The sequence below is a fragment of the Pipistrellus hanaki genome (assembly GCF_964339955.1).
Source record: "Pipistrellus hanaki genome assembly, chromosome: 1".
NCBI classification, from domain to species: Eukaryota; Metazoa; Chordata; class Mammalia; order Chiroptera; family Vespertilionidae; genus Pipistrellus; species Pipistrellus hanaki.
Window position 1 is genome coordinate 116,801,817 of NC_140503.1, and position 109,852 is coordinate 116,911,668.

General features: G+C 39.2%; 1 protein-coding gene across 1 annotated transcript; it reads left to right on the forward strand.

Moving 5' to 3' along the window:
• Window positions 1–44,034: 44,034 nt before the first annotated feature.
• LOC311616301 (cyclin-Y-like protein 1) lies at window positions 44,035–89,420 on the forward strand. The gene is made up of 11 exons (XM_084871490.1): window positions 44,035–44,093; window positions 45,394–45,428; window positions 56,660–56,757; window positions 64,489–64,524; window positions 67,283–67,334; window positions 68,303–68,422; window positions 72,127–72,293; window positions 75,910–76,072; window positions 77,212–79,650; window positions 88,778–88,835; window positions 89,384–89,420. The coding sequence occupies exons 1-9, from the start codon at window positions 44,087–44,089 to the stop codon at window positions 77,320–77,322; spliced, it is 789 nt and encodes a 262-aa protein (XP_084727616.1). The 5' UTR covers window positions 44,035–44,086; the 3' UTR covers window positions 77,323–79,650; window positions 88,778–88,835; window positions 89,384–89,420.
• Window positions 89,421–109,852: the final 20,432 nt, after the last annotated feature.

A 109,852-nucleotide genomic window follows, 5' to 3' on the forward strand; every position in this document is an offset into this window, starting at 1 on the left:
CTTATATATATTTGGGGTGTTTGGGAATTTTCCATTCTATTCCAATCATTTATCTGTAAATAAATAATTTGTCAAAGTTTATATCAGATGTTGATAGCTAGAAGGGTAAACCTGTGTGTGCTATACAAAATTTTCTTAATTTCATCACAACAATGAAAGATAGCATGTAACTGAAATAACTTTAAAACATATTTATTTGGTTGTAAAATTGATAAACACAGGAAGAACACACATTTTGAGAAAGTGATTCTTTCTAATCAGGAACACAGCCATCTTCCCACTTCGAAGTTCCTTCTGAGGTCCCTCCATAAAGAACATAGGTGCACACTGATATAAAGCAGATATTGGATTTTACCCGAAGAACATTTAGCCCAGAAGTTGATCAGTTATGGGAATTATTTCTCTCATTATGCATTTTTCTATAGCATGTAATATTACAGTGTAAAAATGTGTACATCCTATATAATAGAAGCCTTATATGCATATCCACAGAACAACCACTATGATGCACACTGACCACCAGGGGACAGACGCTCAATGCAGGAGATAAGCCTGGTGGTCAGTGTGCTCCCATGGGGCGAGCTTCACTCAGCCAGAAGCCTGCTCAAGGCTGGCAAGCGCAGTGGGATGACAGGAGACTCTTCTGCCTCTGCAGCAGCACTAAGGAGCAATGAGCAGGCAGTTGGTAAGGAGCTAGGGGTCCTGGACTGTGAAAGGGTGCAGGCTGGGCTGAGGGGTTTTGTGTACCAGGCCTCTAGTCTATTACAAAATGTTGTGTATACTTAATTTTGTTTCCAATATTGATATATCAGTCAAATGTTCTATAGGAGGAATTGTGAGTGGGTCCTTTTGTTTTTGCTCATAAAGTTGGTCTGAGGGCTAGACCCCAGGTGAGGTGTTCCCTAGAGAGGAGCTGTGGGGCCCAGGGAGGAAAGTCAGCCCAGCGCCCTTGGCTGACAGGAGACTGCCCTCCAGCTGCTGAGCCAGAACCACCCACCTCCTCCCAGTGGACCCCAGGCCCCCAGCCTCCCAGTCCCCATTACCTGCTCATCCTGTCCCTATCATTCAGGCCACTTTTCCTGAACAATAGGATTTGCTTCACTTTCCGCACGTTGCCCACGCTGGCAGCCTTGTGGATTGCTCCCATATCTTTTTCTCGATAGAGAGGCCTTTTGGCTCCCACACCACTGCTCCCAGGTTGGGTGAGGGAGTACATGGCCGCCATTCGGGGACTTCTCAGAAAAGAAAACACCTTCTTCATGGCAGAGAGTCAGGGCTTCAGAGAAGCCTCACCTTCCCTCCGCTTTTCACTTTTCGCGCCTCCTGAGCTCAATACCAGCTCTCTAGCCAACCACCTCACGCCACAGCATTCAAGCAGGGCAGTTTGGCAGTTTAGCATCTCTCCTCTCGGAATCATAGTAACCAAGCAACGGCCTCTGACATCACTAGGCATGTGCACAGGGCCTTGTGGTCAAGGATAGCCAGACCCCATGTGCAAAGCCCAAGTAACTCAAATCTCAGAGACTGCCTGGTGGGTGTGTCTCCCTGGTTAGAGCTTCAGCCCAAGCACCAGAGGGTGGCAGGTTCCATAACTAGTCAAGGGCTGAACCAAAGTTGCAGATTAGAGCCCTGGTCCCAGTCAGGTGCATTCCAGAGGCAGTCCACCAAGGTCTCCCTCATATTGATGTTTCTCTCTCTTTCTCCCACCCCCACCCCCTCCTTCCTTTCCTTCCACAAAGAAATAATTAATGGAAATTAAAAAAAAAAAACAACAGTGAAGATTAACAAAAAATACAATTTAAAGAATCTCAGTGATTGCCTGTGGGCAGGTGTGGGTTCTGTTCCAATACCCCTGGGAGTTGGCCAAGTGTTTGCAGAGGCTTGCAATAGTTACCCCAGTAAAACAACAGTCTTTGCCTAAGACCAGGGCTAAGGTGGTGTGGAACTTCAGGATGGTCAAGGTCTGGACCCCAGAAAACTCCCCTTAAAAAATCTCTAACTAGTTTATCTGTTCCACATCCCTCTGGCCCCAGCCAATCTCCAGGGAATTTAGCGGAGGCAACAACAGAAGGATGTTTTCATGGTTTCAGAGACGGTGGCAATGTGTGTCTGCAGGTGCAAATTTATGAGAAACCAGTGCCTGTTCTCCAGATGAAAGCACCTTTCCGCAGGCCTCTTACTCCTCCCCATTTGGCCCACCTCTTACATTACACTGCATTTCCCCCAAATATATCTTTAATCAATCCAAGATTTATTTTGGAGCCTGGAGTTCACATTTAAGAACTTCCTTTAAAAAATGGCTATTCACCTGTCCCAAACCACCTTTTAAAATGTTACTGGTTTAAAATGTTACTTTATGTGCATTACACTCTCTGGTTACGTTTTCTGTTTTTGGGTGGTCTGTTTTATCCATCAAACTGCCTGCTTCTTTTTGCATTTTTCCTGCACTATTTAAACTTCTTTATAAAATGTATTATAGTATTTTACAGTTTCAATGTTCCCCCTCCTTATTATTCTTTTTCTGTCTCCTCCTGGCAATGTTTACCTTGAAAATATTTGAAATGAAGTTTTTAAAAAATATATTTTATTGATTTTTTACAGAGAGGAAGGGAGAGGGATAGAGAGTTAGAAACATCGATCAGCTGCCTCTTGCACACCTCCAAACCGGGGATGTGCCCACAACCAAGGTACATGCCCTTGACCAGAATCAACCTGGGACATTTCAGTCCACAGGCCAAAGTTCTATCCACTGGGCCAAACCAGTTAGGGCTGAAATGAATTTTATTCAGTATCCCACTTTAAAAAAAAATCTTAGTGAGATTTTCATTAGCTTGAGAATTAACTTTAACTGACAATCTCTTGAATCAGTATATTCAGATACCTATGATGTCTCTCAATTAATATATGTTCCTTTTAGCTTTTGGTAGTTTTTTTTTTTAAATAAATATTTTAAAATATTCTTATTTATTTAGAGGGAAACATCTGTTGTCCCACTTATTTATGCTTTCATTGGTTGCTTCTTCTATGTGCCTGGACTGGGATTCAAACCCACAGCCTTGGAATACCTGGACCATGCTCTAACCAACTGAGTTCCCAGGCAGGGTGATACTTTCATTTTTGGATTTTTGGTTTATTTTTGTGGTTGTTGCTGACACTATTAGCAATGTAGTATTTGTTTTCCTTTTAAATCTTGCTCTCACTTTAGACATATCAGGGGTTTTTCATTTATTTATTGTGATAGAATATTTTTCCATTATCATTATAAATAACTAGAGGCCCTGTGCATGAAATTTGTGCATGGAGAGGGGCTGTTCCTTAGCCCAGCCTGCACCCTCTCCTATCTGGGACCCCTCGAGGGATGTCTGACTGCCCCTTAGGATTGGGCATACACAGGCATTCAGACATCCCTCTCACAATCCAGGACTGCTGGCTCTCAACTGCTCACCTGCCTGCTTTCCTGATTGTCCCTAACCGCTTCTGCCTGCCAGCCAGATCAACCCCTAACCACTCCCCTGCCAGCCTGTTTGCCCCTAACTTCCCTCCCCTGCAGGCCTGGTTCCCCCAACTGCTCTCTCCTGCAGGCCTGGGTCCCTGCCAACTTCCCTTCCCTACAGGCTCTGTCGCCCCCAATTTTCCTTCTCTGCTGGCCTGGTCACCCATTAACTGCCCTCCCCTGCAGACTTGATTGCCCCCAACTGCCCATCTTTTCAGACCTGGTCCCTCCCAACTGCCCTCCCCTGCTGAATATCTTGTGCTAAGGGACAAGTGCCTTCATTGGTAAAAGAACAATTAACCAAACCAACAACAAAAAATTCTCAGGACGACTCAGCTTAGTTAGACCAACTTATTTTGTGTGTGTGTGTGTGTGTGTGTGTGTGTGTGTGTGTGTGTGTATGGTTTAAACTAGTGTTTCCCAAACTTCTCTCATGATGAGAATCACCTGGTGGAGTTGTTAAAACACAGATTCCTGAATCCCAACTAAGAAGTGCTAAACTAGAATTTTTGGGAACATATAGGTAAAATTGTATACTTAACTAACTAGTACTCTAAGACAGATGTTATATACAGAGCACTAAGTTAGGTATGCAATTTTACCTAAATGTTCCCAAAAATTCTAGTTTAGCACTTCTTAGTTGGGATTCAGGAATCTGTGTTTTAACAACTCCACCAGGTGATTCTCATCATGAGAGAAGTTTGGGAAACACTGGTTTAAACTATGATCACCAAGCTTTTGCCTCCTCCAGCAGCCCAATTAGAAAATGATCTACTGTACCCTATTTGCTCCTCAGATTGACAGGAGAGGCTCTCTGTAGTGACATGTGAAGAGAAGGCCGACATTCCTGATTCAGCCTACAGTGAGGATCAGAGACATGACCCGGCTACAGAGAGGTAGGAGGCAGTCACCAGGACTCCTGGTCAGTGGACCCTAGTGTTTCTCAATGGACCAGATACTCAGAGTAAATGTTAGGCCAACTCTGAGTTTCTGTGTTTCCTTGGTCAAATGAGCAATCAGAATTTAAAAATTCCCCATTCCCAGATTTTTGTAGAACTAATATTGGACCCAGAACAGTTGCCTGTAGAAAGGTGTTGCTTGGAATCCTCATGCCTATTGAAGACTCAAATAATGCCCTGGTTCAGCCTCCCTGCACACTCATTAAATTTACGCTATTGGAATTCATAATTTGTAGACTAGTATTTGTTTTGTGAAGGAAAATGACTGAGAGATGGATGCCTACCAATCCCTTAGCAAAGGTTTTCCACTTCCAGTTCAAAGGCTGACATTAATGTGTTTTCCCTGTAAGAATAACTAAGAAACATGTGGAACATTTTTCTGCAAACGATTCATTCGTTCTCTGGGATGTGCTGCAGAGGGCTGTTTCTCTGTTTTCTGTGTCCATCACAGAATATGACAGGTTCCTGAGTGGAGGATCTGGGGATTAAGAAATTAGAGAAAGAAGAAAGAGACATGGAGGCAGAAATAGATTCATCAAGCTGGGCGCTAGGTGGGTGCCATCTCTCTGATGGAGAGGCAGCAAGGCGACCCCCCAAGCCCCACATGTTTATTTATAGGGTCAAAGGAGCTTATTTGCATTCTTAACTTGGCTCTAGCATTACTGGATTTACATATCTAGACCTGCCCCTGCTGACACCTGGACAAAGGTACTCTGCCAGTGCCTTGGGCTCAGCTGACAACTTAAAGAATGTCCATGTGCCTTTTCAGGCATCCCTCTACATCTCACCCTTTTTTCTGTTTTGTTTTTAAGCTACTATAATAAGAATAAAATTTAAACATTAATAATAGGGCTCTAAAATTAAAACAATTGCAAATAATGCAATGCAAAAACTAAATTACATACATGTTATCATTTTCAATACTTGAATGTCAATAGAAAAACTCTGGCTATTAAATAATGACAAAACAATGCCAATGTGAAACAATAGCTAGAAATCGATACTATGGACATGTTAACATTTTTATCTACTAAATGAAAGAAAGTCTCTTGCTGCTGCTGTACATTTACTCAGAGTGTTTGGACTTGCTGTGCAAGACTTTGCAGAAGACTGGCAGCTAACACATGCTAGCATGAGCAGGTACATGGTTGAAGAAGTAGCTTCCACTTCAGTCTTTAACTTCTTCAGATGACTCCATGTTGGCACCATAGTCCCTTGCGTAGCCTTCAGGTTTCTTCTCCTGCCGCTTTGCTGTCATCTTGGGCAGTACTTAGTCCTTTTGAGTGAAGGGACACAGGAGCTTCTCTGAGTCTATTGTGATGACGGACATAACGCTCCGGCACCCGAATTGGCTGCATTGCTCCTTCTGGAAAGATACAAAGCACAACCTCTTCCCCACATTATTACTGAATCTGATAAAATTCTTGTCTGGTTGATGCTTCCTTCCACCTAGCTAACTTGGTGGAGGCTATTGTACAGGAGGCCTGATGCTTTTCACTTGCTGTACAATCCTCAGCATCACAATTAAATTTTTTTTTAAAGTATAAAAAGCATGGTAGCTTCTTTTGAGGTGACACATAACATCTGTCTCCTCCTTTTTTGTTTTAATAAATGAATTTTAAGTGTACTATTGAGTGACATACATTTTACCAGATTTGATTAAGTTTAAGTCCTCAGGGATTTACCCCTAAAGTTAGCACAGAGAGGTAGATAACACACTGAGGACATTGCTTCCAATAAAGCATGGACATTGTCCTTCTCTAACATATTTTAAAGGTTGAAAATTAAATGAAAAGTTCTTCTAAATTAGTGTGCCCTATAGTAGCTGTTTCAATATCTTTTGCTTATACTTACCACAAAAGCACTATTACTATAGGTTGATGGACTCTGTAGTAAAATCTGTTAAGGCATAAATAAGATCTTGTATTTCCACTGAAATATAAGAGGTTTGAAGGACCTTTGCCCCCAGTCTGCAGTAGATCCAGCCTTTCTAGAACTGGATCCATTCATAAAATTGGTTAATGCCTGAGGTGTAATACCTCCTTTAATGTGGCAGTTAATACCGTTTTCTGTATTAGAAATAAGGCAAGACCCCAAGTCAGGGTCTTGGCAAAAACATTGAACATTAAACATTTTGATTTCCATGCAGAAGGGTGTGCACACATGGTCTAGAAGTGCGTGCACGCGGACTTTCCTTGCCTTTGGTCCTGGGCCACCTGCAGCAATGCACAGGTGCTGACTGCTAGCATGGCAAGGCATCTTCACTATCTTTATTTATGGACTGTTTTTCCTCTGTTCTTGTGGGCCACTGCTTATTCTGTGGCTGGAACAATTCTATCAGGTCCTCCCTGGGATCTGTTGTTGCAAGGATCCATACAGTCTTGGAGTTTTCTGGAAATATAAACATATTCTTGACCAAAGGTTAATAAAGAAATCATTTCTATAAATTAGACTTGGGATCCGTTTGATTTTTGTCCAAATGATTTTCCTTTGGCTTATTTTGACACCATAAGATTTTTCATAGGTGCCTTGCTACCAACATTATAAATGGAAATTAATTTTTCAAAGTAAAAAAAATTTTTAAGCAAAAAATTTTAAATCAATTAAGGCTTGATATAATTTACTTATAGGATATTTCTTTCAGGATATTATTCTAGTATCCTCCTTTTTATTTAATTATTAGGAGGCTTTTGGAAAATTTCTATAACACAGTTTTGATAACTTTATATTTAAAATGTTTGCACAAAAATAATGACTGCTTTAGGGTTAATTGCATGTTAAGCAATTTTACCATGAAATGAACTAACAATAGAAATTTTGGTTAATATTTTAGGAACAGCCTTTTGTACAATTAATTTTTTTAAATATTCATTTATTTCATTTAGCCAATTTAAATTAATCTGAAAACTTGACTATTTTACTGTCAAATTTAATACTTTAACAACAATTTTAATTTACACTGCAAATATTAATGCAATGGATTATATGCATCCTTGAGAAAGTTGTCAGCATTCCTGGATTTAGGCTGGATTTAGATACAGGTCGGCTGCCACCAGTCACTTCTCTGTTGCCTGGGTCTCGATCTGAGCTGGGCCAAGTCTGTTTGTTGCCTGGGTCCCAATCTGAGCTGGGTACGGGAAGCGCAAAGCAGCCATGGGTAGCCAGGAGACCTCCCTCAGAAGGGGCGAAGGTTCAAGCCCCTGCAATGTTGGGGGTAGGGGTGAGGATCTGTGTCCCACCTGTTGATCCCCAAGTTCTCTCCTGATGGCCCCTCTGCGACTGTGCCTATCTTAGGTCTTTCCTTCCTTGAGGAATCTTATCTGTCATTGGCCAACTAGCCATACTCTGGGGACAAGCAGGGTGATGTGAGGTTTTCTGTCTCCTTGGTAGCCTAGGCCTCCATGCCCAGCACCTGCCTTGGGATCCCCTCACCTGCTGGTGGGGCCCCGGCATTGATCACATATCTTGGGGAACCCAGGTTTCTTCTTCAGGGAGAGCCCAGCCATTGTGTAAGAGACAGATCCATGGTACCATCCACCATGAGGCTTCAACCTCAGCATGAACTGAAAATTCAAGCAACACTTGTGGGTAACTGAATTGTGAGAAGCGGGTCCCTCTTGGCAAAAAGGGCAAGAAGGGCCAATATAGAATGCTAAGTGCCTTCCCAAGGGGCCTTCCACACAGTGGAAGGAATTAAATCCTTTCATGTGCCTTTTTAATTGCTGCCAAACATTCAAAGAATTAGTTTGTAATTTTGAGATAAATGTACAATATGCTGTTGTAAAATATAAAAATTTATAAAGACATTGTAGAATAATACTATGTAAGGATATTCTTTGAATTTTTAGGCTATAAAGTCTCATTTAAGAATCTTTATCTTCCCTTGAGAAGCAACCCTACAGCCAACTAGCTAGTTATATTACAAGGCCTCATACAGTAAGGCTATTAATATACTTTCCGATTTAACATTTTAACAATAAACTTAGTTTAAACTGTAAATATTAGTGAAAGAGAATTCCAAATTTTTAAAATTTCTCTTTTTATTAAAATTATAATTATATTTTAAAGTATCCTGTTAAGCTTATTTGCATATACAGAGAGATCATGGGAAGTCTTAACTTTCATAGAAAACTTATTTAAATTGCTTATAAAGGCATTGGCTTATTCAAAGGAAGGAGGTTGGCCTTTGTTACTTCAAGATGGTGACCGCAGGCCACGTGGCTATCATGGCAGCTGCTCATTTTGTTCTTTTAAAAGAAAGTCAAAATCACATTGCAGGTAATCACTAGCTTTTTTCTGGTCTTTATTAAAATTGTTTATAAAATATTGGCTTTTCATTTAGCTGAAAACCTTGATTATAATTTAATAATATAATTTATTTAAGTAATTAAAGTAGGTATCTTCATTTTAAAATAAAGCAAATTTACTTCTGAATTCACAAGCCGCAAATGTTGCCCCACCTCTAGCTTAATAAAGAATGCAGGCAGCTACCGGACAGGATTCAATTACTTATAAAAACATTGGTTTCTCATGTAACTTATGAGACACTGATTATATTTTAAAAGCTAATTTATAAAGTAACTTAAGTATGTACCTTTAATTAAAAAAATTGCAAAGAAACTTATTCAGTAAAACTTATTGGTCTGGTCTAAAAGCATAAACAGTGTCTCACCTCCAGCAGATTAAAAAATGCAGGCTGGTTGAGGCTTTTCTTTCTTGAAATTCTACTGCCGTTGAAAATTTTGGCTATATTTAAGAAATATATTGTTTTTGCCTTTCTTACAGGCGAAAACTTTCATAACATTTAATATATGTATATAAGTAAAATATATTAATTTTTATTTGATAAAGCTTTCTATGTGATTTCAAATACCAATCTGTTTAATTAAAAAATATTTTTTTTAAGAAAACAGACTTTTGAACATTTTGGGGCCTGTTAAAACATCCAAAAGTTACTCTCAAAACCTTGAAATATACTTGGAAGATCAAATACACATATTTATATATATGATTTTAAGATTATATTCTTAAATTATCTTAAAGAAATATCAATTACATTTAAAGTGGATCAATGAATTAATCCTCTTTATTTTAAATCAGACCAAGAAGTAAAATATTTTGAATTCCTAATTATTTAAGAGAAAGCACAATTTATTTTCTCAAAAACAAGTTGCTATATCTAGGCATTTAGTTACCATAATTATATAACTTCTCCCAATTCAATCTGAACCTTAAACTTTCAGAGTTTGCAAGTGAAATATTTAGCAGTTCTTTATTAATAAACTTTTATATTTTTAATAATAAATTTTAAAATCTAATAATTAATTTTAAACCATGTTTTTTCTGCCTGGGGAAACTGAGAAGCAAACTTGTAGGTATTCACATGTAAACTTGTCCTTAAAAAATGGCTACTGGCGGAAAGCTGATTTCAAAGGAACCGCCTTAGGCAGCATTTACACAGAAAAGAGTTAAGCCTAGCTAAAAACTATGCGCACTCGGTTTTAAACCGGCCTTTTCCCTTCCATGTTCACAGAAATCCCCAATGCATTTGTGAATCTGTAAAAGCTTTAGGTCATTAGCTGGAAAAAGGAAAGGTGGCGACGATGAGGCCTCTTCGGGTGGCTTTCTTGGAAAGTGGCGTCCACATTGAATCGCCAGGTTTCTCCCTCCCCCCCACCTCTTTGTTTCTTGGGGGGAAGATTCAGTAATAGTCTGGCTTCTGCTGTTTTTATTTTATTACTTTTTCAATTTTTATTTTTTATTTTAAGATAAAGAATTATTGGCAGTTGCTGAGAAATTCCTTTAATCCTTTTCTACTTGGTTACATGTAGTTTACATTGGAGGCAGAGGAGGTGCAGATGGTATTCTTAAAGATTTGCACCCTTCCACTCCAGGCTCTAAGGCCATGGCTGCACCCCACTTAGACATTCTTAAACTCCCCTGTGCTGAATCAAGATCATCACCAATTAAAATAGGAATTTTCTCTGGACTTTCTGTTGAGTATTGGTCATGCAACTGCTTTCTAACCCTTTCCCAGGTTTCATCAACAAAACTTTAAGAAATAAAGAATTTGACTACGCTTAACAGAGCATCTAAGAACTTTGAGCACACTCTTAACTTATAAAGATTACCCAATGTTTTACACCTAGCTAGTTCAATTCAATTCACAATACACTCCCCTTACCTTATTCCTTTAAATCTGTGCGCACATGTTTCTGGGAGCGACCCCCTCTCTTTCTTCCCTCTGTACTCAGTCCTTGTTCGGCGCTCCAAAATGTGGTGGGCTGTTTCTCTGTTTTCCGTGTCCATCACGGAAAATGACAGGTTCCTGAATGGAACTTGTAAAATAGGGGGAAAGAAAGCAGCTGCACTTCCCAGCTGTGTCAGTCAATAAATGAGACAAGCAACATCAGTAATAAGACAATTTACACTGTTAAAAAATGATTAGCTCTACTTAATATCAAAGCTGTAGCCAGTGGTAGAGCCCAGCAGCTGGTATGGCTAAAGTGAGTACTTACTGGGAAATCAGGTTGTCAGTCTAGCACCTACATTATACTGACAAGGACACACTAAGATTCCTTTTTTTTTTTTTTTTTTTTAATATATTTTATTGATTTTTTTTTTTTGCCCCCCACCCTCCCTCCCACACATCTCCTCCCTCCCCAGAGTTTTGAGTCCATTGGTTATACTTATATGCATGTATAAAAGTCCTTCGGTTGATCTATTATCTCCCCCAGATCTTCCTCCCCTCCCCGCTGTAATTTGACAGTCTACTTGTTGATTTACTGTCTCTATATCTATCTTTTGGTTCATCAGTTTATAATGCTCTTTGTTATCCACAAATGAGTGAGGTCATGTGGTGTTTCTCTTTCATTGATTGGCTTATTTCACTCAGCATGATGTTCTCCAGTTCCATCCAGTTTTCTGCAAATGATGAGAATTCCTTATTTTTTATGGCCGCATAGTATTCCATTGTGTAGATGTACCAAAGTTTTTGGATCCAATCATCTGCTGACGGACACTTAGGCTGTTTCCAAATTCTGGCTATTGTAGATTGTGCTGCTATGAACATAGGGGTGCATATATCCTTTCTGATTGGTGTTTCTAGTTTCTTGGGATATATTCCTAGAAGTGGGATTACTGGGTCAAATGGGAGTTCCATTTTCAGTTTTTTGAGGAAACTCCACACTGTTCTCCACAGTGGTTGCACCAGTCTACATTCCCACCAGCAGTGCACGAGGGTTCCTTTTTCTCCGCAACCTCGCCAACACTTGTCGTTTGTTGATTTGTTGATGTTGGCCATTCTGACAGGTGTGAGATGGTACCGCATTGTTGTTTTGATTTGCATCTCTCGGACAATTAGTGACTTTGAGCATGTTTTCATGTGCCTTTTGGCCTTCCTTCTGTCTTCTTTTGAAAATGTTCTATTTAGGTCCATTGCCCATTTTTTTAATTGGATTATTTATCTTCCTTTTATTTAGTTGTATAAGCTGTTTGTAGATGTTGGAGATTAAACCTTTATCAGTGGTATCATTTGCAAATATGTTCTCCCACACTGTGGGCTTTCTTGTTGTTTTGTTGATGGTTTCTTTTGCTGTAAAAAAGCTTTTCATTTTGATGTAGTCCCATTTGTTTATTTTCTCTTTAGCTTCCATTGCCCTAGGGGTAGTATCAGTGAAGAAGTTCTTTTGGCATACGTCTGAGATTTTGCTGCCTGTGGATGCTTCTAGTATTTTTATGGTTTCTCGTCTGATGTTTAAGTCCTGTATCCATTTTGAGTTTATTTTTGTGAATGGTGTAAGTTGGTGATCTAGTTTCATTCTTTTGCATGTGTCTGTCCAATTTTCCCAACACCATTTATTGAAGAAACTGTCTTGACTCCATTGTATATTCGTGCCTCCTTTGTCAAATATTAGTTGAGCATAGTGATTTGGGTTGATATCTGGGTTCTCAATTCGATTCCATTGATCTATATGTCTGTTCTTGTGCCAGTACCAGGCTGTTTTGAGAACAGTGGCTTTGTAATATAGTTTGAAGTCTGGTATTGAGATCCCTCCTACTTTACTCTTCTTTCTCAGGATTGCTGTGGCTATTCGGGGTCTTTTATTGTTCCAAATGAACTTTTGGAGAGTTCTTTCTAGGTCGGTGAAATATGTCGTTGGTATTTTAATGGGGAGTGCATTGAACCTATAGATTGCTTTAGGAAGTATGGACATTTTGATGATGTTGATCCTACCAATCCATGAACATGGTATGTTCTTCCATCTCCTTCCATCTTCCTCTATCTCTTTTTTCAGTGTCGTGTAGTTTTCCCCATATAGGTCCTTTACTTCCTTAGTTAAAGTTATTCCTAGGTATCTTAATTTTTTTGGTGCGATGGTAAATGGAATTGCTTTTTTAGTCTCTGTTTCTGCAGTTTCTCTGTTGGTGTATAGAAAAGCCATGGATTTCTTGGCATTAATTTTGTATCCTGCTACATTACCAAATTCATTTATTAAGTCAATTAGTTTTTTAATGGAGTCTTTTGTGTTTTTTATGTACAATATCATGTCATCGGCAAATAAGGATAACTTTACTTCTTCTTTTCCAATTTGGATGCCTTTTATTTCCTCCTCTTGTCTAATTGCAATGGCTAGTACTTCCAGTACTATGTCAAACAGGAGTGGCGAGAGTGGGCATCCCTGTCTTGTTCCTGTTCTTAGAGGGAATGGTTTTAGTTTTTGCCCATTGAGTATAATGTTGGCTGTGGGTTTATCATATATAGCTTTTATTATGTTGAGGTATGATCCTTGTACTCCCACCTTGTTAAGAGTTTTTATCAGAAAAGGGTGTTGGATTTTATCGAATGCTTTTTCTGCATCAATTGATATGACTATATGATTTTTATCTTTCAATTTGTTTATGTGATGTATCACGTTTATTGATTTGCGGATATTGTACCATCCTTGCATTCCTGGAATAAATCCTACTTGGTCGTGGTGTATGATCTTTGTGATGCTCTTCTGGAGTCGATTTGCTAGAATTTTGTTGAGGATTTTAGCATCTATGTTCATGAGGGATATTGGTCTGTAATTCTCTTTCATTGAGTTGTCTTTATCTGGTTTTGGTATTAGGGTGATGCTGGCTTCATAGAAGGAATTTGGAAGTGTTCCTTCCTCTTGGATTTTTTGGAATAGTCTGAGGAGGATAGTTTTTAGTTCTTCCTTGAATGTTTGGTAAAACTCTCCTGTGAAGCCATCTGGCCCTGGGCTTTTGTTTGCTGGAAGCTTTTTGATGACTGTTTCAATTTCTTCCCAAGTCACTGTTTTATTGAGATTTTTAGATTCTTCCTGATTGAGTTTTGGAAGATTATATTTTTCTAGGAATATGTCCATTTCCTCCAGGTTGTTCAGTTTGTTGGAGTAGAGTTGTTCATAGTATTTTGTAACAATCCGTTGTATTTCGGTGGGGTCTGTTGTTATTTCACCTCTTTCATTTCTGATTTTGTTTATTTGGGTCCTTTCTCTTTGTTTCTTGGTTAGTCTGGCTAGAGGTCCATCTATCTTGTTTATCCTTTCAAAGAACCAGCTCTTGGTTTTGTTGATCTTATGTATTGTTTCTTTGGTCTCTATGTCGTTTATCTGTGCTCTGATTTTTGTTATTTCCTTCCTTCTACTTACACTGGGCTTTTCTTGTTGCTCTTTTTCTAACTCTTTGAGTTGTAGAGTTAGATCATTTGTTACACTTTTTTCTAGTTTTTTGCAATAGGCTTGTAAGGATATGAACTTCCCTCTCAAAACTGCTTTTGCTGTGTCCCATAGATTTTGGATTGTTGTGCTTTCATTGTCATTTGTTTCCAGGATGTTTTTAATTTCTTCCTTGATTTCTCTGGTAACCCAGTCCTTGTTTAATAGCATGCTGTTTAGTCTCCATGTGTTTGATTTCTTTGGATTATTTTTATTGTAGTTAATTTCCAGTTTTATGCCATTATGGTCTGAGAAGATGCTTGATATGATTTCTATCTTCTTGAATTTGAAGAGACTTTGCCTATGTCCCAAAATGTGGTCTATCTTTGAGAATGTCCCATGTGCATTTGAGAAGAATGTATATTCTGTGGCTTTGGGGTGGAATGTTCTGAAGATGTCAATTAATTTCATCTGGTCTAGTGAGTCATTTAGGATTGATATTTCTTTGCTGATTTTTTGTTTGGATGATTTGTCGAAGGGTGACAGTGGGGTATTAAAATCTCCTACTATGATTGTATTGCTGTTAATCTCTCCCTTAATGTCCTCCAGCAGTTTTTTTATGTATCTGGGTGCTCCCGTATTGGGTGCATATATATTTACCAGGGTTATTTCTTCTTGTTTGATTGCTCCCTTTAGTATTATGAAGTGGCCTTCATTGTCTCTTGTTATGTCCTTCACTCTGAGATCTAATTTGTCAGATATAAGTATTGCTACCCCAGCTTTCTTTTCATTTCCATTTGCCTGGAAAACCTTTTTCCATCCCTTCACCCTCAGTCTGTGTGCATCTCTTTTTCTGAGGTGGGTTTCTTGTAGACAGCAGATGTATGGGTCTTGTTTTCTTATCCAATCTGTTACCCTATGTCTTTTGATTGGAGCATTTAAACCATTTACATTTAATGTTATTAATGATAGGTACTCATTTGATGCCATTTTTATTCTATACCCCTGTGTTCCTTCTTCGCTTCCTATTTCTTTATTTTTACAGTAGACCTTTGAGCATTTCTTGCATTGCTGGTTTGGTGGAGATAAATTCCTTTAGTCTTTTTTTGTCTGTGAAGCTCCTGATTTCCCCTTCAATTTTGATTGATAGTCTTGCTGGGTACAGTATTCTTGGATTCAGACCCTTTCTTTGCATGACTTTGTATATTTCATCCCATTCCCTTCTGGCCTGATAAGTTTCTGTTGAGAAATCAGTTGTTAGTCTGATGGGGGTTCCTTTATATGTAACTTTCTGTCTCTCTCTGGCTGCTTTTAAGATTCTAACTTTGTCATTGGTGTTTGCCAATTTAATTATAATATGTCTTGGCGTCGGTCTTCTGGGATCCATTTTGCTTGGGACTCTGCGAGCATCTTGGATTTATGTGGGTTTTTTCTTCTCTATCTCAGGAAAATTTTCTGTCATTATTTCTTGAAATACATTTTCCATGTCTACCTCGGTTTTCTTTCCTTCCGGAACCCCTATTATTCGAATATTGTTTTGTTTTGCATTGTCCCAAAGCTCCCGTAGGCTCTCCTCCTGCTTTTTAATTTTTTTTTCTAGAAGCTGCTCTAATTGGGTATTTTTTTCCATCTTGTCTTCTAGCTCACTGATGCGATCCTCTGCTTCTTCAAGACTGCTCTTGATGCTATCTATTGAGTTCTTCATAGTAGCGATGTCATTTTTCATTTCATCTTGAGTCATCTTCATTTCCTCTTGGGTTTTTTTCATTTCCTCTTGGGTCTTACTCAAATTGTCAAATTTGTCTTCCATTCTTTTTAGCCATCTTAAGATCGTTACTCTGAATTCTTGCTCTGGTAGGTTGCTTGCCTCTATATCGTTTACTTCCTTTTCTGGTGAAGCCTGCTTTTCTTTCATATGTGGGCTGTTTTTTGGTCTCCCCATGATCTATGATGTCTGGTTGTGTAGTTCTCTCTCTCCTGCTTTGATTTAAAGGCACAAAATACAACACAACCAGGTACAACACACAAGGCACTGAATCGAAATGTGTTTGCGATATTAATAACCACCAATAAGGGTGACTAGAACCCAGCTAACAAAAGCATGCAATCAAACAAAAAGCATAGGCAAATCAATCTTATAAAAGAAAAGCATACAACTTCAGTAAAGTTAACATTCAACATACAACTTCAGAGTTAGAGAGTAAGACTGTTTTGTTTTTTTTGTTTTTTTGTTTGTTTTTAGGACAACTGCGAGGGAGGTGTGAATGGGTTTGGAGCAGGTAGTTGGAAATTAGATATATACAAGTAGGGTGAAATTTTAGGAGGGGGTAGACAGATGGAATGGGGGAAATCTAGAGCAGGAAAGGGTTAAGATAAACAGGGTATCAAAGGAAAAGATTGGAAAGAGGGTGAGGGCATAAAGGTAGGGTTGAGATAGAATAAAGCGTTGGAGAAAGAAGGATAGATAAAGACTGTAGAACAGTAATCCTGAAATTAAAAAAAAAATAAAAAAAGAAAAAAAAAATATATATATATAATCAAATGGAATAAAAATAATAAAAATAAACAAAAGAAAATAAGATGAAAAAGGTAAATTAGTAGTAGTAATAATGTTGATTACATATACAATGTAATAATTATCAAGATAAAATCAAGTGAGGAAAAAGAAAAAAAATAGTTTCTTGAGTAAACGTTGCAAATAATGAAAACAAAAGTAAAAAACAAAAATTTAAAAATTAAAAAAAAATAATAATAAAAATTTTAAAATTTAATTAAAATTAGCAGTAATGAAGGTCATTCGCTTCCTCTATTGTTATGATCCAGTCCTGATTTTTAGGCAGGTTTTGCTTTGTTTTTATTACATTAGAGTCAATTTGTGAATTAGCCTCTGGGGGCAGTGTTTCTAGGTTGACTTCCCAGACTCTAAAGCCTCTCCAGCTTTTTTTTTTTTTTCCCGTCCTCTCTGAAGCTGGAACTATGGAGGGGGGGAGGGGGCAGGTCCGAGCAACTGCGATCTCCCGCAACTCTCCGATATCCCTCCGAGCCGGATCCAAATGTGTTGCTCTTTAGATATCTCCCCTGTTAGGAGCCCCGTCCACTTTCAAGGGTGACAACCGCCCAACAGCGGGGGCTTCTACTTGTAATCACCACCCCTGTCCTCCAGCTTCCGGGAGCGCGCTCTGTGCCCACAGGCTTTTTGTTTTCGCCGCGAGCGCTCTCCACCCTCTCCCCGCGAAATCTGACCTTTTTGCTGAGCAGTGGGGCAATCCTGTGAGGGCAAGTGTTTGCGCCGCTTGGGATCCGTGTTCTGGGGGTCACAGATGCTTGGTGGTCGCTGCGGCTGTGGATATTCAGGCCTCTGACACGATCCTATCTTCCTCTCAAGATGGCGAGGTTTCCCCGTCCAAGCCGGTAGGTAGCTCCGGGCAGGGAGACAGCCCGCGTGGGTGCTTCCCTGTGAGGGGCACCTCTGTCAGCAGCCCCCCAGCAGTTTCTTCTGGTGTTCGCTGTCTCCCAGCTTGCCAATAAACACTCACAGCACAAGACCCTCAGTTGCTCTCTCTTTCTGCTTCAGGAGAGGGCTCAGAATCCGCCCATCTATTCTTCCGCCATCTTACCTCCTAAGATTCCTTTGGAACATTTAAGAGCTTTCCTTTTGAGTTCACTGCTAGGAAATGATCTCATTTCATTCACTTGGTCGCTGATATCAAGGACTTATAATAGAGAATTAGTGGAGAAAGGAGGTGATTAAAAAGTAATTTCTGGATGAACTTGTATGATGTATATTACAAGAGACTGATAAGCCCTCTTCTGTTAAACCAAACACAAGAGATGTTCAAAATGATAAAGCAATGACACTATTGTCTCTCTCTCTCATATATGGTCTTGAATAATATAAAAATTATTTTATAGTTCTGGGAAAACACTGATGTCTCAAGGTCTTTAAGTCCCTCCGGGGTTGCTTACTACATTAATAGTGTGTTGAAAGTAAATCCTAATAAGAAAACTGGCTTTTAACAACATACTACAACGAATCTGCACGTGTTGATACCTGCTAGTTCAGTTCATTTGATCCCTCCTAATAACTGATTTATTTAAAAACTCGTACCCAGGTCCAGCTGTGTAGAGGATTTAATTTTTGTTAGCATTTTGTAAAATGATGGGAGTTACTTCTGGCAGAAATCTATTTCCACATAATGGTTACACTAGGTCTTTTGTGATTGGAAACAATAGTAGCTTTCCTTACATGATCTTTATAGATATTTCTGTTTTGTTTGCAATATAAACTATAGAATTAACTTTTATGCACTTGTGTGCTTACTAGTCCATTCTTTCAATAAGCTCATTCATACAAAGCATCCACCAGGGCTCCCACCAGCCTCGCCCCGCCCCCTCAGCCTAGTCCTAGCCCCGCCCCCTACACCGTGGCCCCGCCCCTCACTGACCCGCCCTTCCGAGGGGCTGGGAGTCCGTTACTCTCTGGGCTGGAGTGTGGGGCTGGGACCCTGTTGTCAGCACCCAGGCCCCAGTCCATCCTGCGCGGCGGCCTCCCCGCCCGGGGCTGCGGGGCCACAGCGAGCCCGCCTCCCGCGGCCACAGCACCCGGAGCGAGCAGGTATGGGGCGCCGGGGCCGCAGTGCGATGGAGCCCCCCGCGCGGTGCGGGCGTGGGATCTGCTCCCCCAGAGGCTCGGGCGCCTGGGGGGTCACCGGAGCCCCGCCCGCCGCCTCCAGGCGCCTTCCAGGGGAAGCCCGGAGCGGGGACCTGTTACCTGGCGGGACAAGGGGCCTCAGTGGCTGCAGGGACTCCACTTGGGGACCTCACAGGACCCAGGACCCGGGCCAGGCGGCTGGGCCCCAGGGAGGCTGGGGGAGGTGCAGGTGGAGGGAGAGCCTTGGAGTTGAGTCCGAATCACTGATAGTGACTTTAAGCTACTCAGGTTTAAAAAACGCCTTTTTAAAAAAAAAATTGAGAAAGGTGTCTCTTGGATACAGGCGCTTTGCAGTGAGATTTACACATAACATTGCTTCCGTATCTTTAAAATTAAAAGCAACCTATTTGCAGCAACCTGGATGGAATTGGAGAACATCATGCTGAGTGAAAAAAGCCAGTCAATGAAAGAGAAACACCACATGACCTCACTCATTTATGGATAATAAAGACCATTATAAACTGATGAACAAAAAGATAGATACAGAGACATTAAAACAACAAGCAGACTGTCAAATTACACGGGGAGGGGAGGAAGGTCTGGGGGAGATAAGAGATCAACCTAAGGACTTGTACACATGCATAGAAGTACAACCAATGGACACAAAACTCTGGGAGGGAGGGCATGCTTGGGAGAGGGGGCAATGGTAAGATATGTACACAGATAATAATTTAATAAAAAAATAAATAAAAGTAATGTTACTATATTTAGAGTTATTTAAACCTTCAAACAATACAAATAAAATTAAAAGCAACCTGTAACTGAGGTTGTTTGAGGGCTTTTCGCAAATGACAAGTAAGTGGGGGCAGGGCGGGGGAGAGGGTGCTCTGGGTGGGCGGTGCTGATGAGGAAGGACTGCCTGTGCAGGTCTGCGAGGGCTGTGGGTGTGGACCTTGTTTCTGTCATTCTCTTGGGCAAGAGTAGAATGACTCCTGGTTCTTTTTCTAATTGTATACACAGCTTTTAAACTTGTTTTGAAAAAAGCCTCTTTGGAAACAATCTCTGGGTTTTAGGGGTGTACCAGCTGCTCATGCAGTGACCCTTTGCAGACAAGTCCTAGGCAATTACCTATGATTTGATTCACTTGTAAAGAAGCATTTTGAATAGCTGTTACCTTTTCTTTGTCGTGTTTCACGTAACCGTTTTCATTCACCCTCTGTTCACAGAGGAAGGTGCAGGTCACCACGTTCCAGCAGGAATGGCACAGCGAGGACTGTTGGGGCCGTGTCCCCCTTCCAGGTGCACTCTCTTCTACAAACTAGCATTTCCTGTAGGCCTTTTATCTATTTATTTATTTTCTGTTGTCTTCTCCTCTTTGTTATTGAAAGTATTACATAGGCCCGCCTCTCCCCCATTAACCTCTTCCAGCCTGCTCCCCTCCCCAGGCCCTCACCACCCCACTGTCTGTGTCCATGGGTTATGCATATATGCATACAAGTTCATTGGTTGATCTCTTCCCACCCATTTTCCCCTGCCTTCCCTCTGGGGTTCAACTATCTGTTCATGCTTCTAAGCTCAAAGCATGGGGTCACTTTAGTTTCCTCCTACCCTCCAGGAGGCAGGTAGTATTTATCTTGCTCATTTTACAGGTACATACACTCAAGGCCCTAGAGACAAAAGGGGTTCAGCCCCAGGTTACTTGACTCCTACTCGATTTTGTATCTATCCTGGACTTAATCCAGGACCCAGCAAGGTCCCCACCATCAAGCAAGCTTTGCATACCCATTTGATCACAGGTACATGAGTCAGAGATGGAGATGGTTATCTCAGAGTGAGAAAAGACTGTCTATTAGAAGATGGGTTTTCTTTTCCTCAGGGTTTGCTAATAGTCTGACTGTTAGCAGAAAGTTATTTTTTTATTACAGGTAAAACATAGCAAAACCGAAGTGCTAAGTAAAAATCTCTATTTCAAAATTTTCCTCTAATTTAAAGTTTCTAGCACCCAAGGAAAATTCCCATAAAGAAATTTATCCTGTTAATTTGATGGAAAATGAGGCCTCTGGTCTGATGGTCACAGCTCTCTCTCTGAGGTGTGGGCAATTGGAAGGAGATTTAGGCTGTTGACAAAGTACTTGTCAGTGTTCTTAACTTGGGATCTCTGCCCCTTCTGGACTTCCACTAGGTGGTGCTCTGGGTGCTGCTTTTTGGAGATCCCAGTCAGACTTTTCCTCCTTCTAGCATTTCACTGACAAAGATGCAAAGGTACTACAGCTGTTTCCGTTGTAATTGCGATTCAGATAGAAATGCAATCAGTGATTTAATTCTGTTTTATTCAGCCAGATTTTTTGGATAGAAGGAAACAACAGCTTAATGTAAAGTGAAAGAAATTATTGGTAATTTAAAAAATAACTTCTACTGAAAAGCTCTCTGGTTCTCCTTGTGGTGAGGAACCCAGACCAGAATGTGGATGTACTGGTCCTTATCAGGCAGGTAAAAGTTTTGTGTGTATTTTTCTTGAATGCTCATTTATATCTTCCTAATCTCTTAGGAGAGCATGATTCATCACCCTCCTCACCTATGAACCCGCTGATGGAGGAGCTATTCCAAGGACAGCTTGGTGGGTTGTTAGAGAAGGGGGATGAGAAAGCATAGCTGTTGCTTGGATAAAAAGCATTACCTGTTTTAGGTGTCGGAATTGCAGTGTTAGTGGAGAATAAGGACTAGTTAGGATGATTGCAATTTGTGAGATGTTTTGCAGAAAGCACTGGGCTTTTAAAAGGCCGGGGAAGAATGTACATGGGAAGGTCTTAGGTGGCCGATGTGTGTTTATTTCCATCCCACTGACCTCTACGTGGGAAGAAGAGCTTTGCTAAACCCTTTCTTGGGAACAACTGTGATTCTCTGGGAATTTGCTGGTGATTGAGAAGAGGAATCTGACATTCCTTCTAGAAAAGTAGCTCCCACCAGTGCTGCCAGCCCTTGGGTGAGTGTGAGATAGGAAGGTGGGTGGTTGTAAGTAGTCAAGCAGATTAAGACTTGCCTGAGTGTGGGCTTACAGTGCTCTCTGTACCCTTGATAACTGTAATCCAGTGAGTAAGCACTCTCACGAAAACTTATAGATGTCCTGGGTTCCAGACTTGGGCTAGTTACCTATTTAATCTTTGCCAGAAGCCAATTCCAGCATGTCAGCAGGGCTGAATCATCTGCAGACCCCAGCAAGGTGATTCAAAGAATTTGTTCTCTCTTCTTAAGGGAAATATTTTTTAACTAAGCCAATTTAATATACTTGAAATCACATAGAAAGCTTTATCAAATAAAAATTAATAACTATATTTTACTTATATAGATATATTTTAAATGTTATGAAGGTTTTGGATTCTAAGAAGGGCAAAATAAAGTAACAAAATATTTCTTAAATATAGCCAAATTTTTCAGGAATGGAAATTTAAAAGACAAACATCCCTAACAGCCTTCAGTTTAAATAAGCTGGAGGTGGAGCAGCGTTTGTGCCTTGTAAATCAGATGTGTAAGTTTACTAAATTTGCTTGCTTTGATTTTTAAATAAAGTTGCCTACTTAATTACTTAATAAATTAGCTTTTTAATATATAATCAAGGTCTCGAGATAGAACCAAGATGGCGGCATAGGGTAGACACCTGAATGCAGCCTACCACAACAAATTTGAATTTAGAACTGAAAAACAGGGGAAACATCGCCCTGAAGCGCTGGCTGGCTGGCTGAGAGGAGGCTCTGCCATCCGGGAAGGAGAGAGAAGGCACGCTGAGCCTCAGGAACTGTGAAGGTACAGAGAACTGTGCACGCGAAAAGGAGGCCGCCCGACTTCGCTGCTGGCTTGCTTGCGGAGCACGGAGAGGGCGGGCTGAGTTCGCTGCTGGCTTACTCCCAGTGCGCAGAGAGGGCGGACAGCTAATGCGCGGCTGGCTTTCTTGTTTGGGAGAAAAACACAACCACCCTATTGCTCTGATAGATGGCCCCAGACAGGGAGAGGCCAGACTGTCAGGCAGTGGGCAGAGATCTCTCGGAGGTATGTGAAGCCAGCGGCCATTACTGTGGAACTCAGAAACCAGACCCTTGTAGGGAGGGGCTGAATAAAGCTTCTCTGCACCACCTGAGACTCTGCCCCATCCAAGCGGAGCACAGAAGCCCTTCCAGTGGCTAGCTTTCTCGTTTGCAGTGAATGGGACTCTCCTAGGGAGGGGCAGGCAGGAATCTAAAGCTTGTCTGCACCTATACCAAAGAGGTGCGTGAGCCTGCAACCAATTCTGTGAGATTCAATGAGACTCCACCCCATTCAAGTGGAATACAGAAACCCTCCTAGCTGAGACACTTCTGATCCTCATAGCCAATTGGCTTGGAGATCAACACTTCCCAGTGATACCAACAACAAGCAAGGCTTAACAACAAGACTGCACACACAGCCCACAAAGGGCTGCACCAAGACTGTACATCTCAGGCTGACTCACTGAACCATATAGAACACCTTAGCACACAAAGCCACCCTACCAACTAGGGGAAGCTGTGAAAATGCCGAGACAAGGAAACAGATCACAAACAAAAGAAATGGAAAAGAAGCAACTGGATATAGAGTTCAAAATCACGCTTATAAGGTTTTTCAAGAATTTCCTAGAAAAGGCTGATAAAATAAATGAGACCTATGAGGATATGAAAAGGGATAAACTAGAAATAAAGAATACATTGTCTGAAATAAAAAATATTCTACAGAGTCCTAAAAACAGAATGGAAGATCACAAGAATCATGTCAAGGATTTGGAACACAAAGAGCCAGAGGACACTCCTCCACAGAAGCAAGAAGATAAGATCCAGAAAGTTGAAGATAGTGTAAGAAACCTCTGGGACAATTTCAAGTGAACCAACATCAGAATTATGGGGGTCCCAGAAGAAAGAGAGCAAGATACCGAAAGAATACTGGAAGAAATAGTGACAGAAAAGTTCCCTCACCTGGTGAAAGAAATAGACTTACAAGTCCAGGAAGTGCACAGAATCCCAAACAAAAGTAATCCAAAGAGGACCACACCAAGACACATCATAATTAAAATTCCAAGAGCAAAAGACAAAGAGAGAATATTAAAAGCAGCAAGAGCAAAGCAGGTAGTTACCTATAAAGGAGCACCCATAGGATTGTCAGCTGATTTCTCAATAGAAACCATGCAGGCCAGACGGGAATGGCAAGAAATATTCAAGGTGATGATAGCAAGAGCCTACAGCCAAAAATACTCTACCCAGCAAAGCTATCACTCAGAATCGAAGGCCAGATAAAGAGCTTCACAAATAAAAAAAAGCTAAAGGAGTTCATCACCGCCAAACCAGAATTATATGAATTGCTGAAAGGGGTTCTTTAGGAAGAGGAAGAAGATATAGATAAAAATTATGATCAACAAATACGTAACTATCAACAAGTGAAACTAAAAGCCAAGGGAATTAAAAAACCTGATAAGCAATATTAACTGGTGAATATAATAGAATCAGAGGTATGGAAGGGGAGTGGACTGACTATTCTTGGGGAAAAGGGGAGTGGGGGTTGTGGGAAGAGCCTGAACAAAAACTGTATACCTATGGATGAGGACAATGGGGGGGTGGGGAAAGGGCAGAGGGTGGGGTGAGAACCTGGTGGAGGGGAGCAATGGAGAGGAAAAAACGAGGAACATTTGTAATAATATGAACAATAAAGAGTTATTAAAAATTTAAAAAATAAAGTGATGATTAAAAAAATAAAATAAAATATAATCAAGGTCTCATATAAATTAAGTTATTTGAGAAGCCAATATTTTATAAGCAATTGAATCCTAGTAAAGTCTTCTAAGAAAATTACTGAAATCTCCCATGACCCCTCTGTATATACAAATAAGCCAAAGTGGATACTTTAAAAAAAATATTCTCCTAAGCTTAATAAAAAAAAATTTGAAAATTTTGAAATCTCTTCCACCAATATTTACAGGGTAAATTAAGAATTGTTGTCAAAGTACTAATTTGACAATAAATAGTAGTCACCATAAATAAAAAAGGGGAGTCACTTAATGTGACTACTTGGCCTGGCAGTATTAGCAAACCTCCAAAAAGCAACCAGGTTGGTTAAATTTGTTGTTTGCTGTAAAAAAAGAAAGATGAAAACTTTTAAGAGGAGCTCTAAAAGCTATGTTGGAAATCATTCTGGAAGGAAATAAAAAGATATTTCCTTCAAATATCTGGAAGATTATACTTGAAAGTTAACATATTAGGCCTCAAAAATAAAAGTAAGTGATTAGTATTTTTGCCTCCCTAAACAAAGTTTCTATAAAGTTAATCAAAGACCGATAGCAAAAATTTAATTTATGTCATTTACTGTCCATAACTTGGGACTGTTGTTGGCAAACTGCAGCTCTCAACCACATGTGGCTCTTTGGCCCCTTTAATGTGGCTCTTCCACAAAATACCATGGCCTGGGCAAGTCTATTTTGAAGAAGTGCATTAGAAGAAGTGTAAGTTTAAAAAATTAGGCTCTCAAAAGAAATTTCAATCATTGTACTGTTGATATTTGGCTCTGTTGATTAATGAGTTTGCTGACCACTGCCCTAGGACAAATAAATTTAAAAAATAAACCTTTTTACAGATTGATTTAAATTGACTAATTGAATTAAGTGAATATTTAAGAAAACTTAATTGTATAGGGCAGGAAACTGTTCTTGAAGAATTAACTAAATTTTTTACTAATGGGTCATCTGATGGCAAAAATTGCTTAACATGCAATGAATCCAAAGCAGTCATATTTCTGTGCAGAAAATTAAATTTTAAAAAATTATCAAGACTAATAATATTTAAATAAAAAAGGGGGTATAGTGAGAAAATATCCTGTAGGAAAATTACATCAAGCCTTAATTGCCTTAATTTTTTATTTTGGAAATTAATGTTCACTGGTAATGCTGATAGCAAGACACCCATGAAAATACACATAGTGTTAAAATAAGCCAAAAGAAAATTGTTTGGGTGAAAATAAAAAGAATTTCAGTCTAAATTATAGAAAAGCTTCCTTTATTAACCTTTAGTCAAGAATATGTTTATATATTTCCAGAAAACTCCTCCAAGCCAATGTACCGTGTTTCCCCGAAAATAAGACATCCTTCGAAAATAAGACCTACTTACAGGTTTCCTTCTGAGTGAAATATAAGGCATCCCCCGAAACCCCCCCCCCCCCCACTAGGCTAACCATGAGAGATTTGGTCCACTGATTCTGAAAGAAATGGAGTCACAAGAAATTCACCAGGAAATTCAGGAATTGTATTGTTATGATGATGTTCCAGAAGATGATGACATGATTATCATTGAATAAATGAGTAAATTCTTGATACTATAGGATTCACAGTTTGTGTTGACAACTACCGCACTACCGTACTGTATACAGGTAATACATTTCCTTTATTTTCATTTAACAATAAATGTGTACCGTATTCTTCTTCATGGAAAAATAAGACATCCCCTGAAAATAAGACCTAGTGCATCTTTGGGAGCAAAAATTAATATAAGACCCTGTCTTATTTTTGGGAAAACAGGGTAGATTCCTACAACAACAGATCCCAGGGAGGAACTGACCAGATTGCTCCAGCCACAAAATAGCAGAGGCCCCCAAGAACAGAGGAGAAACAGTCCAGAGATAAGATGATAAAGACACCTTGCCTTACTAGCAGTCATCAGCTGTGTGTCATCACAGGTTGCCCAGGACCAAACTGAGAAGGTCAGAGCTGCATTGCCACCATTTGTCCACAAACCAGAACTAGAATATCATTACTGGCGTGTACACATAAAAAATTATTGGTCATTGAATTTGAGACTCAAAGAACTGTTGGCTCAGAAAGAAATTTACTGCAGGCTGATTCCTTTAATGTCTGACAGCAATTTAAAGGGACATGATAGAACTCTGTCCTTTCCATTGAATTAAAAAAATCTTAAAACATAAATTCTTGTTAAATTTATAAAATAAAAAAGGGTAAGATGCTAGAAGCCAATTCCAGCATGTTACCAGGGCTGAGTCATCTGGAGATGGCTGAAGGCATTTTCCCAAACCTGAAAAGGATGCCTAAATTGATTGCTTGCTGCCAGACAGCTAAAGGCATCTTAATCTACATGTATTGCCTCCTCCTGGCCAAACACCTGAACAGCTGGAGGTAATGCTTCCAATCTGACAATGGATTCTGTGTACCAAACGCTGGCCTTTGATATGTATATCTCTACCTTGCCTTAGGAAAATTTGTGTTACTAAAAAGCAAGAAGTCCTGGATAAAGGAGAACTTATATAGTTCCTTTAGCTAAGTCTTCTCTGGCTCTCCATAATACCCTTCAAAATTATGTTTTGTCTCTGGACTCATTTAATTTACACACAGCACTTCTCCAGATTCCTGAACCCTTCTACAATAGATGCTAGATCATGACCACTGGCATTAAATTTTCAAGTTTGTTTTTAATTTAAGCAATTAAGTGGGATACTGAACTTTGTAAAATGAGTTGAATATGTAAGGGATGAGCTTAAAAGAGTATTAGGCACATGGTAGGCGCTAGCCTGGTGGGTGTGTGAACATACTACTGATTCTCTGGTCTTCAACCCCCTAGAAAAGGCCCCACTAGAAATAGGCAAACTTGAATATGCATAGCACTCTACTGCTCCAGCCTGAGAACTTGTGTTGGGGAGAGAAAGAAGACTATTGGTCTAAATTATGCTTTGAGAAGAGCAGGTGACATAGGATGCTATAAAGGACTGGTGTAGGTAAGAGACAGGGACAACTTAAGCACTTTTTGCTGTAGTATTTGTGGTGAAATTATCTGGTTACCTTTATTTATCACAAAAACATGGTATTTGAAAGACAGTGCCTATATATGGCTACTCTTGGCGATTGGTCAGTGAGGAGAGCTATGAAAGAATTCACAACTAGAAGAAGACATGTGGAGAAGTTTACTTTTCTTACCATTGTACTGCCAGTCAATACAAGGCAGGGAACAAAAAGCTGCTTCCACTTTTAAAGAATGATGGCTTCTGTTGCTAGGTGACAAGAAAGAGAGGAGGATTTGGGGCTGAAGTTGAGCAGATAGATACCAAGGGCTGTCTTGAAAAGTTAGTTTGTTTCCTTTTCAGGAGACTGTCCAGCAGATGTCCAAGGGCCGTGGTCAGTAAACAGCAGCTCATGAGCCATATGTGTTTCTTTGGCCCCTTGAGTGTGGCTCTTCCACAAAATATCACAGCCTGGGCTGGGCAAGTCGATTTTGAAGTGGCATTAGAAGAAGTTTAAATTGAAAAAATTTTGCTCTCAAAAGAAATTTCAATCGTTGTACTGTTGATATTTGGCTCTGTTGATTAATGAGTTTGCTGACCACTGTCGTAGGGAAATGTCTTTTCAGAATTTTCCCAAGAGCAAAAGTTGTGAAGAGTTCAAAACAGGCTTGTTTGAAGGTGGTGGTAGTGGTGGTAGAGAGGGTTAAGAGGGAGGGGAGTTTCTGTTAACTAGGGTGAGAATTATCCCTGAGTGTGAAAACAGTGAAGACCAGGTGGATGCAAGAATGTAGCCTTGATGCTGACTGGTCTGACTTAGTGGTTGAGTGTCTACCTATGAACCAGGTCATAGTTTAATTCCCACTCAGGGTACGTGCCTGGATTTCCAGCTCAATCCCCAGTATGGGACCTGCAGGAAGTAACAGATCAATGATTCTTTGTTATTATTGACTAAGGGCCCAGTGCATGAATTCATGCACCTTGAAAGGAACTGTGGGCCGAGAGGCTGCAGTGGGCACAGTGGCAGTGTTGGCTTATCCTTTGCAACCCTCCTGGCCCCTCCTGCTGCTGCCCCCTGTCTCCTGTGTGCTGGCTGCCCCATTCCTACAGCTGCTGCTTTCACACACAGACAGCACTGGCCCTGCTTGCACCTGCTGTCAGCACTGAGAGATCAGGACCGGCTGTGGGTGTAAGCAGGGCTGGCACTGGCTGTGGATGCAAGAGGCGGCTCCAGCACTGGCACCTGGTGCTAGAGGCGGCTGCTGGCCCAAATCACCCCTCAGGAGCAGGAGAAGGTGGAGAAGCCCTGAGGAGCTATCGGGGCGGAAGCCACTGCCCACACCCGCTGATGGCTCCGGCCCAGTTTGCACCTAATGCTGGTGCTGGCCCCATTTGCTCCACCTGTCAGTGGGTCCCCCCAATTGCTCAGTGCTGTCAGCGGGTGAGAGGAAGCAGGTGGAAGCGGTGGCTGCGGTGCTGGCAGCAGGTACGCGCAAGTCTGGCACCGACAGCAGGTGCAAGCACCAGATGGGACTGTGGCGTGTGGGAGCAAGAATTTTCAGTAATCACCACAGGCTCACCCTGATGACAGCGACCAGAGCCTTCCTGTGGTCTGGCACCCCCCCTCTTTTCCCTGCTTACCTGCTCCACCATCCTGCCATGGCCCATACATGCCATGTTCCACACTCTGCTGCCTGCTGCCAATGCCTACCATGCTCTGTGCATGCTCCCTTGTGGTCAGGGCACATCACAGCAACCAGTTGTTCAGTTGTTCTGCCATTCTGTCTATTTGCATATTATGGTTTCATATATATTATTTATATATATATATATATATATATATATATATATATATATATATATATATATATGATTTTCTCTCCCTCTCCCTCTCTGAAATCAATAAAAAATATATATATTTAAAATAATGTAGTATTCAGTATAGTCCATACTTTATATAATAGGAGTTTTATTTTTTAATTAATTGTTTAACTTGAATCATCACCTGAGTATATTTTTCCATTGACTTTTTAGAGTGAGCTGAAGGGAGATAGGAGAGAGAGGTGTCAGAGATTCATTCATTGGTTGCCTCCCACATCTGAGGCAGGGTATCCTGCAACTGAGGTACATGCCCTTGATTGCAAATTGAACTTACGACCACTCCATCCTCTGGGCAATGCTCTAACTACTGACCTAAACAGGCCAGGGCTATCACAGGAGTTTTAAATATTGCTCCTGGGAGTTTAAAGGAAATAGCTAAAGCTATCTGCAGAACCCAGTACCATCTGTGCTATGGTGACCATGTACTAGTATTTGATGACCCTGAATGCAGTTCTTGGAGATATCTTTGTTTAGCATGCTGAATGCCTGGTTGATATCCATTCTTTCTTTTCTTTTTAAAATAATTATTGAATTTGAGACAGAGTAACATTGATTTGGTGTTCCTCTTATTTATGCATTTATTGGTTGTTTCTTGCATGTGTCCTGACTGGAGGTTGAGCCCATAACCTTGGCCTATTAGGATGGTGCTGCAACCAACTGAGCTTCCTGGCCAGGGCAATGCCTGGTTGACTTTTTTTCTGTCTGAGAGCCCACCACTTGTTGGCAGTCCTCTGAAAAGTTGCACCCCCTTCTCATTACTCCCTGTCACATTCACTCATTTTATTTCTGTTGTAGAATCTATCACACTCTTATCTTAGCTTTATTTGTTTACCTTTTACTGTTTCCTCGGATAGAATGTAAAGTCTAAGGGCAAGAATCTGATCTTGGCTACTGTGCTCCCAACACAGAAACTGGTGTAGAGTGACTTAATACATACTGGTTCAATGAAGGAATGTATCAGGTAGGGAACAGCCTCCAGTACCCCCCTACCCCCCCCCCCCCAATCACCCTGGGGGCAAGGTCTTACCCTACAATTGAGTGTCCATTGCTAAGCAACGGGCTTTCCATCCTGGTGACCTTGTGGACCTGGCTTATCGTCCTTGCTCTGCTGGTGTCTAACTGCCTACAACATCCCTCCTCAAGGATCTTGGCTCTACAATCTTTCAGAGAAAGGGGCGTGTGGTCTCTTCGGGAACCTTGTGAGTCACAATGCCTATTCACTTTGTAACCTGACCACTTGATTGCTTATTCTATTTGATTTAGTTTCATTCTATAACTTAAGCCTCTATTCAGTGTTTCTGTCCTGTTTGCTTTGGAAAAAAAATTACTACAGATCTGCTTGTATAAGTTTTTCATATATGTTTGCAAAAGACTGTGAAATTTAGTCATGATTATTCCTGAAGTTGAAACTTTTCTACTCTTTCCTTACAGATTGTGGCACAGAGTGCTAGTTACTTTCCAATACCCAGTTCTCCCTTCTGGGTTAGTTACTCAGCAATAAGATTGCATTTTTGAGCTTCTCTTGCAGCTACATATGGCAATGTTACTAGTCTTTAAGCCAGTAATATGTAAGCACTGTGCTATGAGGATAGTCTGAAACAAAATCTATCTTATCTTACTTTGCCATGCTGTCTGGAATGAAGGCAAAAGAGCTGGAGATCAATAGCCATCATAAGCCACGAGTTTGAGATGTGATGGGAAATACTGTGTGTTGACCCTTCTAATAGAAACAATTTTCATGAAAATAGATAACTTGTTTATTTTGGTCTAAGCAACATCCTAAGCACTTGAAACCTTTGTGGCATGTGGGAAGGGCTCAGGTATTGCATGGGTATTGAATGAATGAATGAGTTTTCACAGACCATGTAAAACTGATCATAAAGGCGTCCTAGGGGACATTCTGCCCTCAGTAGCAAGTGCAAATTTTCTGTTTCTCTAACAAAATCCAATTCTTCCATAATTCAAATCATATTACTCCTATTAGCTTCCCTTTGCTCTCCTAGACTTAGTACTGTTATAGGAGATATACTTTTCTTACTGCTCTCCAATGTTCTCTTCAAACAAAGTATGTTAAAATCTATTTTCCTAATAATTCTTTTCATCATTTTTTGGCTTAGCAAGTTTAAAATTATTTAATATTTAAGGTCATGCATTTCTATTTGTGTGAGTATCTGTTGTTAAGTACAGGCACTATTTTGCAACATAATCTTCAGTGTTGTCTCAAGCCTACGAGAGTTATCCAAAAGGGTATCTACTGACATTCCTAAAACTCGAGACAATAATATTATTAGGATGGAATGTAGTCACCAGATTCTGAGGATTTAACTAGATGCTATTTACAGAAACTGAAGTTCAACAAATGTTTTCCCATCCCACTGTGGTCTCCACATTTTAATATATTGCTCATTCTTATCACTAAACAAGAATATCTTTTAAGCTATTGAATATTCATAATCTCTGCTTCCTGACTTTTGAGGTGACCTTTCCCTACTGCTATCCTTTTACTGAAGGGAACACTGCATCTGGTCATTTTTTGTGGGGCACCTATTTGATTAAAGGGTTTGTAAATGTTTACACTTTTGTAAGTAATGTATATGTCATTTTCTTAACTTTTTTCCTCTCCTCCAACAGTTCTTTCTATTTCTTTTTAATATTTGGTAGAACTAATTAGCCTCCTCCTCTACATTTCTGACCTACATATTTGTAGTAGAGCTCCTTGGTTTTTGTTAAAATGTCTTTTCAATCTACCTGCTTTTGAAGAAAGATATTATTCAGTTTTCTTAGGTATTTTAAGCTTTTCTGAAATGGGTATTTCTCTACACCGTATCCTCTCCTTCCCAGAGTAACTTTCCATATGGAAGCCTATTCAAATCCTTTATAATAAAAGCCTAATATGCAAATTGACCAAACAGCTGAACAACTGGTCGAATAATCAGTCGCTATGATGCACACTGACCAGATGCTCAAACAGGAGCTGTCCCCTGCCTGCAGGCCAGCCAATGCAGGTGCTAGCAGGGGTCCCAATCGCCCCTCCCCCCTGGTTGCCCCATAGAGGGAGGTGACTGATGGTGGAAGGGCCTCCAGGGCTGTAGGCAATGGGCTGTGGCAGGGGGTGGGGCTGGCAAGCACGCAGCTCCAGGCTTGTCAAGGAAGGTGCCAATGGGCCCCTCCCCCCCTTAGCCCCGCCCATCAGTCACCCCACAGATGGTCCTGATTGCCAACCAGACCTAGGGACCCTGCCCATGCCCGAATTCTGTGCATCAGGCCTCTAGTAAAGAATAACAGAGGTTTCCAGATGAGCTCTTCCTAAGTCTCTCCTCTACCAGGAATGTCTCTATGAGCACACAGGTCCCTCTCCCTCCTTGCTCTGCTATCTTTCCAAAATAAATCTATCCCTACTCTGGAGTGCACCCACTGCTACTTCTTTGGGCGGGGGGGGGGGGGGGGGGGGGGGCGGGGGGGGGTAAGGAGAAAAAGGGTCCTTCTCCAGTCAGTCTCCCTTCTCCTCTAACTTCACACTTTTTCCTTTGGCTCTTCCCCTTTAACATAAATATACTCATGTTTTTTCATCTTAAAATAATAATAATAAAAAAACTTAAAACTGTATTTCCTTCTAACTACGACCACAACTCATTCTCAGCCAAATGTTTGGGAAGGGAAGCCCTAGGATGCTTTCCTCGCTTTCTCTCTTACTATTCACTCTTCACCCAGTTGCCTTCGCCAAAGGCATTTGTCGGTTTCCTGCCCTCCTGACATTTGATTGTGTTGAGGAAATTCTGTGTGGAGCCCGAGACTGGGCCACAGGTGTGTGCTGGGAAAGTGGGTGGAGGGCTGCAAGGCAGGGAGGGCCAGCATTCTGAGCCACTGCCTTCTCTGCAAGGTGAGCACATGGAGGGAACTCTGCCGTGATTGGTCTCTCGTAACTAAGGTGACCACAGAATGTGTTGTGGTTGGCTGGGGCCAGCCAGGAGAGAGGCCTTCAGTTGAGAAGCAGCTGTGGCAGGCGGTGGAGCTTTGGCTGTGTTCTCTTCTTGCAGTGGTTGTGGTTCTCAGCAGTTGCTGATCAGCACACCTTTTAGCTGAGTGAGACTGTGGCTGTCCTCACAGACTGGTCACTCTGTGGCAGCGGCTGACAGCTGTGCAGGGTGCGGGGGGTGGGGGGGGGGTAGTAGGGGCGTGGTTTGCCATTTTGAGGGGAGAGGGTGGTTGGGGGAACTGTTGAGCATAGGCAGTGACAGCAGCCAGGAGTAGAGGTTCCTCATGGGGAACAAACTCTGCTGCTGCCTGAAGCCCGAAGCCAGGATCAGGTGGTGCTGGAAATCTGAGTCGGTGCATCCGGGCCCTAACTCTGACCATGGCCCTACGGCAGACCGATCTGATGAGGATCTTGAGTTCGTGGATTGCCTATTCACCAAAGACTCCCCTGTGCTGCGCCTCAGTGACCTGAAATTGCCCGAAGGTAAGTAAGAAGGTGGCAGGTGTTCCCTGATCTCAGTCACACCTCTGGTCTCTGCTGACCCCAGGGTCCCTAGATGGGCACCACCACCACCACTGCAGGCTCCTCCTTGCCCGGGGAAGCTTTCTAAGAGCTGGCTCTTGCTGGCATCCCCACCCCTTATTTTCCCATCATGTCTGGCCAGTTTCTTTCCCAAACAGCCAGTGCTCTTTCTTCCATCCCCAACTCAGCCTGAAACACTGCAGTCCTCCACCCTTCCTGATAATGGCTCTATTTAATGTCTCAAGGGACTTTGTGAAGGCTTTTGGGTATATTTTCTCTTTTTTCTCAATGAAAACTTTAATACCCCAACTGCAGAGTTCCTATCCCATCTCCCTATCCTTACCCAGCCATATGATTCTTAGCGAAGGAACCAGTAGGGCCTGTGAAACCCTTGTTTCTTCCTGTTAAGTTAGTTGATACGGGGGACAGTTCAGCCGCAAAGAGTTTAGGGTTTGTTTTGTAAATTTGAAATAGATAGCTGACATACAACCTATATGGTGTTCTTAAGTAGACTGTTTTCAGTTGCCTGGATAGAAGCTGTTTATTCCTTCCAACTATAATTTGAACACAGAAGGAAATGGTGGGAGAGGGAACTCAGAATTTCTGAAGGATGTGAAATGTTACTGCCAGTCCTACAGAGAATAGTTGCTTGTTTGATTTTTACAGAAAGATGAATTCAGGGAGTCTGATTACTTTAATATCTCCACTTAGACAAAACATGTCTTCAGTCTTACTTCAGTGACTTAACAGACTTCCCCATCATATTGCTTGTTCTAATGAGGAGTGGCTGGTTCACAAGAGTATTGGTCAAAAGTTTCTAAAGAGAACACTTAACATTTAAACTTTAATTGACATAAAGTTTTGGGAGGTGAAATCCCAGATGGTGCACATGAATGTTTGTCGGTTTGTCTCCATGGCTACCTCTCCATCCTCTCCTCTCCTGCAGTAGATTCCTGTTTAACTGTAAGAATGTTAAGGCGAAAGTTCTAAGGACCAGATGCCTGAAGCATGGGAAGAGTGGGGAACATGAGTGGAGAAGAGGGAGAATAGAAGAAATACTTGATTTAAAATAATTCTGAATAACAATGTAACTAATGAAGACTGTCAGTTTTTTGTTTTGTTTTTTAATAGAAAATGCATATTTACAAATATATTAAAGCTCTTTGCCCTCCCCACTTTTTTTCTTTTCATTTAAATGCCAGAGATTATTTCAATATTTCATGGAAAAACACATTATAACATTATAGCTCTTACTCTATTCAATCTCTAGTTGAACTTTTAATTTCTTTAAAAGTTATAATAATTAAGCCTAGGGATTCACCTCGATGGCAGATTTGTCTTTTTAACTGAAAACTACTCCCTGTTCAGGATATTAAAACAGTGTGAAAAAGTGAATAAGTTAATGAATTGTACCTTTAGACACAATGCAAGTGAGAACCTGTGGAAACTTTGTTCACTCTGTATGGTGCTGTAAGCTGTGCCTCTATCCGAGTGATTTTATAAACCAGTTATTAGATGGGTAGTTTTGGATGAGAGACCAAAATAGGACCTTTATATACTTCTTTAAAGATATACAACTGATTTCCATGTATCACTCATTTGGTCCTTCTAACTGCAAACAAGTATATTCTCCCTTTATTGCTATTGAAGAAACGGAGACTTAGAGATGTGAATCAACTATGTAACCGGCTGCTGAACAGGACAGACTAGCATGCAGGTGATTCATGTACCAAGTTCAATTTGGTGATGCATACAGCACTCTTTAGAATGCAGCCTATCCTATCTAATAAAAGAGAAATATGCAAATTGACCATCACTCCAACGTACAAGATGGCTGCCCTCATGTGGACACAAGATGGCCAGCAGGGGAGAGCAGTTGTGGGTGACCAGGCCAGCAGGGGAGGGCAGTTGGGACAATCGGGCTGGCAGGGGAGCAGTTAGTCATACATCAGGCTGGCAGGGTGTGGTTAGGGGGTGATCAGGTTGGCAGGCAGAAGCAGTTAGGGGCAATCAGCTAGGCAGGCAGGAGAGCCGTTGGGAGCCAGCAGTCCTGGATTGTGAGAGGGATATCCAACTGCCTATTAAAATGGGCAGTGAGACATCCTTCAAGGGGTCCTAGATTGGAGAGGGCACAGGCTGGACTGAGGGACACGCCCCCCGTGCACAAATTTCATGCACCAGGCCTGTATGTTATAAACTCTCCACAAAGTGAGTCTATTTAACTTGTTCCAGTCTTGATTATTTCCATTTTAAATTATTGAATAGAACACAGAAGCAACAATTACCACTCCATCCCATGTGTGTAATTCATTACAAGGGATAACAATAGAAGTAGCATTCAACAACAGCATCAATTTACCAGGTTATCGAGTTGATACATTTTAAAGAGGTTGTTGTGAGGGGCTCCCATAGAAGGGACAGTGCTCTGGACATGGTAGAACTTTTCAAGAATCTGGTAAGATGGCAGGTCTAGTAACAACGATTAAGCATAAGCCTATAAGTCATGTTAAATCAGAAAAGTTGAAAAAATGGAGCTCATAAGTACAGAACTTACATTTTCATGTTTGATATGATAGTTTGAGTTTCATTTCAATTTGTTTTTAACTTTGGCGGGGGGGACATTTAACTTAGGGGAACTGTTGATAAATCTAAATTTCATCATTGGCCAATTAATGTTTCCATAGAAACATAGCAAGAATATCAAAAATAAAGTACAAGCACATTGAAATTTTGCTTGTAATATCTTTATTTCAGACAATTTTACATTGGTTTCCCTGGAAACTAAGAAATACCTACTTGGTTGTAAAACATTCTGGCTTTTCTAAAATGGAGAATTGAATTATTTGGTTACTTACACACAATCATATTTGAATGATGCTCTGCCTGTGCTTCTGAAACAGATGAACATGAATTCTTTACATTATTCCAAAGCGATATACTTAAGAACCTGGCAGAGCTTTCAGGTAGACTTAACAGAATTTCTCTAGTACCTTGCCTTTATCTAACAGTGTATCTAACATAACCGATGGTAATATCAGTAACACAAAAAAAGGCACTGGAGTCTGTGATCAATTTAATCATTACTCCCCAACTGCTCATGCAGCCTTTTATGTTCTGACCTATGGGCTTTGCTAATTTGCTGCTACTAGTAAAGGTGCTCTCTCACAATGACCCCTTTCTCCCTCTCCCCTGAAGGGTGAGTAGGCAATGAATTGGCAACATGATGAGGAAAAACCTCTGCACAACAGAACTTTACTCTTTCCAGTGATTATTTTAACCCTCTTTTTTTTGGGGGGGGGGGGGCGGGGGGAGGGGGTGTATATTAATAAGCATTTGATGTAAAAGGTTAAAAAATAATATTTGGTGTTTATTCTCCCTGAGTCTTTTGTATTCAGATAAATATAACATTCTATTTTAGAAAAACAAGGGCACTCTGTGTGCTTCTGTGTAACTCGGAGTTTTAAAGAGAATAAGGACATCCAGCTGTTGGAACTGTGCCTGACCCCTGGGGAGCATCCAGGGTGTTTCCATGCAGCTGCGTGAGCTCCATTGCAGGCCTTCCAGGAATTGGTCCTGTACCTTCCAATGGCTGGAGCACCTTTCAGTTACCCACTGTTCTGAGGGGCCATCTTTCAATGTGAAACCAGACACAATCCCATTGTAATGCTTTATTCTGGGGACACAGATTAAAATAGATGCATTGTATTTACCTCTAAAAACCAGGTGGTATACTTCTTTATAACTTCATTAGGATGTCTTTTGTAGTGAAGGTATTTTAAAATTAAATCTTCTTATTCCAAACGCCACTGGTTTTTCGCTGGACATAGCACTTCCCTTTTAGTGTTTTTGTGTCTTTAATTCTGAATAACTGCTACTTCAAAATCAGAAAGTGGTGCAGATCTTAAATGACAGATCAAAAGTTTGCATTAGATAATATCTTAGAAGGTATAAGAAAATTGGGAGAAGCTTAATTTAGTGTTTGTGTACACTGAAATAGTAGATATTTGTTGGGCACTATTACAGATGTAGGACAAACAGTGAAATTCAAGACAAAGCCCTCTGACTCCCAACTCAGGTTTTTACACTCTAGGAGACCCTAGGGGCAGACAACACATGGTCAATCAAGAAAGTCAAGGTGGTTAAAGATAGCTGCTCTCTTTAAGTGACATTGAGCACTTCTAAAAGTGAGAGGGAGCCCAGTAAACATGTGGGGCCAGAGGCTGCCATGCAGAGTCCCTCAGGTGGGAATCCAGAGTGCAGGCAGTAACAGCAGACACGGGGTGGCTGCAGCAGACTGAGAGGGATGCCAGGAGGAGGGCGAAGGTGCATTAAGACCTTATCTGCCTAGTGGGCCTTGACAAAAGTATGGATTTTACTGGAGTTGTGATCATTTCCCTACATATGACCATTGGAGGATCACATGTAGAGAAATGATGTTAATTCTGTAAAGAGAGCAAGAGCAACAGAAAGAGACAGAGAAAGTGGGAGAGAGAGAGGAGCTGCTGTGAGAAGGGTAGAAGGAAGCAGGGAGCTCCCGCAGGAGGCTGGCAGTTATTCACCTGACAGTCAACAGTAACTAGAACAGAAACAAAAACAAAACAATAGGCTGTAAAAGTAGGCCCACTTAAAGAAATTACGTAAATCCAAATGTAGGAACAAATATGATGGAGAAGTCACAGGACAAAAAATGCAGGTTATCTTTGAAAGTGTCTTTACACACAAGAGAAATGCAAATAAATCTATGCTGTACTTTTTCTCCTATTGGGAGAAGATCTATAAACTTGACACTTAACTTTTTGGTAAGGCTGCAAAGAAACAATTACCTTCATATTTTGCTGATGGAAATAGAAGATAGCTCCACCCCATGGAAGGATGTTGGCATAATCACACAGCAATGCAGATGGCATTAATCCCAAAATCCTATTTGAGGAATTTATGCTGAAGATGTACCCCACAAAATGAAACCACACTTTCACAAAGTTTATGCGGCATTATTTCCAAATGGACAATAACTTGCATCCAGTAAGGGACTACTTGAGTAAAGTGGGGGATACAGGAGCCCACTGTGTGCCCTGTGGTGAGGCAGCCAGCTCAGGGCCTTGGGTAGGAGTCACCTGACAGGGCAGAAAGCGTAGACTCAGAGAGATAAAATCATTAGAGTATATGGTAATAGGTGGACTCCTAATGTTGTGTTATGGACCACAAAATAATACAATGTATAGTAAATACAATGAATAGTGTTGTGGGGAGAGCAGTTCAATAAAAGCAGGAGACCTAAGTAAGCAGGTGCCCAGCAGTGGGCCCAGAAACTGCTGCCATTCCTATTAAAGTAGAATAAACGGAAATCATTGTCTTTCTGAAAAATGCTGCTTCAAAAGCCATCTATTAAAAAGCCATTCTGCAGTATTTAGCAAAGAGTAAAAGTTATATATAAAATTATTTTTGGCCATAAACAGAAAATATTTTATGAAAGCATCATACAAATTGACAACGTTAGGGCCCTAGTGGTCACAATACACACAATACATGCAAACACCAGGCAACCCACTGAAGTAGAAATAACCCTGTTAACTGTGGTCAAATGTGCACTCAAAGCAATGCCGGTTAGACTCGGTGAGGTTCCTGACTCACATAGCCATGATTTCAGTAAGTACCCGAAGCTGGGTAGAAGCTAAAACTGGTATGCTTGGTGGCATTATCTGCCCTCAGCTGTTTTAGAAAGCCACTGAGTGTTATAAATTAAGCCATAAAAACAATCTGACCTTTTGGTCTAGTCATTTTATTTTAAAGAGCTTTTCTAAGGAGGTTTAAAGGTGGTTATAAAACTCTATATATGTGATGATTTTTTAGAACAAGGTAAGTACTTAAACCCCAGCAGAGGTTGGCTATGTAAAGTATAGGAATAACACTTCATAGGCGATTATGCACCCATTAAACAGCAAATACTATTGATACTATGCTGCAAGTTGAAAAAAAATCTCTATTAAAACAGATTTAAATGTTTTGAATCGAAGTAGTGACTATATAACCAGAGTTCACAGAGTGAAAGTCAAGGTTCTCCTTAATTCAGGAATTAAAGGATCTTCTCAGAACTTGTCTCCGTTCTGCTCTCCTATTGATTTCTCCTGAAAAGGCTTCCTCCTTGTGCTGCCAGGGGAGCTCCACAGCTCCAGACTTTCTAAGGAGCCTGGAGCTCATCTCTGCCTTTCTCTTCTGGCTCTTGGGCGGTCCCAGGCAGCTGTGATCGGCTGGCCAGCCCTGGGCACCTGCCTGCCCTCGAACCCAGGTGTAGGGGAGGGGAAGTTTCAGGTGTTTGTTTCATTGTTACTTGAGCTAATTTTGATTTTTGGTCTGCATGTTGTTATTTCTGTTATTCAAGCATTCCTGATTTTTTGTATTTGGAGCTATCGCAACACTTCTTCCTTTGGGACATGGGTGTGTGTGTGTTTAAGCCTTTTTCTTCTTTGATTCAAGTACCTATTTCCCAGGCTTCCCATTGAAAATTTTAAATTAAATTTTATCACACCATAGGCATTGATACAATAGTATGGCTACTTCTGCAAATATTTGCTCTTATCTTTTTTATTTGAATGCAATATATTTATTTATTTATTTATTTATTTTTATTTTTTTCATATTTCTTCATTTTTTATTTTTATTCTTTTAAATATTTTTAATTAAATTATTATCTGTCAATGAAAGAGAAATACCACATGACCTCACTCATTTATGGATATTAAAGAACATTATAAACTGATGAACCAAAAGTCAGATATAATAAAGACAGTAAAGCAACAAGCAGACTGTCAAATTACAGCCGGGAAGGTAGGGAGATCTCGGGAGATGAGAGATCAACCGAAGGACTTGTATACATGCATATAAGTACAACCAATGGACACAAAACTCTAGGGAGGGAGGGTATGTATGGGAGGGGGGGCAATGTTAAAATATGTACACAGATAATTGAATGCAATATATTTAATTTAATTTTTTTTTGTAGGAATTAGTCTTGAATTCTATCAGAAGCCTGAGGTTCGAGGCTGCTGTGATAGTCTCAGCCTCTCACTTTGTGCACAACTGAATTCATTTATTTCTCCAAGTAGCTTATGTTGTCTTATTTTTAAAATATGGGGGAAAACCTTTTCTATAACTTTTATTGTTTTTTTACATTAAAATGTTGAATAGCATAGTTTCTACAAAAGCAATTTAATAAGCTGATATACAGTGAAGGAACATTTTTTAAGAACCAGGCAATTGGTTCAGTTATTTTGGTTTTTAATGTTGGCAATAGTGTCAAAATGGGTGGCTCAGATGCCTGTGAAACCAGGATGTCACAAATTATGTTTTTTACAAGATACCAGCTGTAGTATTACTTGGAGGGGAAAAAGGTTCTAGGTATAAATTTGTGAAATGATGTGTTAGACATTATTCATTACTAGACTGAATAGTTCTTAACATATCAATGAGCATTTTGATCTCTAAGAATCAGGGATATCCTTTATTTATATATGACCTTCCAAATGCCCTTTTAACAAAAAGAAATATTATTATGTAATTTGGGAAATACGACCATAACCATTACTCTCTCAGGATCTTGGTCCACTTTCTTACAAGATTGGTTTAGTGGTTTCATATCGTTATTACTAGAGAATATCATAGGATTGTTTTATTTTTTATGTAATCACTTTATTATATCACATAGTGACAAACTTTGTGTTATTAAAATTCATATATCTGTTTTGTATACTTGCCTAAATAGATTATCCCACCTTGGCTCAAGATGTACTGCAGGCAGACCTACCCTTACATAATAACAGCAAGTTTCATTTTTATAAGCAGCCCTATGATCAAGTCCAGAAAGTATTTTTATTGGAGACCCCAATTAAACGTGTGACCAGGAAGGAAGAAGTGAGACTTTAACTTTGGAAATTGAGGGCAGAACTTAAAAACCACTTTGATGAAAGTATAAAAAGTCACTATTATGACAGTGTTTCTGTAGGTTAGAGCCTTGAGCTGTTATACTGTCCTTTTAAATGTGCCATGATATAGAGCCCTAAGCAAGCCACAGCTAAGGAAGTAAGTTCATGTTTTGAATGGAGTTATTATTAGCCTAATGAATAAAGAACATTTGCCAAAATCAGCTCACATGATTTGGGCATATTTGATATATTAGTAGGTATCTGACACTAATTGGCTACAGTGTAACTTGCTTGACACTGTTATTGGAATGTGCTGGTAGTCCTATCTAATAATCATATCTAATAAAGAAGGAATATGCTAATTGACTGGCATGCCCTAAAAGATGGCAGCACCCACAGCCATAAGATGGTGGCGCAGGCAAGCCTTGGATGGTAGCTGCCCAGCCACCCAGGGCTTCCAGAGGCTCAGGTATCCAGGGCCAGACAAGACTTGTGCTGTCAGCAGTGACAGCAACAGAGGTGTGATGGGGACATTGCCTTCCCCTGATTGCCAGGTCACCTCCTGCCCCTAAGGGCTCCAAGACTGTGAGAGGGGACAGGCCGAGCTGAGGGAACCCCATCCAGTACATGAATTTTCATGCACTGAGCCTCAGGTCTATATATATAGAAGGCTAATATGCTAAGTGTCCTTCCCTCCATCTGGGTAATGACATCATGTAGCAATGCACAGCTTCCTCTCCCTAGGGACGACTAGCCTCCTTGCAATTTCTTCAGCCCAGGAACTCAACTTGCTTTATAGCCAGGTGGAAACACTTTACACTGTAACTAAATGTCTGTGAAACATTGTCCCATGCTTCATCTCATTTGATCCTCACAGAAGTCCTGGAGTAGGTAGATAGGAGACTCAGTGGAATCCTATTTTCTTTTCATTAGCCAGAAAATGGAGATTTAGAAAGCTTAGAAATTTGGCCTGACTGAAAAGAAGTAAGAATTGGTGGTCCTTGAAAATGACTTAAGGCTTTCTCATTGCACAGAATATAGTCAAACACTGCTACAGCTAAATATTTTACCCTTTGTTCTCTCTGCATGATCTACAATAATAATCTGCTTCATGTTGATATTTACTGCTGTGTTGCTGACAATTACCTGAAAGAGAAGTTGGGGTGCTTCACTGGGATGGAAAAGTTTAGCTAAATCAGAAAGCAGGTCTAATTAAGCAAGTTTGTTCTATATCTATAAAAGGCTAAGTTGACTCACTCATGCATGATACATACAAAGCTCTCGCTAGCACCATTTGCACATGTATGTTTCTATCTGTCATTGTTGATCATGAATTTGGTTGACACTTCTATTATAGAGAAAGGGTGAATAGCAATATTAAAATATTTCTTCTAATTACTTTCCTTTCAATGTGCACCAATTCATGCACTGGGCCACTAGTATCAGCATAAATGAGAGTGACCGTGTTTCTAATTGACAGGTAAAAGTGGGGTAGCATGTACACAATTCATAGACTACTTAGGTGCAAGTTAAAAAATGTCAGGCATTGCCTGTATTTATTCCACATGCTTAGAAAGATTTTACAATTTTGAATTTTCCCAGTAGAATTTTTATATTGTTGCTGTGAGAAATGGCTCATCTATCCAAATTCAAATGACTGACTCGGAGACAGAAGTATGGCGAAAAGGAGACACTTAATCATTTGTCTCCAGAGCGGTGTCTTTTGTCACAGGAAAACCTGACGCGGGGAGCACAGCCTATTTATTTAGTCCCTCCTCCGGTTCCTCATTGGCTGAGCTCTATGGGGTCACCTGTTTCCTCATAGGTCGCCTAGGTCTTGCTGTCTCCCAGTGGGCCTTTTACAATATTGGGCAGAGGCCTTTCTAGCTGCCTGCTCCTCCCCTGTCTCACTGAGGCAGATGCCTCAGGGCTTTCCACCAAGAAGCTTGCCCAGGTGCACAGTTCTTTGTTCCTCTTCCCTCCTCACTACTTTCTGTCTGTACTGGGAAATTCAGTAAATCCCATCAAAAGCCAGCCATGTGGAGGTGGATCACAAAGGTCCATTTCCTACATCACCTTGTCTAAAATTGGTTTGTTACCATTACTTAAATACTCTTCCCAACACCATTATAAGCAGTATAAATTAGTGTGTAGCAATTTTTAAATTATGTATTTTTCTATTTGTGCTTTAGGTTTAATTCCTTCTGACTATCCAAGCGTAGACACAATTTTCCTAAAGAAATCTCAAATGGACGGTAAGTCAAGATCATTATTTAAGTCACAGTTAGGTTTTTATTTGAACAATTAAAAGAATCAGTTGTTTATATATGAGGATTGAATTTGTGATCTTACATAGTGCTCAAGCAAAGGATGCTATCTCACATTAGAATTTTAAACTTTCAAAACTCTCTCGCCCTATGTAATGCTGCCAGGCTACAGCGGAGGAACAGAGCCCTATGGGGTTCCCGGAAGCTTAGCAGGAGCATGTGCAACTATGTCAATTTCCTGTGTCCTGTTTGTTTTAGGATAAATCCTACAAGAACTGTAGGATTTTAATGCTTCTACTTGCCTTAACGTTATGTTCAATCCAGTTTACTTGCTTTAAAAGGCACACAGCTTGAGTCTTTCAATTGATTGTGACAGCAGAAGTCCAGGCAGGGAAGGGTCCATTTTATTTGAATCCATGCAGCTCAATAAAAAGTGGGGGTTTTAACATGTCTTTTCATGGCATGTGTGCATGACTGTTTGGAGCTGGTCATTTTGGTTAGGATTGCTGTATTTCTCAGTTTCTTCCAGAGCCATGGTTGCTCACCTGTGGAGAGAGGGTGGAGAGTAAAGGAAGTGCTATCCCCTGCTCCTCTCCGCAGTGCTAAGGAGTGTGTGCCTATGACGCCCCTCCCACGTTAAAGGAGGCAGAGTGGGAAACAGGGCACAGCCCAGGACCCTCTTTGGAGCTTTTCTTTTTCTTCAGATCTTTATCAGAGCAAAAGTATTTTGTGTGTTATACACTTGTTTAGTTAGGTTAGCCACACATTTTAAAATTTAAATTGATTAGGTCACTTTGCAATTGAGTAGAGACACATTTAATGATTTAGTAAGATGTTCTAGGTGGTTATGTGAGTGGTTCAGGATGCTTGCCTGGCCAGAAACTGGTTCTTTGAGCTCCCAACTGTTAGATCCTGGTGGTTCAAGTAAAGCGGGATTACATGTAGAATTGGAAACTGTGACTGAGGAGTGGCTCAGAAGCACAACAGATAAACTAAGTTTCTCCCCTGGCCTAATTTATTTTGCCCTTTTCTTCTGTGCAGGAGAGATTTTTATTTGTACCTAAAATAGAACATCTGTTAGGTCAAAAAGGCAAATCTTAGTTTTCAGATTTTGCTTATGGGACTCCTCTTGCCAGGTGCTTTAAATTATAAATTTTGTGGGAAGTTACAAAGGAAATGGAATAAATTTTGGTCTTATTTTGTATGTTGGTAATCTTTCAGGTAATCAATAACTTCTTTTCTTTCTGTGGCATTTCTATCTAATCAGTTAATTTTATTTTATTCTCAGTGCGTGGAAAGAGGAAGAGCAGCAATTCCTATCATGTAAGTAAATAGTTGAAAAGTTACATAATAAATTAATAATTTGAATTAAAAATTGTCTGCTATGATTGTTAACTATATATAATGGAAACAATATCATTAGCTTGGTAGATTTTCTATATCTCTTCCCTTATCTTCGTGATCAAGCTTCCATATTTAGGAAAGTTTTTGGCTTTAATAATGTTCATTTTTAGGGGTTCTGACCTTTAATTAATGTCAATAACATGGTTGTGGTATAAATATCTGCCTTAATTTTTGCCTTAACGTTTAATTTTGATTTTTCACAAAATGAACAACAATATATATAAAGCTGTCAATCTTTAGGGTTATATCTAAGCTCACTATCTTTCTCCCTCCAGTGTTGCCTTTTTCCCGCCCTCTGTCCTCAAAACATGCATCATGGTTTTTATTAAATCAAAATCAATGTTTACATTATTATGACTTCGTAAATATTTTTAATGCTGAGCCATATATTTCTTTGGCTGTGCCTCTTTCTTGTATACCCTTTATTCTTTTGCTCAAAAAATGTATATGCACTATGAATGATTATGCCAGTGCTTGTTAACGTACAGTTCAGTTTCAAAATTTGAAAGAACCTGCAGAAATGAATAATATTTTTTTTGTCAATGCCTGTTTTCAAACCGATGACCAGTCTGGTCCAGGCACTGCTGATAAAACAAAGCAATGAAATTATAAGAATTAGTCAATAATTATTTTATTCCATATTTGTGTGTCCTCAATTTGTGGACTGTTGCCTGTTTTGTGCTGTAAACTTGATCTTTTATGTCTTGCCATAAATAAAAAATCTAGTAAGACTTTAGAATAAGTTTTCCTTGTTCAGAGCTTAATTTGGCTTTGGCCATTATTTCAAATCAGTTAAACCTGAAAAGGTGTGAAACTGGAGTTATCAGCTGTTCAAATGTGTATACTTTTTTTGAGACACACTATATTACTGAGATTTGATCACAGCTACACTTCTCCAAGACAATCCAAACCCCTGTTCCTCATCAACATGATCTCATGGAGCCAAATGCAGCAAGTAGGCTGGTCCCTTTGTTTTCACTGTTTTGTACCTAATAATCTAATAAGTTGGCAGATAATGATGACTATTGGGACAAGAATTCTATATTTATGCTATGTTAACATAATTCCTAGTAAGTTTTCATTTTGTGTGTGTGTGTGTGGAATTAATTTTTTACTGTATTCACTTCTTTTCTAACAGCTACTTTTTCCCCGAAAATGCTGTGCCATTTGTCACAGGCCTGTCAAAAATATTTTCCATGTACTGAACACATTTGTCCCACTTCTTATTGGAAGCCATCTCCCCAGCCCTTTGTTATCCTCCTCCAGTATAGAGTTATTCTCCAAAAGCCTGCTCTGTGCCTGCTTTAGGCATATTTCTTTAAAATCATCTGGGATCTCACATACTGTTCTTTCATGTTACATCCCCAATGTTTTAGATCAGCACTTTTCAACCTTTTGTGTCTCATGGTGCACATACACTAATTACAATTCCTAGGCACATCAAAATTATTTTTCGTTCATCTAACAAAAAAGTGCGTATCATATTTATTCCTTCACTCTGAATATCTGTTGTGGCTGTTGTCATTTTGTTATTTGACAATGAAAGGGAAATGGTCAGTGCCCCTGCCCAAATAGTCAGGTATTGCATGTTATTATTGAAGTATTTAAACCATTTACACTTAATGCTATTATTGATAAATACTTGTTAGTTATCATTTTTATACTTTTTAAAATTTTTATTTTATTGTTTAAAGTATCACAAATAGTAGTACTATGTCTCCTTTTATTGACCTTCCCCAACCCTCCCCTATACCCTGTCACATGCCCTCATATTCCCCTCCCCCCAGTGTCTTTTGTCCATTGGTTATGCTTATATGCATGCATAGAAGTCCTTTAGTTGATCTCTTACCTCCTCCCCCCCTTCAACCCTACCCAGGTTTTCCGCTGTAATTTGACAATCTGTTCCATGCTGCTCTTCCTTTGTATCTATCTTTTTGTTCATCAGGTTGTAAGGTTCTTTATTTTCCATAAATGAGTGAGATCATGTGATATTTTTCTTTCACTGACTGGCTTATTTCACTTAGCATAATGCTCTCCAGTTTCATCCAAGTTGCTGCAAATGGTAAGAATTCTTTCTTCTTTATAGCAGCATAGTATTTCGTTTTGTAGATGTACCACAGTTTTCTAATCTACTTTCTGCTGATGGGCATTTAGGCTATTTCTAAATAGCCTAAATAATAACATGCAATACCTGACTATTTGGGCAGGGGCACTGACCATTTCCCTTTCATTGTCAAACTTAGCTATTGTAATTGTGCTGCTATGAACATAGTGGTGCATATATCTTTTCTGACTGGTGTTTTTGTTTTCTTGGGATTTATTTCTACAAGCGGTATTACTGGGTCAAATGGGAGGTTTATTTTTAAATTTTCAGGAAACCCTAAACTCTTTTCCACAGTGGCTGCACCAGTCTGCATTCACACCAGCAGTGAATGAGGGTTCTTTTTTCTCTACATCCTCTTGTCATTCCTTGACTTGTTGATGATAGCCATTCTGACAGGTGAGAGATGGTACCTCACTGTTGTTCTCTGATGATTAGTGACTTTTAGCATATTTTCATTTGTCTCTTGGCTTTCTGAATGTCCTCTTTTGAAAAGATTCTATTTAGGTGCTTTGCCAATTTTTTGATTGGATTGCTTACCTTCCTTTTGTTAAGTTGTATGAGTTCCCTGTAAATGTTGGAGGTGAGACCCTTAATAGAGATAACATTGGCAAATATGTTCTCCCATGAAGTGGACTTCCTTGTTGTTTTGTTGATGGTTTTCTTTTACTGTGCAGAAGCTTTTTATATTGATGTAGTCCCATTTGTTTATTTTTTCCTTAGTCTCTCTTACCCGAGTATCTGTGTCTGTAAAGATATTGCTGTGACATAAGTCTGCAATTTTTCTGCCTATGGAGTCATGTAGGATTTTTATAGTTTCCTGTTTTACATTCAAGTCCTCTAGTCATTTTGAGTTTGTTTTGGTGTATGGTGTAAGTTGGTGATCTAGTTTCATTTTTTTTTTTTTTTTTGCATGTATCTGACCAAATTTCCCAGCACTATTTATTAAAGAGACAGTTTTGACTGTTCTGCTCTTGCCTCCTTTATCAAATATTAATTGAGTATAATGGCTTGGGTCAGTTTCTGGGTTCTCTATTCTGTTCCATTGGTCTATATGTCTGTTCTTGTGCCAGTACCAGGCAGTTTTGAGAAGCGTGGCTTCCTAATACAGCTAGACATCTGGTATTGGGATTCCTCCCACTTTGTTCTCTTCCTCAGGATAGCTGTGGCTATTTGGGATCTTTTTTTATTCCAGATGAATTTTTGAAGAGTTTGTTCCATATCTTTGAAATATGCCATTGGAATTTTAATAGGGATTGCATTAAATCTGTAGATTGCTTTTTGTAGTATGAACATTTTAATGATGTTGATTCTACCAATCCATGAACATGGTATGTCCTTCCATTTGTTAATATCTTCCTTTATCTCTGTTTTCAATGTCCTATTGTTTTCTCAGCACAGGGGTTGTACATCCTTAGTTACCTTTGTTCCTAGGTATCTTAATTTTTTTTGTGTAATGGTAAATGGGATTGTTTTATTCATTTCTCTTTCTGTGAGTTCATTATTGGCATATAAAAAGGCCATAGATTTCTGGGTGTTAATTTTGTATCCTGCTACATCGCCAAATTGATTTATTAGGTCTAGTAGTTTTTTTATGGAGTCTTTGGGATTTTCTATGTATAGTATCATGTAATCTGCAGATAAGGGCAGTTTTCTTTTTTCCAATTTGGATTCCTTTTATTTCTTCTTCTTGTCTAATTGCAATGGCTAATACTTCCAGTACTATGTCAAACAGGAATGGGAATTGTGTCTTGTTCCTGTTCTTAGGAGAAATGGTTTTAGTTTTTTCCCATTGAGTATAATGTTGGCTGTAGAGTTTTTTTTTCTTTTTTTTTCTTCTTTTAAACAAGAAGGATTTCTTATCCTTTTTTTTTTTTTTTAAATATATTTTATTGATTTTTTACAGAGAGGAAGGGAGAGAGATAGAGAGCTGGAAACATCGATGAGAGAGAAACATCAACCAGCTGCCTCTTGCATACCCCTACTGGGGATGTGCCCACAACCAACGTACATGCCCCTCACCAGAATCAAACCTGGGACCTTTCAGCCCGCAGTCCGACGCTCTACCACTGAGCCAAACTGGTTTCAGTGGCTGTAGAGCTTTTATTATGATGAAGTATGATCTCTATGTTCCCACCTTGCTGAGAGTTTTTATCAAGAAAGGGTGTTGGATTTTGTATCAATTGATATGATAATGTGATTTTTGTCTCTAATTTTGTTCATGTGATGTATCACTTTTATTGCTTTGTGGATATTGTACCATCCTTGCATACCCAGAATAAAACCCACTCGGACATACTGTATGATCTTCCTAAGGTATTGCTGAATCTGATTTGCTAGAATATTATTGAGGATGTTAGCATCTATGTTCATCAAGGATATTGGCCTGTAGTTCTCTTTTTTTTTTTTTTTTTTTTTTGGTGTCTTTACCTGGTTTTGGAATTAGGATATTGCTGGTTACATAGAAAGAGGTTAGAAGAGTGCCTTCTGATTGAATTTTTTTGGAATAGTCTGAGGAGAACAGGTTTTAGTTCTTCTTCGAACATTTGGCAGAAGTCCTTTGTAAAACCACCCAGACCAAGGATTTTTGTTTGCTGAAAGATTTTTGATTACTGTTTCAATTTCTTCAGTAGTTATCAGCCTATTCTATTTTTTTTTATTCTTCTTGGTTGGGTTTTTGAGCTTGTATTTTTCTAAGAATAAGTCCATTTCATCTAGGTTGTCCATTTTGTTTGAATAGAGTGGTTCATAGTATTTTTTCATAATTGTTTGTATTTCTGTGGGATGGGTTGTTACTTTACCTCTTTCATTTTGGATTTTGTTTATTTGGCTCTTCTTTCTTTGCTTCTTGGTGAGCCTGGCTAGAGGTTCATCAATCTTGTTTATCCTCTCAAATAACCAGCTGTTGGTTTTGTTGATCTTTTGTATTGTTTCTTTGGTCTCAATGTCATTTATCTCCACTCTGATTTTTATTATTTCCTTCCTTCTGCTTACACTGGGCTTTTCTTGTTGCTCTCTTTGTAACTCTTTGAGTTGTAGGGTTAGGTAATTTATTACCATTGTTTCTTGTTTTTTGAGGTAGGCCTGTTGAGCTATGAACTTCCCTCTCAAGACTGCTTTCACTGTGTCACATAGATGTTGGATTATTGTGTTTTTATTGTCACTTGTTGACATGATTCTTTATATTTTTTCTTTGATCTATTTGGTAACCCAGTCATTGTTTAAAAGCATGCTATTTAGCCTCTAGGTGTTGGATTTTTAAAATTGTTTTTGTTGTAGATTATGTCTAATTTTATTCCATTGTGACCTGAGAAGATGTTTGATATGATTTCTATCTTCTTGAATTTTAAGATACTTTGCCTGTGCCCTAATATATGGTTTATTATTGAAAATGACCCATGTGAACTGGAGAACAAAGTATATTCTGTGGATTTTGGGTGAAATGTTCTGAAGACGTCAATTAATTCCATCTGGTCTAGTGAGTCATTTAGGATTGATGTTTCTTTGCTGATTCTTTGTTTAGAGAATTTGTTCAGTGTGTTAGTGGGGTATTACAGTCCCCTACTAATTAACTGTATTGCTGTCGATCTCACCCTTGATATCCTTTAGAACAGTGTTTCCCAAACTTTGCACATATGTGTACCCCTTCTATAATTTTCGTAATGCTGAGTACCCCTCGTACTCATGAGAACGTAGAATTAGGCACAGCTAAGCACGGTGCAATGCATATCCCCACCAAACTCCAGTGCAACATGTACCCCCACCAAACTCTTCCCGTACCCCTGGGGGTACACGTACCACACTTTGGGAAACACTGCTCTAGAAGATTTTTTATGTATTTGGGTGCTCCTCTATTGGGTGCATATATGTTTACTAGAGTTATATCTTCTTATTGAATTGCTCCCTTTAGTATTATGAAGTGGCTTTTGTTATCTCTTGTTATGTCCTTAACATTGAGATCTAATTTGTCAGATATAATTATTGCTACTCCAGCCTTTCTTTTTTTCATTTCCATTTGCAATCAGTCTTTGTGCATCTTTTTTCTGAGGTGGGTCTCCTGTAGACAGCAGATATATGGGCCTTGTTTTCTTATCCACTCAGTTACTCTATGTCTTTTGATTAGGGCATTTAAACCATTTACATTTAAAGTTATTATTGATAGGTACTTGTTTGTCACCGTTTTTAGTTTTTACCCATGTGTTCCTTCTATGCTTCTTCTTTCTTTCTTTCTTTCTTTCTTTCTTTCTTTCTTTCTTTCTTTCTTTCTTTCTTTCTTTCTTTCCTTCCTTCCTTCCTTCCTTCCTTCCTTCCTTCCTTCCTTCCTTCCTTCCTTTTCTCCTTCTTCTTCTTCTTCTTCTTCTTCTTCTTCTTCTTCTTCTTCTTCTTCTTCTTCTTCTTCTTCTTCTTCTGCAGATCATTTAGCATTTCTTGCATTGCTGGTTTGGTGGTAATAAACTCCCTTAGTCCTCTTTTGTCGGTGAAGCTCCTGATTTCACCTTCAATTTTGATTGATAGCCTTACTGGGTACAGTATTTTTGGCTTCAGACCCTTCTTTTGCATGACTTTGAATATTTTATTCCATTCCCTTCTGGTCTGATGTGTTTAGGTTGAGAAATCAGTCACTAGTCTGATGGGTTATCCTTTGTAGGTACCTTTCTATCTCTCTCTGGCTGCTTTTAAATTCTTACTTTTTGTTGGTGTTTGCCAGTAAATTTAAATATGCTTTGGTGTTGGTCTTTTGGGGTTCACTCTATTTGGGCCTTTGTAAGTTTCTTGGATTTGTGTGGTTTTTTTCTTTCCTATATCAAGGGAGTTTTCTGTCATTATTTCTTCAAACAGGTTTTCTATTCCTTGCTCAGTTTCCTCTCCTTCTGGCACCCCTATTATGCAGATGTTGCTTTGTTTTGTGTTGTCCCAAAGTTCCCTTAGGCTCCCCTCCTGCTTTTTAATATATATATATATATATATATATATATATATATATATATATATATATATATATATTAGAAGCTGCTCTACTTTGGTATTTTTCCCTACCATGTCTTCTAGATCACTGTTGCAGTCCTTTGCTTCTTTCTTCTAGTCTACTCTTGATACTTTCTATTGAGTTCTTTACAGCAGTGATGCCATTTTTCATTTCTTCTTGGTTCTTTGTTCTTACACATATTGTTGAATTTGTCTTCTGTTGTTATTTTCATCCACTTTATGACCATTTCTCTGAAAGGTTGCTTGCCTTCATTTTGTTTACTTCTTTTTCTGGTAATTCCTGCTTTTCTTTCATATGCGGGCTATTTCTTTGTCTCCCCAGGATCTTTCTTCTCCGGGTGTCTGGTTAAGTAGTTCTCCCTTCTGTGTAGATTTAAAAACATAAAATAAAACACAACATGTTATGGCACACAAGGCACTGGACAGAAATGTAGTCACAATATTAATAACCCCAAATAAAGGTGACCACCAGAGAAAGGCAAATTAGAGAATAGTGGAGAAAGGAAAAAAGTAAAATGAGTATAAAAATGAAATTGGGTAGAGGAAAATAATGTAAGAGAGAAAAGAGAGAGAATAAGAAAGAAGAGGGAAAAAAAAACTATATATATATATATGAAGAAAATTTCAATAGAACAGCTACTAATCCCAACACATGCCAGCAACAAGTACCTGGAGATGAATGCAACTACAAACAACAACTAATATCAAGTGAGGTGAGAGAAAACAGAAGTAACAAACAAAAACAAAAGAAAAGAACAAAAAGAAAAAAGCAAAACAATCTTGCAAACAAGCATAAAAAAATTGATATAGTTAACAATCAAGCAAACAACATAACACAGAGAGATAAAATATTTGGATAGTGAAGGAATAGAAGAGAGGTGTGTGTGGTATTAGAGCAGGGGGTTGGAAATTAAATATATAAGTAGGGTGAAATTTTAACAGGAGGTAAAAAAAGGAATCTGGAAAATCTAAAGCAGAAATAGGGTAAGAGAAACAGGACAACAAAAGGGGGTCAAATGAGGAAGAGAGTGAGGTCATAAAAGTAAAGTTGAGATAGAGTAAAATGATGCTAAAGGAAAGATGAAAATAGAATTTAGAACACTAATCCCAAAATAAAATAAAGAGAAAATGAAAAGATACTTAAAAAATACATAAAATAGTAGTAATAATACTGATTGAAAATAAAAATGCAATAATTAAAAAGGTAAAACCAAGTTAGGAAAAAAAATAGTTTCTTAAGTAAAAGATGAAAAAATAAATAAAAATAAAAATGTGCAGTTTTCCTCTATTGTTCTGTTTGGCATGCCTGTTTCCTACTTAGGACAGTATTGAAGTTTCATGCATTCCACTGGTCCTCAGTGTTGTAAGCCAGTCCTGATTTTTAAGCAGGCAGTATGTCTTTATTTCTTCTATTCCTTTCTTTGTGTTTACACAAGAGTCAATTTGTGATTCAACCCATGAGTCACAGTGTTTCTGGATTGACCTCTGGGTCTATAGGTCCTCTCTAGCTAGTGTTTAGATTTTGTTTTCCCTGTGGCACTAAATACCGGTTTGAGCGTGGGTTTCCCCAGAGCTGGTTCTCTGATGGGTATTCCCCGCTCTGATACCCAGGTTCCAGGAAAACAACTTTCCTCTGCAGTCTGTTAGAGTGTCCCCAATTGGGTGATCCTATGTATTGAGCTTAGTTATCAGAAGCAAGGATTTAAAGAGGGAAAAGAGAAAGAAAGAAAGAAAGAAAGAAAGAAAGAAAGAAAGAAAGAAAGAAAGAAAGAAAGAAAGAAAGAAAGAAAGAGAAAGAAAGAAAGAAAGGAAAGAAAGGAAAGAAAGAAAGAAAGAAAGAAAGAAAGAAAGAAAGAAAGAAAGAAAGAAAGAAAGAAAGAAAGAAAGAAAATAAAAAGAGCCAGAGTAAGTGTGCGAGCTCTGGGGCTGTGTGACAGTCTGTGCAGTCTTTTTTCTCCTTTGGTTCTGTGGGCACCTTCCACATCCACATCCACGGATCACGCTAGCCCCAACAGCTGCAGATTCTTCTGGCCGAAGACTTCCCCAGGTACTCCAGCTCCCACCATGTGTGCGTTTCTCTCTCTTTCTGGGACCACAGACCTCACCTTATCCCAGGTGAATCTGACCTTTCCATGAGGGTGTAGCGCTCCTCGGAATCCAGGTGCTTGCGCCACTTGAGGCCCTGTGTTCTCGGACTCACAGCTATTCAGTGGGTGCCATAGTTGTAGATTCTCAGGGCTTTCCAGGCTTCTGATAGCATCCACTTTCCCCTTCAAGCTGGCGCAGTCTCCGTCTCTGAGCTGATCACTCTGGGAGGGAACCCAGTAGCAGTGGGGGCTGCCCAGTCAGGGGAGCCCAGTTCAGCAGTCTCCCACAATCTCCTAAAGTATAGCTTTTCCTCAACTCACCAACAAAAAATCGCTGTGCGACCACATGCTCTCCCTTTTTCCCCCCTCACTCACTCACTATCTTGTAGTCTGTCTTCCCATCGGCAGCCATCTTATTTCACTACTATTACTTTTAACTTTTTATGGTGACTGGAATTAGTTGCTGGTTTTACTCTGAGAATATTTTCTTAACATATATTAGGCCAGTTGTAGGTAAACTGCGGCTCACGAGCCACATGTGGCTCTTTGGCCCCTTGAGTTTTTAGCAAAGAACAGCTTAGGAGTACCCTAATTAACTTAATAACAATGTACCTACCTATATAGCTTAGGTTTAAAAAATTTGGCTCTCAAAGAAATTTCAATCATTGTACTGTTGGTATTTGGCTCTGTTGACTAATGAGTTTGCCGACCACTGGATTAAGCTATTTCCATATTTCATTATTGTTCTTTAGAAATGAATGGAAACTTTTAAAAGACATGAATATTTCTAAAGTGTTTTACAGGGAATTTAGAGGGTCTCAAAAGGTTACCGTCATATCTCTGGAGGCAAATTTTAATTTGTATCCATAGTAGGATTTACCGTCCAGTTGCAATTGGTTTTAGATAATTGGTCAAACACTTGTTGAGCTCCTAATTTGCCCCAGATTCTGTGCTCGGCAGTTGGAGGTAGAAGAGGAGGGAAGTCCTGCCTTCCCTAGGGAAGCTCACTTTTTATGAGGAGGACGCCTGGAAGCAGTTGTTACCATGTAACAAGTAGTAACTCAAGGGTGTGAGAGTAGAGAAAGGGAGAAGTTGTGCAGTGTGGCACAGCACCGGTCCCCACGCGGCAGAGGTGTCCTGGAGGTAGATGGGAAGTGGGGATAACCTTGCTGGGAAAAGGAGGAAGCAAAAGGCCTGCTGGTCAGAGAGAGCAGCGTGTGTGAGGCAGGATCCTGATGAGCGTCTTGTAGCTTACGAGTAGCATTCTTAATATCATGGAAAGTATTCTCTGAGGTTCTCTTTGGAGTAATGTAATGATAGTCTTATTTCAACATGAAGGGAGAGTTAAATTCTCAGAGTTGTTTGATCTGTTTTTGGATGTGAGAGAATCTTAAAACGATGCTCTTTAACTCTCTAGGTAAGGAAACTGAGGCCCAGAGAGACCTCTGGTCCCCAACTTGTGAGCCCCAGGCCAGCCCCAGCGCACACACACCTCTGCCTCCGATACATGTGTTTTGTCACACTGTCTCCTGAGCTAATAGTTATTATTGGCTTTCATGGACTTCAGTAAAATGTTCTTGCTTCAATATTACAGAAGGCAGTATGTCTTAATGTAGAAAACAAATAGTAGAAATAGAAATCTCGACAGTTTTCATTTCTTAAGGAAAAATCCCCACGCTAAAATCTTATTTTAAATGCTTTTATAATAAAGGGAATTTATCATAGGTGTTTGCAAGTTGGATTATAGGTAGTATGTCAAGGGCAGCATTTTATGATTCCTTCCTAAATTCTCATTGTTGGAAGTTAGAGCACGTAAAGGGTTTACTCTAGAGCTGCACATGGTATTGCACTAAAGCAGTTCATAGAGTATGAGAACAATTGTAATACTTAATTGTTTGACATTTTAACCAAGGAAAAAAACACTTTTATAGGTTTAACTTACTGTGATATTTTCTTCTATTCCCCTCCCCCTTCAGGTGTTTCCTGGTCACCTTAGGAGAAAGAACAGCTCATGTGCTACTATATTTGTTGACAGCAGTATTTCTCAGCCTGATCTGAGAATCGGCGTGCAGTGGTGAGTACAAATAGGGGACAGACCCCTTATCCTGCTCATATGTACTTTCATTTGTCCTTTTTGGTGATCAGGTTAAAAAACTAGTGTCAATTATATATTGATTTCCACTTCCATTTTATTTTTTTCCTCCATTTTTAAAATTAAGGTATTATATGTGTACATGTCTTACCATAAGCACCCCCACCCCACTCTCATTCATGCCCTCACACCCCAGTGTTTGAGTTCATTGGTTATGCTTATATGCATGTATACAAGTCCTTCAGTTGATCTCTTACCTCCCCCACTTCTCCCTAACCTTCCTGCAGTAATTTTACAGTGTGTTTGATGCTTTACTGCCTCTCTATCTTTTTTGTTCATCAGTTTATAATGTTCCTTATTATCCCAAAATAAGGGAGATTATGTGGTATTTTTCTTTCATTGACTGGCTTATTTCACTTAGCACAATTTTCTCCACTTCCATCCAGGTTGCTGCAAATGGTAGGAATGGCTTCTTTTTTATGGCAGCGTAGTATTCCATTGTGTAGATATACAATTGTTTTGTGATCCAGTCATCTGCTGATGGGCACATAGGCTGTTTCCAAATCTTAGCTATTGTAAATTGTGCTGCTATGAACATAGGGGTGCATATATCCTTTCTGATTGATATTTCTAGTTTCTTCAGATATATTCCTAGAAGTAGGATTACTGGGTCAAATGGGAATTTCATTTTCAGTTTTTTGAGGAAAGTCAATACTGTTCTCCACAGTGGCTGCAACAGTCTGCATTTCCACCAGCAGTGCACGAAGGTTCCTTTTTCTCTGCAACCTCGCCACCAATTGTGGTTTGTTGATTTGTTGATGTTGGCCATTCTGACAGATGTGAGATGGTACTACATTGTTGTTTTGATTTGCATCTCTCTGATAATTAGTGACTTTGAGCATGTTTTCATGTGCCTCTTGGCCTTCCTTCTGTCTTCTTTTGAAAATATTCTATTTAGGTCCATTGCCCATTTTTTATTGGATCATTTATCTTCCTTTTATTTAGTTGTATAAGCTGTCTGTAGATGTTGGAGATTAAACCTTTATCAATGATAACATTTGCAAATATATTCTCCCATACAGTGGGCTTTCTTATTGTTTTGTTGATGGTTTCTTTGGCTGTAAAAAAGCTTTTTATTTTGATGTAGTCCCATTTGTTTATTTTCTCCTTTTTAAAAAATATATTATATTGATTTTGTACAGAGAGGAAGGGAGAGAGATAGAGAATTAGAAACATCGATGAGAGAGAGTCATCAATCAGCTGCCTCTTGCACACCCCCTACTGGGGAAATGCCCGCAACCAAGGTACATGCCCCTGACCAGAATCATACCCGGGACCTTTCAGTCTCCAAGCCGACCATCTATCCGCTCTATCCATCGAGCCAAACCGGTTTTGGCTGTTTATTTTCTCTTTAGCTGCTATTGTTCTAGGGGCAGTATTAGTGAAGAAGTTCTTTTGGCATATGTCAGAGATTTTGCTACCTGTGGATGCTTCTAGTATTTTTATTGTTTCCCGTCTGATGTTTAAGTCCTGTATCCATTTTGAGTTTATTTTTGTATATGGTGTAAATTGGTGATCTAGTTTTATTTTTTTTTGCAAGTGTCTGTCCAATTTTCCCAACACCATTTATTGAAGAGACTGTCTTGACTCCATTGTATGTTCATACCTCCTTTGTCATGTATTAATTGAGTATAGAGGTTTGGGTCAATACCTGAATTCTCTATTCTATTCCATTGATCTATATGTCTGTTCTTGTGCCAGTATCAGGCTGTTTTGTGAACAGTGGATTTGTAATACAGCTTGAAATCTGGTATTGAGATCCCTCCTACTTTATTCTTCTTTCTCAGGATTGCTGTTCTATCAACCTTTGACGAAACTCTTAGTTTTTTGGTCTGATGGTAAATGGGATTGCTTTTTTAGTCTCTGTTTCTGTAAGTTGACTGTTGGTGTATAGAAATGCCATAGATTTCTTGGCATTATTTTTTTAAATATATTTTATTGATTTTTTACAGAGAGGAAGGGAGAGAGATAGAGAGCTAGAAACATCGATGAGGAGAAACATCGACCAGCTGCCTCTTGCACACCACCTACCAGGGATGTGCCCACAGCCATCGTACATGCCCCTAATCAGAATTGAACCTGAGACCTTTCAGTCCGCAGACCGATGCTTTACCACTGAGCCAAAGCGATTTCGGCTTGACATTAATTTGTATCCTGCTACATTGCCAAATTCATTTATTAAGTCAATTAGTTTTTTGATGGAGTCTTTTGTTTTTTTTATGTACAATATCATGTCATCTGCAAATAAGGATAACTTTACTTCTTTTCCAATTTGGATGCCTTTATTTCTTCTTCCTGTCCAATTGCAATGGCTAGTACTTCCAGTACTATGTCAAACATGAGTGGTGAGAGTGGACATCCCTGTCTTGTTCTTGTTCTTTGAAGGAATGGTTTTAGTTTTTGCCCATTGAGTATGATGTTTGCTGTGGGTTTATCATATATAGCTTTTATTATGTTGAGGTATGATCCTTCTGTTCCCACCTTGTTGAGAGTTTTTATCAGGAAAGGGTGTTGGATTTTATCAAAAGCTTTTTCTGCATCGATTGATACGACTTTATGATTTTTATCTTTCAATTTGTTTATGTGATGTATCACGTTTACTCATTTGTGGATATTGTACCATCCTTGCATTCCTGGAATAAATTCCTGGAATAAATCTTTCTGATGTACTGCTGGAGCCGATTTGCTAGAATTTTGTTGAGGATTTTGGCATCTATGTTCATGAGGGATATTGGCCTGTAATTCTCTTTCATTGTTTTGTATTTATCTGACTTTGGTATTAGGATGATGCTGGCTTCATAGAAGGAGTTTGGAAGTGTTCCTTCCTCTTGAATTTTTTGGAATAGTCTGAGAAGGATAGGTTTTAGTTCTTCCTTGAATGTTTGGTAAAACTCTCCTGTGAAGCCATCTGGCCCCAGGCCTTTGTTTGCTGGAAGCTTTTTGATGACTGTTTCAATTTCTTCCCAAGTCACTGGCCTATTGAAATTTTTAGATTCTTCCTGATTGAGTTTTGGAAGGTTATATTTTTCTAGGAATGTGACCATTTTCTCCAGGTTGTCCAGTTTGTTGGAACAGAGTTGTTCGTAGTATTTTGTAACAATTCTTTATATTCCAGCGGGGTCTGTTGTTATTTCACCTCCTTCATTTCTGATTTTGTTTATTTGGGTCCTCTCTCTTTGTTTCTTGGTTAGCCTGGCTAGAGGTTTATCAATCTTGTTTATCCTTTCAAAGAACCAGCTCTTGGTTTTGTTGATCTTATGTATTGTTTCTTTGTCTCTATGCCATTTATCTCCGCTCTGATTTTTGTTATTTCCTTCCTTCTGCTTATACTGGGCTTCTCTTGTTGCTCTTTTTCTAACTCTTTGAGTTCTAGAGTTAGATAATTTGTTACCATTTTTTCTTGGTTTTTTTTTTTTTTTTTTTTTAATAGTCTTGTAGAGATATGAACTTCCCTCTCAAACTGTTTTTTGCTGTGTCCCATAGATTTTTGGGTTGTTGTGTTTTCATTGTCATTTTTTGCCTTGATGTTTTTAATTTCTTTCTTGATTTCTCTGGTAACCCAAGAATAGCATGTTGTTTAATCTCCATGTGTTTGATTTCTTTAGATTATTTTCATTGTAGTTGATTTCCAATTTTATGCCACTATGATCTGAGAAGATGCTTGGTTATGATTTCTATCTTCTTGAATTTGAAGAGACTTTGCCTATGTCCCAACATGTGGTCTATCTTTGAGTATGACCCATGTGCACTTGAGAAGAATGTATATTCTGTAGCTTTGGGATGACATGTTCTGAAGATGTCAATTAATTCCATCTGGTCTAGTGCATCATTTAGGATTGATGTTTCTTTGCTGATTTTTTGTTTAAATGATTTGTCCAAAGGTGCCAGTGTGGTATTAAAATCTCCTACTATGATTGTGTTGCTATTAATTTCTCCCTTAATGTCTTCCAGCTCCTGTATTGGGTGTGTATATGTTTACCAGGGTTATTTCTTCTACTAGGATTGCTCCCTTTAGTATTATGAAGTGGACTTCATTATCTCTTGTTATGTCCTTCATTCTGAGATCTAATTTGTCAGATGTAAGTATTGCTACCCCAGCTTTTTTTTTCATTTCCATTCGCCTAGAAAACCTTTTTCCATCCCTTAACACTCAGTCTGTGTCTGTCATTTTTTCTGAAATGGGTTTCTTGTAGACAGCAGATATATGGGTCTTGTTTTTTTATCCAATCCGTTACTCTATGTCTTTTGATTGGAGCATTTAATTTGTTTACATTTAAAGTTATTATTGATAGGTACTTATTTGACACCATTTTTATTCTATCCCTCTGTTTCTTCTTCGCTTCCTATTTCTTTATTTTTACAGTAGACCCTTAAGCATTTCTTGCATTGCTGGTTTGGTGGAGATAAATACCTTTAGTCTTTTTTTTTTGTCTGTGAAGCTCCTGATTTCACCTTCAATTTTGATTGATAGCCTTGCTGGGTACAGTATTCTTGGATTCAGACCCTTCCTTTGCATGACTTTGTATATTTCATCCCATTCCCTTCTGGCCTGATGAGTTTCTGTTGAGAAATCAGTTGCTAGTCTGATGGGAATTCCTTTATATGTAACTTTCTGTCTCTCTCTCTGGCTGCTTTTATGATTCTTACTTTGTCGTTGCTGTTTACCAATTTAATTATAATATGCCTTGGCGTTGGTCTTTTGGGATTCATTTTGCTTGGGACTCTGCGAGCATCTTGGATTTATGTGGGTTTTTTCTTCTCTATCTCAGGAAAGTTTTCTGTCACATTTCTTGAAATACATTTTCCGTGTCTTCTCAGTTTCCTTTCCTTCTGGAACCCTATTATTCTAATATTGTTTTGTTTTGTATTGTCCCAAAGCTCCCGTAGGCTCTCCTCCTGCTTTTTAAATTTTTTTTTCCTAGAAGCTGCTCTAATTGGGTATATTTTTCCATCTTGTCTTCTAGCTCACTGATGCGGTCCTCTGCTACTTTTAGTCTACTCTTGATGCTTTCTATTGTGTTCTTCATAGTAGCGATGCCATTTTTCATTTCTTCTTGGTTCATCTTCATTTCCTCTTGGTTCTTCTTCATTTCTCTTGGTTCTTACTCATATTGTCAAATTTGTACATTCTTTTCCGTTCTTTTTAGCCATCTTATGATCATTACTCTGAATTCTTGTTCTGGTAGGTTGCTTGTCTCTAACTCATTTATTTACTTCCTTTCTGGTGATGCCTGCTTTTCTTTCATGTGCGGGCTATTTCTTTGTCTCCTCATGGTCTCTCTTTTCAGGATGTCTGGTTATATAATTCTCTTTTTCCTTTCCATGGGTGATTGAAGAACTCCCTTGCATCCATGTGTTTGCATTGATTGGGGTGTCACAGCTGTTCGGTGGTCTCCACTGTTGTGGGTTTTTCAGGTCTCAGATAAGATCCTCTTTTCTTTGTAATATGGCATAGTTTTCCATCTGAGCCCATAGCTCCGGGAGAGTTCTCCACCACAGTGTGGGCTGCTTGGTCAGGAAATCCTGTCGAGAAGACTTTTACCTTCTCTTAGAGTAGTGCTACCCCTTAGCTTGCCAACTAACCTTCCCCAAGCGACTCTCAGGTGCTCCTTCTATCTGCTCTGGGACTAGGCTCAGAACAGGTCCATCTGTTTGGCCACCATTTTGTCTCCAGAGGTGAGTTTTCATGTATGCAACTTTTATCTAAATGTGTCCCTAAACACATGCATTCTATTTATCTTTCCCCAAAAGCACTTTCTCATTCTCACAAGCCTTCTGATAAGCAGAGGAAGGACAGAAGGCTTCTTTATGTGGAGAAAAGCATCTGTGATTATTTTTATTTTAATCCTAATTCATGTGTTCTCAAACTTTGGTGCACTTTGCAATCACCTGAGAAGCTTTCAAAACAACCCCAGGTCATACTCAATGTCAGATGAATCAGATCAATCAGATGAATCATAGTGGGAGAAGGCAGTTTGTCAAACTCCTCTGATGGTCCCAATGCACAGCCAAGCCTGGGAACCACACTGCCTGGTTAGAGGGTAAGAGGAAGAGAACTCCTTCTCACTCTTGGTGGGACCTTGAGGAAGTCAGTTTTAAGCCTCAGTTACCTGCTCTGTTAAATGGGTTGTTGAATTAAATATCACCACAAGTTCATTGGCTTTTTTTTTTAGCTTCTATATTTCAAATTCTGTGATTTTAAAATCAATATAAAGATGAAACCGTTTAAAGCACTAAACAAGTACTTTAATACTAGCAATGCTACAGGCCTTTTTACAATTGCTAATATTTTATAACTGCCGGGGTGTTTCTGTATCTAGAAGGGTTCAGGAATCTGGAGAAGAGGCTGTAGTGAATTAAATAAACTAGACATGAAATATAAATTTGGGAGGCATTATTGGGGGGAGCAAGGGAAGGCTTAGCTTTAGTAGCTGAGTTCCCCCGAGTCTCTTGACCCCGAGGTTTTTATTAACACATTTTTACCTATAGCAAAAGCAGATATACATATTAAAGGTAAGGTTTGGTAAACAGTAGATTATCAGGCTGGAGGAACTGCCTTCGGCTGTTCCTGCTGCAGGTAATAACATGCAGATTTTCAGCCCTGCTGAATGAGTCCATTCAACCTTTTGAGGACTTCTTGCATTTATTATGATCCTGCTGGAATTAGCCTCCAGCATATAACCTATTTATAAAATTCATTTTTGCTTCCCTCAATTATTTTGAGCTTCATATTAGACACTGAAAGCAAAGAGGAAAAGCATGGAATTTAATCTACAGCACCCCTTTGTTTTATTCTACACAGCATCTGGGAATAACTTAGGGATATAGTAACTTACACAGTATCTGAGGACTTACATCTGATCATTAAAATGATATTAGGGGAGGGTGGGGATAAGGGAGAGAGATCAACCAAAAAACTTGTATGCATGCATATGAGCCTAACCAGTGTTCAGGGACAACCGGGGGGTGGGGGGGGGGGGGAAATTGTGTGGCAAGGGGTTTGGGATGGGAATAGGGGAATGAGGACAAATAAGTGATATCTTAATCAATAAAGAAATAAAAAAATAAAATGATATGTAAAATAATTTGGAAATAAATGCTACTAATATTATACTGTGTATTAATTGCTGCATTGTTAGCACTGCTAATTTTAGAATTATTAGAACTATTGATTTTGTGGGTTCTAACATTTGCCATTAAAATTTCTAACAATCATATAAAAGTCACCTTAAATGATTCTGTTTGGTAGAGAGCATTTTCTTTATCTTTGTGGAAATGACATACAATGGGTGGGCAGGTGGAAAAACCTGTATGGCTTAAATTGAAGCATGTGCACAAATAGTTCTAATTTGTACAGGATGAAAGTTTCTGTGGGTAGAAGGGCAAATGACAGGGAAAATGTGTAATATCTTATGTATTATAATAATCATCAGAAACATGTCTTCTTACTGAATATGCCCTAGCATTTTGGTTTTTTAATTTTGCTAAAAGACAAAGAAATAGAACAAGGTGAAGAGTGCCCATGCGATACTGTTCTGAATGAGGATTTCATGGCTACTGGGCAGGTGGGAAGGTCTTCCCCAACCGCGACCCTTTTAAAGCATGTCTTCAGCCCTGACATAAAGTCGATTTTTACTTTTCTTTTCTCTACAGCTTGGCATTAGCCATCTACTACCATATAAAAAATAGGTGAGTTTAAAACCTGTCTTATTATTCTAGCTAATAAATTTACAAGATATAAAGTTAGTGTTAGGTTTTAAATATAAACACTGTTGGAGTAATCTATGGTGCTTTTATTACATTACTAAAGGCTTGATGCACGAAATTCATGCAAGGGGCTTGGCCCTCACAGCCATGCCTTGCCTGGGCCCTCACAGCTCTGGCTTAACCCAGAAAGTCATGCAGAATGTTGTCTGGAAGGTCTATCGGTCATGTGGTCTAATTAGCCTATTATGCTTTTATTATTATAGAAGATTGAAGTGCATCACATGTTTTTTGTCTTAGGACTCTTAATGCTTAAGTGATTGAGGATACCAAAGAAGATTTGTTTATGTGGGCTATATTGACATTTACTGTATTAGAAATTAAAATCAAAAATTTAAAAATAAACCCCTTGTATGTTGAAACATGGTTTTCATAGCACTATGGAAATTTTGAGCAGGATACTGCTTTGTTGTGAGGGATTGCCTTTTGCTTACAGGATGGAGCAGCTTCCCCAGCCTTTCCTCACTACCGTGTTTCCCTGAAAATAAGACATCCTCCGAAAATAAGACCTAGCGCATGGAAAGATAAGACATCCCCTGAAAATAAGACCTAGCACAACTTTGGGAGAAAAAATTAATATAAGACACTGTCTTATTTTCGGGGAAACAAGGTAGATTCCAGTAGCACCCTTTTCCCAGGCCTCATTGTGACAACAAAAAAGTCTCCTCCATGGCCGAATGTTTCCTGGGGGACTAAATTGCCCCTGATAGAGAGCCATAGCATTAACATAATTCTTTATAAAAGAGAATCATTTTCCACAACAAATAGGCCAAGTGGAAATTGTGTCATTTATATTTTTGCAAATCTCCTTATATCTGGCTTAACAGAAGACAGCTGATTCTCATGCCCACCCTGTCTTCACACCTTTGTGATTACTTCAATCATCTCAATAATTTGTTTTGAATAAACAATTGAAGACCTAGCCTCATATAGTTTTATGAGCATATTTTTAAAGCCTTCAGAAAATTGTGTATATTCTTTGATATTGTACCAAAAGTCCACAAGAGCTGGTTTCTTAAATTCGTTACCTGAACTTGTACTAAGGTCTCTTTTAAATTAGTACCCATTCATATATCTTGTATGCTGAGTGAGTCTTTTTACTTATAAGTAATTTTGTTTATGCCTCGGTCATTTGAAAAGTATTGGTCCACATTTCTGTATACAATATTAAAACTCACTTTTGTTATTTAGCTTCATTATTACCACCACTCTTCCCAGAAAACCATTAGGTATTGAAAAGCTGTCAAGTTGACAAAAAAGATACAAGTTTTCCCCATTCTTGATTTTCAGTTTGTTAGCTGGAAATGTGCAATGGGCAAGAGATTTATAAATTATTTTCTTTGAAGAAACAGGCTCACTTTTCAGCTTTTAGATTATGACACTTGTACTATCAAATAAAGATGTTATTCTGTGAAAACAGTAGCACATTCAGCTCACAACTAAGTTAAAGTCCAAATGCCTTTCCTTAATACCCACATTGCAGTATGCAGAAGTGCCTACTGCATGCTTCCCCTTACTCAGCATATAAAAAAAGAATCAACATTTAGTAGCATTATTCATTGTTAATTCTTTATCAAAGATGTGCTTTAGTAGATTTGTTTTCAGCAAGTGGCAGTAAAGAACAGAATGACAATACCACAGGGTGGGACCCCAGCCTTGATTCTTGCTCAGAAACTAGTTTTATTGACTTGCTTTTATACAGTCATTGCACATGTCAGTGTAAATGCAGGCAATGCCTTAATATTTCTATACAAACAGTTTTGGCCTCATGAGTCTCCTGAAAATGGTCTAGTGAAACCACTGAAGCCTGCAAAACACTGTGGGAGAAACACTGTGTAAATGAGCAGAGTGTATAGTGTGGAAAATTAAACTTAAAAAAAGAAGAAGCCTGGTTTCCCTGGCACAGTTGGTTGGAGGATCATCCTGTACATGACAAAGTGGCAGGTTCAATTCCAAGTCAGGGCAGCACGTACCAGGCTGTGGGTTCAATTCTGTTAGACCATGTACCTAGGTTCCTGGTTCGATCATCAGTCTAGCATGTGCAGGAGACAGCCAATCATGCCCCCCCCCCCCTCGCTCTCTCTCTCTTTTTCTCTCTTTCTCTTCCCCCCCTTCTTTCTCCTTCTTCCTCTCTCTAAAATCAATAGACTGTTCACTTTTAAAATAAAAAGGTAGTATTTTAACTCAGACTCTTTTAAAGAGACCAGAAAAAATACATAATAAGAAAATAATATGGGTAAGTGATAAGAGAAAACAAATAGTGAAGGGAAAACAAAAAAACAAACAAAAAAAACCCCAAAACAAACAAACAAACAAAAAAACACACCAGGAATCTAATATTCACCATGAAGATTGCCCACCACTACTGCTTTGTAAAATGTTCCTGTGGCTGCCAATGAGAGGTTAGAGGAGTGACAATCAGTTTGATTGACTAGCATTGCCTGTTAGTGAGGGTCAATGCTTATAAAGGCAACCCTGGCTGGTCACTGTAGAAAAGATTTCACAGAATTTGATGTGCTGAGTAAAAAGAGGTCAGGCATTGACTTCAGGATCTAAGAGGAGAATTTGTAGAAGGACTTTCTTTGTTGAAGGTTAAGCTCCCTCCACCCCTCTGTACTCCCAGCAGATGTGTTGCTAACAGAATTCTTGGATTAGTTTTTAAAATCACGTTCTTATTTTCTAGAGATGACAATAGATCCAAGGACATTTTTGATGAGAGAATCCATCCTTTCACTGTAAGTGCCAATTGTATTAAGGTGGTCTTTTTCTCTCAGACAATTGTCTTTTTCCCATGCTGATTTGCTTTGAAATTAATCTCCAGGAGAAAATTATTCCCTCTAGCTTGGGGTCAACACTACTTTCCTTTAAGTTTTCTTCCCCACCCCCATGATGTATCTAATACTTTAACAAAGGGAATGTTGTATGAGAAATATGTCAGTAAGACCTGAGCTTCAGCTTTGTATACTAGTAATTAGTGAGCTAAAGTGGGTCAACACACCCAAAAACAAAAAATGTATCTTTAAAAAAGATAATTGCATAAATTTTAGCATCAAGCAATATGAATGTTTATAAATTTAAACAGATATGTGAAAGAACTCTATGAATAAAATTTAAAAACTCTTTAAATTAATTAGAATTATAGAAACACTTTTAATTCACTTCTTCAGACATGTTCTATGGTATTATGTGGCTATGACCTCTGCACAGCACCTTCCAGCCTTAGAGATCGAAGGTTACAGGAAACTGAACCTTCATTTTTAGAGTTGATTGCAGAGAAGTATGACTTGGCGACCAGCAAGTCTTTTTAAATTGAATTAAATTAAATTAAATTTAATTTTCTCTTTCTCTTTTTTATTGTTTAAAATAATACAAATAGTAGTACACATGTGTCCTTTCTCCCCCCCAATTCACTTTCCCTCAGCCTCCCCTGCCCCCTCACCCACCTGTTTTGAGTCTACAAATAGTTTGCATTTAGACTGAATTCTGTAAGGGGAAGGTGGAAAGGAATATACAATTTTTGAGGTTGTGCCTGTATTTATCTTTAATGAGTGTCCCATTGTTTTTATTTAAAAGAGTAAGAGACATGTCACACGATCAGAATTATTTTAAGGGGCACATGGGCACAAGTGGAAGACTGCTGCCATAAAAGTACGTAAGCATTTTTCTTCAGTGGATACTTATATTACATTTTTTCTCTTTCCAGCAGAGCAAGGTTCCGGAGGAACACTTTACACAAAATCCTGATCTTGGATCTATTTACAGATTCATTCACCCGTTTTTTGTAGCTATGAAAGTAACAGCAGGTTATGCAATAGCAGCCTTGGTAAGAAGTTCTTCTTTCAGAACTTTATTAAGGGAACCCTATCAAAGGAAGTAAAGTTCACACATTTGAGCTTAATAATCAATATGATTAAAAATGTCCTTGTTTTTCTCACCACAAAACGGTTGCTATTAAAGGCAGCAGGAGGGAGAGATTTCCAATTTCTCCCAGATTTCAGGAGACACACGAGTGCACACAGGCACACTTACAAGGTGTGCTGATGGGGCAGGACGGGGCAATAACAGAACCTTGTGGGCCCCAGGCAGTGACAGGTTCAGTGTAGGTCTAAGCTGAGTCCCAGGCTGCATTTCCTGGGCAGTTGTAACCTGTGTCCTGACTGAGAACTAGAGCCCTGAATTTGCTGTTCCTTGGATGATGGGTGTTCTTCTGTCCTTGCTGTCCTCTGTGCCTGCCTGTGACATTGCCAGGATTCTAGTGCCATAGGACCTGAAAGGGCTTTGCTAGGTGCCTGCTCAGCTACAGCCGTGTAAGGGCCTTTGTCAGTCACCCAGGACTCCTGTGGAGAGAGTGTATCACTTGGAGTGAGTGGTCCATTCTAGCGAAAAGGAATGGGGATTGTATCACTCCTGCCTCAGGCAATCCTAAAGGGGAAAGTGTCCTGCTTGGTCTGAGGGAAGAGGACTTAGGTCAGCGCCGCCTCCTTCAGGGCTCAGTCAGAATTTTGGAGAGGCAGCCTGTGCTTCTAAATAGAGACCCCTCAATGGCACTGGATCAGACACAGGCCTTTGCTTGGAGCTGTCAGCCATCTGGAGTGCTGAGCGCATGCTGGGGAAAGGCAGGAGTGGTGTCCCACCTGGAGAGCTAGGGGATTCAGCAAGGAGAGCACTGGGTTGGAAGAGGGTGAGTCCTTGCAGACACATTAAGCTAGATGTGCCTGAGAGACAGAGGGGCAGTCTCTAGGGATCATTCGAACATACGGAATTAGAGCATGAATCTGAGCTAGAGGCAGGGAATTAGTACTAGCTATTCCAATGTTGAAAAAGCCTATGAATAAAAAGTGCATGGAAGATAGAAGAGTGACAAGAGCAGGTATTCAGTGGCTGTTTATGGAATGAGCAACTTCTTGGCAGCATTGAGCACTTTGACCTCACTCTCTTTCTGGAACCTCACTTATCTTCCTTCGTTTTTATTGTTTTGCCACCACGCTAAGCCACTCCTGGTGACTTCTCCCTTCAGTGCTGAGTCCTTAGTGCTGAGGATAGAGGAGAGACGTGGTTGAATAAAATATTTGCTTTTATGGAGCTTCTGTCCTAGTGGGAAGACATAAATATTTCTTTAAATGAGTGTTGTTAAAAGGTGGATATGTCAGGTGGTCAATACCAGGAAGGTACATTAGGGGGACGTGATAAAGTGCTGACAGGCACTTGCTACTTTTGAGAAGAGATCTGGAAGAGCTCTGTAAAGAGATGACATCTGAACCCTGGCCTGACTGCACTGAGGAAGATGAGGAGCTCTGGTGTGTGTGCAGAGGGAACAAGTGCCAGATTCTGAGATGGGATTTGAGTAAGAGTGAGGTATGGCCAGTGTGGTCAGAGTGGAATGAGGGAAAGATGTAGCACATGAGGGCCAGGAGCGCAGGTGCCATCTGATTGGGCCTTGCAGCTTATAGGCAGGCCATGGGAGGAAGTGACATTTTTATTTGTTTGGTGGAAACCTTTTGGCAGAGTTGAACAGGGTGGGCAAGCGCTCTTGATTAAAAGGCTATCCTGGCTGCTTTGAATAGAGGCCGAGAACTCCTGGGCAATAACAGTGACACAGGTGAAAGCGATCTGACTACCAATGACAGGCATAGATAACAAGAATTTCTCACAGATTGCTGCAGATTGACTCAGCTGAAAGTCTTTGGCCAAGCACCTAGGCCAGTGGTCAGCAAACTGCGGATTTTTGGCCCCTTGAGTTTTTAGCAAAGGCCAGCTTAGGAGTACCCTAATTAAGTTAATAACAATGCACCTACCTATATAGTTTAAGTTTAAAAATTTTAACTCTCAAAAGAAATTTCAATCGTTGTACTTTTGGCTCTGTTGACTAATAAGTTTGCTGACCACTGGCCTAGGCAAATGGCAGTGTCCCACATGACATTAGGGAGTGGGTGTGGAGTGGGGTTCTGGTGTGAAGAGCTCTGGTTTGTATGTGATAACGCATTAGCAGTAGTAGTTTCAGTCCAGTGGCAGTGCCAGGGCAGACTACAGTGGGTGAAGGGGAGAGTGGGAGATGAGAAGCAGCATCAGGGCATTCACTGTGAGCAAACAGAGAGGAAGCACCATAGAGGTTGTGGGGGTCGGATGGGTACCATATAAAGACATTCATATTGGGGAGAGTGTCTGGGCCACAGGGAAGTGTTCAAAAGAGGAAATTGTGGGAGGTGTTCTTCAGAAGTGGGATGGGATCAATTTCACTGCTAGAAGAGTTCCAATGACAAGAGAAATCCCAATTCCAATGACTCAGGGAGGCAAGTGGTATAAATGAATGATTAACGGCACATACCAAGTCTACAGTAAAGATTGTAGGAAGTTGAGTGATTTCCAATGTTGTATATGTCTCTAATTATTCCCATCAAGTAAATAGTTGAACCTTGTAAGCATACGATATCTGAGCACATTGAGCTTTTGGAGATTGGTGCAAATTTTCACTAAGAACACATAATGTTTAATAACTGTTTTGTTTTGTTTTTAATACAGTTGGGTTTTTACAGCTTTGGCAAATGTGAGCTGTCAATCTGATAACCTCAGACAGTGAACATACTCTTTAAAATGGGACTTTTTCGTCTTTGTTTTATGGCTTACATACTCTTTTTCAGAGAACCCTTGAGGTAAAAACAAATCACAGCTATCTTCTATAATCTTTGCTTAGCTGCTCCCTTCACCTAGTTCTTTGTAGAATAGACATGTAATGCATGTGGAGAAATCATGAGACCTCATCAGTTCCCTGGCAGGCTTAGAGGAGAACCAGGGAGACAGATACTGGCAGCTCTGCTACCACCTGAAACCAGCAGAACCGACTGAGCTTCAGATTGTGTAAGACAGAAATAGATCTATTTCACAGAATCGTGATGGAGATATGAGGCGTAGGGGACATAAAAGGACTATCCTTGGTGTGCATGAGTGTTTCTTATAAAGGCACTAAGTCCAAGATTACGTGACAGTTGTAAATACCTGATTGAAACACAGCTGTTTACACTACCTGTCCTGCTGCAGCACACAGCAACCACTGGGGGGCTGTCTTGAAAAACAAAGTTTATCTTCAGCTTGGGCGACAAAGGGAATAGTTACTATGTAGAGAAGGTACAAATGTGCTCAGTATTGGCAGGGATTTACATATTCAAGGTTATGTAAAATCGCCATTAACTACCTGCCAGGTAGGAAACAGTGCACGTGGTGGGCACTCCAGAATCTGCATGGGGGCTGGATATGCTGCCCTTTGGGTGGGAAAGTAAGAACATTTCTTTAGGAATTCTTTGCTAACTTGTCCACTCCTTCCTGTGACCAAAAGTTGGGCTGGAAATTCACATGGGAAAGTAGGCAATGGAAGTATCTGATTTGCAAATATGATATGGCCTCTGACTTTGACTGGCCAACTAGTCTCTTGGCCAGAACCGAAGAATAAAAGGCATGTTGAAACTGTCGAAACCTGTTATTCTTAATAGTTCTTATCACAGCATTAAACTGAGCTAGAACTTACTTTTGCAGGTATACATAGAAAGGCTTTTAATTTATGCCAAAATCGACCTTTGCCCAAGTAACTGGAGACGAATTGTTTTGGGAGCAATCGTTCTAGCTTTCAAGTATTGGCACGATCTGGAAATATCGAATAAAAGATTCTGTAAAATCTGCAGGGGCATGACAATAAAAAACTTGTGAGTTGCAAGGTTTTGGTGAACTTTCAAATCATTTTTCATTACTTTATATACCCCCATAAAGTTTACAGATTAAGAAATGTTTTTAAAGTTTAAATTGTGCAGAGAACAGAACTATGCATAAAACTACATACATTTTACCCTAGCTTGTTTGGCTCAGTAAGTACAGCATCAGTACAGACTGAATGGTCCCAGGTTCAATTCCAGTTAAGGGTACATTCCTGGGTTGTAGGCTCAATTCCAGTTGGGGCATGATAGGGAGGGAATAAGAGGCAAACAATTGGTGTTTCTCTTTCTCTCCCACCTCCCTTCTTGCTAACCTCCCTCCCTCTTTTCCACTCTCTAAAAATCAATATTAAAATATCCCTCAGTGAGGATTAACAACAACAACAACAAAAATTACATATGTTTTCTATTCACATTTGCTACAACATATCATATTCTTTCTCATTAATTAGTTGGTTTCCATTCATAATTATTCTAATAATCCGTGTGATAATTTTTGTAATGTATTTCTCTGGTGGTTACTGGCAAACATTGTACAAGTTCAGATGCACAAGCAACTGTACTTTAAATATCTTTACGGCCTTTTTAGGGCTGCCTACCTGTTCCAGTTCCTTTTTTATTGTTGTTCTCCTTTATAAAATTTATTTATTTTTATTATTCTTGTCAATAAGACTTTATATTTAATATTATTTTGTATTAGTCTTAGGTGTACAGCATAATTGTTAGAAAATCATATCCTTGGCAAAGTGTTTTCCACAATATTTTTAGTACTGACCTGACACCATACCTAGTTATTGTAGTATTAATGACTATATTTCCCAGGGCTTACTTTATATTTCCATGAGTATTTTGTAACTGCCAATCTGAACTTCTCAATTTCTTCACCTTTTTCACCCAGCCTCTTAAACTCCCCCCTCTCTGGTCACCATCAGAATGTTCCCTGTATCTATGAGTCTTCTTTTGTTTTCTTTGCTCATTTATATTGTTCTTTAGGTTCCACATATAAGTGCAACCATATGGTATTTGTATTTCTCTGACTGACTTATTTCACTAACATACTACCCTCTGGGTCCATCCATGCTCTCACAAATGGCAAGATTTCATTCCTTTTTTATGTGTTAACTAGAAGCCCAGTACACAAAATTTGTGCACAAGGGTGGGGTGTCCCTCAGCCCAGCCTGCACTCTCTCCAATATGGGACCCTCGAGGGATGTCCTATTGCCCATTTAGGCATGATCAGTCGGACATCCCTCTCACAATCTAGGACTGCTGGCTCCCAACTGTTCACCTGCCTACCTTCCTGATTGCCCCTAACCACTTTTGCCTGCCAGCCTGATCATCCCCTAAACACTCCCCTGCCCACCTGATTGATGTCTAACTGCTCCGCTGCCAGCCTGTTTACCCCCAACTGCCCTCTCTTGCAGGCCTGGTCCCTCCTAACTGTCCTCCCTTGCTCACAACTTTCCTCCCTTGCTGGCCATCTTGTGGTGGCCATCTTGTGTGCACATGGGGGCAGGATCTTTGACCACATGGGGGCAGCCATCTGTGTGTTGGAGTAATGGTCAATCTGAATATTACTCTTTTATTAGGTAGGATAATACTCTACCATTTTTTTATACACTCATTAGTTGATGGCACTTGAGTAGCTTCCATAGGGTGGGGATTGTAAATAATACTGCAGTGAACATAGGGTGCATATATTCTTTCAAATTAGTGTCTTGGGTTTCTTTGCATATATATCCACTTAAGGAAGTTCCATTTTTTAATTACTTGAGAAAAACTCCATACTGTTTTCCACAGTGGCTGCACCAATCTACATTCCCACCAAAAGTAACAAGGGTTCTCTTTTCTCCATATTTTTGTCAATACTTTCTTTTTAAAAATTTTATTGATGATCGCCATTCTGACAGGTGTGAGGATATCTCATTGTGGTTTTAATTCACATCTCTGTGAGGATTGGAGATACTAAGCATCTTTCCATATGTCTATCAACCATCTGTATGCAATCTTTGGAGAAGTGTCTGTTCAGGTCCTCTGTCCACTTTTTGATTGGGTTGTTTGCATTTTGATGGTGAATTGTATACTTTTTAAAATAAAGTTGGACTATTATGAGATATATCATTAGCAAATATATTTTCCCCTTAGTAGGTTGCCTTTTTATTTTGTTGATATAGTTCTTTGCTGTGCTAAAAATTTTAGTTTGATACAATCCCATTTGCTTATATTTTTATTTGTTTTACATGCTACAGGTGATGTGTCAACAAAAAAATATTAATAAGAGAAGTGTCCTAGATTTTAATGCCTATGTTTACTTCTAGGAATTTTATGGTTTGAATTTAAGTTGATAATCTATTTTGAGTTTTTGTTTGTATATGGTGGAAGAAGGTAGTCTAGTTTCATTTTTTGTTTGTATCTGTTCAATTTCCCCTACACCGTTTTTTGAATAGACTGCCTTTATTCATCGAATGATCTGTCCTCCTTTGTCAAATATTAATTGACCATAGAGTCAATTTATTTATAGGCTTTATATTCTGTTCCATTGGTCTACATGTTTCTTTTTATGCCCATACCTTGGTGTTTTGATTACTATAACCTTGCATTATAGTTTGATAGCAGGTAGTGTGATACCTCTAACTTTGTCTTTCTCTAGATTGCTGTGACTTTTTAGGGCCTTTGGTGATTCCATATAAAGATTTGGATCATTTGTTCTACTTCCGTAGAAGCTGCCATTGGCATCTTAATAGGATTTTTTTGGGGATGCTATGACATTTTAAAGATGTTATTTTTTCCTATCCATGGGCATGTAATATGCTTCCATTTGTTTGTATCTTACTCAACTTTCTTGTTAGGTGTTCATAATTTCCAAGAGTTTTCCCCTCAGAGATATTAGTGGTGGCTCTCAATGGATTGTTTTGTTACTGTGATGATGTGCCCAAACCTTTTGTTGACACATCTCTACTTTACTAATCTCCTTCCTGTTATGGGCCTGGTGAAAATGTCTGCAAGTTTGTCAGGGCTAAGGAACAGTATGCAATCATTCCTTCCATCTAACTAGGGGTGTCGAACTCAATCAGAGAAGGGGCCAAAATCTAAAATCCAGCCTAAATCGCGGGCCGAATGGTTTACTGAACAGTCATAAACTGACAATGTCATAAACTGACAGCGGAGTGCAGTGATGACAGCGCGGTGCGGGCCACATTGCAAGGCCTGGCGGGCTGGATTTGGCCCGCAGGCCTTGTGTTTGACACATGTGAAGCGTGGGGCCCTGTGAGTGAGCAAGGAGAATGAACCTACAGCTGCACTAATGGGACTCTGATTAATCAGCCCCTATTGACAGCAGCAGTTGAGCACAAGAGACTTAACCTTCTCCCCCTGTTCAAAATTCAAAGAGCTGGATGCAAGAGGGACAACAAATAGCTGTACCTTGTCTATGTTTGTTTAAACGTTAGTGTATGAGTCCAGCTGGGTAGCCTTATTTGTTTAAAAACACACACACAAAAACAACAACAAAAACACAGAGTCAACCTAATAGTTTAGAATGATAATTCTGAAGATAGCCAGGTTGACTAAAATTGCTCTGTATTGATTTTGTGTTTTCCTTCTTGTCCAGAAATGAGTTGGAAAGGCAATACTTTTATCTACTACAGTTTAGTCTTACTGTTTCTCTCAGTGTCTATGCCAAATACTATTTTGACCTTCGATCCTTAGCAAGTGACCATGGACTGCCTATTGAATTTGCTCCTCTTGGAAAAGAAAGAGCACTGAACCTAGAGGTAAGGCTGTGGAATCACAAAGTGGGGTTTGCTGCCAGACACCAAAATCAATATCTGTGGATAAATCATATCATGTAGTGACTAGGAAAATGAAAAGCTTTTGTAACTAGCTCATGGAAGAAGACTTATGAACTCTTTCACATCAAATAAACTCTTCTGATTTATTTAAGAATTATACAAAAATGATCTCTGTGACCATGATACAGAATAGTTTATATCCAACTTAATCTTGGATGGTTTTTTTTGAAACTGTTCTCAATTCATATAAATATATGAATAATTTCTTACAATTGTATCACTAGTCACATCTACAACCATATTCTACTTATCATTGTTAATTCAGTTTGCAAATTCATGCCTTTTCTGTATATATCATTGTTTAGTACCTTTAGTCTGTTAATAGATCTAACCTGAGAAACTTATACTTAGATTGTAGAATATATGCTTCAAACACTTGCTGTAGAAAGTATATAGGTTTTTAATGGAGATAGTAAAGTACATTGAACAAAGTAATTATGGCTTATGGCTTTTGGCGAATATACACCAAAATTATTCTCAATGGAAATGGACACTTTCTGTGGTACTTTGATGGTCCTTTATAATAAGATGTGTTTCTATGTTAATTGATGTGCAACTGAAATAGTACCTTTATAGTGCTTAAATAATTAGCACTTTCCTACCTTTCAATTAAGTACAACCCATGCCTGCCTCACTAAAATTTGCCTGGAGTAAATGCTAACTAATGAAGATCAGCTAGAATTTAAATAGCTGAGTCAACAATGACTTTGTCCAAGTATAAGTTTATTATATTTATGGAACCAAGTATATAGGCAAAAGATGATATTGTTGTTAGGACCTTGTCACACCTTTGACATTGCTGAGAAAATCCAAAGTGTAAATTCTAAGTTCCTCTTTGCACTGGCAATCCAGTCACAGTCCCTAAATGACTTACTGTAGTGAATGAGCATGAAATAGGATCGCAAGCACCAAATAGTGTACACTCCAGCTCTTCGCAGAGGCAATAACTATAACACATATAAAGAAGTGGAAACATATGGCTATCAGGGATGCTTTCTCTGTGAAGGTTGCAATTCTTTCATTTTGAATGTCCTTGTGCTCTATCTCATTTCTCCTCCTAGGCGATTTCCAGATATTGTGAAAACAAAAAACTGTTCAAGGTGGCGATAAAAAAATCTGGCAGCTGTGATAAGCTTACTGATGTGCAGCATGCCGATGCCATCATATCTTAAGGAGGAATGAGGGCTGTGACATGATGAGCCCCTCATCTGCAAAGACTGTAGAAGAATCAGCACGCCTGCTCCAATCTAGCTAAGTTATTTCCTTTTAAGGGAGATTGGGGGGTATTGACATAATGATTTCTCACTTACCAAAACAAGTACTGTTGAAATATAACATTCCCAGTTCTGTTAAGTTTATTATTTTCTTGTAAAAATAAATGAAAAGATTTAAACCTCATGAGGATCTTTTTAGTCTATGCTTAATATCTGATCCTTAGTATTTTGTTTCCCTTTTGATTATTTTTTATTACTAGAGGATATTACATTTATTTCCTTTCATTTTTTGATAAAAAAGTTCTAGTTAACCTCATATTTAACAATCTCTTTTGAGCTTTAAAACCCTCATTTAGAAAATTTAAATTACCTATTTCAATATACTGTAGTTTCAAATGTTTTAATGTTTACTTTAATATTGGCGAAAAAGGACTTCTTAGACATAAGGAAATTTCTTAAGTATTTTTCATTGCTTCTTAGAGCAAAATGGGCACTTTACCCCCACTTGACCCCTACCCCACTACTCCCTTTATGTGCTCTTTGCATTCCTCCTCAACTTTTTGGACATTATTGGTGTATATGAATTATTTTAAAATTATTTTAGTTTTGAGTTTTTATTGTAGTACTTCAGGCATTGAAGATTTCTCTACCTTTTAAGGTGGTTTTAGAGAAGAAGGGAGAGAGGGAGAAACAGATGTGTTAGAGAAACATTCATTGGTGGCTTGCCAAGACATGGGATCAAACACCAGATCTGCGCATGCTCCCTGATTGGGAAACAAACCCACAACCCTTTAGTTATTGGGAAGACACTCCAACCATCTGAGTTATCCAGCCAGGTCAAAGATATCTCTTTCTAAGAAATTAAATAACAACTATTCTTATTATAAAAATCATATATTGTGTGGTCTTTAGCCTTTGAAAATTGTTGTGTAACTAACCTAAAAACTGACAGAATGAAGTAGTGAAATTAAGATTTCTGGAGGTATAGAAGCCAGATACAGAGGCTGATGTACTGCATACCTTTCCAGCACCCTCATGCTAGCAGGTGTCTTTTGGTAATTGTAGTTCCAATGGCTTATCTATATATATATAAAAGGCTAAATAACCAACCGTCCATCCATATGACCATCCAAGTGACTGGCCGGTACAAATGATGCACACTGGTCATTTAAAAATAAACCTTAACTCATGCATGCATGATACATATAAAGCTCTAGCTGACATACAGTTGGTATGTCAGGTAATTTTATGACAGGTAATTTTTGCAGTAATATAATTACTGCAGGAACCCTTCTTCTAATTAATTTCCTTTCAATGTACACAAATCCGTGCACTGAGCCATTAGTATTGAATAAGTAACTTATTCTACCTATAATGCATGCCATTAGCTATCCTGTCTGAAAAGTGTTTTTAAAGAAATTAGACAACCGATTTCTAGAAAGTAAATTTTCATTGTTTGTGATCTACATCTTGCTTTCCCTGTAGGACTGTCTGTGATGCACTATTGCCTTTTTTGAGCTAAAATGTGTCTCTGATGTCAGCATTTTCTCTCTTTCCTCTGCAGTTACAATGGCCAATTCTAATAGCACATTAGCAAGGAAGAATTTTAAAAATTTAAATAGTCCCATGATGTTTCTTCTTGAGACTTTTCACGCATAACATTTCAAAGAATTTAACATGTATAGAGTTGATAGTACAGTTGAAGTAAGTGAGTAGAAAATATTCATAAGGATGACAAAAGTGTAATTAAGATTGGTTTTAAATGTTTTCCAGGGTTTACTGGGTTGCTCTAAGCATATTTAATATCTCTAGGATTCTGAACATTTTTGCTGGAATGGTTGAACTAATTCAAATTAAAAAAAAAAGATTAGTTGATTAAAACCAGTCCCTATTAAAAAGTAAGGAAATAGTAAGATCTTTTTTTATAACTTAAAAAAAAATCTTTATTGTTCAAAGTATTGGCTATATTCCTCTTCCCCCATTGATGTCTTTCAGTCTTCTTCCACCCCCACCAAGGCTTTCACCACCCTATTGTTTGTCCACTGGTTATGCATATATACATACAACTTCATTGGTTGATCTCTTCCTAGGAACCCCAGGCTCCCCTGGAAGGCTTGACAGTCTATCCGATGCTTTCATGTCTCTGGGTCTATTTTGTTCATTAGTTGTTGTTTTTTTCACTAGGTTCCACATATGAGAGAGATCATGTGATACTTGTCTCTCCCTGACTGGCTTATTTCACTTGATGATGCTCTCCAGGCCCCTCCATGCTATCTCCAAAAAAGGGTAAGAGATTCTTCTTTTTACTGCTGCATGATATTCCACGATGTACATGTACCAGAGTTTTTTAATCCACTCATCTGCTGATGGTCACTGAAGCTCTTTCCAAATCTTAGCTATTTGTAAATTATGGTGCTATGAACATAGGGGTGTATATATTCTTTCTACTCGGTGTTTCTGATTTCTTAGGATATATTCAAAGGAAGTTCTATTTTTAATTTTTTGAAGAAACTCTATACTGTTCTCCATTTAGGCTGTACCAATCTGCATTGCCACCTGCAGTGTACTAGGGTTCCCTTTTCTCTACATACTTGCCAACACTTGTCATTTGTTTATTTTTTGATAGCCATCCTGACAGAGGTGAGATGGTATCTCATTGTCATTTTGATTTACATCTCTTGGATGAGCAGTGCCTTTGAGCATTTTCCGTATCCCTTTTGGCTTTCTGTATGTCCACTTTGGAGAAGTGCCTTTTTTAGGTTCTTGTCCCAGTTTTTAATTGGATTGTCTTCCTTTTGTTAAATTGAGTGAGTTCCCTATAGATTTTTGAGATTAAACACTTATCCTATATAGTAAAAGGGCAATATAAGTTTGCCCTAAGGAGGAACTTCTAGGAACAACTGGTCCCTGTTTCAAGCCCTGACCACCAGGAGGAAGACACTCAGTGCAGGAGCTGCCACCTGGTGGTCAGGGAGCTTCCACAGGAGGAGCACCACTCAGCCAGAAGCTGGCTCATGCCTGGCCAGCTCAGCAGAGGTGGCAGCAGCACTAAGGATGTCTGCGGGACAGGTTTCACATAGTCTTTCTCATATGTGGAACCTAGTGAAAAAAATAAACTAAACTGGCAGTCAGACATCACTCTGGCGGCCAAGGAACCCTTGGGGGATATCTGACTGCCAACTTTGACCTGATTGCCCAGGGAGCGGGCCTATATTGGCAGGTGGACATCCCCCAAAGGATCCTGGGCTGTGAGAGGGCACAGTCTGGGTTGAGGGACCCTCCGGAGTGCACAAATTTTCATGCACTGGGCCTCTAGTTGGATATATAATTGGGAAATGTGTTCTCCATGATTATTTTGTTGATCCTTTCTGTTGTTGTACAGAAGCTTTTTATTTTGATGAAGTCTCATTTGTTTATTTTCTCTTTCATTTCCATTTTTCTAGGGGATGTATTAGTAAACATATTGTTATGAGAGATGTCTGAGATTTTGCTGCCTTTGGTTTTTTCTAATATTTTAATAGTTTTTCGTGTTACATTTAAGTCTTTTATACATTTTGATTTTATTTTTGTGCATGGTGTAAGTTGGTTGTCTCGTTTCTTTTTCGTTTTCTTTTTATTTTTTACTTTTTCTTTTCTTTTTGCATGTAGCTGTCCAGTGATCTCAACACCATTTATTGAAGAGACATTTTTACTCCATTGTCCTCATCTCCTTTCTCAAATATTAATTGAACACAATGGCTTGGATTGGTGCTTGGGTTCTCTGTTCTGTTCCATTGAATTGCATGTCTGTTCTTTTGCCAGTGCCAAGCTGTTTTGATTATAGAGGCTTTGTAGTATAGCTTGATATCTAATCTTGTGATGCATCAAATTCTGTTCTTCTTTCTCATATTGCTGCATCTACCCAGACTCTTTTTGTTGTTGTTGTTGTTCCATATAAATGTTTGGAAAGCCTCTTCTACACCTGTTTAGTATGCCATTGGTATCTTAATAGGGATTACATTGAATCTATCTATTGCTTTGAGTAGTATGGACATTTACATGATGTTAATAATTCCATGAACACAGTATGTTCTTACACTTGTTTATGTACACTTTTATCTCTCTTTTCAATGTTCTGTAGTTTTCTGAGTATAGGACTTTTACCTCCTTGGTTAAATGTATTCCTAAGTGTGTTAATTTTTTTGTTGCAGTGGCAAATGGCATTATTATTATTATTATTATTTTTTTCTCTCTCTGAGAGTTTATTATTGGTGTATAAGTATGCCAATAATTTCTGGGTGTTAATTTTGTATCCAGCAACATTTGCAAAACCCATGATTAAATATACTAGTTTTTTGGTGGAGTCCTAAAGGTTTTCTATGTACTATAGCATATCATCTGTGCATAATGACAGTTTTACTATCTCCTTCCAATTTTCATGCCTTTTATGTTTTCTTTTGTCTCATAACTGTTGCTAGGACCTCTGGTGCTGCGACCTGCGTGGCTAGGGTTCAGGATCTGAAGAAGGGGCCTGTGAACAAATTAAAACACTAGACAAAAAATATGAATTATTAAGGTTGGGGAGTCAGGTGGAGATCTCTCTCTTGGAGAGCCACACTGAAACCTAGCCTTATCAACTTCTTATTCGGTTTTAGATACACATCTTGTCCTCAGTAAAGCACTGCAAACAGGTAGCCGACAGACCATCTCTAAGGTCAATAAAGATCAATAAAGATCAGTAAAGATTAATAAGGTCCAATAAACATTTACTTTGAAGCTATTAGGTTAGGAAATCGCTTCGATCCACCGCTATCTCAAAATGAACAATGGTGCGTGGTGTTAGCCATGCTAACACCCAAGGTCCATCTGTCTTCCGCATTCCTTGGTGCACTCTCATGATAATATCGGAAGTAAGTGGCTTTTCACATTCCAGTACTTTGTTGAATAAAGGTGCTGGAAGTGGACAACCCTATGTTGTTCCAAGTTTTAGGGCTTTAGTTTACTGAGAGTTTTTTCATTATTGCTTCTACTTCATCAGTACTTATTGGCCTATTCAGGTTTTCTGTGATTTGAAAATTCTTTTTTTCCATTTCAATTTTGGAAGGTGGTATTTTTCTAGGCATTTGTCCATTTCATGCAGGTTGTCCAGCTCATTGCATATAGTTATCCATTGAATTTTCTTACAATTCTTGGCATTTTTGTGATGTCAATTATTATTTTCCCCCATTTGTTCCTGGATTTATTTATTTATTTGTGCTCTTTCTTTGTTTCTTGATGAGATGGTCTAAAGCACATGTGTCAAACACAAGGCCTGCGGGCCAAATCCAGCCCGCCAGGCCTTGCAATGTGGCCCGCACCGCGCTGTCATCACTGCACTCCGCTGTCAGTTTATGACATTGTCAGTTTATGACTGTTCAGTAAACCATTCGGCCCGCGATTTAGGCTGGATTTTAGATTTTGGCCCCTTCTCTGATTGAGTTCGACACCCCTAGTCTAAAGGTTCATGGATCTTATTTATCTTTTCTAAGAACCAGCTCTTGGTTTCATTGATCTTTTGTATTATATTTTTCGTCTCTATTTCATTTATTTATGCTCTGATCTTTTTATTTCTTTATTTCTTAGTATGGTGTTTTTCTTGTTGTCTTTCTAGATATTTAGGTTGTAGTGTTAGGCAGTTGTTTGTTGTTGTTGTTGTTGTTGTTTGTTTCTTCTTTTTTTTTTCTTTTTTTTTTTTTTTAGCAATTTTTCTTATTTTTTGAGCTAGACCGGTAGTGCTATGTACTTCCCTTTCAGGATTGCTTCCACTATATCCCATAGGCTTTGGGTTGCTGTGTGTTCGTTTTCATTTTTTTCTGGGAACTATTTGAGTTCTTCCACGATGTCATCAGTAACTCATTTATTACATAATAACATGATATTTAGCCTTCATATGTTTGAATGTTTAGATGTTTTGAGGTGTTTTTATTGTATTTGACATCTAGTTTCATGTTATTTTAATCCCAGAAGATGTTTGATATGATTTCAATTCTCTGGAATTTGTAGAACTTTTGTTTTGTGCCCTACCATGTGGTCTGTCTTTGAGAATGTCCCGTGTGCACTTCAAGAGAATATACATGTATCTTTGGTGTGAAATGTTCTGTAAATGTCTTTTAAATTCATTTGATCCATTGTGTCATTTACAGTTGCTGTTTCCTTGTTGATTTTTTTTTTTTTTTTGTCTAGAAGATCTATCCAGTAATGCCAGTGGCATGTTAAAGTACCCTTCTATGATTGTATTGCTATCAATCTCTCCCTTTAAATCCTCCAGACGTTAATTTATGTATTTGAGTGCTCCTATATTGGGTGCGTATATGTTTACCAGGGTTATAGCCTTTTGTTGTATCGATCCTTTCAGTTTATTTACACAGCCTTCATTGTCTCTTGTTATGGCTATTATTTTGAAATCTATTTTGTCAGATATGAGTATTGCTAACTCCATTTTATTTTTCATTTCCTTTTGCATGGAAAATTTTTTTCCCATCCCTTCACTTTTATTCTGTGTGAGTCTTTTGTTTTGAGATGGGTCTCTTGTAAACAGCATATATATGGGTCATGTTTTCTTATCCCTTCATCTATCCTATGTCTTTTGATTACCGTAGAGCATTTAATTAACTTACCTTTAAGGTTATTATTGCTAGATACTTATTACCATTTTTATTCTTTATAGCCGTGTTTCTCCCTCTTTTCTCTTTCTTCTTCATACAACAGTCTCTCAGCATTTCTTACATTGTTGTTTTGATAGTAATAAACTCTTTTAGCTGGTTTTTGTTTTTGTCTGTGAAGCTCCTAATTTTACCTTCAATTGTGAATGATAGCTATGCTAGAGCCTTATATTCTTGTCCTTGCCTTCTCATTACTTTGTATATTTCATGCCACTCCCTTTTGGCCTGAAGTGCTTCTATTGAGAAATTTGCTGATAGTCTAATGGGAGTTCCCTTGTAGGTAAATCTCCCTCTCTCTCTCTCTCTCTCTCTCTCTCTCTCTCTCTCTCTCTCTCTCTTTCTTTCTCTCTCTCTCATTCTCCCTCTCCCTCTTCTTCTCCACCTCCGACCCTTCCTCCTTCCCTCCTTCCCTCGTAGCCTTTAATATTATTTCTTTGTCTTTAACATTTGCCATTTTAATTATGATGTGTCTTGGTGTGAGTCTTTTTGGGTTCATCTTGATTGGGACCCTTTGTGCTTCCTGTGGGTTTTTTCTTCCCCAAGTCAGGGAAGTTTTCTGTTATTATTTCTTCAAACAGGTTTTCTATTGCTTGCTCAGCTTCTTCTCCTTCTTGAACCCCTATTATGTGTATGTTGTTTCTTTTAGATTGATCCAAACCTCCTTCAAACTCTCCTCCTTTTTCATTTTTTTTTCCTCCGGTTGCTGCTCTGTTTGGGAGTTTTTCTACTTTGTCTTCATAACACAATCTAACAAATCTGATTTGGTCCTCAGCTTCTTCTAGGCTACAGTTTAACCTGTCCATGCTATTCTTTAATACGCCTATTTATTCTTCATTTCCCCTTGATTCTTATTCATGTTGGTGCATTTGTCATTCAACCCATTATAATTCTCATCAAGTTGCTTATAATTCTCAGTCAAATGTATGAGCATCCTTATAATCATAATTTCCTTTCTGTATCTGAGAAATTACTTGTCTCCATTTCATTTAGTTCCTTTTCTGGCACTTCCTCTTTTTTTTTTTCTTTTGGGAATTCTTTTACTTCCCATTTTAGCAGTCTGGTAAATTGAGGAGCCGGGTGACGCAGGTGGTTTCCCAGTGGGAGTACATGTGTTCAGAGGTGACTAGTCCCACCGGGTCTCAGTGATGTGTCTGACCTTCTGATGGCACTGGATTAGGCATATCTGGTCTCTGTGGCAGGTCCCTGCATAAGAGGGCTTCAGGTAGTATCTACCTGGCAGTGTCAAGCAGTAGAGCCATTTCTACATAAGACACAGTGGGTAAACATGGCATATCTGTGTGTCTGGGGGTGTTGGGTCACAGGGAGCTGGATTGGGTGCACCACATCCAGGCAGTGGGGCCAGTCGTCCACAGACAATGGGTTGGGTGTGCTGGTTTGGGTGGCCAGTCCCTGTATCCAGGCTGGGCATGTTTTAGGGTGGTGGTTGGGAACAGGGGATCCACTGTTGAGGGATGAGGGCCACACTGGGCATTGCTCAGCTAGTACAGGAGGCAGGCCGATGCCCTGCTGGCCTCTACGGAGGGATGGGATGTTTGCTCTGCCCACAGAGGGGTTGGGGCAGACTGAGCACTCCCTGCTCATGAGGTGGGTTGCCTGGCCTTCCCCTGTGAAGGGGTCATGGCCTGCTGCTCACTGACGGGTTGGGGGAAGCTGGGAACTACATTGCCCAGGAGTAGTCAGCAGGGTATCCCATTGGTACCAGTGGCAGGGCCAGCTTGTTGCTCTGCCCTGGAGGAGGCTGGGCAGGCCAGTGCCCCCATCACCAATATGGCAGGTGGGTCTCTTGCACTGCTAGCTAGTCCTCCAGGTGCACAAGAGGACTGGTTTGTGTGCCCGGAGACTTGGGGTCTGAGAAGTGGGGCTGGGTGCCTCTGTCAGAGTTCAGGGGTGCTAGTGCACAGTGCTCCCTACACCTCCACCCTACACCGGGGGCCCTACACTCTCTCACAAATGCACTTCCTTACAAATGTGCGCTCTTCCCTGATGTGGAGACAAGTATAAATTTCCTGTGTAAAGTACCACAGTGTCAGCTGCTCTACCTGGAGTGCCCAATGGCCTCCCTGAGCTCCCACTTCCACAAACGTGCCCTCCCATCTCACATGCATGCACATGCTCCCTCTCACACACTCACCCTCTCACATGCTCACCTACTCCAGACCTGCCCTCTGCTATGGTTCTTAGGCCCCAATAAGCTTTCTAATGACTTGAGAGTTATGTCAGTTACCTGAACCGCATCCAACATGGCAGTGGTGAACCTGAGGAGGGGCAGTGAAGGATTAAAAAACAGAAAAGAGAATATAGTTGGGGCCATGTAGATCACTGTTCCTGGATGAGGAAACAATGACACAGTCCGTAAGCTGAAATCTTTATTTTATAATCAGATCATACAAAGCAAAACAAGGGAGTGGTGAAGGTGTTTACAATGTTCTTGCAGGTTTCAAACCTTCTTCTTTCCTGTTTTTGCAATTCTCTGAACTCTATCAAGCTTTGTTTTGGCAGTACTTGCTGCACCTCCCACAGCTCACATTTCTCAGCCACTTAGGACTACAAGTTTGGACTATAAGAACTTATATACAACCATAGCCTTTGGCTATAATTGTGCTGGGAGGGCTTTGCCCTCCAAACTGGAACTTGTATGTGACTTTGCCACAAGAGAACTATGTCCTCTCATCAATCTGAGGCTTGAACCTGTTCAAACACTGTTGCCACTCTCCATATTTGACTTAGCAGGAATAACAGTTTTAAATTTAATTTAGCCTAAAGCTAAATGAATATTAACTTTGGATTAAATATTTTCTCTTTTCTCCTCTTGAAATTTAAGCATTACCTCTCTCTATTTAACCAATATTTCATCTATTGCTTATATAGTTCCCAAGAAAGAAAAGACAATGATATTCTTGCAGAAACTTCTTACGGTCGTCATCTGAAATGTAACCATAATTTAAAGATGGTTAAGTCTTTAGGAGAAAAGTTACTTAATAATCATGTTTTATTACTTGATAGTATAAACTAGTTTTTCAACTATGATAATTTTTATTTATAGTGCTTAAGACAAGCCATGAATATTTGATTATTTTCTGGCATTAAAAACATAAATGAAATTGAAGATTCAACTAAACCTTTGATAGATCCTGTGTATGAGCAAGGCAGGTAATTAACTAAAATTGCTTATTTCCTCAAATGGACTTTAATTTAAAAACTTGACTTAGAATAAAGTACCATGGAGTTAGAACATTTTCCTTGTCAGTGTTAACAGGATAAGGCCTTTGAATTGGAGCAGTCTTGTGCTTTATGCATTGCTTGCCTTATGTGTGAAGTGTCAATTTCCACTTCAGATTTATGTATGCAGTGCACTTATTGTAGCACATAGTTTGTTTCAAGGTGACAGTGGTATTCAAGGATAGGGTAACAACTTCTACTTGATATTCCATTTATGAAACTTTTAATAGATAAAATTGGTTCATTTTGACTTAGAAATCCTATGTTAAAAAAGCCTAAGCCCAAACTGGTTTGGCTCAGTGGATAGAACGTCAGTCTGCGGACTGAAGGATCCCAGGTTCGATTCCAGTCAAGGACATGTACAATGGTTGTGGGGACATCCCCGGTGGGGTTGTGCAGGAGGCAGCTTGTCGATGTTTCTCTCTCATTGATGTTTCTAGCTCTCTATCTCTCTCCCTTCCTTTCTGTAAAAAATTAATAAAACAAATTTAAAATTAGCCTAATATGCCAAGTGTCCAGTTGACCAGTAGGCTGTTCAACCACTCAAAGCATAATATGCTAATGATAAGGTAAGGCCTCTCAACCGCTTGCTATGATGTGCACTGACCCCAAGGGGGCAGTCGAGTGGTCAACCAGTCACTATAATGTGCACTGACCACCAGTGGGTAGATGCTCCAATGAGTAAGATAGCTTGCTGCTAGGGTTTGTCCTATTGAGACTGAGCAACATGGGCCTGACACGCTCTGGAGCCCTCCCACAGTCCCTGCCTGGCTGCCAACCTCCCACATCTCTTCCTGGCTCTGAACATATAGCGTGGGGACCTTCGCCTGACCTGTGCCCTCACAATCTAGGACCTCTTAGGGGATGTTGGTTTTGGCCTCTATCCTGTAAGCCAGACCGAGGGATCCCACTGGTGCATGATTTTGTACACCAGGCCTCTAGTCAGTATATATTTACCTATTTATAAATGTTTCCCTTCTTGGCTAAAAATATTTTTTTTACTGTTATTCTTTATAAAACTACCCTTCCTCTCGAGCTCTTCTATAGCTATTTCTATTAAAATGGATAAAACAATGATTATTAACTCACTCTAAATAAATAAGTACTTCTCAGAGGTTAAAATGCACATAGGTTCCATCAAGCACAAAATAATAACATTGATGTATATATTTGTAAAAATGATTATAAATATTAGGTAAATTATCAGTCTAAGTATCATTTTATTCATTCCAATATGGCATCTTAGATAAAGTTAAATATATGTGAATAAATAGAATGATGCCATTCTGGTGATTCACTTAGTGGTTCAGTTAACTAGGCTTTTGTTCAGTTGAGTGAATAAAATGAAAAATATGTTTGTTTTTTTAACTTTGTTTCTTAAGCAACATAATTTAATGTAAAAAGTAAATACGTTGTGCCTTACCACGGGGGTAATTTTATTTGAATATTTGTTTACTCATATTTTAATAACTTTATTTTTTATGAATATCCAGAATTTCACCTCCCATTGATGGGACATGCTGTTTCAACTGTAGAGAATGTTCAGGAATGGTAAGTATATTCTTTGTTTATTTCCCTCTTCATGGTAATTCACTAGAATATAGTTGGTGATTATTCATCTGTTTGATGGCTCTATATTACTTAGAGTTTAAGGTACAAGTGCTTTATAGTAGAAGAATCCTTTACAGTTTTTAAGGCACCAAAATGTGAGGAACTTAGACTTTGGAGCCTGACTTGAGCTAAAATTTCAAATTATTTAAATGCTCAAGCATTTAGTTTTCTCAAATATAAAATTAGGGTTACAGGACTATCTTCTGTAGCAAAAGTAAAATATAGATCCCTTTATATAAACCTAGTAACTATTTATACAGTAGTATTTATGAGACTGGAATACTATTGCATTTGCTTAAAATTGAGAATTACTAGACCTATTTGAAACATTTGCTTTGAGTGGTTTTCCTATATTCCTTTAATGTGCATTGCTTCCTTTAAGATCCTGGGCAAATTTAATGTAACCAGAGAATTTTTAATCACCAGCACCTCCAAACCTTCATTTCTGGTTGCAATTATTTCTTTCCTGTCACTTTGTACATTGCCAGGGATACTGAAAGAATACCTTTGGCCAATCCATCCAGCTAAAGAGAACTGATCTATAACTCAGAATAAGATGCTCTTCAGCTAAATCAGTCTACATTCCTGTATTTACACATTCAACTTTGATTGAATAACCACTGTAGACCTTCTATTGAACTATACTGTATAGTACAGGACAGGAAGTTCCATAGTCTCTATAGTTAACAGGGAAATATATATATCTTCTATAATTAGATAAAATTGACACCAAATGTCAGAAGTAATGTTACCTCTTGATGTTGTATTGACATTTTTGAGCCACATGTTATTTTTTATTCTCTAGGAGCTCTTTATAAATTTTCTTAGTTCTTTGTTGGTTAAATCAGTATTGCAAATATTTTCCCTCATTCTGTTCTGTTTCAGTTAACTTTGCCAATGATGTCTTTTAATGTTTGGCTCTTTATTATTTTTCCCAAATAATTTCCTAATATCCTACCTCCAGTCAATTCTCCACAAATAGGAAACATCTATCCCATTAAATCAACTTTCCCGGATGGTTGAGTCATTTTTTTGGACTCATGTATTCCACTAATCTCATCGGCTTTGGGTTGCTGTGTGGGGGGAGGAGAAACAATTGTAAACATCTCTCTCATCGATGTTTCTAGCTCCCTATCTCTCTCCCTTTTCTCTCTGTAAAAAAATAAAAAAATATATTAAAAAAAGAATAGTGTATAGATTTATTTATATAAATATATTCATATATATGTATATTTCTTGTTAGAAAGAGCAAGATGAAGGGAGAGGGAGAGAGAGAGAAACATTGATGTGGGAGCTCAACATCAATCTACTGCCTCCTGCCTAGCCCCTACTGGGGATTAAGCCTGCAATGGGGGCATGTGCCCTTAACCAGGAATCCAATGGACAACCCCCTGGTGCATAGAATGATGCCCAACCAGCAGAGCCACACCAGCCAGGGTGGATCAGGATACTCTAAAGCCACTGAATGACTGGTTTGTCCATGCACTTAAAATCCAAACTCCTTCTTACCCAAGCACTCAAATGCTTTCATGGTGTGGTCTCTGCCTACCGGCCGGCCATCTGCATTTTGTACTACTGCATGAGCTTCAAACTGAGATTTCCTTTGATTTTGCTTTTCTGTAGATGAATTTCCCATGGTCTCTTTTCTATCATAAAGGAATCTCTCTGTGTTTATGTCTATACATGCATTATTGTGTGTATGTATTTCAGGATTATTTTTGCTTTCATTTTATGTGATGATTGAAATAGTCATCTCTTGCAAACCAAACACCTAGAAAGTATTTTATTTATCTAAATTTACATGGGAAAAGATCAAAAGTGCTTCGTTTCTCCAACTATTATAACTTGTAGAAATATATTTAGCTAGAAACTACATTGCCAGACAAAATATTTCATACTGCCAGTTAAATTTGAATTTCAGATCAACTATGGGTATTTTTTTTTAAGAACTGTTATATTTCTTTTTAAAAAAATATATTTTATTGATTTTTTACAGAGAGGAAGGGAGAGAGATAGAGAGCTAGAAACGTTGACGAGAGAGAAACATCAACCAGCTGCCTCTTGCACACCCCCTACTGGGGATGTGCCCGCAACCAATGTACATGCCCTTGACCAGAATCAAACCTGGGACCTTTCAGTCCCCAGACCGACACTCCACCACTGAGCCAAACCGGTTTTGGCAACTATAGGTATTTTTTAGTGGAAGTATATCTCATGCATTATTTGGAATATACTTAAATACTAAAAACCTATTTTTCATCTGAGATTTAAATTTAAATGGGCCTCTTGTGTTTTACTTGCTACATCTGGCAGCCCTAAACAGATTTCAACTCTCTAGCAATCTGCCTATTTGGAAATCCAACAAGCAGCCAATAAGGGGGTTTAAAAAACTCTTCTCTAGAGACTTGACAAAAATCGTACACCTATGGATGAGGGCACTGGAGGGAGGTAAGGGCAGAAGGTTGGGTGGGAACCAGGTGGAGGAGAGCTATTGGGGGGAGGAGAAACAATTGTAATAATCTGAACAATATATTAGATTTATTAGATTAAAAAAAAAACACCTCTTCAGAAATTAATTTCACAAATTAAAAAAGAGGTTGAGGGCACTGCTTTCTCCCATGTGCTCCCAACCACCGTTGTGTGCATCCAACCACTATTATTTGCTTCTGGGCATTGACTATTTTCTTAGTTTTTTTATTGTATTTTATTTTAAATTTATTAAAAAATTATCTTTTTTTTTTTTTTTACCTCACTTACTTAAGGACCTTGCATAATTTTATCCCAGCTAATGTTTTCAGCCATCATGAACCTACATTTCAATAGAATTATGCTTCCATGTCTTTGTTCATGTTACTTCTTGTACTTAAAGACATATAGGGTCCAATAATGATCAGTCTTGAATGTGTGGCTAAGAAAACAAAATTAGATAGAAAATTCTAAGATGTAATGACATAATTATTAGAATTTTCTGCTATGTAAATAAGCTTTTAGACTTACCAAGAAAATCCTGTAAGTCAATTTTATAAATTGTAATACCATATTTTTCGGCATATAAGACGACCCCCTAATTTTACAGTTAAAACATAGGTTTAGGCCTATATTCGCTGTATAAGACTACCCCCCACTTCCAAGGCAACACCAGATCTTTTTTTAATAGACCGCCTCTCTGACTCTGGCAAATTTTCGGTTGACTTTTTTTGTGTTTCAAAAGTCGTCTTATACGCCGGAAAATATGGTACATGAGAATGTTGTATCCTCACTCTGATCACAACTTTGTACTCTAATGAATATTCTTTGTTTTACCAGTAAAAGTATGTTTTTATTGGTTTTAGAGAGAGGAAGGAAGAGTAAGAGTGAGATAGAAATATCAATGATGAGAGAGAATCATTGATTGGCTGCCTCCTGCATGTTCCCAGCTGGGGATCCGGTCCAAAACAGGGGCATGTGCCTTGACCTGGAATCAAGCCATGGCCTCTTGTTGATGGGTTGACACTTAAGGACTGGGCCACACTGGCCAGGCAATAATAAATATCTTAAATTTTTACCTCAGCCATCAAAAGCAAATCAAATTTTTAAGTATATATTCTGTATAAGGAAACCAGATTAATACATCCTATATAATAAAAGCCTAATATGCAAATTGACTGAAGAGGACAAATGGTCACTATGACACACACTGGCTACCAAGGGGCAGACACTTGACAAAGGAGTTGCCCCCTGGTGGTTAGTGCACTCCCATAGGGGGAGCACTACTCATCCAGAAGCTGGGCACATGACTGGAGGCACAGTGGGGGTGATGGTGGTAGGAGCCTCTCTCTCCTCTTGGCAGTGGTAAGGACACTTCGGAAGATGTCTGACTGCCACCAGCCAGGAGGCAGACATCTTCCGAGGAGCCCCAGACTGTAAGAATGTGAAGCCAGGCTGAGGGATACCCCACCACCCAGTGCACAATTGTGCAATAGACCTCTAGTTTCTTAAAAATACCGTCCACACTACATGCTTAACCATGTGATTGTTGACCTAATATGAACAACATATTACTCAAGAATTATGAATAGCTACTTTATTATACTTATTAACATTATATTATAATTAGGCTATTCTAAGTATTTCTTTAAAATTCCAAGAAAGAAATTATGTAGTATTTAATCATAACACCAAGTAGTGGTATTTGATTTTAGAAATTGAAGTGTGAGAATATTTCTAATGTGTTGGTTTTTTGTTTGTTTGTTTTGTTTCTTTTTTGTGTTTTTTGTTTTTTTGTTTGTTTTAGCTGAAAACATTTATTGCTGCTTACATTTCATAAGAAAATGAGGGGAAATTGTAAGGCTGTACAGTACCATTTCTACTTGTTTGGGCTGCTCACCCCACTCCAACTTTGTCCTTTGAATGCTATAATCCAAAGACTCTCAAATTGGTTGGTCTCATGTCATTTACACTATTTAAAATTATTGATCATCTTAAAAACTAATCAGCAAATAATGATCAATGATTTTCTGGTTAGAAAATAAGATTCAAAGCTGTATTGATTCATTCTAAAATAACAATAATACATCTAATACATGTTCATATGAATATTTTTAATGTAAAATAACTATTTTTCAAAACAAAAATAAATATTAAGAATAGCTGCTGTGTTTTAAATTTTTAAACATCCTTTAATGTCTAGATTATTAGTTGACAGTAGGATTCTCATATATGTTTATAGACTCAATCTGTTAGAATGTAACATATCATTTAGTCTCTGGAAAATTTTACTCTATACACTTGACAGTGTAAAAAAGGCAATATATGTCAGCCACCCTGTGTGTTCTTCCTAGGCCCACAAAGAATAAACTACACAGCCATTTGCATTGGGTGTTTCTTTGTTATTCTTTTTTAAAAATATAAATCTTTATTGTTGAGATTATTACAGTTGTTCCTCATAGCTACCCTCCAACCGGTTCCCACCCCACCCTCTGCCCTTACCCCTCCCTCCACTGTCCTCATCCATAGGTGTACAATTTTTGTCCAGTCTCTTCCAGCGTACCCCAGACCCTTTCCCCCCAAGAATTGTCAGTCCACTCCCTTTCTATGCCCCTAATTCTGTTCATCAGATTTTTTTATTCACTTGATTTTTAGATTCACTTGATTGATATGTATTTGTTGTTCATAATTTTTCTTCCTTCTTCTTCTTCCTCTTCTTAAAGAATGCCTTTCAGCATTTCATATAATACTGCTTTGGTGGTGATGAACTCCTTTAGTTTTTTCTTATATCTGTAGCTTTTTATCTAACCTTCAATTTTGAATGATGGCTTTGCTGGGTAGAGTAATCTTGGTTGTATGTACTTGCTATTCATCACTTTGAATATTTCTTGCCCCTCCCTTCTGGCCTGCATATTTTCTGTTGAGAAATCAGCAGACAATCATATGGGTGCTCCCTTGTAGGTAATTGACTGTTTTTCTCTTGATGCTTTTAAGATTCTCTCTTTGTCTTTTGCCCTTGGCATTTTAATTATGATGTGTCTTGGTGTGATCTTCTTTGGATTTCTTTTGTTCAGGATTCTCTGCGTTTCCTGGACTTGTAAGTCTATTTCTTTCACCAGGTGAGGGAAGTTTTCTGTCATTATTTCTTCAAATAGGTTTTCAATATCTTTCATCTTCTGGCACTCCAATAATTTGGATGTTGGTACACTTGAAGTTGTCCCAGAGGCTTCTTAAACCATCTTCAAATGTTTGGATTCTTTTTTCTTTTTTCTTTTCTAATTGAATGTTCTTCCTTCTTTGTATTTCATATCTTTGACTTGATTCTTGTGATCTTCTAATCTGTTGTTAGGTCTCTGTATATTATTCTTTATTTCAGTCAGGGTATGCTTAATATCTAGTTGGTCCTTTTTAATATCCTTGTGGGTCTCACTAAATTATCAGTGATTTCTAGAAGATTCTTGAATAACCTTATATCCATAGCTATGAACTCTCTATCCAGTGGTTTGCTTTCCTCCATTTCTGTCATTTTTTTTAACCTGTTTCTTTGTCTCCACATTTTGGCTGTTTCTATGTGTTGATAGAGTGGCTTTGTGTGCTTGGTGTCCTATAGGGCCCAGTGGCACAGCCTCCCAAATTACTGGAGGTGGACACTCTTAGTGCACCACTTTGTGGGTTGTGTACACAATCTTGTTCTAGTTAAGCCTTGATTGTTGTTGGTATCACTGTGAGGATTTGATTTCCAGGCCAATTGGCTGTGAGGACCAGTTGTGTCTATGATTTGTGAACTTCTATTCTGGAGACACCCTTATGGGGCAAGACTTGCTTTAGTTGGACTTTGGTGCTCACTGAGTCTCCCTCTTGAGTGTGTCCCTTATGGATCTGAGGAGTTGTATTCTGGATGGTCCCACTCTGACTCCTGGGTTCACTGGCTCTTGGATCTCCAAGGAGGTGCAAATTTAGTCTCTGCCTGAGGCCACTCATCAGGAGCTATGAAGAGATCTGCAGATTTCTCTTCTTTGTTTGGTTTTGAAGGTGTCCAAATGAGGCCCAGCTATGAAGCAATACAAGCTCCTGTGGAGCCTTGGGCCTTTTTTTGGAAGTTCTGGGGCTCTCTGACCCAGCTGCAGATTTTTTAGGTAATTATAGATTGCATAGCATCAGGCTATTCATATGCAAAAGCCTCTGCACAGCTTGGGTGGGGTGAGGTCTCAGGGAATCAACAGAGTGGATCAAACAGCTATGGCTGATCCTCAGCCCTGCTCTAAGAGGCTCCCAGGTCTCAATGTCTCTTGGTAATTGCTGCAAGTACCTCTGAGAGAAAGCCGCCCTCAAGGTCCGCCCAAAACCAGACAGTCCAGTTTCTCTCTGTATGAGTCTGGGTCCCCAGGGTCTCGCCTGGAACTGGAACTCAAGTTCAGAGCAGTTGGAGCTTGTGTCTTTTTCCCGATTGAAAAAGACAACAGCATACTCAGTTGCCAGTCCTTTCAGTGCACTTGCGTGCACCTCTGTACCTCTGTACTTTACTTCCACACCTCCTCTGAGTTTCAGTGTTCTTTTCTCTTTCCTTCTAGTTGTAGAATTTCCACTCAGCCAGCCTTCCTGTGGTTCTGGATGATGTCCGTTTTGTCTTTTAGTTGTAGTTTTAAAGTGGTTGTGTGAGGCAGCAATTTCAGTTGTTTACCTATGCCACCATCAGGTGTTTACCTATGCCACCATCTTGGTTTCTCCTGCATAGAGAGTTTTTTGTGATAGGCTTGGAGGTACCCAGGCGAGGCCAAGATGTGAACAAAAACCAGCTGCTGCTAGTGCCAGGCTTGGGTCACTTAGCTAGAGGCATGGGGTTGGCTGAGGCCAAAAGGTGCTTATTTGAGAGATTTTAGGAAAATCTGAAGCGTAAGCCAAGACAGGCCAGTCCTATGTTAAAACCATTGGGAACAGCTTTGTGGACCCTGAAAGTTGGTTGTTGTCTGTTTTCAGGGAACCACTAGGGTGGGGCAAACAGTACAAACCGGGTTTATGGCTCTGGTGTGGGACTGGGATCCCTCTCTCCTCAGAAGGCTACCTCCACAGCCAAAGTGTCTTCCTGATTTTTATCTGCCACAGGTGGGTGTGGGACCAGCCTATTACAACCCTCCATTCCTCCTACCAGTCTCCATGTGGCTTCTCCATGTGTACTATCATTGTAATTTGGGGCCATTTTAATATTTCATGTTACTTTAGCCTTCCAGTGGGGAAGATAGGTCTTAAAGAGAAACAGAAAGTGAGTTGCTGTGAGAAGAGCACATACAGGCCAGAATAGGAGACTAGGACCTTTTCAGAGATGGTTGTTAGAGCAGGCTTCTGTGGCAAATAACAGCTGGGTTGAAACAGAAAGTATGAGATGAAGCTGGCCTTGGGGTGGAGGAGTAGGTGTGGAGTACATTTGCATGTAGAGGGGAAAGCAAATGCAAAGTATTTAATGTGGGAAAGAACATGGATGTTCAACATACTGAGCAATGTGGCCAGAGCTTCCTGAGTTAGAGGGAGTGTGATGTGAGGTAGGGTTGTAGTCAGGCAGGAACCAGATTCTGTCGCCCTTTTTAATGCCATGGTGATAAGAATTACATTTTCTATTAGCTGGAATGGGGGCTTGTTGAAAAATTAGAGAAGACAGATGACCAAACTTGGGTTTTAAGATTGTTTAGTATTATTTTACATATAATTGTCAAAATGTAATTGAAAGTTAAAAAAATTAAGTCCACATTATTTTATGCATAATTTCTAATATATGAATGGTGGAAATGGTGGTGCTAGATGTTAGTAGCAATTTGGGGGCAATATTGTTGGCTTTTAAGATGAATAGTTACTTTCATTGAAGATCTCTTACCCGTCAAGCAGTAAGATCTGTTCCATAAACATATCTTTGGATAAATTTTCTTGAAAAATGAACTACTATAGCAGAGTTAGGATTCAAAACACTGTCTGTTTCACTTCATTTTACCAAGGTTCAATGCTTTATTGTCCTTTGTAGTGGGGAGGGAGAAGAGCCAAAAATTGATTGGGGGAAGCAATCTTATGTTTATTAAATAAATGAATGCAAATATTTCTCATGTGGGATACTGGCTAGGAAGACAATACTGTGAAGTAGAATAATCAAATTGAATTTCCCTATAAGGACATTATCCTGGAAAAGAATATCAGAGCTAGCTTTGATTAGAAGTTAACATTCACTGATTTTATGCTAATTCGGTACCATAAAAACATTAGAAAGCATGCATGTGGGTAAGAAAATTAAAACCATGATTATAATATTAACAACCTACCATTTAATCTTAATTTTAGACCCTGGAAAGGAGTTGGGCATGCTTGGTAGATCAGCCTTCGGAGGGAGTAGCTGTGCAGGGCAGAGAGGGCCTGAGCTCTGGAGCTGAGAGCAGTAATTGTGAGGAAAGCAGGGTAGAAACAGTCCTTAACACTTAAGTGTTGCCTGTTCTTATTCGATAACATGAATGAATATATGTTGTTGAGCCCTTTGAATGTTACATTACTTTAACTTTTCATTTTAAAGCTTTTGGAGAGCTTAAAGTAAGAGAGCTAACAGTGGACAGCAGAGGATCGGGAAGGATAAAAGGTAGAAATCAGATTAACTGGATGAGAAACAAGGGTCAAAAGTAAGGTCATTGAGACCTGCAGTGTGAAGTGGTTGCAGGAGCCTGGGACAGGGTATAGTCATAGTGTTTAGGAGGAGACAGTTGGAATGCCAGGCCTCTGGCCCTAGAATGGTTGGTACAGTCACTCCTGGAGTTATCTTTATTTTTATTTTTGTTTTAATTTTTAATTTTTAATTTATTTATTTATTTATTTTAATCATTTATTTATTTATTTATTTTACATATTTTATTGATTTTTTTTGCCCCCCTTCCTCCCTCCCACACATCCCCTCCCTCCCCAGAGTTTTATGTCCATTGGTTGTACTTATATGCATGTATACAAGTCCTTCAGTTGATCTATTATCTCCCCCAGATCCTCCTCCCCTCCCCGCTGTAATTTGACAATCTGCTTGTTGCTTTACTGTCTCTGTATCTATCTTTTGGTTCATCAGTTTATAATGATTTTTATTATCCACAAATGAGTGGGGTCATGTGGTGTTTCTCTTTCATTGATTGGCTTATTTCACTCAGCATGATGTTCTCCAATTCCATCCAGGTTGCTGCAAATGATGAGAATTCCTTCTTTTTTATGGCAGCATAGTATTCCATTGTGTAGATGTACCATAGTTTTTGGATCCAATCATCTGCTGACGGGCACCTAGGCTGTTTCCAAATTCTGGCTATTGTAGAATGTGCTGCTATGAACATAGGGGTGCATATATCCTTTCTGATTGGTTTTTCTAGTTTCTTGTGATGTATTCCTAGAAGTGGGATTACTAGGTCAAATGGGATTTCCATTTTCAGTTTTTTGAGGAAACTCCACACTGTTCTCCACAGTGGTTGCACCAGTCTGCATTCCCACCAGCGGTGCACGAGGGTTCCTTTTTCTCCGCAACCTCGCCAACACTTGTCATTTGTTGATTTGTTGATGTTGGCCATTCTGACAGGTGTGAGATGGTACCGCATTGTTGTTTTGATTTGCACCTCTCGGACAATTAGTGACTTTGAGGATGTTTTCAAGTGCCTTTTGGCCTTCCTTCTGTCTTCTTTTGAAAATATTCTATTTAGGTCTATTGCCCATTTTTTAATTGGATCATTCATCTTCCTTTTATTTAGTTGTATAAGCTGTCTGTAAATGTTGGAGATTAAACCTTTATCAGTGGTATTATTTGCAAATATGTTCTCCCACACATTGGGCTTTCTTGTTGTTTTGTTAATGGTTTCTTTTGCTGTAAAAAAGCTTTTTATTTTGATGTAGTCCCATTTGTTTATTTTCACTTTAGCTTCCATTGCCCTAGGGGCAAGTATCAGTGAAGAAGTTCTTTTGGCATATGTCTGAGATTTTGCTGCCTGTTGATGCTTCTAGTATTTTTATGGTTTCCTGTCTGATGTTTAAGTCCTGTATCCATTTTGAGTTTATTTTTGTGAATGGTGTAAGTTGGTGATCTAGTTTCATTCTTTTGCATGTGTCTGTCCAATTTTCCCAACACCATTTATTGAAGAAACTATCTTGACTCCATTGTATATTCGTGCTTCCTTTGTCGAATATTAATTGAGCATAGTGATTTGGGTTGATATCTGGGTTCTCAATTCTATTCCATTGATCTATATGTCTGTTCTTGTGCCAGTACCAGGCTGTTTTGAGAACAGTGGCTTTGTAATATAGTTTGAAGTCTGGTATTGAGATCCCTCCTACTTTACTCTTCCTAATCAGGATTGCTGTGGCTATTCGGGGTCTTTTATTGTTCCAAATGAACTTTTGGAGAGTTCTTTCTAGGTCAGTGAAATATGTCGTTGGTATTTTAACGGGGAGTGCATTGAACCTATACATTGCTTTAGGAAGTATGGACATTTTGATGATGTTGATTCTACCAATCGATGAACATGGTATGTTCTTTCATCTCCTTCCATCTTCCTCTATCTCTTTTTTCAGTGTCGTGTAGTTTTCCGCAAATAGGTCCTTTACTTCCTTAGTTAAATTTATTCCTAGGTATCTTAATTTTTTTGGTGCGATAGTAAATGGAATTGCTTTTTTAGTCTCTGTTTCTGTAGTTTCACTGTTGGTGTATAGAAATGCCATGGATTTCTTGGCATTAATTTTGTATCCTGCTATATTGCCAAATTCATTTATTAAGTCAATTAGTTTTTTAATGGAGTCTTTTGGGTTTTTTAGGTACAATATCATGTCATCTGCAAATAAGGATAACTTTACTTCTTCTTTTCCAATTTGGATGCCTTTTATTTCCTCCTCTTGTCTAATTGCAAGGGCTAGTACTTCCAGTACTATGTCAAACAGGAGTGGCGAGAGTGGGCATTCCTGTCTTGTTCCTGTTCTTAGAGGGAATGGTTTTAGTTTTTGCCCATTTAGTATAATGTTGGCTGTTGGTTTATCATATATAGCTTTTATTATGTTGAGGTATGATCCTTGTACTCCCACCTTGTTAAGAGTTTTTATCAGGAAAGGGTGTTGGATTTTATCAAATGCTTTTTCTGCATCAATTGATACGACTATATGATGTTTATCTTTCAATTTGTTTATGTGATGTATCACGTTTATTGACTTGTGGATATTGTACCATCCTTGCATTCCTGGAATAAATCCTACTTGGTCATAGTGTGTGATCTTTGTGATGTTCTTCTGGAGTCGATTTGCTAGAATTTTGTTGAGAATTTTGGCATCTATGTTCATGAGGGATATTGGCCTGTAATTCTCTTTCATTGAGTTGTCTTTATCTGGTTTTGGTATTAGAGTGATGCTGGCTTCATAGAAGGAGTTTGGAAGTGTTCCTTCCTCTTGGATTTTTTGGAATAGTCTGAGGAGGATATGTTTTAGTTCTTCCTTGAATGTTTGGTAAAACTCTCCTGTGAAGCCATCTGGCCCTGAGCTTTTGTTTGCTGGAAGCTTTTTGATGACTGTTTCAATTTCTTCCCAAGTCACTGGTCTATTGAGATTTTTAGATTCTTCCTGATTGAGTTTTGGAATTTTGTATTTTTCTAGGAATATGTCCATTTCCTCCAGGTTTTTCAGTTTGTTGGAATAGAGTTGTTCATAGTATTTTGTAACAATCCGTTGTATATTGTAACAATCCGTTGTATTTCGGTGGGTTCTGTTGTTATTTCACCTCTTTCATTTCTGATTTTGTTTATTTGGGTCCTCTCTCTTTGTTTCTTGGTTAGCCTGGCTAGAGGTCCATCTATCTTGTTTATCCTTTCAAAGAACCAGCTCTTGGTTTTGTTGATCTTATGTATTGTTTCTTTGGTCTCTATGTCGTTTATCTGTGCTCTGATTTTTGTTATTTCCTTCCTTCTGCTTACACTGGGCTTTTCTTGTTGCTCTTTTTCTAACTCTTTGAGTTGTAGAATTAGATCATTTGTTACCGTTTTTTTCTAGTTTTTTTGCAATAGACTTGTAAGGATATGAACTTCCCTCTCAAAACTGCTTTTGCTGTGTCCCATAGATTTTGGATTGTTGTGTTTTCATTGTCATTTGTTTCCAGGATGTTTTTAATTTCTTCCTTGATTTCTCTGGTAACCCAGTCCTTGTTTAATAGCATGCTGTTTAGTCTCCATGTGTTTGATTTCTTTGGGTTGTTTTTATTGTAGTTGACTTATAGTTCTATGCCACTGTAATCTGAGAAGATGTTTGGTATGATTTCTATCTTCTTGAATTTGAAGAGACTTTGCCTATGTCCCAAAATGTGGTCTATCTTTGAGAATGTCCCATGTGCATTTGAGAAGAATGTATATTCTGTGGCTTTGGGGTGGAGTGTTCTGAAGATGTCAATTAATTCCATCTGGTCTAATGAGTCATTTAGGATTGATATTTCTTTGCTGATTTTTTGTTTAGATGATTTGTCAAAGGGTGACTGTGGGGTATTAAAATCTCATACTTTGATTGTATTGCTATTAATTTCTCCCTTAATGTCCTCCAGCAGGTTTTTTTTTTTTATGTATTTGGTTGCTCCTGTATTAGGTGCATATATATTTACCAGGGTTATTTCTTCTTGTTGGATTGTTCCCTTTAGTATTATGAAGTGACCTTCATTATCTCTTGTTATGTCCTTCAATCTGAGATCTAATTTGTCAGATATAAGTATTGCTACCCCAGCTTTTTTTTTTTTTCATTTCCATTTGCCTGGAAAACTTTTTTCCATCCCTTCACCATCAGTCTGTGTACATCTTTTTTTCTGAGGTGGGTTTCTTGTAGACAACAGATATATGGGACTTGTTTTCTTATTCAATCTGTTACCCTGTCTTTTTATTGGAGCATTTAATCCATTTACATTTACAGTTATTATTGATAGGTACTTATTTGATGCCATTTTTATTCTATACCCCTGTGTTCCTTCTTCACTTCCTTTTTATTTATTTTTACAGTAGACCCTTTAGCATTTCTTGCATTGCTGGTTTGGTGGTGATAAATTCCTTTAGTCTTTTTTTGTCTGTGAAGCTCCTGATTTCACCTTCAATTTTGATTGATACCCTTGCTGGGTACAGTATTCTTGGATTCAGACCCTTCCTTTGCATGACTTTGTATATTTCATCCCATTCCCTTCTGGCCTGATATGTTTCTGTTGAGAAATCAGTTGCTAGTCTGATGGGGTTTCCTTTGTATGTCACTTTCTGTCTCTCTCTGGCTGCTTTTAAGATTCTTACTTTCTCGTTGTTGTTTGCCAATTTAATTATAATGTGCCTTGGCATCTGTTTTCTGGGATTCATTTTGCTTGGGACTCTGCGAGAATCTTGGATTTGTGTGGTTTTTTTCCTTTCTATCTCAGGAAAGTTTTCTGTCATTATTTCTTGAAATACTTTTTCCATGTCTGCCTCAGTTTCCTTTCCTTCTGGAACCCCTATTATTCTAATATTATTTTGTTTTGTACTGTCCCAAAGCTCCCGTAGGCTCTCCTCCTGCTTTTTAATCTTTTTTTCTAGAAGCTGCTCTAATTGGGTATTTTTTTCCATCTTGTCTTCTAGGTCATTGATGCGGTCCTCTGCTTCATCTAGTGTACTCTTGATGCTTTCTGTTGAGTTCTTCATGGTCGTGATGTCATTTTTCATTTGTTCTTGGTTCTTCTTCAATTCCTCTTGATTCTTCTTCAATTCCTCATGGCTCTTCTTCAATTCCTCATGGTTCTTCCTCATTTCTTCTTGGTTATTGTCAAATTTCCCTTCCATTCTTTTTAGCCATCCTATGATCATTATAATACTTGGAATTCTTGCTCTGGTAGGCTGCATGCCTCTGATTTGTTTACTTCCTTTTCTGGTGATGCCTGTTTTTCCTTCATGTGCGGGCCATTTCTTTGTCTCCCCAAAGTCTCTCTTTTCAGGACGTCTGGTTTTGTGGTGTTCCTTCTCCTTTCCGTGGGTGATTGAAGAACTCCCTTGAATCCACGTGTTTTCTCCAATTGCGGCGTCACAGCTGTTCGATGGACTCCTCCACTGAGGGTTTTCCAGGCCTCAGAGAAGCTCCTCCTTTCCTGGTAAGATGGCGCAGCCTTCCCTCTGAGCCCGCAGTTCCGGGGGAAGTCGCGGCTGCCGTAGTGCTGGCCGCTTGGTCAGGAAATCCTGTCCAGCGGGCCCTTCCTTACCTTCCCTGAGATTTCAGCTGCCCCTTAGCTGCCAATCCACATTCCCTGAGCGACTCAGATGCTGCTTTTTTCTGTTCTGGGACCAGGGTCAGAACAAGTCCGTCTGTTCGGTCGCCATCTTCAAGCTCTAGCCAAATGCCTTTTCTGTATTAATTGATATGATTATATGGTTTTTGTCTCACTTTGCTTAGGTGATGTATCACATTTATTGACTTGAGGATGTTGTACTAGCCTTGCATTTCTGGAATAAATCCCACTTAGTCATGGTATATCCAGTTTTGGTAATGGTGGATCCGGTTTTCTAGAATTTGAGGTTTTTAGCATCTATGTTCATGAGGGATATTGGCTTGTAATTCTCTTTCTTTGTTGTGTCTTTATCTGGTTTTGGGTTTAGGGTAATGCTGGTTTCATAGAAAGAATATGGAACTGTGCCTTCATCTTAAATTTTTAGAATAATCTTAACAGGATTGGTTTTAGTTCTTTGAATGTTTGATAAAACTCTCTGTGAAGCCATCTGATCTAGGGCTTTTGTTTGCTGGAACCTTTTTGATTATTGTTTCAATTTCATTTGTAGTTATTGACCTCTTAGGGTTTTTTTTTAATCTTCTTGATTGAGTTTTTCAAGCTTGTATTTTTCTAGAAATGTGTCCATTTTGTTGAGGTTGTTCAGTTTTGTGAAGGTGAGATGTTCATAGTACTTTTTCTTTAATCCTTTGTATATCTGTGGGGTCAGTTTTTACATCACCTCTTTCATTTCTGATTTTGTTTATTTAGGCCCTCTCTCTTTGTTTCTTAGTGAGCCTGGCTAGAGGCTCATTAATCTTATTTATCCTTTCAAATATGTAACTCTTGGTTTCATTGATTTTATGTATTTTTTTTTAAGTTATTTATTTATTTATTTTTTGGTGTCTATGTCATTTATTTCTGTTCTAATCTTTATATCTTCTTCCATCTGCTCACTCTGGGCTTTTCTCGTTGCTCTCTTTCTAGTTCTTTAAGTTGTAAGTTTAGATGATTTATTACCATTTTTTCATGTTTTTTGAGGTAGGCCTGTAGAGGTATGAACTTTCCTCTCAGGACTGCTTTCATTGTGTCCCATAGATTTTGGAATGCTGTGTTTTTATTGTCATTTATTTCCAAGATACTTTAAATTTCTTCTTTGATCTCCTTGGCAACCCAATCATTGTTAAATAGCATACCATGTAGCCTCCAAGTGTTTGATTTTTTTCATTATTTTTATTATAGTTGATTTCTATTTTTATGCCATTATGGTTGAGTAGATGCTCGTTATGATTTCTGTCTTCTTGAATTTTAAGAGATTTTTCCTTGTCCTAATATGTGGTCTATCTTTGAAAATATTCCATTTTTGGATAAGAATGCATATTGTGCCGAAACTGGTTTGGCTCAGTGGTAGAGCGTCGGTCTGTGGACTGAAAGGTCTCAGGTTCGATTCTGGTCAAGGGCATGTACCTTGGTTGCGGGCACATCCCTGGTAGGGAGTGTGCAGGAGGCAGCCTGTCGATGTTTCTCTCTCATTGACGTTTCTAGCTCTCTATCTCTCTCCCTTCCTCTCTGTAAAAAATCAATAAAATATATATTTTTAAAAAGAATGCATATTGTGTAGTTTTGCAGTGAGATGTTCTGAAGAAGTCAATTAAGTCCATCTGATCTAGTGAGTCATTTAGAATTGCTGTTTCTTTGCTGATTTTTTGTTTAGAGGATTTATCCAGTGGTATCAGTGGGGTAATAAAGTCCCCCACTATGACTGTATTGCTATTGATCTCTCAGTTATATTGCTATTGATCTGATCACTGTTGAGAAACCAGTAGATATTCTAATAGGCATACACTTATAGGTAACTTTCTGTCTCTGCCAAACTTTAAAATTCTTATTTTATGGTTGGTGTTTGCCAATTTAATTATGATGTGTCCTAATGTCAGTCTTTTGGGGTTCATTTTTTTTGGACTCTCTGTACTTCTCGGACTTGGATAGTTTTTTTCTTGCCAATACCAGGGAAATACCTATATAATGCAAATGTTCCTTCATTTTGTCTTGTCCCAAAGCTCCCTTAGTCTCTCCTCTTCCTTTTAAAGTCTTCTTTCCAATTGCTGCTATGTTTTTGTATTTTTTCCTACCCTGTCTTCTAATTAGCTGATGCAGTCCTCAGCCTCTTCTAGTCTACTGTTTAAGCCTTCCATTGTGTGTGTGTGTTTTTTTTTCTTTTTTATTGCAGCTAAGTTGTTCTTCATCTCCTCTTGGTCCTTTTTCAGGTTGGTGACATTCTCATTCAGCTTCTTATAATTCTCACAGAGTTGTGTGTATTTGTCATCCAGCTGTTTAAGCATCCTTATAACTTCCATGTTTCCCCAAAAATAAGACATCCTCCGAAAATAAGACCTACTTACAGGTTTCCTTCTGAGTGAAATATAAGGCATCCCCCCAAAATAAGGCCCCCCCCCAGGCTCTGTCTCAGAATGCTATTGCTAAACATGAGAGATTTGATCCACTGATTCTGAAAGAAATGGAATCACAAGGAATTCACCAGGAAATTCAGGAATTGGATTGTTATGATGATGTTCCAGAGGATGATGACATGATTGTCATTGAGTAAATGAGTAAATTCTTGATACTGTGGGATTCACAGTCTGTCTGGTTTGTGTTGACAACTACCGTTCTACCGTACCGTATACAGGTAATAAATTTCCTTTATTTTCATTTAACAATAAATGTGTACCGTATTCTTCTTGATTGAAAAATAAGACATCCCCTGAAAATAAGACCTAGTGCATCTTTGGGAGCAAAAATTAATATAAGACACTGTCTTATTTTCGGGGAAACAGGGTAGTAATCCAAGTTCTTTCTCTGACATGTTTCTAGCCTCGATTTCATTTAACTCCCTTTCTAGTGATTCCTCTGTTTCTTTCATTTGGTATTGCTTTTTTGTCTTACCATGTTTTTCAATAACATTTTAATTGTAGGTCAGATTGCTATGATACCCAGGTTCTTTTGGTGATGGTGCTACTGGTGTGACCTCTCAAGTCTCCTGGGCTTAGTAATCTAGTATAACTTCCTACTTGAGCTATTTGGGTCCTCTTGATGTAGGCCTGTGAGTTGGAAAGGTACAACTGTGGTGTTTAGAAGTCAGCAGCTGTAGAGGGGCTGTCCCAAATTTTGCTGTCTTGTGCCCTTGATTAAAATCACATGTGCCCAGTGGGAACTCACAGTGGAATTCAGGACCATCTGTTGGAGTGGTGAGGCTCATGAAGCCTTCACCTTTGAAAGGCGTGACTGTCCAGAGTTCTATAGTTGTGGGGTGGGCAGACTCAGCTTTTGCTGCTGCACTTGTGGTGAATAGCTGCATGCTCCCAGTGTTGGCTCACAGGGACACCTGTGGTGCATTTGCCAGTGAGGAGCACTGCAGCACTCTGAAGATCCCTGGCACTGAAGCCTTGTAATTGAGGCATCTGTGGGCAGGTATCCAGGATTAGTGAATTCATAATTTCTACTGCTTGTGGGAGTGAGCCTCTGTTTGTCCAAGATCACACCCAGCAAGGACTCACAGCAGCTCCCACGAGCCCCCTGAGGATAGGTGGGCTCACGGTGCCTATTTGTTGGAAATTCATGACTGTGGCAGTGCGTTTGCTAGCACAGAACTCTGAGGCAATCTGAGGATTCTTGGTGCTGAAGTTTTGCAGCTGGGGAGTCTGTGGACAGTTATGCTGGAAGAAAGAATTCAGAATTTTTACTGTGGGGCAGCACACCCTGTCTTTACAGAATCACACCCAACAGGAACTCATAGCAGTTCCCCAGAGGACCCTGTGGATAGATAGGTTCAGGGTGCCTGCCTGTTGGAAATGTGCACAACTGTGGTGTCTACATTTGTGGGTGCAGAACTGTGACGCACTTTGAGGGGCCCTGGTGCTGAAGTTATGCAGCTTGGGTATCTTTGGGAAGGTATCCAGGATGAGTGAATTCAGAATTTCTACTGCTTGGGGGAGTACATTCCTGTGTGTCCAAGATCACACCCAGCGATGACTCACAGCCTCTCCCATGAGTTCCCTGTAGATAGATGGGCTCAGAGTGCCTGCCCATTGGAAAAAGGGTGTGACTTTGATGGTGCTGTTGCCAGTGCAGAGCTCTGATGAACTCTGAGGGGCCCGGGAGCTGAAATTTCACAGCTTGGGTGTCTGTGGCCAGTTATGCAGGAAGAAGGAATTCAGAATTTCTACTGTGGGGCAGTGCACCCTTGCTTGTACAGAATAACACCCATCAGGGGCTTCCAGTGGCTCCCAGATTTTGCCTACAGAGCGGTGTGTCCTGGATGCATGCACTCTGGAAACTCCAAATGTGGAGTCTGGAGTTCAGCCACTGGGGAGAACTGAAGTATTTACTGCTGCCAGAGTGTTGCCCCTTTGGAGGTGGAGGACCCAGGGTCGACGGGTCTATGAGTGGGGCAGCAGGATTTTGGCTGTCATGGTTGCTTGGTCATGGGCAGTGTCAAATGCCTGTCTGGGTGGTGGTGCTGATGAGTTCCTAGAAAAGGCTCCTGTCCCCTTTTGACCTTTTAATTTCTTTATTCTTGAGCATACAAGCTAAAAATTTACAATTATATTTTTGCCTTTTATTTAAATTCTTTTCCATTATGGTATGGCTTGAATAAGACATTCCCACCCACTTTGGATTGTGAATTCCAAAGCTTCGTACAGGCTTTATGCACAGTGAGTGAGTCTCCCCATCTTTTCCATGATCCTCACCTCTGTGGGTGATTTTCCTTCATTTTTTGCTCCAGTGAATCTTCTTCTCCAGTCCCTGTTTTGAGGTGCCAAAATGCCACAACCTTTTGCAGGGAGGATTCAGGATCTGAAGAAGGGGCTGCACATAAACGGATACACTACACAAGAAATATAAATTTAGAAGGCATGGGAGCCAGGTGGAGACCTACTCTCTAGTGGAGTGGCTCCTTGAAACTCCAGACCCATAGCCTTTTATTTACTAGAATCTACATTTGCCCTTTAGCAAAGCAAACATCAATAGTAAGGTTTGGTAACCAATAAAGGATTATCAGATTAGTGGATTGCCTTCAGCCATTCATCCAGCTGAAGGTAATATGCTGTTTCTCATCCCTTGCTGAATATCAAAGTCTATCAGTCTTCTGACAGACTTCTAGTATTAATATATTAACTACTTATTGGTCTTTGCTTCCAGCACTCCCACCTACATTAAGGGAGTTCCTTAAGGATCCCACCCAACCAGGCTGATTAGTGTTCAGGACATGACTGATGTGGCTGCTGCCAGACAGAACACAAGTCCCTCAGGCAGGTCAGGACTGTGGAGTCTTGTACATTGAATTGAGGGCCTGCAAACAGGCCAGGTGCTCTCAGGTTTGCCACATCCCCACATATTCCAGTCGCCTTTCACTTGGGCCAGGTCCTGTTTTGATGTTACTTTAGACAAAACTTCTGTTTTACTGAGCAAAATCATATAAATGAAAACAAAAATAATGTAAAGACATTAGGACAAAGTCCACACCTACTTCTGTCCTTCACTTTTCCCCTTTCTCAGGTTCTCATTAAGGCATTAACAGCATCCTGTTAATGAAAATGGACTAAGAACTCACACCAAAAACAAGCAAGCAAACAAAAAACTCCACCAGTTTTGTAATGTTTTAATTAACAAAAGAAATTAAATAGCTGAGATTTTTTTTCTTCAAAGTATCACATATAGATACATGACTAATAGCTGTTTTTTCTTCTTCTTTTATATGCTAATGGCTATTGCACAGGTTGTATATTGTCTCACATATGGAGAAATCTCAATCCCTGTCAAAACCTTTATAACTGGTTCTTCAATACCTTGAACTTTAAAATTCAGATTTTATATATATATATATATATATATATATATATATATATATATATATATATATATGTTTTTTACAGAGAGAAAGAGAGAGGGATAGAGAGTTAGAAACATCGATGAGAAAGAAACATCTATCAGCTGCCTCTTGCACGTTCCCTACTGGGGATATGCCCGCAATCAAGGTACATGCCCTTGACCCGATCGACCCCGGGACCCTTGAGTCCACAAGCCGATGCTATATCCACTGAGCCAAACGGGTTTCAGCTAAAATTCAGGACTTGAAAAATTTTCCTGTCTGCAGTACTCAGAGATTGCTGGGTTTCTTTTATTAGATAAGATTACAAGGTACAATAACTATTTAGTCCATCATCTTATCATATGGGTTTTACTTTATCTTTTAGACAAACTTGTTTCC

Coding starts and splice junctions, on each gene's coding strand:
- LOC311616301 (XM_084871490.1), top strand. Junction 67,335..68,302: donor AGAGAATCCATCCTTTCACT/GTAAGTGCCAAT, acceptor TTCTCTTTCCAG/CAGAGCAAGGTTCCGGAGGA. Junction 76,073..77,211: donor AAAGAGCACTGAACCTAGAG/GTAAGGCTGTGG, acceptor TTCTCCTCCTAG/GCGATTTCCAGATATTGTGA.